At 33.5% G+C, this 121,896-nt stretch overlaps 12 protein-coding genes across 12 annotated transcripts; 5 read left to right on the top strand and 7 right to left on the bottom strand.

Moving 5' to 3' along the window:
- Nucleotides 1-1,379: 1,379 nt before the first annotated feature.
- Nucleotides 1,380-14,828, bottom strand: Ube4B (Ubiquitination factor E4B). Its single transcript, XM_090111962.1, has 19 exons — nucleotides 14,622-14,828; nucleotides 13,851-14,468; nucleotides 13,324-13,465; nucleotides 12,652-13,223; nucleotides 12,204-12,452; nucleotides 11,671-11,914; nucleotides 9,062-9,235; nucleotides 8,594-8,714; nucleotides 8,155-8,286; nucleotides 7,211-7,438; nucleotides 6,503-6,845; nucleotides 6,185-6,280; nucleotides 5,716-5,834; nucleotides 4,941-5,079; nucleotides 4,034-4,147; nucleotides 3,237-3,357; nucleotides 2,564-2,670; nucleotides 1,713-1,806; nucleotides 1,380-1,606 (listed from the first exon to the last, which is right to left on the bottom strand). Exons 1-19 carry the CDS (start codon nucleotides 14,643-14,645, stop codon nucleotides 1,551-1,553), a joined length of 3,693 nt encoding a protein of 1,230 aa, XP_089968088.1. The 5' UTR covers nucleotides 14,646-14,828; the 3' UTR covers nucleotides 1,380-1,550.
- Nucleotides 14,829-16,660: 1,832 nt separating this feature from the next.
- On the top strand, nucleotides 16,661-26,824 carry LOC149901078 (serine/threonine-protein kinase mTor-like). The gene is made up of 11 exons (XM_090112051.1): nucleotides 16,661-17,101; nucleotides 17,519-18,289; nucleotides 18,578-21,162; nucleotides 21,299-21,462; nucleotides 21,544-21,829; nucleotides 21,916-23,657; nucleotides 23,736-23,895; nucleotides 24,289-24,504; nucleotides 24,720-25,091; nucleotides 25,527-25,841; nucleotides 26,383-26,824. The coding sequence occupies exons 1-11, from the start codon at nucleotides 16,879-16,881 to the stop codon at nucleotides 26,815-26,817; spliced, it is 7,269 nt and encodes a 2,422-aa protein (XP_089968177.1). The 5' UTR covers nucleotides 16,661-16,878; the 3' UTR covers nucleotides 26,818-26,824.
- On the bottom strand, nucleotides 26,305-28,628 carry LOC149901077 (cytidine deaminase-like). Its single transcript, XM_090112052.1, has 2 exons — nucleotides 28,516-28,628; nucleotides 26,305-27,886 (listed from the first exon to the last, which is right to left on the bottom strand). Exons 1-2 carry the CDS (start codon nucleotides 28,565-28,567, stop codon nucleotides 27,462-27,464), a joined length of 477 nt encoding a protein of 158 aa, XP_089968178.1. The 5' UTR covers nucleotides 28,568-28,628; the 3' UTR covers nucleotides 26,305-27,461.
- A 1,822-nt stretch (nucleotides 28,629-30,450) lies between these two features.
- mTor (serine/threonine-protein kinase Tor) lies at nucleotides 30,451-42,204 on the bottom strand. Its single transcript, XM_090111372.1, has 10 exons — nucleotides 41,836-42,204; nucleotides 40,952-41,749; nucleotides 37,814-40,395; nucleotides 37,563-37,735; nucleotides 37,206-37,491; nucleotides 35,245-37,131; nucleotides 34,483-34,698; nucleotides 33,754-34,119; nucleotides 33,098-33,412; nucleotides 30,451-32,845 (listed from the first exon to the last, which is right to left on the bottom strand). Exons 1-10 carry the CDS (start codon nucleotides 42,053-42,055, stop codon nucleotides 32,408-32,410), a joined length of 7,281 nt encoding a protein of 2,426 aa, XP_089967498.1. The 5' UTR covers nucleotides 42,056-42,204; the 3' UTR covers nucleotides 30,451-32,407.
- A 529-nt stretch (nucleotides 42,205-42,733) lies between these two features.
- On the top strand, nucleotides 42,734-52,608 carry Arpc2 (Actin-related protein 2/3 complex, subunit 2). Its single transcript, XM_090111498.1, has 9 exons — nucleotides 42,734-42,926; nucleotides 43,420-43,513; nucleotides 43,686-43,785; nucleotides 46,493-46,679; nucleotides 47,591-47,726; nucleotides 48,062-48,146; nucleotides 49,161-49,261; nucleotides 49,801-49,907; nucleotides 50,458-52,608. The coding sequence occupies exons 1-9, from the start codon at nucleotides 42,853-42,855 to the stop codon at nucleotides 50,483-50,485; spliced, it is 912 nt and encodes a 303-aa protein (XP_089967624.1). The 5' UTR covers nucleotides 42,734-42,852; the 3' UTR covers nucleotides 50,486-52,608.
- On the bottom strand, nucleotides 52,606-56,754 carry LOC149901074 (uncharacterized). Its single transcript, XM_090111499.1, has 4 exons — nucleotides 56,505-56,754; nucleotides 55,087-55,239; nucleotides 54,278-54,361; nucleotides 52,606-52,987 (listed from the first exon to the last, which is right to left on the bottom strand). Exons 1-4 carry the CDS (start codon nucleotides 56,626-56,628, stop codon nucleotides 52,827-52,829), a joined length of 522 nt encoding a protein of 173 aa, XP_089967625.1. The 5' UTR covers nucleotides 56,629-56,754; the 3' UTR covers nucleotides 52,606-52,826.
- Nucleotides 56,755-57,432: 678 nt separating this feature from the next.
- Nucleotides 57,433-62,089, top strand: LOC149901073 (uncharacterized). The gene is made up of 4 exons (XM_090111452.1): nucleotides 57,433-57,804; nucleotides 57,970-58,106; nucleotides 60,544-60,672; nucleotides 61,797-62,089. The coding sequence occupies exons 1-4, from the start codon at nucleotides 57,648-57,650 to the stop codon at nucleotides 61,869-61,871; spliced, it is 498 nt and encodes a 165-aa protein (XP_089967578.1). The 5' UTR covers nucleotides 57,433-57,647; the 3' UTR covers nucleotides 61,872-62,089.
- A 4,714-nt stretch (nucleotides 62,090-66,803) lies between these two features.
- On the bottom strand, nucleotides 66,804-81,879 carry LOC149901072 (uncharacterized). Its single transcript, XM_090111454.1, has 12 exons — nucleotides 81,717-81,879; nucleotides 75,210-75,277; nucleotides 73,251-73,470; nucleotides 72,899-73,141; nucleotides 72,478-72,682; nucleotides 71,248-71,415; nucleotides 70,879-71,030; nucleotides 70,318-70,478; nucleotides 68,030-68,186; nucleotides 67,591-67,650; nucleotides 67,358-67,523; nucleotides 66,804-66,956 (listed from the first exon to the last, which is right to left on the bottom strand). The coding sequence occupies exons 1-12, from the start codon at nucleotides 81,732-81,734 to the stop codon at nucleotides 66,922-66,924; spliced, it is 1,653 nt and encodes a 550-aa protein (XP_089967580.1). The 5' UTR covers nucleotides 81,735-81,879; the 3' UTR covers nucleotides 66,804-66,921.
- A 2,689-nt stretch (nucleotides 81,880-84,568) lies between these two features.
- LOC149901071 (uncharacterized) lies at nucleotides 84,569-91,325 on the bottom strand. Its single transcript, XM_090111453.1, has 14 exons — nucleotides 91,142-91,325; nucleotides 90,983-91,064; nucleotides 90,665-90,752; nucleotides 90,421-90,523; nucleotides 89,909-89,990; nucleotides 89,551-89,647; nucleotides 88,447-88,654; nucleotides 88,268-88,349; nucleotides 87,904-87,994; nucleotides 87,224-87,329; nucleotides 86,886-86,979; nucleotides 86,378-86,474; nucleotides 85,724-86,038; nucleotides 84,569-85,388 (listed from the first exon to the last, which is right to left on the bottom strand). The coding sequence occupies exons 1-14, from the start codon at nucleotides 91,161-91,163 to the stop codon at nucleotides 84,645-84,647; spliced, it is 2,211 nt and encodes a 736-aa protein (XP_089967579.1). The 5' UTR covers nucleotides 91,164-91,325; the 3' UTR covers nucleotides 84,569-84,644.
- A 560-nt stretch (nucleotides 91,326-91,885) lies between these two features.
- On the top strand, nucleotides 91,886-107,929 carry PolrMT (mitochondrial RNA polymerase). The gene is made up of 24 exons (XM_090111612.1): nucleotides 91,886-92,119; nucleotides 92,245-92,355; nucleotides 92,429-92,966; nucleotides 93,208-93,336; nucleotides 93,843-94,017; nucleotides 94,953-95,063; nucleotides 95,245-95,406; nucleotides 95,637-95,966; nucleotides 96,207-96,347; nucleotides 96,493-96,611; nucleotides 96,862-97,036; nucleotides 97,139-97,257; nucleotides 97,509-97,727; nucleotides 98,247-98,396; nucleotides 98,755-98,940; nucleotides 99,611-99,820; nucleotides 100,268-100,422; nucleotides 100,708-100,859; nucleotides 102,366-102,525; nucleotides 102,964-103,093; nucleotides 103,687-103,806; nucleotides 104,535-104,706; nucleotides 105,613-105,704; nucleotides 107,569-107,929. The coding sequence occupies exons 1-24, from the start codon at nucleotides 91,972-91,974 to the stop codon at nucleotides 107,693-107,695; spliced, it is 4,131 nt and encodes a 1,376-aa protein (XP_089967738.1). The 5' UTR covers nucleotides 91,886-91,971; the 3' UTR covers nucleotides 107,696-107,929.
- A 2,915-nt stretch (nucleotides 107,930-110,844) lies between these two features.
- On the bottom strand, nucleotides 110,845-116,206 carry LOC149901069 (protein KATNIP homolog). The gene is made up of 15 exons (XM_090111994.1): nucleotides 116,130-116,206; nucleotides 115,942-116,046; nucleotides 115,731-115,831; nucleotides 115,390-115,572; nucleotides 115,015-115,310; nucleotides 114,760-114,942; nucleotides 114,339-114,476; nucleotides 113,988-114,258; nucleotides 113,600-113,833; nucleotides 113,211-113,388; nucleotides 112,836-113,023; nucleotides 112,389-112,539; nucleotides 111,916-112,009; nucleotides 111,719-111,834; nucleotides 110,845-110,956 (listed from the first exon to the last, which is right to left on the bottom strand). Exons 1-15 carry the CDS (start codon nucleotides 116,204-116,206, stop codon nucleotides 110,845-110,847), a joined length of 2,427 nt encoding a protein of 808 aa, XP_089968120.1.
- Nucleotides 116,207-116,918: 712 nt separating this feature from the next.
- Nucleotides 116,919-119,376, top strand: ArgRS (arginine--tRNA ligase-like protein). Its single transcript, XM_090111954.1, has one exon. The coding sequence runs from the start codon at nucleotides 117,046-117,048 to the stop codon at nucleotides 119,086-119,088; it is 2,043 nt and encodes a 680-aa protein (XP_089968080.1). The 5' UTR covers nucleotides 116,919-117,045; the 3' UTR covers nucleotides 119,089-119,376.
- The last annotated feature ends 2,520 nt before the right edge of the window (nucleotides 119,377-121,896 follow it).

Raw genomic sequence — 121,896 nt, 5'->3', positions numbered from 1 at the left:
CCATTGCTGTCTTCTAAATAGATATTAAGATAGATACAACTTGGTATCGAGTGTTCACAATAATAATCATTTGGAATACCATTCTTAAAATATGTGAAAATTGTGATGTATGTACTCCGATAATAATAAATAAATAAGAATATGTTCTTAACCGAGCCATAAAGAGCGATGTCAAAGTGTATGTTCTTATATATCAGAAACATATACCAACGGCACATACAATAGTTTATGTTCACCTTATTTAGAAGAGAGTAGGGTGTTAGGATATATACATAATAGGATGTGCATGTGTGATGTTAGTGATAATATGATGTGTCTAACTCTGTCAGATTATGATACTGCCGTTTGTGAAGTTAAGCGAGGATAGGTTTCATTTCAGGATATCACCGACGATACAAGTCGTTGTCTATGGTAGGTAATGGTATCGACCATAAAGACAGTGCTATCCTAGAACTAGATTTAAGAGAGAATTTAAAACAATCCAGGTGATTTATTATCATAATAGAATTATAACAAATGGTATTTCCAATAAAAACGAATCTATAAATCACAATAAAAGTAAAACTTCATTTGTCTTTCTTCAAAGTGCGGTCGTTATAATTTTGACAGCTCGTACTTTAGAATTTATAAATAACCTAAAAACAAAGCCGCCATAACAAATTCCTTAAAACCAACGAATGGCTATTATATCTAAACAAAATTATAAAATACTAACGGTATTTAATATGTACATTCTAATTATATTGTTAACTTTTAGTAAAACGCACCTAAAGTAAAGTGGTATGTGTCGCTTTCAAAGATCGAGTAAGTAGATATAGTGAGCAATCGAGACATACAAACATCGTAAAGGGACACTTGCATTAAACTTTGTGTAATTCGCATGAAATACGTAGGTCGTATAAATATGATTGTGTTTCATTGAGGGTGGTACTTAGATTCAATTTTAAATATAAAATGATTAAATTTTAAAATTGATATAGTTAAGAGCGGAGAGTTGTGTGATTAAAAAGATACCCAGAATATAAGGTAAGAAAAAGAGTAAGATAGTAACGCAAGTAGAGTAGTAACAAGATAATGAGGCAAAAAATAATTCCAGTTGAAGTGATTATTTACGATGAGATCCAGAAGAGACGAAGAGATGGCTTCAGTAGCGAATATATGTTTACCACGGAATAAAACGGTTTTTATTATGAACAACAAGTTAAAAGATTATAAGGTTATTTATTATCCATGACGATATTTTATCACATAATATTTAAAATTGGCATCAATTAATCTAAACAGATCATATCAATGCGATTTTGCATCATATCTCAACAAATGAAAACCATAGACAACCAATTTCATCGAAAGACATTGACAGCTCTGTGTCACTTTTGTTTAGATAGTGAATATAATATTTTTCTACAATTTATTGTCTATGGTTGATTATCTACAATGTCTCGCGGAATTCGCACTATACCACTGCCATTCGCTCTCATAATCTCACATAGACTACAGCGTTTATACGAGTCACATTATATACATCAGACTTGGTTGAAAAACAACGCTTATGAAAGTTTCTTCTCGCGTTGCCATTGAATTATCCTCTCTTTGAGTTCTGAAGCTGTAAAAGAATGGGATACATTAACAATTGTCCTAGTAATTTATAGACCTAATGAAAAAAATGCATTTTAATAGAAAACTTCATGTATTAAAAAATAAATAAATACCTGGACGTAATTGGTCTTCACTAAGCGGCTGACGGTTGAAAGGATCCGTGGCGCTGTTTAACAAATGACGCAGAATCACCGACCTGTCCATTACCTGGAAAACACAATTATTCATAAAACATCCCCAACAATAAAATATAGTTGTTTAAATTCCTTGTGTAAGTATTTTGATTGATGAAATGATTGTTTCATTTCGATTTTTTAATACATCTTATCAAAACGCACGGTCAATTTCATGTGCGGCTGTAATGCGATAATAAGAAGTGCACGAATCAATTCAAAATAACTTAAATTTAAATAATTTTTTAATTAACGTACTATAAAAAACGACTCAAAATCGCTAATAAATATAAGTGTTCGTTCCATTTAAAACTCTGCCAAATAGACGTGTAGGCAGAGTTTTGATCCGGACAATTTTGGTGCGTGATTGTGAATCTAGTTATTTACGGTACATTGACATCACGCATGCATGGCAATATAATGCCATTTTGCCATTTTGATTTACCGGACTCGTTTAAAAATCAATCAAATTTTAGATTTATAATATATAACCAATTTCAAAATCTCTGTGTTCGTGAGAAGCATACGAAGCATACGCTTCTCAAGATCTTTCTCAAGATCTAGACGATTCAGGGACACTAATAGACTTCTTTACAACCAAAACAGGTAGATAGATAGATAGATAGATAATTTTTTATTGCACACACAAGATTTACAATAAACACAGAAAAAGAAAAATAGATGCAGGCTAGGCAGCGATCTCTTCCAGACTACCATTAATATTAACGGGTAAACACAGGTATTTTCAAATTCAACAGTTCCTGCGGTGTGGTACACAAACAAACAGTCACCTTGCCGGAGGGCAGCAGCACGGGGTCGGTCATGAGCGTGTCCATGAGCGGGTCGCGGAACTCCTCCGGCGCGTCCGCGAACTCGTCGCTCTGCTGCTGGTTCGATACTGGAATGCGAACATTTTCTATGTTTATCCCTTTTTTTAGCAAGAAGGTTTTCTTGAAGTCAAATTTTGAAGTGAAAACTTCTTAGTGGCGTTGAGCACTTTTTCTGTAATGGGTATAAAATCTTAAACTCGCGTCAGGACACGTGACCTGATCGAAAATGCGTAAGACGGATACCATTCCAAAATATCAAACATGCTCATCGTTAATAATCAAGTTTTCACTTCTGCCGGCACACCCGGAGTGCATATTTTTTTATAGTTCAATCTACGTACGCATTTTATGTGTCGTAATATAATCTAAATAAAACTGTAAAATATTTATTGTTTTTTGTGTGGTACGTCAATATGATTTTATGAAAACGTACATACAATTTAATTTAACGTAAACAGATAAAAAAATATAATAAGAAAATTGAAAATGGATATTCAAATGGTACTTTAAATTCTAAAATAGATTTTTTGAATAATTTTTCATGATAATATATTAGTAAAAAATAATTTTTGATTTTCACAAAAATATACTTTAAATCCATTTAAAATATAGACATTTGAAATAAAAAACTTACTAGCGATCTGATATGCGTTGTCCGCTAGCGTCTTGAACCTCTCGATCTCAGTGGAAGTCTTGATGCAAGACTTCGCGAGACGCACGGCCGCTTCCTCGAATAGCTCCTTGCGGAATGAGCGCTGTTGGGATATAAAACGGTTTAAATAACGATTTGATTAAGAAATAAAGGTAGATACGAATAATAATTAGTCATACGGTTATTTGGTTTTAATAAGGCAACAACATGATAAACGAGAATAGTAGTCATTTCGGTCGAGATATTTGCGATGTTACTGCCATCGATTACGTGTCCCGAAAGTAATATAATATAACCTAATTAATTATAATTATCACTACATTGGTAATATAAAATACTTTCCGCCGTATGTGTTTCTGTATGCTTAGATCTTTAAAACTACGTTACGAATCGTGCGTTTTTTTATAGATAGAGTGATTCTCGAGAAGGGGTTAAATTATAATTTATCATGTTTTAGACAAAGCGGGCGAAGCCGCGGGCGGAAAGCTATTAATGTTATAAAAGAAAACTAATTTTGTTTTTTTAAAAGATTTGAACTATCGTTTGGTTGCATCTTACACCTGAATAATAAACACAAAACAAATATAAACAAATAAGCATTTACAAATAAACGCAGTGAAACCTCCGCTATAAGAAAACCATTCATATACTGGAAAAGGGCAATTATATTGTATAAAAAGTATTACCTCATTAAAAAAGAATACCCCCAAATATAATTACGAAAAGTATTATTTCAATAAAATATTTTTTTTATATAATATTTAATAAAAAAAACAAACCTCGTCAGCAGCGAGCGCCGCGTGGAACTGCGGCGAGTCGAGGTGTAGATAGATGTCCACCAGCTGGCTGAGCAGCCGCCGCGGCTCCCAGCCGTACTTCTCGGGGCGGCGCACCTGCACGGGAATAACGGCTTTATTGTATGGGAGATAGAGGTTCGATTTGTTTGAGTGAATGGAGACATATTGTGTTATGAGAAATGCGACTTTATTGTATGGGGGATAGAGGTTAGATTTGTTTGTGATTGTGGACATATTGTGTTGTGAGAAATGCGACTTTATTGTATGGGGGATAGAGGTTAGATTTGTTTGTGATTGTGGACATATTGTGTTGTGAGAAATGCGACTTTATTGTATGGGGGATAGACGTTACATTTGTTTAAGTGGTTGGAGACATATTGTGTTATGAGAAATGCGACTTTATTGTATGGGGGATAGAGGTTAAATTTGTTGTATCATATTTGACATATAATATGTTAATGTAGGGTATTAAGAAATATAAAATATGGGATATGCGATTTTATTGTAGGGAGATAGGGGTTATATTTATTAAAATATAAATGTAGTATACATGAAATATGGGATATGCGACTTTATTGTATGGGGGATAGAAGTTATATTTGTTTATATGTTAATGTAGTGTATTAAGAAACATGAAATATGGGATATGCGACTTTATTGTAGGGGGATAGAGGTTGGTTTTGTTTGTGTGAATGTAGACACTTGTTATAAGAAACACGGAATATGACATATTCGACTTTATCGTAGTGGATATAGAGGTTTGTTTTGTGTATATCAATGAAGGCATGTGTAATGAGACCCACGAAACATGGGATTTATGCGACTTTACTTCAAACAATACATTCTTCATTCTACAACTATAATTTTATTTCTAAATAGAACACTATACCTTGAGATTATTGCACTTAGGCCCGCAAAGTTGTTGCAGGTTGAAGTTCAGCATAGAAGCGAGTCGGTCCACAAGCTCCGCTCGCAGGAATGGCTCCTTAATTTCCACGGTCAAATATTCCAGCATGTCTACTGTTTCCCTGTATTTATATAAATTGAAATATAAAAGACACATGTTGTATTAGAAACTGGCTGTTCGACCCGGCTCTGCTCAATTAATAACTCAGGCCTCGGAATCACAGACACAATAGAAAATCTATTGTGTCGTGGCCCGATCGGGCCGTTCGGGGCTCAATGGGTTAAAATGAAATTTAATAAAGCGAAGCTTTCATGTAAATTTTTTGCAATAATATTGCTGTCTCATAACACGAATTAAAACTGTTCGATTTGTTTATCTCTTATAAAAATGTATTTAATAACATCATGAAAAAGTTATTTAAAATAAACATTAGCTATATCATGTGGCTCGGCTCGCTTGGCAAAAAAAACAAATTTGCCTCATATAAAATCAAACAAGAAAATACTAAATACGACCCATAGCTTACCACCAATCCCCAAAACCTAATGACTGGACTGAAGTTGGCGCTATTGACGTTTGACTCGCGCTTAACTTCAGTCCTGCCAAATCGGAGACTATACTAATTTTTTTTTTTTATTTAAGATAGCCAGGCATTTGACTGCATCCTACCTGATGGTAAGTAGTGATGCAGTCTATGAATGAGCATGCCTGCCTAGAAAGAGCCTATTCACTTTTACCCTGTACTCATTGTACTTACCTAGCGAGTGTAAGATATGAGCGGCACTGCCTCTCGTCCTGCGCTAGTGCTCTGCCCCGGGCTTCGCCCGCCGCACCACCTGCACCCGCTTCTTGTGCCTCGTGGATGCGTTTCAGGTACTGTGATTATAAATATTCAAATATTAAAGAATACTTAAATAAAATATGAATTATGTACATATTGAAAACATGAATTATGGTTATATTCGAATTTTACAAAATATGTGTCAAAAATAGACGAAGAGACAATGGTGAAGCATAAATGTTAATGATGGCACGAAAAATAACGAAGAAATATAATTATCCTCTTAAACTTCATCATTTTTAAATAGTTATATTCAAAGAAACAAAAAATTATATTTATACCATTTAACTTATATCATTTCATTATAAACACATCACCAATATTGGTTAATTTCGGTGAGGAGCAAAAATATACCTCAGTGTAATTATATAAAAAGTGTACATACCGTTAGACATTCATCCAATAGGAAGGTGGTATCATTCATAAGCATGTTGATAAATTTGACGAACTGGCGACCCGACCGAGATTCCTTCACGATAGCCTACAAATATAAACATTTGTTGGAATAAGTTGATTAAAATAGCCTAACTTTCAATGGGACCCTGTTTCTTTATGACATGTTTGTTTAAATAGACCACAACTAGAAAGCAAGAAAAAATACACTATTACAACAAAGATTTTTGGCGTATTTATACGATCTTGCTACAAAATTATTGGAACATAGGGAAATTATTTATTACAAAATTTATATAGCAAAACTCACCTGTTTATGAATCGGCCGTTCCCACATGCCCTTAAGTATGATACTAATATGGAACCGTATCGTGAACTTGTCATAGAACTCCGTACTCTGTCCCGTCGTCTCTATATCCGTATAAAACTTCATAAGAGCACTTGGTAGCGCCGTTTGTGACATTGGATGGTCCATGAATTTCTCATACACATTCTTTAGTTTCATTGGTAGGGAAAGATTGATTACGAATAAAACTTCAACGATTTTAGCCACCAAGTATGGGTTCTTGATGAGGTGCGAGTTGCAGATGGCGCTGAGGAGCCACGTTATTATTGGGTCTTCGATGTAGTAGGCGACTATTTGTGGGACGTATCTGGAAAAGTGACCAACATTATTTTTGTGGTCTCATTAATAGCTTATGTAGATATCGTTATTCGCTTTATGCTTTGATTTTTCGTAATATTAGAATTATTTAAAATAACTGTATGAATGACACTTAATTTCAATTTGAAAGAAATTGTACTTAATGAGTTTTACTTAACACAGTATAATAATTAGATACACTTGCAAATGTTAAGAGCTCGTTCAACTATAAAAAACTACAAAATCCAGCACGTAGTCATCTGCTAAATTTGACGATAACTTCGCGGTAAACACACGGCAACCAGCCAGTCTTTTTCAAAACGTTTCAAAACTATTCAAACTTCGAACACCAAAATTCCAAATTCAAATACTCACTGCACAGCGAACAGCATGAACTCGGCGATGTCCTCGACGTACCACTCGGGGGTAGCGCGGAAGGCGTGCGCCGCGCCGCCAGTCGGGCCCGCGCCGCCGGCCGCGTCGCACGTGCCCGCCGCCGCTTCGAGCTGCCGGACGAGCAGCGCGCACACGGACGAGTAGAACTGCACGCCGCGACGCATTAGCTCCGGGTCGAGGAGCGCTGTTTCCGCGCATTGTTTCGATCTGAACACATAATATTATATTATGCATTAAAAAATAGCGCAGAAATCAGATAATAAATATTATTGAAGTGAAACTTCTTTATCGGGGTTGGAAAAAATTTTAGTGTAACATTTTTTCGTTACGCGTGACATTTTTCCGTTACGTATCTTTTTCTTATCCCTACCACGCGTCATTCGACGCATTTCTGTAAAGTTGCATAAAGTAAATTATTTTTTTAAAAATAAGGTCATAAAGAAGTTTCACTTCTTACGTGTGTACAATAGTACACGCACACATTTTTTTTCTTAAAATATTGTTATTTTTCAATAAAACAACAAATCATCTGAGATAAATATATCTTTCTTCTTCTTAAGCTTTCACAATATGAATAAAATATGAAAGGACCGCTTTTTTCAATTAAATAATAAATAAATAAATATTATAGGACATTATTACACAAATCGACCTAGTCCCACAGTAAGCTCAATTAAGGCTTGTGTTGTGGGTACTAGGCGACGATAAATATAATATTATAAATACATATATTATATAGATAATAACACCCAGACCCAAGAACAAATAATTGAGTTCATCACACAAATATTTGCCCTGACCGGGGATCGAACCCGGGACCGTCGGCTCAGTAGTGAGTAGGCAGGTAAAGTAACTGCACTGCGCCAACCGTGTCGTCGCAATATAAAATATCATGACCCAAGAGACATGACTATATTTTTTACCTGTGTAGCCGTTTAATCTGCCGCCGCCATCGCCTAAGCAGTTCTGTATTACGTAATGCCGTGAAACTATTCCTCCACTGCGGCTCTGCTGCCACCAGCTCTTCTATCACCTTTTGGAGATCGCGGAATGCTCTGGAAATTAATGTTATGTTGATAAAAAGATGCTCAGTCATAAACTTTGATATGATTTCTTTATTAGTTAATCAACCTTAAACAAAAAAAAATAATAATACTTTAAATGTAGGTACATACAAAATACATATTTAAAAAATGTACATACATATTTATTTACGCTTGACTTACTATATTGATAAATGAAAATAGGTCAATTTATTTATAATCTTCGCGGTTTCATATAAGATAAAAAGTTATCAAGAAAAAGTTACCTAACCACCATAATTATTATATTTCATACACATTATTATTATTGAACACTCACCGAATCCGTCGCTGATGCGTGTGCAATGCTGGTATGAGCGCCACGTGGTGCATGTGCAGCGTCAGGAACCAACACACTGTTTGGAACTTCGCTTCCGGCCACGAGTGATTCGGGTCGTTATCTATAATATAACATAATATTATAGCCTATTAATATTACAAATCCTATTAAGTTTTTTGTTTTCAAATTCTCCTAATATAAACAAATGAGTTTTAAATAATTCCAAGAGTGACAACAAAGAAATTTGAATAAAAAAAACGTATCAACTGGTTCTAGTCATCATAAAAAGCAATATTCACTCTTATCACCAACACACAAGGTTCAAACTTCAATATTTACTGAGCGCATCATGCCCGATTAGAACGTGTACCTATAGCGTGTACACGCGATCCAGTTTGAATAACATAATATTCGGAAGCAAAAGTCACCCTTATCACCTACAATTAAAGTCCATAATCCAATACTCACTGAGCGCATCGAGCCAGTCCTGCGCCTCCTGCGCGGTAAAGTACAGCCGCGTCTCGTCGCGTACGTTCAACCACGTGCCCGGCTGGAACGTGTATAACGGGTATACGCGGTCGAGTTTGATGCGAACAGATAGTAGCTGTAGTACGGAGCATACGTTCAGCATGAAGCCGTCACCTGGAAAAAAATGTTTTTATACTAAACCAACATCATGAACGAAAAAGAAAAAATAGACAATTGATTCGGCTAAATACGCAAATGCTTATCGTACAAACAAAATTATGTGTACCTAGCTGTTATGTATTTAAATTTAAAATGCTATTTTGGTAAATCAAATTATTGGTCTATTTTGATTGTATTCTTCTTCAGTTAACTTTATGGCTCTAATTTTTTTAATTATTTGATGTTGGGTTTTATCTTATTATAAATACAAGTACAAATATAATATTTAAAGTTTTCATTTATATAAATCTTATGAATTTCCATGTTTCCCTGAATGCCTAAAGCAACAAAACCAATGTCATATTTTATTAGACAATATAATATAAATTAGGTATCAGGCGAACGATGTTTCCAAGATATTTACAGCGAAACAAGGAAGCTCTTCAGGAAAACGCTGAAACGACACGAGAACAAAGCATTCTCCGAGAAACTTATTTGGACTGAGTCAACTGACCCACCTTTAGAGTTAGTATGCACAAATTATTCGATGCACAAAACATTAACCTCCATTTTCCGTTTCAACATCGTACTAAAAATACTGTATTCGTTCCGTTTAATTAAGGTCATTGTCATTAGGTGTGGAGAGACGAGCGATCGGTGTATTGTCTCAATCTCAAATACCTTCCTTGTAGAGCTTTAGCAGCTACAATTAGCTATTCGATACCCGTAAAATCTTCACTATAATTTGCGAGATAGATAGCGTGTGTAAACTATAAAAAATATACTATGCCATAAAAACACCTGATATTATTATTTTCAAACAGGAAATAAAAATCGAAACTAATGCCGTTTCTTCTTACTTTTTATGCAATCTAACAGTACCGTAGTACCGTCAGTAGATAAATGACTAAGATAATTTTAATTGCTCGGAAGGAAAAAATATTCATCCAAAACTTTTGCATATTACGTGAGAACCACGAACATTGTTTTATCTAAAGAAATAGAAAAATAATCGTATAACAATTTTTAAACACTTTGTGTGTGTCTTATGTACCTAACATAAGATTCTAAGAAATTATATTTATTTCTTTACTCTTTGCTCGCATATAAGAAATCAGCATTACATGAGGCAAGTAGGTAATGTGAATATTCTATAAAAACTTCATACTCTCTTTACAAGCACGGTCTTAATAACAGCTGAATCGAATTTAGCATCTATTTGTAAACTATGAACACTATCAATAAAAAAATGTCTTAAACAGTGATAAAGGTAAATACTTCTGGAGTTGAGCCAATAGATCATTTCGCAGACTAGCAGACGAGGTGAGCGACATTCGTACGCAGTACATCTATTTTCGCCGATCATTAAACGAATCCGATGTAGTCAATGTTAATGTTAAAGTATCGTCGAATAAACAGCGCTAATCGCATTAGATCAATTCAATAAAATAAACTAGGAACAGTTGGTCGAATGTAGGTTAGTGGTCAATTTAACGTTTGCATAATTAGTAGGTTTTTATAATTTGATGTAATTTAATCAAATGATTCATTTTGTTACATAAACTCAAAATTTAAATAAAAATACAAACAATTATTTATTGATAAAAATAATACAAATGTGTACGTGGATCTTACCTACGTACTATAATACGCGAGTCACGACATACGCAATCTATATGGATTGAATAATAATTTTGTTTGTTTCAATAATTTAATTTAATTTACTTACATTATTTTACTTTACCCAACGTTTATACTTTATATATAACGACCGGACCGTGATTTCGTCGAAAAAACAATCACACACATCTCACATTGTATTTTTTTTTATTAAAGATCATAATATGATCCTATTATTTGAAGCAAATAAGTAGAATGCACATTTGCGCTTTTAAAATAAACTTTTAATAGAAGACAGATAAATAAGCCGCAAAAATATCTTAAAATACAGTGTTAAAAGTATCTTCATGTAAACATACAAACAACAGAAGCGCGCATTCATCGTAATTTGTTGATATCTTTATGTAAACAGTCTAAATATATCACATACTGAGTAAGAATACAATACACGCCATCAAAATATTATTGTTTATTGATTGTGATTATCTAATTGTACTAGGTTTTGTGCTAGATTAAAATTATATGTTACGTAAATTTATCTTTATTTTAATTATCATATTTTTTAAGGTTTTGTTAACAACAAAACGATATTTCCATTAAAATTAATTAAATAAATTATCATTTTAGCTGACAAACTTTCGCTCACAAATTCTCGTAGATTTTTTTTTTTGCTTGAACATACTTTGTTACTTCATACTGCTAAATGTTACAATTGAGTAAAGAGTTACAAAAATAGACAATCTGCTGTTTAATAAAACAGTATTTTATTAAACAGCTACATATTAGATTAAAATTATTTTAAATTAATTTTTCATTTAACAATAACTCACCAGCCAGCGACCTCTCATCGGTTTGCAGTTGAGCCCTGCGTTCATTCCTCTGCAGCAATGCCGCAAAGTACTGCAGGAACGGTCCTCTTGCTTCCGGACACAAAAGTATATTGTGGCAGATACTATGTAATGTGTTGCGACTCGCTTCCACTTCCCTTTGTAACGCGAACGCTAAGCTCTGATCTGTTCCGGTTGCGAACATTCGCTCAGCGAACAGGGGGTTCTCTTCAGCGAATAGAGACATCTGCAAAATTTTTTTATGTTAGTTTCTAGGATTTTGTCGAATAGTAGATGATAGAGAGAAGATAGAGTTCGAAGATAAGATCTGATCAGATTACGAATGTAGTAGAAAGTATTATTAATTCAGAACTATGAGTATACTTATTACAGTTATAGTATATTTATCACAGTTATTAGAATTTTCGAATGACTGATGCATGAGTCATGAATATAACAAAACAACATTATCACCATTACCAACCACATTCCTAAACACAAAGACAACAAGCCTATCCTATTAAAAAATCACTTACCGCAAAGAACGGACCCAGAAAGCTAACTCTGGCTATTTCCCGTCCTGGAGCTGTAGTTACAGGCGCTGGGCATAAGCTGGGTAGCTTAGCGATTAGTGCACATATAGGTCTCGCTGAATGCCTCGGCCCAGCCCTCAGTTCGCACAGAGACCGCAACGCGCGTAGGGCTGCGCCCTCACCGCGCCCGACCAGTGGGGACACGCGGCGACGCATCTCTTCGCGGATGCCCATTAGTAATGGCACAAATACCTGTTGGATAAACGTAAAGCAAATAGCTATTTTTAGAAGTTTGAATTTAAGTCTGAAATGAAATCTTGGTGCTTAATAAGAACAGTATATTCGTCAAATAAGAAATTAAAGAGACGATAATTAAGAAATATTGTAAAAATAAAAGATTTTGAAGAAATGTATAACAAATAAAAATAGTTTAATAATTTTAACTACGAACCTCTTCTAGTGCCTCTTGGTCTTGATATGTATTAAGTAATAATTCGGGAATGAGCCCTGTGGGCGTATTTCCTATCATAATATATGGCAGTAGTGGTGATTTCCTAGATTTTTCTAACTCAAATCTCCTTCTCAACACTAATACTAAGTGATCAACGATTAAAGTTCGTAAGCTTAAAAGCAAATCACTCAAAGGCGGTTCTGAACTTTTCTTTGGGTAATCTCGCTCATATATGTTAATATTGTAGTAGAATTTTAGTAGATAGCTCACAGCTATTGCTTGTGTCGTTATTTCTTTGGGTAGCGGCAGGAGCGGTGCTGGACATTCACCTTCTTCTGTTTCAGTTTCTAATGTATTTGGATCTTTAGCTAGAAGGTCGTCAACACATTCTTCATTCAGTTCTTTCATAGATTGTCGGATGAGGAGCGATATGAGTGCTTTTTGGTTAAGTGGATCTGATCCATCAACAATCTGCATTATCACATCCATTAGAGCTTCCGACGCTAATTCGTCTAGTGATAGCTTTGGGTTGTCAAGTAAAGCTGCTGCTACTGAAGGTACAAAAATACCCCCTGCAAATAAAATAATTATAGAACAAATAGAAATAAATGTTCACTAAATACAAAAGTTAAAAGTTGATATAAATCTACATTAAGAAATAATAATGAGCACCTGAACTTTCTTCTGACCAAGACACTTGTAATATCTTGGCGACTATGCCTCTAAGCTGTTCCTCTGTCAGTTCCGTGGCACTGACCGTCCGTGACCTCTGAATCTTACGAGCCGGTGATTGTAATGAGTCATTTTCTTCAACCTGATTGTGTTAAATTCTATTTTAGTTCCTTGTTATAATGATTGATTTTTCTCTGCTTATTAAAAAGATTCTTATAAAAACAATGACTAATAAAATAAAGTTTATTAAAAATTGAATAAATATATTTTATAGGCATTGGGTTTCAAATAAAATATAAAAGCTAGATTTAGACATAGATTTTTGTAAATCTGTCCTAATAAAGAAACCTTAAAAATGCAACACCATTTTCATAGAGTTAATTAATCTATGCAATAATATAGATGTTATTGAATTATTAATATTTCATTACCTTGGTAGACTACTGATAAGCAAAAATAATTGTACCTACTTTGTATGAATAATTTAATCATACTTGTATTATATAATTTATGTATAGAAACAATACCTCCATTGGCTCCTGTTGACTTTCTGACTGTGAATTTCGTTCTGATACATCATCTACATCCATTGAAAGAGATCGTCTCGAGCAACTCGGAGAAGCATTGTTATTCCTTGGCTTGACTGGTGACGGTTCAACAAATGGTGTCGGAGATGCTGATCTTGATGTGCTGTCTTCTCTTGTTGATGCTCCTTCTGATCCACTTACAGTGGTTTGGGGCAAAGCACCAACCCTTACTGATCCACAACTTAACAAAGCATCATCACCCATCGAGTCAAAACTGTTATACTGTCTAGTTTGAGACAGATCTGTCATTTTCGTGTCTGGCATCTCGTCTAACAAATTATTCTCTGTCTTTTCTGTCACTATTAAACCATCTGCTGGTATTTTCGTCTGATCTGACACATCAGTTTTATTGTCTGTATAATTCTGTCCTGTATTTGTGTCTGTGGTGTTTTCTGTGGAACTCCTTGGAATGGGACCTGGTGATAATCTAGGTGGTTGTTGTGGACTAAGCAGTTCATTTGGCACAGAAGCACTAGGTGTGACTGGGGGGCTCGTTGGAGCTGGTGAGGAACCAGTCCCTCCCAGAGCTGCAAGTCTCGCTAACCGTCTCCGCCGTATCTGCAAAACACAAAACGTGAATTCGAAACACGTGTAAAGACGACATACGCAAGTATAACAACACAACACCAACGCTTTGTTTTGTTACGAAATTAGATTGACCATACGCACTTCAACAAGGATCGTTCGCAAAATAATTAATATAAAACTCACCTCCTCTTGACTTAATTCACTCATAGTTGCGGAATATGTTTAAAATTCAAAAGCACAGTACTTAAAATTAATATTTTTCACTGTTCACTGTTGAAATGCTGTATAAACTTATGGTTTTGAGTAAGAAACACTACGTCAAACAGTCAGTCACCTTTGTGGCTCAGCTGAGACGATAAGCATTTGATTTGACGTTTGTCGTTGTTGAATAGATGACGAGAAAGTATTGAAAATATACGCGTCATCCTCGACGTAGTTGCGAATCTTTTGTGATTTCGATTATTATAGATTGTCCGTCTCTGTCTACATAATTACCAAACACATGGGAGAGAGCAAGAAAGATGAATAACAATTTCCAATTTCAAATTCAGTACAGATACGTTAAATTTCTATAGATACTTAATTTAATTAGGTATTTACGTAAATTGAGAAATGCTGTGGAAATTATGTAATTAATTTATAAAATTAATGTAAAAATAAATTAAAATTAATATAAAGTATCTAATGCGAAGAATGCGACAGATAGTTCTTGCATAGCTCTTAAATTCAATCTCAAACTCAACACCAGCAGCATTTATTAATTTTACTTGATTTCTTTTAAATCTAAAAAGCACTTTTAAATCGTCAAAATACACTTTTTATCGCCGCTTCGAAAAGCAGTTTCTACAGAGAAGGACCAGCAAGAAACACGTTGGTTTAAAATCACTTTCAAATCATATCAACTTTATTTACCTATACTTGCTTTGTGAACTTTACATTTGCATTTTGCATGAAAACAGTAAAGACTTTTTGTGTCTTTTTTTGTTACAGAAACATTATATTTTATTATCATTGAAAATGTGATTGAAACTTAGAGTATAGATATAGTATACTATATATACTCTAAGGATTGAAAACGTGTTGAAAACACAAAATCATTGAATGGGTTTCGGGCGAATCTATAAGTACCCGTGCCCTTATTCATTTTGCGTGAAAAAAAAAAATTGAATCTTTCAATGTCTCATGTCAATTGGACTTTTAGTTTGTTTACAAAAAAATCCTGATAGCGGCAGTACACATGGGGCCAAGGCGTTGGGCCAACGTGTTGGGAAAAAATGAAGGATATCAAGATTCCTGTTCACACATTGGCGTACTGATCATTCTGCATTGGCGCTTCAAGGATGGACGTAGTCCGTAGAAGTTCTTGCAGCCGCGGCAATTTATTTATATACAGTGCGTTTAATTATTACGTACATGTGCATCAATAACAATGAGTGTACTCTGCCGTCTGCGATGATACCATTTTCCAATCTCTATTGTCCTTTTTTTATATCTGTATAAATAAAACATTATTATGTTTAGATTTTTTCAAATGTTTAAATTTTAAAATGTTTAGGTACATTTAATTTAATTTTAACTACCTATAAAACGAAACTTTAAAGATTAGATTTTAGATATTATTATATTAAATGATAATATTATTTATGTAATAAAGCACAATTTGATCAAAATCATGCTCATTGTATATTGTTATTTAATTTTTAAGAACAAGTAACTTTTTAATACTATTTTACTCATTTTATAAATATATTCATTTTTTTATCGCATTGTATGAAAGTGAGATAAGAAAAACATCTAGAATAATATAATAAATAGAAAATAGAACATCTAATTTTTTGAGTCATATGGTTTTATTTTTGTGTAGTTCATGCCGTGGATTCCAAATTATTCCTTCATGTCGATACAATTCTACGAATTGTAAAACCTCGGCGCCGCCATCGCTATCGGAACATGGTTAAACGTAAATTTCATTGACGCGCAACGATACTGTCTCCGCTGACGAGTAACAACAAACTGAACAAGACACCAACGTGTGAACGCTGTTTGTGGAGCGCGCCAAGATCCTTTGATGTGTGCACAAAAAACCGACAACATTCGGTTGGCCTGCCAATATTGGCGCCAACTAGGCTAATGAAGCCAACATACCGCCAAGTAGCTCTCTACACGTTGGCCCAACCCGTTGGCCCAACACGTTGGCCCAATGTGTACTGCCACCATGAAATAAAAAATATGCTAAATGAGGTTAAAATAAAATAATATTTCAATTTCTCATTAATTAAAGTTTGTTGTTTATAGTATTTACAGTGTAAACGATAATTATATAAGTAAGAATAACAATGACATAAACATGTGAATGCTTCGACATTGAAGCCGTAATAAAGGGCTTATAGTTAATAAAAGGTTTTGGAGTCTTTGAAACTGTAGTTTATTAAGCAAAACAATGGCCAACTACCAAGTTTTAGATTTTGCAACTGGCCTCAAGTCTCGGAATTTTGAGACGAGGCACAAAGCCATTCGTGAGCTCTTGCATTTCGTGCGAACTGAACTAAGAGAAATGTCCCAAGAGACTCTAACTCAAGTGCTCGATGATTTCAATCAGCAAATACATATTCTGACTTCTAGTTATGATAACAATGAAAAGAAAGCTGGTATCCTGACCATAGGTATTATAATATTTTATATTTATTTGCAAAGTTATTTAGGATAAATAAATGATTGCTATTAATCTTCTATACTTAGTAGTAATAAATGTAGAGAGAAATAAATAAATGAAATGTCTATACCCAATAATGTGAAATTTGCAGGATATATTTGGATTAAAAAATGTTATGTGTTACAAATCATAACAGTTAAAATTTTTTACTATGACTGAATTTTACATTTATGTGCCTTTAGATTAAATGAAAATGAATCTTCTGATCCCCTCTACTTTACTATACTTTTCTACTTGAAAATATAAGATTTTCAGTTTCCATATTATTAATATTGTATCTCAACTTCAATATCTTATATTTCAATTGAAATGTTGAACATTAAAACAAAGCCAATAGATTGATTGAGCAATTTTATTCTTTTTTCAGTTTGCCTAATAAGTGGTGATACAGAACTAAATAAAGCAAGAGTGTCTCGATATGCACATTACTTGCGTAACATTTTTCCCTCAAATGACATCAGTATTCTGGAGTTGGCAGCAAAAACTATGGGTCGCATTACTGTATCATTAGGTATTAAGAGAGGTGAATATGTAGAGAATGAAATAAAACGAGCCTATGAATGGCTCGCTGAAGAGAGAAGCGAGGCAAAGAGATTTTCTGCTTGCTTTATTTTACGAGAACTAGCAATTGCTATGCCTTCATACTTCTATCAACATATCAATGGGTTCTTCAATCACATAAGAATTGCATTACGAGATCCTAAGGAACAGATAAGAGAAGTTGCTGCTAAAGCATTGAGGGCTGCGTTTGTGGTTACATCACAGAGGGAAGTTCCAGCTCAATATAAAAGAGCACATTGGTATATCCAGTGTTATGAAGAAGCCACATCTTCATTCAGTGATCATTCAATCAGGGATAGAGGTTTGAGCAGAGATGACAATGTTCATGGAGCATTGTTAATATTGAATGAACTGTTGCGTTGTTCTAACTCCACTTGGGAGAAGAAATACACAGATTTGATGCAAAAACTTGATGCAGAACAAGATGTGTCAGATGAAATGTCATCTTTCAATCCTAAGGTGCAATGTGCCTGGAATTACCAGAATTATCCAGGAGACAAGAGCCAGACACCTATTATTCTGGAATCAAGTATTTGTAGGCAGTTAATTGCTGAGAAATATGATAAAATGTCTAGTGGTATGTATTACATTAAACTTGTAATTCTGCAAAATTAAAGTACATATTTTGAATCAAATTATTTAGTGGGTAGTTGTGATTTTATGCATGTATGTTATATATGTCCTTAATATTAGTTGGATGCCTGACACAAATGAATTAAATGGTATTAAGATTATCTAATGATAAATATCCAATTGAAATGTTCAATGAGTTTTTTCTTAAATAATTGTGAATTCTAAATACATTTCAATAATATTAGAGAAAAAATATTACAAATTACAATTCTGTTTTCTATATTATTTCTAGATATAATGGCTCAACAAATATCAAGATCACACAATGTACATCAGATGCTCCTGTTAATAATACCAAGACTTGCAGCATTCAACCGTGAAGCATTTGCTAAAAAGCACTTAAAATCAACAATAAACCACCTTATTACATTCTTATGTGGCAGGGAAAAGGAGAGGGCCATGGCTTTCACAACACTCGGTCTTATATGTGTAGCTGTTGAGGATGACATTCAGCAGTATCTAAACAGAATTATAGAAATTATCAAAACCACATTACCAATGAAAGATGCCAAAAAAAGAAATGGTATTGACACTCCACTGTTGAAATGTGTTACGTTATTAGGCTTTGCAATGAAAGAAAGTATTGCAAATGAGCTTAAGGACCTATTAGATCCAATGTGTGCAACAGGTTTAAGCCCACAATTGACTACATGCTTTAAAGAGCTCAGTCAAAATGTGCCATCATTGAAAAAGGAAATTACAAATAGACTTCTTAACATGCTCTCTTTGATATTGCGAAAGAAACCCTATACCTCCAGTGACAGTAATAATGAATCGCAAATCGCGTATTCACTATCAACTCTCCTGGTTTTGGAGCCAAACGATACCGCGAAATTGGTTCTAGCGTTACGGACTCTAGCCACATTCGACTTTGAATGGAATAATACACTTATGTCCTTTATTAGGAGGTGCACAGATCATTATCTACAAAGTGAACAGCATGAAGTCAGATTGGAATCTGTTAAAACTATTGCGAAGTTATTGGTAAAGGCGGTGGAACGATGTTCGCAAACGAATTCGCGAACATTAAACATTTTAGTGGACGAGACACTGGGCAAACTCCTTGCGATCGGCAGATCTGATTTCGATCATGAAATTCGTTACAAAGTGCTTGAAGTATTCACCAATCCCATTTATGATAAATATCTGGCTACAGAAGAACATCTGAATTGCCTGTTCATATCCGTAAATGATTCAAACAGCGATGTTGGAGAATTAGCATTATGCGTTATTGGGCGACTGAGTAACATGAATCCCAGCTATACTACACCGATATTACGACAATTATTCGTTCAAATTTTACTAGAACTGCAATACTCTGAATCAGCTCGCAATAAAGAACAATCGCTAAGAATGGTGAATAACATAATTACAAATGCGCCGAGAATTACGAGACAATTCGTTGATACAATTCTTAAGATACTGGTACCCAAATTAAAAGAAGAAGGTAGCAATGCTGTAATGGTTTCAATCATATTAAAAGCCATTGGTGATTTAGCAGAAGTAAATGGTGGTGGTACAGCTTTGAAGGAATGGTTACCAGAATTGATAACAATACAACTTGAAATTCTTTCTGACCCAAATCAGCCAGAGAAAAGAAGTGTCGCGTTATGGTCATTTGGCCAAGTGATTAGTGCAGTTGGGCATGTAATCACACCATACATGGAACATCCCAATCTAATGGATATGCTTCTAAATATTCTGAAAACTGAGCATAATAGTAGGGATAGAAGGGAGACTATTCGCATTTTAGGACTTTTGGGAGCCCTAGATCCCTATCAACACCGAGTCAATCAAGGCTTAATAGATTTCCAAACTATTTCAACTTTGATTGCCATTCCTGAAACAACTGCAACTGTGGATAATTTTGATGCCAATGTCAGTGAAATGTTTGTAAACATGTCACCAATCGTTTTGGATGAGTTTTATCCAGCCATTGCTGTTACTTCTCTGATGCGTATTTTACGTGATCCCTTACTAGCGCAACATCATACAAGTGTTGTACATTCTGTTACTTTTATTTTCCAAACATTGGGTATCAAATGTGTCCCATATATTTCCCGTGTTACACCAAGTCTTCTGTATGTGATTCGGAACACAGATAATAATAACTTCCGCGAGTTTTTATTTACGCAACTTGCCCAGTTAATATCAGTTGTAAAAATACACATTCGCGCCTATTTAGAAGACATATTGGATTTAATCCGCGAGTATTGGACACCAGAAAGTCAGCTACAACCAACACTCATCTTACTGGTTGAACACATAACAGTTGCAATTGGTGCAGAATTTAAAGTCTACCTTAGAAAAATCCTGCCCAATATACTACGCGTGTTGAGATATGATAAGAGCAAAGATAGGTTCTTAACAGAAAAACTATTAATAGCTATTCAGAAATTCGAAAATAATCTCGATGATGTTCTTTTGGCTGTAGTGCCAGCCATAACTGCATTATTCGATGGTAGAAATATACCAACACACATATCTAAATTGGCAATGGAAACGATTGAGCATTTGTCTATCTATTTGTACCTAAAGCCATATTCAGCAGTCCTGATACAAGGGCTTGTGAGGGTGTTGGATAATAACCCAACCTTACGGCAAACAGCAATGAATACTCTTTGTGCGTTGATCGTACAATTTGGTCGTGAGTACATAGATTACATAAATTCAGTTGATAGAATTATCACGAAGCATAAAATACAATGTCCTAACTACACTGTGCTGGTATCAAGATTGCAAGTCGTATCGACACTAGCATCGGATGACGACTATTTGGACGAAACTAGGTCTAGACTGCGGAATCAAAAGACTGATGTAAGTATTAAATACGGCTTGTGCCCTAAAATAAAATATGGAATATAATTTCAATTTTATTATGTGAGGTAGGAATTTTGTACTTTTTATTCTTTGTTAATTACGATTTATTCTTATAAGATATTTTGTATTTTAGGTTGTAACCACAGATACACAGAACATTCAAAAGTTAGTTTTAAATGTGCAAAATTTGAAAAAGTGTTGGTCAGTAAATAATGTTATATCGAAAGATGATTGGTTAGAATGGCTACGACAGTTCAGTCTCGGCCTATTAACTGAATCGAACAGTCCAGCTATAAGGTAAGATTATAAAAGGTAGAATATTTTGCGTTATGTATCATTGAAGTGAAATAAATAATTAAAATATCATGTTATTTTCAGAGCATGTGCCAGTCTAGCTCAGAATTATTCTCAACTGGCTAGCGACATATTTAACGCAGCATTCATGTCTTGTTGGACGGAGTTGGCTGAACAGCCGCGTACAGAACTTGTTTTTGCGCTTGAAAGAGCTCTCACAGTTCCCGACGCGCCAGAAATATCACTTGCTGTACTAAACTTGGCAGAGTTTTTGGAACACTGTGATAAAGGCGCTTTGCCTATCTCTATTAAATTGCTAGGCGATACGGCGATTACTTGTCGGGCGTACGCTAAAGCACTGTACTATAAGGTAATAAAAAAAACTTACAATATTACATGCATTATAATCTCAATGCTTTTCGGAATTTTTTTATTAAATTGAATTTATCTTGGCAGGAAGAAGAATATAGACGAAATCCAACAACACAGGTTGTGGAAGCTCTAATTCACATTAATAATAAATTGCAACAAAAAGAATCAGCCAATGGACTACTTGAAAAAGTTATAATGCAGAAAAAGAATGGAGACTGCACACTAAATGTTCACGTGCGATGGTATGAAAAGCTGCATAATTGGGAACAGGCGTTAGATCTGTATAATAAAAAGCTTGAAGTTGAACCACAGGATAATGAGTCTAAATTAGGTATGATGCGATGCTTAGAAGCCATGGGTGAATGGCGAAAGATTTACACCATAAATGCTGATCAGTGGGAAAATATGGAAGAGGACATGCAAAAGAAATCTGCTAAGATTGCAGCTGCCGCGTCATGGGGTTTACAGGAATGGGATTCTATGAAAAAGTATGTTAAGTTTGTGCCGGAAGACACCTTGGATGGAGAATTTTATAGAGCTGTTCTCGCAATTCATGAAGGATCTTGGTCTGAGTCGAGACATTACATAGATTCAGCTAGAACTATATTGGACAGTGAAATGTCAGCAGTGATTGGCGAAAGTTACCAGAGATCGTATGGCGCTCTTGTCAATGCACAGCTTTTAACAGAATTGGAAGAAGTCATGACGTACAAACTAGTTGAAGAAAGAAGGAGTACAATTCATAAAATGTGGTCGACTAGACTTCAAGGAGGACAGCGTTTGGTCGAAGATTGGAGAAAAATGTTGCAAATTCGAAGCCTAGTAACTTCACCTTTGGAAGAATTCCAAACGTGGCTTAAATTTGCTTCTTTGTGTCGTAAATCTGGATCTGTTAATCAGGCTCATAAAATCATATTATCCATTTTGGGAGCAGACCCAGTTACAAATCCAGAAGTCCTATTACAAACACAAGATCCGAGAGTAATACTTGCGTACGGTAAAAATATTTGGGATGCCGGAAATAAGCGGTACGCATATGAAGTGTTACAGCGCTTCGTTGATAATACAGAAGGTGAAAATGAGGAACAATGTAGATTACTTGCTCGTTGTCATTTAAAACTCGGTTCTTGGTGTGAATCTCTACAGGAAATCAACGAGCTATCAATTCCGGAAATACTAAGAAATTTTGCTGCGGCAACTCTTCTAGCTCCCGAATGGTACAAAGCTTGCCACGCATGGGCATGTATGAATTTCGAAACTGTATTGTTTTATAAACAACAAGACAATTTATCGGAAAGCAGTGTGGCTGGTGGGTCGGGGGATAAAAAAGTATCAAGGCCTGACTTTATCAACACATATACCATTCCTGCGATTGAAGGCTTCTTTAAATCCATCAGCCTTTCAAATGGAAACTCATTACAGGATACTTTACGGCTTCTCACATTATGGTTTGATCACGGACATCACACAGCAATTTATGACGCTCTCTTTGAAGGCATAAGACAGATAGACGTAAAGATATGGTTGCAAGTGATACCGCAGTTGATTGCTCGGATTGATTCACCCAGGAGTCTGGTGGCCAAATTGGTGCATATTCTTTTGATAGATATTGGAAAGTTGCATCCCCAAGCGTTAGTCTATCCTCTTACAGTTGCAACGAAATCTTCTTTTGTAACACGAAAAAATGCAGCGAATTATATCCTTAAAACCATGTGTACACACTCTCAGACTTTAGTCAGCGAAGCTGCTATTATTTCTGAAGAATTGATTAAGATTGCTATGTTGTGGCATGATCAAGTTTACACTGCATTGGAGGACGCATCAAGGTATGTAACTAGCCTTTTCATTTTATGTGTTTATTTAAACTAGGTAAAACAAAATTATTTCATTGTTTTCTTTTTTAGGTTATACTTTAGTGACAAAGACTACAGAGGCATGTTTAGAACGTTGGATAAAATGCATGCAATGTTGGACAGGCCACCAGAAACATTAAAGGAAGTTTCGTTCTTACAAATGTATGGAAGAGATTTACAAGAAGCACAGCGTTGGTGTGAACTTTATAAGGTAACGCCGCTTTTTTAAGAGTTAAATTTATTGTATAATAAAATAAATAATACTACAGCGTAAAAAATGGATTTATTACTTTTGTATTCTTTAAAAAAAAACATTTTTCGTCGTCGAACCTGAAGCGAGACTAATTATTTTATATTCTCAAAGTATTTATAACACTACATATTTATAAAACAAAGTAGCTTTCTCTGTCCCTATACTATGTATGCTAAAATCTTAAAATCAACGCAACGGATTGTAATACGGCTTTTTAATAGATAGATTCAAGTTGGTTTTAGTATATAATTTATTAAGTTTTAGACAAAGCGAGCGAAGCCGCGGGCGGAAAGCTAGTATATTTATAAATTATATTATTGCTATAGAAATAAAAATTGCGTGATCTTCCAGGAAACAAACGAGGACCGTTACTTGAACGAAGCGTGGGATCTCTACTGCCACGTGGTTCGTCGTATTGGTGCGCAGTTCCGCTCGCACACGTCGCTCGAACTGCAGTACGTCAGCAAGAGTCTGCATACTTGCACGGACCTTGAGCTCGCTGTGCCGGGCTCGTATGTGCCCAACGAGAAGATTATAAGAATATCGCATATTAAGAGCCATTTGCAGGTTAGTTTTTTGTAGATTTAGGTTATGTGTGGTGAATTTTCAAAATATTTTTTGTCAATTCAATTGTTCTTGATGTCAAACAAAAAAAAAAACTCAGCTTTATGTTATTAGCATCGATATAAAACCTTTAATTCCACTTACATGAGAAGAAGGAGAAAAAATGTTAATTTTTTTTTTTTTTGTTAAAACAAATCATGCATATTTCGTTTAAACAGGTAATAAAATCAAAGCAGCGACCGCGTCGCCTTACAATCCAAGGATCTGACGGGCGACAGTACATGTTCCTACTCAAGGGACACGAGGACCTGAGACAGGACGAGCGAGTGATGCAACTGTTCGGTCTTGTCAATACTCTCCTACAAGCTGACTCTAACACTTACAGACATGATCTGGCCATACAAAGATATGCTGTTGTTCCTCTGTCACCTAACTCTGGTCTTATTGGTTGGGTGCCGCAGTGTGATACGCTATATAATCTTATAAGTGACTATAGGGATAAGAAGTCGAACAAGATGGCGCTGAACACGGAACAGCAAATTATGCTGCGGATGTCGTCGGACTATCAGAAGCTGCTGTTGAAGCACAAGGTGAATTTTATGGATTCCATTATTGTTGTCAAAAATCGTTTCAAGAGTCCTATTATATTACTTCTTATGAAAAAAGAAATCTCGAATTCATCGTTGCTGCCACATTTATCAGTTAAAGGAGAACCTAGACAGTGTTATGGTGTTGAGTGATACTATTTTTAAAGTGCTGTGTTTCTTGTTGTCTCAATATCCTTAACTTACAAATGATACAAATAAAATCCCACATTATATTTAATATTATACCATCCTAATTAAAAATCATTTCCGACAATTTAGATAACTATATCATCATTATCTATATTTACTTACTTGATAAACTATTTTTAATTCGTCAAGTATTTTAAGGTACAAACATGATAATTTACCAAAAAAATATAAAAATAATCTATGTTACAAAAACCGGTGTCTAATACTTATACATCTTCCAAAATCCAGGTGGAAGTATTCGAATACACGCTATCCCAAACACCAGGGAATGATTTAGCCAGGCTCTTATGGCTAAAGAGTCCTTCAGCAGAAGCGTGGTTCGAGCGTAGAACGAACTACACGCGGTCTCTAGCGGTCATGTCCATGGTGGGGTACATACTGGGGCTGGGAGACAGACATCCGTCGAATATAATGTTACATAGAGTCACTGGGAAAGTCCTGCACATTGATTTCGGAGACTGCTTCGAAGTGACGCAGACTAGAGAGAGGTTCCCGGAAAAGATTCCGTTTAGGCTGACCAGGATGCTCATTAATGCTATGGAGGTTAGTGTTATGATCTTTACTTATGGTAGTTTTTGTATAGTGTATGTTTATACTTAAGTTGGTGTGTAGTTGTAGTTGTCCGAATGATGACAAGAGCGCAAAAATTAATATGATAAATGCTAATACATATTATGTAATATGCAGTATATTAACTATTGTCTATTTTGTTGTAAATAGTGTACAGCTAACGGCTCAATGGATTAACATTAATTAAGATAACAAACCTCTGAGAAGGTTATATGTATTTAAATCTTGTTTATATAAAGATTATTATACCACTAAAATCAGTATAGTGTGTTTGTAAAGAAACTTATCAAAATTATTCAAAGGTTTTTGTGGGACAAGTGACGCATTTACACACACCTGCAGAGTTTAAATTTTACGTTTAAATACTATGATGACTTTACCGTTCATATTTAAAAGTAGGTATGGTATGAAATGAAAAAACAAATTGACAATGTGCTCCCAATATATTTCTCATTTATTATGATCGAAAATACAAATATGTATCTATAAACTGTTGTATTATATTTTCCCACAGGTAACCGGTATTGAGGGAACGTATCGTTTCACGTGCGAATCGGTAATGCACGTGCTCCACAAGCATAGAGACAGCGTAATGGCGGTGCTAGAGGCGTTTGTCTATGACCCGCTGCTCAACTGGCGGCTCATAGACAACGACAAACATTCTCTAACCGAATCCACGTTTTCTTCCGACATGGACATCTCATATTCCCTTCCGAGCAGAAGTCGGAATCAACTGCACTATGAATCTTTGGAAATGCCGCCAGAATCTAATCTTAATAAGCGAGCTCTTGCCATATTGAACAGGATTAGGGATAAACTAACAGGAAGAGACTTTCCGAACATTGAAGCGGTTGTAAGTGTCCCCAAGCAGGTCGACTTGTTGATAAAGATCGCTACCAATAATGAGAATTTGTGCCAGTGTTATATAGGCTGGTGTCCGTTTTGGTAGTTTATTTCTGGTCATTTTATGTAAGTTAAAGATATTTGTAGAGGCATTTATGTTTTAAATATAACATTTTTTATGAATAGTATTATTAAGCTCTTATTAATTTATAGTTTGACTATTTAAACTTCTCGTTCGTATTGTTGATTGATGATATAGTGAATGCCATTTACCTACACTTAGCCTTGAGTTAACAGTACTTTTACTACCTTTTGTATTTAAACTGGTAAATGTACTTTATTGCTCTTTACAATAACCCATTATTATTTTTGGCCTTTTGCTAGTAATAGAATTTATGTTCTAGTAGGGAACATTTTACCTTATCGTGTTCATTTACAACGGCATTTAAAATATTTTATTGCGTATTAACTTCACAAAGCTGTATTTGTTAATAGAAGTCGGTTTTAATGATATGATGATAGCATTGACATGTAACTCGATACCTTTATAACTAAATCGTATAGTCTGTAGGGAAAGTCCTTATTTAATTATAGCTATGAAGCATTTTTAACTGTCTCTAGTTACATTTTTAAATAATTGTGTGTATATAATATTTAACCTAATATTTAGCTATGTATTGTTATATCTTAATAAAGACAATATGCGAAAAACGTTGTTTATATTTCCTTCATATATCACAATATCACCTTTTACGAAATAACATTATCTTCCTTAAAACTGACGAACGAAAGCGGTAAAATTTCTGACAATTTTGTGCACAGAACTTTGTCCATAGTCGGTTTGCTTAAATATATTTCGATATCACCGTCGCTCCCACGGAATTCACTGAGAGCCTGTCTGCACACACCACAAGGCGCTGTGTAGGAATCCTGCTGATGAGCCACCACTGCTATAGTCTTAAACTTTAAATAACCGTCACACACAGCTTTTGGAATCGCTGCTCGCTCAGCACAAATGGAAGGTGTCATAGTTGAATTCTCTATATTACATCCGGAGTAAACCTTCGAATCTTCTTCCGTAATTAACGCCGCGCCCACGGCGAAATTTGAATACGGACAGTACGCCCTTTTCCGTATTTCAACTGCTTCCCGAATTAAATTTTGTACAGTGTCACCTGAAAGCCAAAGTTGATAATTATCGTAAACATAATATATAATGTGGTATACTAGCCAATATGTACATTATTTTGTAAATAATAAAATAACGCAGTAATTTAAATAATATTAATTAATAGATTTAATACAATTTTCTGACACCAAACCTAGCAGGCAGATTTTCAGAATATTTGAGTAGGTACATATACATATAATATATACATACTGTAAACTCATGTAGATAATTTGTTTGAATCATGAAACCTAGCAACTGTTTGGGTGTTACGAGGTGAATTAATAATTTTAATCTCGATTAACGATAAGAATATTAACTTATCATTCTTTTTATTATAATGATATTAACACAGGAAAGTTAAACTTATAAATAAAATGAGTTTACGTCTTTTAATATTAAAATAAATTCAGGAATTTTAATTATTATTATCCTTAATAGAGTTTAACATAATGCATTTCAGTCTCTTCTATTTACTTTCAATGATATTGAGGTCGTCCCAAACAAAAATAGCTTTCATTTTCCTCGCTAAATTCATAAAACGTAACATCGCAAAGACATTATAAATTCTATTATATCATATCTGAACCTATTTCTTAACAATTCACTATTCTAAATTAAATAAAAAACACTTACTTAAAGAGTTAAAGTCTCGTACGGTAAAAGAGTTCACCTGCGTATTTGACATCGTGTATCGATGTAAAATACGAAATGCGGTGGAGTCGCCCGACGTTGAGAACGGTCGTCGGCATACTGATTACGATAGATTAAAGCTAACCATCGTTGATTAGATACAATGTTTTTGATTGAATGGGCCTATTACATTTGATAACATATCAATTATATGTATTGTTTATGGTGAACTTTACTCATAAGATCTTTGGGTTCAAAAACTACACTTTCGAGCACATGGATTTGAATCTAAAGCTTTAAAAAATTCTCTACCTCACGAATATTATACAAAATATTCAATGTATATGTGTACCTACTATTTACTTAACTATTCAAGATATTTTTTTTTCAAATGCATGCTGCATTGCATTTTTGACAAAAAAGGAAACAGACAAGAATTTATAAGGCTTAACGACCTTCTGCAGTTATGAAATGTAAACCCTTCACTAGCTAAAAAAGAGTTCCTTTAAAGGGTAATGGTATTTATGTTCTCTAATCTCTTCAAGGTACATAATTAATACCTACTTATTATTCTATTGTACGGGGTAGTTTCAACACCACCGAATTTTAATTGCTAATGATATTGGAAATAATATTACATAGCACTAAGCACTTATTTTATGAACCAATCTGAAAAAAATCGCACTTTGCTTCTATCTAAGTCTCTCTATTCATAATCTGTGCGAGATCGTAATCAAGCGCTTTTTTATTGTTTAAATAAATTCGAACTTGTAACAACACTAGATCTTAGAGGTAGGAAATAAGGGAAGAGTGACTAAGAAATAAAACATCTGGTACGAATAAACCAATTTATATTTATTATGCTATAACTATATACATTGAAAAAAGTAGCACGATATTTGTTTACCAATAATTAGTTACTAATTATATGTAGTATGGCTTATATGAATACAACAAAAACAACAAATCCTTAAATATATAATTATATTAACTACTAACCTTTAGTTATAAGTAGAAATATAAGTAAACAAAAACTATCGTCACAGTTCTTTAAGATCTTAAATTAAACAGAAACATGTATATAAAATTCCTGAAAAATTTCACCTTTTATCTTAAACATATTTAATAATGTGAAGCCAATTAATTAATATTATACAATGGATAACATAATAGAATTTTATTCTATGGATTATTCAAATTATTTGTAACTACGCAACAACACTCTAGTGCTTCTGAAGGCTTTTCAAAATGATTTCTTTTACACATTTATTATAATGAGTATAATAATTTAAAACAATGAGCTTAAGTTCAGTTAACACTGCCTTAGTTGAGGGAGCGTGGTACATATTTGTAGATTTTTAGAGGTTTACTACAGCGATTGTAGTTTTTGATTGCAGCTAAGCTATTAAATTAAGTTGACGGTTAAAAAACTCTTATTAAATCGCAATAATATAAAATTAAGCATGTGTAATTTGAAGTCAACAAATTGCTGGAAGGAATAAGAGATAAACTACGATAACATGGCGCGCCCCTCCAAAATTCAAAACGTTTGAAAGTATTTGTGAAAGTATTTACAATGCACCACCAAGATTCCCAACGCATGTGTGCGTAATGAGACGGCCGTCAAACAAAAACAAATCCACGGATTTGTTGCTCGACTAGTCACGCTCTAATCGCTCATTATTATTAGTAATGGCGCTGCACTGACGTATTCTATGAAAACGACACGTGCGTTGTCTTGGGCGCTCGGCAACTTATGATTAGTTGACCAACAAATCTGGACGTAAAGTACTAAAGACGAATACGTACAACTACATACAAACTCCTTCGTAAGGATGTCACTACACACATTGAAACAGTAATTTGGAGGGGCGCGCCATGTTATCGTAGTTTATCTCTACCTTACATATTATACAAATGGACACTGAAAACTTATTTGTGACGATTATAAACTTATAAAATATATCACTTAAACCCCCTACACGTACATATTTACAATAATTAGAAAAATAACAATTTTGGTGAAAAAAAAGAAATGCACAAATGCAATTAAACCTAAGAATAGGTACACAGTTACCTAAGTAATAATATATTATTCATTTGCGAATAAAAGCATTAGTTTTATTTCTTGTTCGATTGCCACATTAGAAAATCTTTACTCTTTGTTGTGACTGAGTTTATCGACCCGTTGCATGCAGTAATATCAATTTATGTAATTTAGTATCGACAATGAAACGTAGTTTTCAGTTGATTTCAATAGGCTCTCAATTATTTATAAATGATTTAAAATCTTACATTAAATATGCAATGTCAACAATGAAACAATGTATTTTTTTGTCAATTAAAACCGATATTAATAGTAATTATATCTTGTTTCATATTATTGAAACGAGTCCAATTTTTGTCATAAGATGTTCAATTTACTTAGAAAAGCTGTGTACGTGGGAATCAATTAATAGCCTCGTTACAATTTGAGTTATAAATGCCCATAATAATGGAGTAATAAAGAAAATAATTTGACTGCTTGTACGATGAGTAAGTATCCCATATTCCTATTCATATATATCTTACAATTACATTTCTATTACATACTATTTATATGCATAGGATTTTTAAAGTGAAACTTCTCTAGGCGCGTTGAGAGTAAAATTTCAAGGTCGCGTCATAGTAATACCGACACGTCATGGAGTAAGGCGACGATTTTCGTATCTTCGAATCTTGCCAAAGAAGTTTCACTTCTAACACGTGTGCTCGTCACACACGCTCATTTTAACAAGAGGCGTGTATTTTTCCATTAAATATAAATAGAGTACTTGTTATGCTATCACAATAAGAAATAAGAGCAATTTTAATTCTATTTTCGATTAATTGTCTGACTAGGTACTGCAAGGAACTAATGCCAAAACGGCGAATCTCCACTTCCTGTGGTTATATCGTCAAATTAAATTAAGTGAAAATGTCAGATTAGTATTTAAGGGTAATTTATATTTGTTAATATTTAAGTAGGAGTGTTTCCTATACAGCAAAACGGCAAAGTTCTTAAATCTAGAGCATGGGATTTTGCATTCATATGTTTAGCAGTCTGAATGTTATTTTGTTGAAAAAAATAAGCTTTTGAATACGGGTTATATAGAATTGGGATTTAAAAAAAGAGGTAAAAATAAAATGGGATCTTACATAAGAGACGGGATAGATATCATAGAGTCATTATGTTTTTAGTTTACGTGATTACATTTTAATCCATCAGGCCCCGGAATCACAGACACAATAGAAAATCCTTTGTGTCGCGGTCGGATCTGGCCGCTCGATGGTTGAGAGGTTAAGTGCTTACGAAAAACATATTATACATACATACAAAATATATTATACATACTATCACGCTATAATTTTCCAAAATATATGTCAATTTACAATAACTTCAGAAGAATATATATTTTTGCTGTTTAATTATAAATCCGATACGAAGTGCAAAATAATATAAATCTACATTAACACAAACCTTAATCGACTAGGCATGTTTATCTCTAGAGTCAAATTACTATGCATTAAAAGTACTTACTTAGTTAACCACAAATTATTTAGTTTATTTTCTTGTCTAAATTTCCTCCAAATCTTAAAATATTAGAAAATATTTCCTATATATTTTAACGTAGTGTCTTAAAATGATACGACATGAATGTTTCAAAATTGTTCAGCAAATAAATTTAAACCGCAATTCGTTTAATAACGATTTGATTTATACGGATGTTCATTATAAATATAACAATATTAAAAGCTTAAAGCTCATATATTAATTTCATTCAAGTCGTATCTTTCAAGACAAATAACGCAGTCACTAAATGCAAAATTTAAGCACCGAATTTTGAGCCTTATCCGTCCGTACATAAGGCTCAATCTACCAAAACGGGCACCAGCCCACATAGCACTGACAGAGATTCTCGTTACTCGTCGCTTGCTGTATCAGCAGATCGACTTGTTTCTGAACGGACACACAATTATCGTCTATATGCGGGAAGTCCCTTCCTGTGAGTTTGTCTCGAACTCTATTCACTATGGCCAATGCCCGTTTGTTGAGGTTAGTTTCCGCTGGTTGGTCTATGGTTTCGTTGAATCCTAGAGCGGCTCGACTCCTACTTGGTTGTGGGGATGCACCTTCAGCTGATGATGGGTCAGCATCATTCCTGGACCTTCTCCCGGCATCTATGAGCCTCCAGTTGAGGAGGGGATCGTATACGAACGCTTCTAGCACCGCCATGACACTGTCCTTGTGTCGGTGCAGCACTTCCATCACCGATTCGCATGTTCGTCTGTAGGTACCTTCGATGCCCGTCACCTTGAGATAGAAAATAATAGAATAAATAAAAATTAGAAATTTATGTTGGAAGTTCATATGATGGTTCAACTTTAAAAAGTGCAAGTGCAAGATCGTAATGTTAAATTAAAAAACAAAATCAAAATTTATACGTTAATGTTTATAAAACTGTGGTGTTCAATCTTTCTTTCAAACTCTCAAAACAGAATGAGACATAAAATTATCAGAATATATTTTAAATACCATTTCAATTAAAAATCTACCAGAACTAACCTCCATAGCATTAATGAGCATCCTGGTCAATCTGAACGGAATCTTCTCCGGGAACTTATCCCTAGTCACAGCCACTTCAAAGCAGTCCCCAAAGTCAATATGGAGGAACTTCCCAGTCTTTCTATCCAGCATGATATTCGACGGATGTCTGTCCCCGAGCCCCAGTATGTACCCCACCATAGACATGACCGCTAGAGACCGCGTGTAGTTCGTTCTACGCTCGAACCACACTTCTGAAGAGGGACTCTTTAGCCATAGCAGTTTGGCAAGATCGTCCCCTGCTGTGTGCTCTAATGCGTGCTCGAATACTTCCACCTGAGGAAATAGTATGGATTTTGTAAAAACACTTTTTTGGGAACTATGAACATACATATTAACAATCAATATGGAAAATAAAATAACGAATAGTTTAAACTTTAAATGAAATATTAAAAAAAAATACATGAAATTCATGTACTATTATGTGCGTACATATAATTTAACAAAAATAAAATATATGTAGCACATATTTCGTTTTAATAATACAATACGTATTATTATTTAAAATAGTTCATCGTCATAACTTTGCTTTGAAGTATAAAAAAATAATGCAGTGCATTATACAGTCAAGAAAAGCAGAAATTAATAATTATATAATATCTATAATTTTTACATACCTTTTGCATCAGCATCAATTTCTCGAGATCCGAAGCCATCCTCTGCATGATTCTGTGTTCAATATTCAGCAGAATCTTCCTCTTATCCCTGTAATCTCTAATCAGGGAGTGCAGTGTATCACAATGGGGTACCCAGCCTATTAACCCAGAATTAGTGGACAGAGGTATAACAGCGTATCTCTGTATGGCCAGATCTCGTCTGAAAGTATCTGGGTCGGCTTGTAGCAGAGTATTGACGAGACCGAACAGTTGCATCACTCGCTCGTCCTGTCTCAGGTCCTCGTGTCCCTTGAGCAGGAACATGTAGTCCTTGCCGTTCGAACCCCGTATGCATAGACGACGCGGCCGCTGTTTTGATGTTATCACCTGTCAAATAATATTTATTGTGACAGAAAATGTTGGTCAAAAATGCTTTGTTTCAAAATTATAATTTCTTGATGTTTGCTTTTTACGAACTTAACTAATTTGTTCTTAAGTGTCCAAATAATTTAGCTGAATTAAACTCAACAAAATTGATTATAAAAGTGCAGCAATTATGATCTTTTTTCAATTATGCACAAATTATAAGACGATTATAAAACATAAAAGTAATCTTTACAATTTTATTCAAACAGAATAAAATTTTTATGTCTAAGTAAAACGGAAGTGATGGAAAAATAACGTTCTACAGCTCGACTGACGCCAGCAAATTTATCCAATTTTTTAACCCAAGTTACCCCTTATGCTTACCTGCAAGCTACTTTGTATATGCGCAATCCGTATCAAATCTCTATCTGGAACATATGAGCCTGGTACAGCCAATTCAAGGTCTCTGCAGCTCAGCAGCCTTGGGCTGACGTACTGCAGCTCGAGCGACGTGAGCTGCGGCAGCTGCCGGCTGATACGACGGAACACGTGGTAGTACAAGTCCCAAGCTTGATTCAGGTCGCGGACTTGACCGGACTCCTATTGTTGGTGATGATTAATACATAATATGTTTACTTGTACTGTAAATAGTCTACGCTCACATATTGGTGATTTATTCATTAATAAATGGCGTTTTTAGTATGGTAGGAATTTAATTTTAATTTTCTAAAGTCGCGTAAACAATGAAGCTACTACATATTATAAGCAACTAGATTCAAAAATGTACGAGCAGTTTATAAAACATTTATTGAATTTAACATTTTATGTCACGGCAGTAATGTACCAAATCTATTGTATCGCTCATTGCAAAACTCTGCTTAATATAAACATAGGCAGAGTTTTGTATCGGACTCTGTTTGAACGTGAATGTGTTTCTATTTGTTTATTGTACGTAAATGGTAAACGAAACGTAATAAAGGATTTCAATAATTCTTATTTCGTATATAATGAAGACGCTGAAATATATACAAGGGTGGAATGATTTATAATTATTAAACATTTTATTCACTAATTTTAAAATACTAGAAGATAAAATACACTCAAAATTTACTTGAGCAGTTGCAAAAAGTTAATTAAAATACATACCTTGAATCTATTGCACCATTCTTGAGCTTCATTCAGATCCCTTCCATACGCAGTGCTGAATGATATTTCCTTCAAAGTTTGCGGCCCGCGCTCTAACATCGCATGCAAAGGTTCTAACGTCTTGAACATTGCCTTTACATCGTGCTCACTAAAGTACAGTCTAGACGCTTCTTCTAAAGCCTCATGCCACTGTTCGTGCCACAAAATAGCAACTCTAATTAGTTCTTCCGATATCATCGCTGCTTGATTGACCAAGTTAATCGAATGTGTACACATTGATTTCAAAATTTGATTCGCAGCGTTCTTACGATCTACAAACGAAGATTTAGAAGCCACGGTTAGCGGATAAACAAGCGCTTGGGGATGCGACTTGCCAATATCTATGAGCAGAGAATGGATAAGCTTTCCCACCAAAGCTCTCGGAATATCGATTCTAGCTATCAATTGTGGAATGACTTGAAGCCACACGTTAATTTCGATAGTTCTTATTCCTTCAACGAGTGCTTCGTGCACCGCCGGATGGTGGCCATAGTCAAACCACAATGTTAACAATCTCAAAGTATCTTGGAGAGAACTGCCATGCGATAAATTGATCGACTTGAAGAAGCCTTCTACTGCGGGTACTGTGTACATTTGTATGTATTCAGTAGAAGCTTTTACATCTGCAGAAGTTGGAGGATTATCTCCTTCTTGGTGCTTGTAAAATAGTACAGTTTCGAAATTCATATATGCCCATGCGTGCCACGCTTTGTACCAATCGGAGGAAAGTTCTGTAGCAGCCGAGTAATTGCGCAGGATCGTTTTAATAGATTGTCTATTAATTCCCGACAACGACTCGCACCAAGACCCTAACTTTAAGTGACAACGAGCAAGTAATCTGCAATGTTCCGCATCACCATTGTCGACATTGTCTACATAACGCTGTAATTGATCATAAGCTAGTTGCTTATCACCAGCTACCCATAAATGCTTTGCGTACGCGAGTGTAAGCCTCGGTTCGTGGGTTGGCAGCGGTTTGTCTCGATTTTCACTGGGATCTATTCCTAGGAGCATCACAAGCGTTTTGTGAGCTTGACGCGGCGCACCACTCTTCCTGCAAAGTGATGCGAATTTCAACCAAGTGGCCATGTCTTCTTGTGGCGTTAAAACTAAGCCGCGAACTTGTAGAATCTTACTCCAATCTTCCACCAGCCTTTGACCACCTTGTAACCTCGTCCACCAAGCTTGCCGAATCGATTCTCTTCGCTCTTGAACTAATTTGTATGTTATAACTTCTTCCAATTCCGCTAACAGCTGAGCATTAACTAATGCTCCGTACGCTCTTTGGTAACTCTCACCAGCGACGGCAGTCAATTCAGAATCTAGCAATGTGCGTGCTTGATCGATATATAATTTCGATACATTATAATCTCCGTTGTGTATATTAAGAACGGCTCTATAGAAAGCTCCGTCTTGAGTGTTTTCGGGCAAGAAGTTGACATAATTAGACATAGAATCCCATTCATTGAGACCCCAAGAAGCAGCCGCAGCCAATCTTGCCGCTTTGAATTTTTCTTCGTCAGTCATTTGCGGCCACCACATCGAGACAGTGTTATATAATTTAGTCCATTCGCCTAACGCTTCGAAACATCGCAGTTCTCCAAGGCAAGCATCAATATTGTCCGTTTCATTACTTAGTTTTTCTCCATATAGATTAAGTGCCTTTTCCCAGTTGTGCAATTTCTCATACCATCGAATCTGCACCTTTAAGCTTGTATCACCTGCTTCTCTTTGTGTCATAACTCTTTCCAGTAGTCCTTCCGCAGCTTCCTTTTGCTGGAGTTTGTTATTAATATGTATCAAAGCCTCTACAACTTGAGAAGTTGCTCCATTGCGGAATTCTTCTTCCTGTTAAATTAAAATTAATTTAGTTTTTTAAATAACAAAAATGAGTTTGAACAAACATGCAAATTATCACTCACTTTATAATGTAAAGCTTTGGCATACGCTCTGCAATGCATTGCTCTTTCGCCAAGTAAATGCGTGGATATAGGTAGCGCTCCACCTTCACAATGTTCCATAAATTCTGCTAAGTTCAGAACAGTGTGCGCTAATTCCGGAGCATCAGGAGCAGTTAATGCTTGCTCTAATGCATTCGATAGTTCTGTGCGTGACCGACTATCCAGTTCTGTCCAACACGACACGAAAGCCGCGTTAAACAAATCTCGCAAAAGTTGCGAATAATTGTGTGCAAGTGCAAGGCATGCTCTGGAAAAGATTAAAAATTATAGACCATTGGCTTATGAAACAATATATGTTTAGGTAAATTGGCCATTTACCTTAATGCTGGGCTGTGTGATTCTGTTAGCAGACCGATACTAAAACGTCTGAGCCATTCCAACCAATCGTCTTTGGATACGCGACTGCTGACCGTCCACGCCACTTTAAGACTTTGCGCGTTCACGTAAAGCTTTCGAATCGATTGCGATGTGTCACATGCTACAATACGAGCCTGAAAATATTAACATTTATAAATAAAAAACCACAGTTTATTTAATACGTCACCATTGAATAAAGATATGACACAAACCTCTTGATTATTATTTCTCGGTTTTCTTCTGGTACTTTGAAGAAATTCTTCCAAAGTTAGCATTGGCGTTGTTTGTAGCTTAGATAGCAATAGTTCATAATTTTGATGTTGGATCCTATGCTTTACCAATACCTTTTGTACAAGAGGTATGAAGTCGGTGAATTTTCGACCTAATTGAACAATTAAAGCGCACAAGGTATCCATAGCTGTTGTGCGCAAAGCATAGCAAGTGTCCAAACTACGAACGAGCGGATGAATTATTCTTGATACTAGTTCGCTATAGTTTAATGAATCAGACAAATAGTCAACTGTTTCCATTGCGACTTTCGCAACAGGAATAGGACAGTCAGTTGCATCAAATAACTTTACAATGGAAGGAATTACTAAATGCATGTAGTCATCTAAGTTATCTTCGAATTTTTGTAATGCATACAACAACTTTTCAGTCACAACCCTATCCTTGCTAGTATCATGCGCCAAAACGCGAAGTATCTGCGGCATTAATTGCGGTAAGTATACCTTGAATTCTGAGCCAAGTGCGATTGCAATATGTTCTACGAGTAGTATCAATGTAGGCTGCAAAGGACTGTTAGGAGTCCAAAATTCTTTGATAAGATCAAATATTTTGTCCAAATAATTTCGAATATGTTGTTTAACTATAGCAATTAACTTAGCGAGCTGTGTAAATAGGAACTCACGGAAAGCAATGTTATCCGTAGCGCGAGCGACATATAGGAGACTAGGAGTAACTCGAGAAATATATGGAACACATTTAATACCAAGGGATTGGAAAATAAATGTAACTGCCTGAACAACACTTGTATGGTGTTGTTGAAGTGTGGGGTCGCGTAATATACGCATGAGAGTTGAAATGACAATTGCTGGGTAGTATTCGTCCAACACCGGTGTTGGCATCAAAACCAACATTTCACTTGAAGTTATGTCAAAATTGTTTTCTTCAGCTTTACTATCAGCCACTGGGACTAAACTTGAGTTAGGTTGCCCATCTTTTCTACTTTTCGTTAATTTATGTTTATAAGGATCCAACGCACCCAGTAGACCCAACACTCGAATTGTTTCACGTCTGTCTTTCGGTTGTTGTTCAGTTTTCAGAAAATTTAGAAGTACATCCATTAAATTTGGATAGTCTGTATATGGGGTAACAACATATCCTGTTGCACTAATTAGTTGTCCAAATGCCCATAGAGCCACGCTTCGCTTTTCTGTCGCAGTTGCATCGGAAAGTAAGTCAAGAAGGATCGTAAGAAGTTCTGGAAGGCATTTCCTAAGCCCACTGTTATCACCATGGACATCAGCTAAATCTCCTACTGCCTTAAGAACACTGATAACAACACCTGGGTTAACATCAGGTTCTTTCAATTTTGGTACCAGAACATTTAGAATTGTCTCCATGTAAGGTTTCACAAGTTTAGGGGCATGCAAAATAAGATTATCAAGCATTCTAGCAGCTTGCTCTTTATTACGACTCATTCCCGAATGTTCAAGTTCAGTCAAAAACTGTATTAATGTCTTTCTTAAACCAGGCATTACATATGCGGGATTAACTGTACTCAATCTTCCAATGGTACAAATTGCTAATTCTCGTATTTCTAAATGCTCGTCATTCATAGCAATAAACAGAAAACTAAGATTTTCTATTTGCGCTAAATGTGTATCGAAAATTTGTGTCAGAGATTCAAGTACCCAGTATCTCACTTCGTAATCAGGATCAGTTACGGAAACAATTAGCATTTTGCCAACAACTTCTGCTGTTAACATGGTGAGTGTCTTTGAAGGTGTTTTCATTGTCCTAATTGCAGCATCTGCTAAAAGTTTTGCTGATGTTTTCACAGCTTCAACCCTTATTTCCTGTTGATCACTCTGTAAGAAGTGATCTGCACATCTACGGACAAACATGAGCAAACTGTGTTGCCCTTCAAAATGAAAAGTGCCTAGTGTACTCAGTGCTAAAACAATGCTTGCAGTGTCCTGTGGTTCTATTGGAAGGGTTATATTACTCATTTGTTGTTCTAAACTCCTAGGCACTCCTGGATGTAAAAAGTGTTTATTCCTAAGTACTAAAGAGAGCATATTCAAAAGGCCTTCTGATATTTCTGCTCTAAGTGAGGGTAAATTTTCACTCAACTCCTTCATGCATATTGTTAAAGATGGGCTCAAACCAGTTGCAAACATAGCATCGAGTATTTCTTTAATGTCCCTTACAACAAGATCTTTTACAGCACTACTTAGCAATGTTATACAGGCAAATATAGATGGATCGACCCATATCCTTTTCTTTGTTTGAAAATCTCTTACAGGCAATGCTTGCTTTATAACATCCATAATTCTTGGTATAAAAGTTCTTATATCACCCTCTAAAGCTGCTGCCATAAGGCCAAGTGTTGTAAATGCCATGTTTTTGTCTTTCTCCCTACTCCTTATTGAAGTTAATAAGTAATGCATAGTTGAATTTAGATATTTCTTCAAGAATAATTCTTTATTGAATGCAGCTAGTCTTGGGATTATAACAAGAAGTGTTTGTGGCACTCCTTGGAGCTTCAACAACCTTTGGGCCATCACATCTGTAATAAATAGAATTATTATAATATTGTACACAATACTGAATTGTAAGTCACTAAACGATTATAATTGAAAACAAAAAACATCTCTTATCGAAACATATTAATTAATATTCATTATTTTTATTCTGCTCTCTGCAGCTGCTTTTGTTGGCTCTATCTGTGTAATTTTTTTTAAGTTTATCAAAATTAAAAAGTTGTTATTCTTATCCATACAGAGAAAAATTGAACCAATAAAAAATAGCAAACCAATTAGCATTTCTTGAATTATTATAATTAAGTAGGAACACAGACTCTCTTTTATATGTATAGAAGAGAAGTTATCCACAAGTGCCATGAGCGCTGTTAAGTGATAAAAATGCATTTTATCTATAGTAAAATAGAACCACTGCAAAGGCATTGATAATAATTTATTTTTGCTCTTATTTTTTGTTATATTCTCTTCCTTTTCCAATTGGTTTCATTCTACTATAATTAATTATTTTTCAAAACTCAATTTCCCCAACCTAATAGGAGAATAAGAAAGATTGAAAAATTTTTTAAACTTAAATTTACATACCATGGCAAATCCTCTCAATTTTCTCGGACAAAAGTTTTTTACATACTTCAGATTCATATATGGGAACTGGATATTGCACATTTTCTGTTTTAAATCCATCACACAAGTAGCCTCTCTTTACTGAAGGACTGTGGAGCTTAGTGCTAATAAAAATAATATCATCGGACACTATTATATCTTTTTGAGTATCAATGCTTCTCATTAAGTGCGAATATTTTTTCTCCCAAATTGCATTAGAACATCTTAACAATTCATTCAAGATTAAGAGCCCTCCGTGAACCCGATCCTCTTTAGTAATACCCTTTTCTTTTATTGGAATATCTTCAAAGGACAGCATTGCTTCTTCATAACACTGCATATACCATTGTGGCTTTGCTGTAGATTGCTTTGCAGTTTCTCGCTGAGCTGTCACTACGAAACCAGCTCTTAAAGCTTTGGCAGCTGCTTCCCTTATTTGCTGTTTAGGATCTTTCAACGCAACAAGAATATGGTCAAAGAACCCAGAAACTTGTTGATAGAAATATGTAGGCATAGCAATAGCAAGTTCTTTTAATAGCAAAACAGCTGAATGACGTCTGCCTTCGTTTCTTTCTTCAGAAAGCCATTCAAATGCCCTTTTTACTTCAAATTCTACATATTCAGCTCTTTTGACCCCGGAGACAGTTGCCAAACGCCCAACTGTTTTAGCTGCTAATTCCATTACTCCTGCATCGGATGAAGGTAGGAGATTTCGTAAGTAATTAGCAAATCTAGTGATTCTAGTCTTTGTAGTATCACAGTCACCTCCAATGAGACATACTGAAAAATATATTTTTTAATGAATTATTACGAATATGACATCAAAATATTGATGAGTAATGTTCACTTAATAATATAATACAAACCTATCGCCAGTACACCTCCTTTTTTCTCATGAACATCATTGCTAGAAACCATTTCAAATATTTGGTGATTAAACTCATCAAGAAACTGAGTAAGCTCTTCCTGTGGAACTTCACGCAGCTCAGTTTTAGCAAAGTGATACAATTCTCTTGCCGTTTTCGTTTGAACATCCACATTTCGGGATTTTAAACCCGCTACAAATGCAGCTACCTGGTTCGACATCTTTGATAGATAATTTACAGCACACTATCACTTAAGTCATTTTAATATAATTGTAGACGACTTGGGTCAAATCGGTCATTAGTACCTAGTTTATTAATGATCAGTTCTTATAAATTTTTATTCCCAAAAATAAATAAACACTGAACTCACGTTATTACTTTGACGTTTTATGACCACAGATTGTTTATGACCACAGATAACTATATATTAGTTTATGACTTTAGCTTTTGGTTTTGGTTTGAGAGTGAAGTTGATGCGATAGCTGATAAATGTTTTTAAAAAATATCTTTGGCATACAGTTCATATTTTATCTGTGTATTTTATTATAAGTATGTAATAAGTTTCAAAACACAGTCTTATTTTACAAATTTCCGTTAATTTTCGCTTGAAATTGGTAATTATCTGTTTAAAATTTCTTAGTTTAAATTAAAAAAATAAGAATACTTTTAAAATATATGATCAGAATAATCATTTTCATGGAATAGAAAATGAAAGAAAACAAATAATGATGATTGTTTTAAATATTAATATACTATTTCTAGGATTGCTTCCAATATAATAATTAAATTAAAATTGAAAATTCATCATTTTCAAAAAAGGACCGATTTTGAAATAGTATAGTCTATGGTTATTTGACCGATATTTCATTCATTTGATGCTTCCTTTTCTTTCTCTGTCGTAGAGATATCTGTGTGCGGGCGGTCGTCATTTTAAAGATAATTCGTATGAATTATTAAATGAAGGTGCTATAAAGTGTTAATTTTATGAAAAAACTGTAGGTTATAAATTGTTAAATAATGATCTTGCTGGAGATCAATAATAGAATTATAGAAGAAACATTAACAGTTAAATATAAAAATGCACTGGCGCGGTGAGTACGTTACGCTTAGAAAGTTTACCTGTTTTTTACAATCATTCTGTGCGGTATGTGTGTGGACAAGATTTAGCGTATTGTGAGGTATTTTATTCTATTTTAATATATCAAGCGGTCAATGTAAGTAATTTTGTCCTGCCTATAACCCCTTTTCGGAATTAGTTGACAACTGTCAAATACTATCACACAGGGTGGGCCCACGTTGGCCGCCGAATATGCAAAATTCGAATCGTTTCGGTATTGTACAGGACGTATTCATGGTTTATTTTTCCATAAATAAAGTTTCGATCATGACACTAGTTGGTTTGTATCAGCGATGATGAGTCATATTGTTTGTAGGTATTGACGACAAGTGCGGAAACGTCCTATAAAATGTTTTTGAATACCCATCGAGTATTCAAAGTATGTGATATATGACAACAAAGTTGAATGTACAGCTATGTTCCTCTGCAATGTTTTCCTTGAGTTAATTATCATATGTTTGTTCCAGTTTAAAGCCTGAGTCCATAGATGTGACCGTAGCAGATTTTGATGGAGTACTTTTTCATATATCCAATGTCAATGGAGATAAAACCAAAGTTAGGGTAGGTCACTGAGCATTTCATTTTAAAAATTAAATAAATTTTAGTGTATGCTGTTATCTGCATTGACTCATTTGAGCAGTGTGACATTCAGAATGTTTTTTATGAGTAATACTTATGATAATTCTTTATATATAGGTTTTATGATTATAATGGGTATTATTAATTATTTCAGGTTAGTATATCATTGAAGTTTTACAAGCAATTAGAGGAGCATGGAGCGGATGAACTGCTCAAAAGAGTGTATGGCCCCCTCCTCACTGAAACAGAGACAGGTGATTTTGTATGATTTTAAATATGTTATGTCCGATTTTTCAATGCTTGGATAAAACTTATTCGTTGAATAATGTATAAAACTACCATTTTATAAACATATTTAACAGTTTAAGTGACATTTTAATATTATCGTGTAATACTTTATTGGAAAGATAAGTTTTATCCAAGCATTGAAAAAATTGGCCCTTAATTAAACTACTTTCTGAATAACATAAAAGATATATGAACGATAGACTAAGTTCTAAGTTACTCATGGGTATGTTATTGTTACATTAGGTTTTATTGACTAATATAAATTATCAATAAATTTATAAGCTTAGTCTTACAGAGAAATAGATAAGCTAAATTTGGATGTAAATTTTCAAACATGTAATCACACTACAGTTGTGAGATAACATTTATTTGTGTTTTAATTATTTTGTAAACATAATACATAAATACAAACAATTATTTTGTATGCCAAGTAACTTATTGTGTTTTATACATGGTTAACTGATCATTAATTTGAAGAATTTAACAATATGATGTAACCAGAGCCATAAGGAATTTGCATCACAATGAATTGTTTATAATGAATTGAGTATTATGGTGTTGACATTCAATTGCTTATAAGAATTATTATTATTATATTGACACAATGTTGAAAGTATTTGATATGTTTATCATTCCATTAGATTAGATTATTTTTGTAGGATTGTTATTTTGTGATAAAAAATGATAGTGCCAAAATTTAACTCTAATTAATATCATATAAATATATTGTAGTATGAATTCATATTTATTTTTCACTAATATTCCAATTAACAAAATTAATCATTTTAATAGAATTTTTAAATCTAATAAAATATGACACAAAATATAATATTTTATTTTATGATAAAATATCAAGTAGGGTCAACCGGGGCAAATGCAACTATGGGGCTATGGCAACTAGTTATCATAACTTTATTAGAGTTGTTGTAATAAATCGCCACCTATGATTCAATAACTCAACGACTAATAAATCTTACAAGTAATAGATGGTGCCCCTACGATGAAAACTATTTGATTGATAGGCCATTGTGTCAAACCGCTATTTTGAAGTTGGTGTGCGTAAAAACAGGTGTCGAGTTTTGCAGACAAAAAAATTGTTTAGGAGTGATTTTTTGCAGGTGTTTTTGATTGAACACGATTATCACAAGCCGTTAAGCTTATTTCATTTATATTTTTAGTGCGTTAGTTGACTCTATTTTATGTTATTGATGCAGTTACATTTGCCTCATGAAAATTTCACTGTGGGGTTATTGCAACTGTGAGGTTAGTTACAATAGCCCCTTATATTTTTGTATGAAACTAAAAACACTAGTGATGTGACAGTGTCGATATTTTTATTATGTATCCTTCTTGGTAGTCAAAATATACTTTCTTTATGATTAATTAAAGAAGAACCATCGATTATTTCTTCGATATTATACCCAGAGACGGGTTCATAAGTAAAATTCAAATTAGATAAAAAAAGCGTGGTTAAAGAATATAAGTAACTAAAAACGATAGGTAGGATAGTTCTGTGATTGTTCAAGTAATTTTTAGTAAACGGTTGATTAGTTAACTAATAGGTAAACGTATTTTGTTTGGTTTACGTTTTTAACAATATTTAACACAAAGAATATTATTTGTTCTGACCAAAAACTAAAATTGACTTAGTAGGTAGGGGCACTGTAATTTTTTTTTGTTGCGATTTAAAGTGGTAAATCAAAGTACATGAGTTTTTCCTCTAAATAATGCGGCGCCATCTACGATCGCAACGTTATTGTAGCAATAGTTCCCTAATACCACAGACTAATAATAATATACTACGTATCTAATACACAATAGTACGATACAAATCACACGCAGAATAATAAAAAAATATCGATGAATAAGTTTTTTGCATTCCCCACACTAATTCTCTAACAAATAGTTGCATTTACCCCACAATCAGAAAAATAAGTTTTTTTCTGAAAACTAGTCCTTGCTACGCGGTAATACAGTTCAAAATCCTATGAATAACATGAAATCTCATAAATATATTCTATATTCGTTGTTTTATATGAAATAGAAGAAGAGCTATGGCAGTTAGTTGCATTTACCCCCGACTAGGGGTTAATGTAACTTTTTCTACCAATTTTAGGAAATATTCTCACTACCAGTTATTTATAAGACTACTGTATTGCTTGATTGGTTTAAAATAATCTTGAATAAATACAAAAAACAATAAATGGGTCAAATAAATGACCAAATATAAAAGGAGATAACTGCAAACGATCAAACTTGAAACTTGTTATTTTTTAGTTGCATTTGCCCCGGTTGACCCTATAAAAAAAAAACATTTTTTAATTTGACTAATTAGTCACTGATTTTTTATGATCATAAATAATGTTTGTTAAAAGTATGAATATATATATTTGAAACTGTTTAAAAAATGTTTTATCTAGCTTTCCGCCCGCGGCATCGCCCGCGTTTTCAAAGAAAAACCCGTTCCCATGCGATTTCCGGGATAAAACCTATCCTATGTGTTAATCCAAGTTACCCTCTATATGTGTGCTTAATTTCATTGTAATCGGTTCAGTAGTATTTGCGTGAAAGAGTAACAAACATCTATACATAATTACATACAAACTTTCGCCTTTATAATAGTATTAGGATGTAAGGATCATATTTTAAACTTATGCACAATATTATTGTCAGGTTACAATGTATCCGTCTTACTTGACATGGAGAACATTCCGGATGACTGGGAGGTTATTGTGAAGAAGGTTGGTCTCTTGAAAAGGAACTGCTTTGCATCGGTGTTCGAGCGTTACTTCAGGCTGCAAGAGGATGGCGATGTCAGTCACAAGCGAGCTGTTATCAACTATCGACAGGATGAAACACTGTGAGTTGGTTTAATCTGCTGTTAGAAAATATTATTATCGAAAAATATAATTTAGCATAAATTACATACGATTTTATAACAGCATTGATATATGTAAAAAGTAAAATTTACAATGTAATACAATGTTTTACATGATAATATGGGTTGTTTTTCCTCTCATAACTCCTTATCTTATATTTTTGTTGTTACATTCTGATTTTAAAAGTAATTTAATATAGGAGACGTGAAGAACACAGATTGCTTATTCATATGTAGGTTGGAGATGGATGTAATTCAAACAAGTGTATTTTTTTAAATAATTAAGTGTATCAAGCACTATATAAATAATTGATGTCTTTAAGTGTAATCCAATGTCAACTTGTATAGCTTCATAAAGATGTAATAAGATTAATTAGCACAATCGTTATTTAGATCAATTATAAAAGTGTCTTTGCAAGTAATTAGCTGCGCCTTACATGTTTTCTAATATAAAAAAATGCTATGACCCTCCTCATATTTTTCGACCATCCTTATATAAAATTGCTTGATATTGCGAGTATCAGTGAATATATTTGTTACATTTCTTATTTGTCTAGTACTTCCGCAATATTAAGAAAAAGCTTTAATTCTGTGTTACAAAAAACTTTTAATAATCTCAATAATCACGTAATATCTGTCATATACAAAGAATAACATAAGCAAAGACTTGTAATGCATCCAAATCCCCTCACCCAGCAATTGCTTAAACTAAAGCCCAGGAAATGTCTGAAAAGAGCTTATGTTGATGTTGAGTTACATTAGAAAGGGGAATTAGGGCAGTGGCTCTGGTTCTCAAATCGCCAAATTATTCTGTCCAAATATCTGCTCATAGTCCATTGACTGATCGCAGATGTCAATAATAATTTAAAAAAAATATACATAACATCTTGCAGATACGTAGAAGCACAAGAGGATAGAGTGACGGTGGTGTTCTCGACGGTGTTCCGTCATGAAGACGATATGGTCATCGGCAAAGTGTTCATGCAGGAACTGAAGGAGGGCAGACGAGCTTCACATACCGCGCCACAGGTATTATTTATATTAGTAAAAAAAAAAAATACGTAGCAATTGTTGTTTTAACATATAAAATTTTTTAAAATAGATCTAACATGTAGATAAATTTTAGAAGTTCAATATAAAATGAATTGTGAATGAGTGAGGGAAAAAATAAATTTAAAAAAGTATCCACATATTGATTTGTTTTATGTCAACATTATTCATAAGAAACAGATTTATATACAACGGCATTGTTTATAAACATAATACATATATAGATAACTTGTTGATTCATTAATTTAATTTTGACTGATAAAATAATATTATTTTTATTCAATAAAATTACTTTAAAATTGATTCTTTTTCAGGTTCTATTTTCACACAAGGAGCCACCGTTAGAACTTGTTGACACAGATGCGAAAGTAGGAGATAATATCAGCTATGTCACATTTGGTAAGATTTTTGTTTAAAAAAGCATTCTATCTATAAGAATTATCATTGAATTTGTACTGATATTAAGGCAACTGAGCCAATAACATTATATTTTAATGGTATTAGTTAATAAAATACGTTTATATTATAATGGAGTTTACCAAATGTATTTTATTGTTAATTGGGCATTAGTAAGTGACACAGCCAATAATATTTTGATACTGTAACAATTAATGTATACCATTTCGTATTTTCCTGTATTCGCTAATACGTTGTTTACGTGTTTTGGATTAAAATTGCATGGTCATCTATTAATGTGTTAAAATAATTTCATATAATAATTGATTTAAACAACAATACATAACTTTTTGGTGAAATGAAGCAGAAATTTTAATTATAACACAAAATTTATTCTTATACTCCATGATCAAAATTAATATTCTATGCGAAGCAGCCTATTTTCTATAATGACGTCATGCTTATAAAGTATGGTGCTATTATTTATTTATAGCTTTTAGTGTTATGTCATTGTTTATGTAATTAATTTAAGGAGCGTTGGCTCTGGCGTTATTTATGGCTGGCTTTGAACTTATCTATTTTTTATGTGACACTTAATAAGCTCCGAAAATTAACAGATTTATAAATTCTTTCATTAGGAGATTACTCTTAATTATTCCTAAATAACAAGTGAATTTTTTTTTTGAAGTGGAACTACTTTAGGCGCCTTGCGAGTTCAATTTTAAGGTCGCTTCATGACAATACCGTCACGTCATGGAGTAAGGCGACGATTTTGTTATTTATGAATCTTGCCAAAAAAGTTTCACTTCTGACACGTGTGCTCGGTAGACACCCTTTTTTTATTATCCCGTTTTCATATCATCTTATTAAATACAAATGTTATTAAAACGTTAATTAATGTATGTTATGACTGAATGAGGTATTCTATAGATATATTAGATTAAATTGCTGTTGCCCTATATTTTCAATAGAATAGAATAAACTCAAAAATATTCTGAAATTAAATAATTATTGTAGTGTTGTTCCCGCGGCACACGTGCGAGGCGGCGCGCGACAACACCATAGACCTGCTGCACATGTTCCGGGACTATCTGCATTATCACATCAAGTGCTCTAAGGTGAGCGGTTGTTGAGTTAATATTATTTTTGTACATAATATAGATGTTTCTGAAAGTTGTGTCTTTTTAATATTCTGAAACTTGGTTGAGGATTAAAAATAAAAATGGAAAATATTTGTGTCCATAATTAAAAAAAAATATATGTTAGACATTTTATTACCTAAAGCTAATATGTTCAAATCAAATATGTTTATTTGCTCGTATATTGTAATTTGAAGATGTTTTATGAAACTTTTTTTTATTACATAGGCTGCCATTGTAAATGGCGTGCAAAAATTTAGATAGCTATTTTTTATGTGAATTAGTCATATTATAGAAATGTACTTCATATTTCACTTTTCTAGGTGCTAATCGGAGTATTTTTTTTTTAATTTCTACGTATTAATATTTAATATCTTGCCTTTGATCAACTGTCTATAAATAACAAGAACCAAAATCATACACCGTTAACCTTTATATTATATTGAATATCTGTAACGTGTTTGCGATTGTCATATTGTGTTTATCATCATGTAAAGTGTGTGTATATATGTGTGCAGGTGTACGTGCACTCGCGCATGCGCGCCAAGGCGGGCGAGCTGCTGAAGGTGCTGAACCGCGCGCGCCCGCAGCCCGCCAACCGGCCCAACGAGCGGAAAACTATCTCGTTAGTATACATTGTTTATTATACATTTTGACGTGACAACGTCTTATAATTCGATAGCCGGCTGCACGCACGAAAAAACATGACTCATGCGGCGTTACCTCGCTCTGAGGCGTTCCATGTAGACTTGAAGTGCAAGCGAGAGCGCGGAACGAGCGACAAAGAAGCACAATAGGCAGTTGTCACGTTCAACTATTGTCAGTAAACCGACTTTACAGACAACCAATTTTTTTAACTATGTTTATGTACAGAATTAAAAATGTTTTAACTTTTTGTATATTGGCTAGAGTTCGTAAATGTAAACTGGCAAGGTTTTTCTAATAACGCCATTCTATCGGATCATGATTGTGTGTTTTACACATTTTAAATTTTAACAATATTCATTTACTTATAAATATAAATATTCTAACTTTTGGTCGTTATAACAGTAACACGTAGAACTTTTTGTTTTGATATTTTTGTACTGAAAGACCTGATTAATTCGTTATTCACAAAATATTAATGTAACCACTAATAAATGTATTATAATATAAATGTTATTTGCTTGTTCCAGTGGCAAAACGTTTGTGAGGCGAGATTGATTGCGCGCCGTCGGCAGTTAGACGCCGCACCACACTAACGCGGTCATTCCCCTACATTCTATGTTGTTGCAACATTGTATAAACAAATCGTTTTTATTTATATATTATTGTATTATGCAGTTTTTAAATTTGTATTTTAACGATCTCATTATGGAATCCGTATGGTAATTTTTTATGAGCACAGATTATTCTGCTTTTGATACATATATAGTTTTTTAATCTATGAACTTTTTTTTAATTGTCACTTAAAATTTAGAAGCAATTTTATCAATAAATTTACCCCTATATGTTTAAGATGACATTAATGTTATAGGAATGAGCGCGTTATCAACAATATGACTCAACAATGTGCGTATTTCTTAATATTAAATATATCGTGTACTCATTGAAAACTAAATCATACCCAAATCAGGTCACAAAGCTCTGAATGTAACAGTTATTTATCCGTTGCAATACCGTTAATTGCCAAATAATTATGCTCAATATTGGATGTATCCTATTGGTTCGTGAAATGTGCACATTGTAACAAATATTTATTATCACCAAGCCTAACCTAGTGATCAAATGTTTCTGTAGACTTGTTAACAAAATTATGCTTTATGAGAGTTTATATGATATAGAGGTGGCACTGCGTTCGCGACTCGGGTTCCTAATTCTTATTGTATGTGTACAGTCAATGTCAAAGTTTTGTTGTTTCCTCCATTGTGGCCGGTTCATGTTAGTTTCAGAGTAAATTCGATTTAGTTTGATGTTGAGTGTACACGTTGACAAATAAAAACGTTTATTACCAGTAGTGTCCATCCTGTGAGTTTGTTTAGCTTATGTAATTTTGTTGTAAGTGACGCAATCACCGATCCTCACGTAGGGTATATAATATATGATGTACTATAACGTAGCCTATATCGTTTCGATTGCAATCTTGTAAAAATGTATATCGCCGGACGTCGAGACAGGTAAAGCACAAAGTCCCACGAATTATTCCTTCAAATTTTGTTTCGTGCGTATTAGTTACATATACATAGTTGCAATATACGAACAATAATAATTTTAATGAAATGAACTTGTTTACGTTTTAGGTAGGTCGCATTCAATTATTAACGTGTAAGTGAAAGTGTATAAATATCTCGATAGTTTGTTTCGTAGACGAGTGACTTGGATCAATATGGCCTTATTTACCGAGAAACTTTTCTATGATTCCGGTCTCTTGAAATCTGCTAGTGTCGCTAGATTAGGCCTCGGTACGTCGTATCGATGTTCGAAGTGCAATTCGATATTCCATTTCGCATTTGTTCCCCGACATAGAGCTGTATCGTTGAACTTTAATGAAATTTTATTACACGAATCGAACGTAGCGTCATAGATTCTGGACACGTTTTTATATTATTATTATGGTGATGTTTTGCACTGGAATATAGATTGCTCAATGACATCATTCGTAATGTTCATTCAAATTTCTGAAATGTAGGTATTTAAAAGTTTCTACACAGCTGGGTTTGGCGTAGGTCACCTTTGTTCGTAATAAACATTATCCCATTTACGTTTTGGATTATTAAGTTTGAAAAGCAATAAAATATATACAGAAGTAATATCCCACCTGACGAAGATGACCCCAATGGTAAATCTAGTTGTGTAGAGCTTCTAGAAATAGGTGAAAATGTGTTGAAGATTGTGGTGTCAATAACGACTCATGGACTGAACGTTTAGGTTTAAATTATTGTCCGGGTGTCGAAGGATTGTATAAAACTAAGTCATATTTTAAACAACACGCCGACAAATATATAATTATATTATATCATGACAGATTGAACAGGTCCTGAGTGAAGCGATGAGCATGTAGAAACAATTTAAACTATTTAAAATAATATTATTATGTAGCTAACTTGAATTTTATGTAATTTTTATTTGCAAGATGTATTATTTATGTATTATAATGTAAGTTAAATGTTGCTTTAAAGTTATCGCTTACGATTCGACGATTGTTTTTACTGTCAGTTTTATGCGAGATTATGTAAACTGCGGATACTAAAGTTATTTGTGAATATGTAATTAATCTTGTGATCTAAAATCCGTTTATACTGTATTTTTTATTTTCTAGATTAAACAAAACATCTTAATGCAGGAAATTTGTTTATTTATTACAAAATACATTTATTCTTAAATTAACAAACAAGATGATGTTCTTAGTATTTTACCTAATCTATATCTTCATCTCTAGTAAACTATCATAATTATTATAATTTCATCTTCTAAAAAGCCTTATTATTAAATGCAATAATTCTTCTCTAAGTACATAAAATGCATCTAAAGCATTACAATCTTCACTAAATCATAGAGAAAGCTTTTAAAAATCCATTTTAGCTGGTGAATTCGGCGTGGTGGGTGACTTTGGTTGGCTCAATTTGGACAAATTGGCCACTTTGGTCGCAAATTTGACGAAGTTCATTCCGCCAGAAGGTTGCGGCTCCGACTTGGGATCCGGTTGGAATGAGGTTTCTAAAGAACCTGTGGGATAAAACAATATTATATTACAAATAAATAAATTGAATTCGACATAGTCACGGAAATATATAGGCATACAGGAGATATACAGGTGAATATTGCTTCGTTTGTTCGGTGGAATCTTCGAATCGCTGAAAGTTCTCATGGGGCCAATTTTGATGGAATTGAAAATGGCATCATAACATTATTTTATGAGAAATCGTTAGTCTTAGTTTTCAGAGGTTTTCGATGTTGCTCAGTTTCGGATGCGCCTAGCATGACCAGTTAAAATTTCACTCTGCATATAAAATGGTATATACATACTTAATTAATAATGTACTACGAACAGTGCACATAAAGTAAATATGGAAAATAATTTCTGATGCATCGAAAGTAATTTTCTACACAATAGTGCACACATTTCAATGTATGAGCGTTCGTGAGCAAGTGTTTTTTAACGCGAATGGCGAAAGTATTAAGTATTTGATATCTAATATTTTGAAACAAAAGTAAGTTATGTTTAAACTTTTATGACATGATATTCTAAAATAAAATCTTGAAGTCATATAGAATCACACAACCACATCTGGTCACATCAAATGTAAATTATAAATTAATTTATTTTGTTTAACCAGAAAAGTGAATAAAATGACGCCATTGTTGACAAAGCGATTTCATTCCCAATCCCTTTTACGATCATGTCGCTCGTAAAATAAATAATTGAACCAACTACACGTTAAAATGTAGGTACACGAAACTTATTAAGGCCAAATTAAGCAATTTGATAGCACGTGATATACATTTAGAATTACTGCAGAAGTCTTTCTATTTTGTAACTAACTAGCTTTACGACCGCGGTTTGGCTCGCATGTATTCTTAATTCAACTTCACACTCTTGTCAAATTTCTATACCTATTCATTCCCAAAAAGGCCTTTTCTAAGTAGTATTATGAACTTCAAAAAATAAATTCGTATTTAGGTATCTATAACAATATTCTATTTAAATTTATATTTGTATAAGTAACGATATTCGGGGTTAAATAACAAGATTTGTACGACCAATGAATTATCTTACATTACAATATCTTTTCCTCGATTAAGGTTTGTCTGCATATGCTAAACGTAGTAGAGAGGAGAGTTGGAAATACACGGGTGCCTATGATATACGGTTATTCTCGTGAAATCTTTATTTTTTTACAGTTGCTGTATATAATATCTGCAAGGAAATCAATATTATCCCTAAATACATCGGCTCTATGTGGACGCAGCTTTATTCTACCGGAACTTAACTTGTAAAGTTTCTACGGTACTTACTTTGTTGTGGTGACATGATAGAACTAGGCTGTGATCCCTGCTTCTCCTCCATTGATTGGCTTTTCTCGTGCAACAGTTCCAACGCTAGTTAAAAATAAAACTGATTCGAATGACACGTTATCACAATGTTATCGGACGGAGCTATTTATTTTGCAAATCAGTAAATAGTTGCATTAGGAGATACGGAATTGTCGTGTTGAGTAAGACGAGCAATTATAATTTTTTTATTATCAAATCAAGAATAAAATGATACGCATGCAGATAATTATGTTTATATTATTGCAGCTAAAGTATGTTACTCATTATTTACATTTTGTAGATATATAAAAATGAAAAATCTCGTTGCTCGATGTTTGTTGCCCCGAAACTCCAAAAGTTCTCAACCGATTTTCATGGAATGCTTCATAGTTTATTGAATACTACCAAACTAGACACATAAAATTTTTATTTCTATGAAAAAAAGCATCGAGATAAAAAAAGCACCTACCTTGTGTGCTTTAATGCATGCTATTAAAGAATGGTATGCAAAGCGTTGAATATTGATAAAATAAGAAATTTTCAAAATAAGTAGGTACCGCCATTAAGAGAAAAAAGAAAAAATAAACATGTTCAGTCTGTAACTAACAAATAATTCAAAACTTCAGCTCTACATGCTTTTTTTAGTGGCTAAAAAATGAAGCTGCAATTTTTTCAGTACATTATATTTTCGCGTTTACGAAGTGCGTGGAAGTGCGGAGAAAAATTATCTAGTTACGTGTGCACAGATAGTGAACACAAGAAATTGCTTTTACAAAAAGGTTCTATTTCACCGTCTTTCAATGAAATGGTATCCATCTTGGAATCTTGAATGGTTTCAAGTTGTTGTCTGAACTTGCTGGTTATTTTGCGCCGCTTGTAATCGGCCTCTATTTGCTGTTTTGTGCGAGGTATGCGGAAACGGAAGCAGCAGCACACCATCACAACTTGAATGGTAAACGTTAATTCGAAATTTAAAAATGGAAAAATTAACAAGTAAATTATTAAAAAAACAAAATACCCGACTGCACACTAAAAAAAGAGTGATTGAAATGAATCTAATGATACCGCATACATATTTTTTTAAAGGGAAATTTAGAAAAAATATTATTATGTCTTTATCCCGTGGGACTTTTAGGATAAAATGTATCCTATGACACTCCCGTAATCAAGACAAATCTAACGATACCTCATACATCAAAATCCATCAAGCCGTTTAGGCTACAGGTGGTCACAAAGGAAAAGACATACATACATACTTACATACACTCGAAAAACATTACCCTCCTTCTTTGGCAGTCGGGTAAAAAGGTTGAATGTGGATTGATCGCCCGCGCCGATTCGATATTTAATAAAAACGATGAATTGATTCTACACAATAGGTACTATAGACAACAATTAATATATGTCAGGAATCCGGATATATAAAGTCGTTAAAACAAGGTTAAAAGTTAAAACATATTCGAAAAACATCGAAAAGTTCAAATGTTTCTTGTAAGTACGCAATGATCCAACAATGATCTATATTACTTGCTCTGTGTCAATGATGACAAATTCTGAACTATGTGCAAGATATTTTCATTTTAAATACTTATAATATTTCCTTGTATTTTCATACTACCCCGAGCCGACGAATAATTCAAGATAAGAATGCAATTTTAACTAAAGTGCTCCTTTACTAGAAAACACGTTCTTGCTTAGTTTATTTAGGGCACTGGGTTAACTTTTTTTTAGTACACCTACCTTCATATTAATTTTAACTTAAAAACCAAGAGTAGATACTTAAATTTAGTACCTACCTGATTTACTTGTAAGCTGTAGCTTGAAAAATATTAACGTTTCAAATAAATTGAAAAGGAACAGTGAGATTTCTATCAGTCTCTTCAGGTTTTAATGAAAGCACCAGTTCTTTGTAATAACTCTCCAGATTAATTAAGTGTGATTTAGATACGACACAGACGGCTACTTTAAATTTTCAGCAGATATTTATCTTCCAAGTACAAAGCTCTTAAATTCGACAGTCATTCTTTTGGTATTTACTGCCGAATAATAAGTAAACGTGTACTAAGGAGGTACTTATAAAACATAAACAATATAAATTTTTATGCCTAAGAGAAACTACAAAATTATAAAACTTTGTTAGCAATACCCACAACCTGTATTGTGTATTTAAAAATGACATTGTAATGCGCCTGTTAAAATATTTACTTACTCAAAGTAGTCACGCCAGCTATACAGAGAAATATAATTTGCCATACTCTAAGCTCTCCAACTACACTTTTTTCAAGCCATTCCGGCTCCTCTGAATTTTTTATAACATCCATTATGGGATCCATTGTGATAGTATCTACGTAACTATGATGATTGCACTACAAACGTTTGTTAAACAAACTAGGACAATGCGACTGTCGTGCCCGCAAAATACTTCCTTTGAATAAAACCTAATTGTCCCAATTCCATGGAGTGGTTAATAGCCGCACCTATTTTACGCTTATCCACCCTCGACACACCCAACTTCTTTATAAGTTTCATAGCGGGTCAATAGTTTCAACTAAAAAAAATGTTGAAAATTTCATTTACAGTAAGTATTGCTCAAAATTGTCTTAACCTTATGATAAAAGTACTTTGTTTTATTTGTGATTCTACCTGGTCCAAAATAATTATTATTAGAGCTGAGAGCACTTACAATAACTGGGATGGAAAGTTAAATTTCCCGCGAATTATCATTATGTTGCCATTAGTCGATTGTTAAAATGATTGACATTAATTACAGGTTGACTAAATTATTTATGTAATTTTGAAACAACAAGATCGTTTATGCAGTTAACATTCGTATTATAAAAAACATATGATATCATTAGTTTAAAATATACTCAACATTTTATTATTAAATGCTTCATTCTCAATTCTGTCAAAAGCTCGTTAGCATTTAATACATTACAGCTAAAACTGGTTCACTTTACTCATTAGATGTTTGTTTTTATGTTAACTATTGCAATTTTCATATAAAAACAAACAAAAGCTACGTATCACGCGAAGAATAAAAAAAAATAATTGACTCGTGAGGACGTTAACGTTACGTTTAACGCAGCCTAAATGTCATATTCGATTTTCAGTAATGACAACACTTACCGGATCGCTCGTCTCTTTCATTTGACGACTGTTTCACTTTCCCGCAGAAAATAGGGTGTCGAATCTGTCCTATAACCTCCGTTATATTTATTACTATTTAAAGATCAAAAATGTATCATTTATGATAATTGTGGTTTAATTTGTGTAAAGATTGTGCTAAGTGATGTTGTGTAATATCGTTTGTATTCTTGCGGTCACTCTGTAGCGTTTTTAAAAATTAAACATGGCCTCGAACCGAGGAATTCAGATCGGATCCGCGTGGTTCCAACGGAAACTGAATTTGAGGCCACAGCACAGGGGCGTGCACTTAGTTACGGAAGAGATCCTCAAGCAGGTGCCTGAGTTGTCGCAGTTTGCCGTCGGCCTATGCCATATCCAAAGTGAGTACGAAGACACCGCTGAACGCCGATGCTGCATTCCCTCCCACTCGTATTTTTCATTACAATTGTTATTATTGCTATTTTGTAAATACTATTTTGATGCTTATACTGTCCCTGTTGAGTTCGGTGGTGACTATTTAACAAAAACACAATTAACGTTTCCAGTAATGCATACTTCGGCAAGTCTTGCGCTAAACGAAAGTTGGGACCCAGACGTTAGAGACGATATGGAAATGATGCTCAACAAAATAGTGCCGGAGGGACTTCCTTACCGCCACTCGTGCGAAGGTCCCGATGATATGGTGAGACTCGTTTATTATTCTTAAATTTACACAGGTCAATGTGAAGTGTCACTTGCAACTCCAAGTGCTTAAATATTCATTATGTTTTGAATTTGGAATATTTTATGTTAACGACTTGTGATTTTTTTTGCATTGTTTGACATTGCCAAGTTTTGAGTGATCAAGTTTTTATAAGGAAATAGAAAATATAATTGTGGTTTAAAAAGTGAGTGTTATAATTTATAATTACTTAAATACAATAATTATCAAATACTTATTATAATAAGTAATATGGTATGTATCTTGGTAACTTAATATATAAACAAATATTAAGTAGATCCTATGTCGGTATTGTTAATGGTAGTGTCTCATTAGCGATGGCATATCAAATATTCAATGCCGATTTAGTTGACATTCTATTCCAGGCTTGATTCCAGGTAAAAGCATACAGAATAATTGTGAAGTTCTTTTTGAAACAAAAAAGTTATGTCAAATGCACCCTTGACCTTGAGTATGTTATCAGTGATAAGAGTTCTTATAAAACAATATGACATGTTGCTTGTTATGCATACTATTTTTATGTAACTATATTTCATTTAACTTTATTTAGGTGTATATAATCTTATATATAAAAATGAATCGCAAAATGTGTTGGTAAGCGCATAACTCGAGAACGGCTGAACCGATTTCGATAATTCTTTTTTTATTATATTCCTTGAAGTACGAGGATGGTTTTTACGTAGAGAAAACGTAAATATGTACCACGGGCGAAGCCGGGGCGGACCGCTAGTATTATATAATAATATTATTTTATTATATGATTTGACAATATTTAAATTGATGATATTTTTTTCTTGAATTTTTATTTGTTTCCAGGACTTTAAACTAGGAAATTATTTACCATTTTCTTAGTCAATTTAGCAACAATTATTTTTAAATTATATAATTATGCTTCGTAATTCATTACTACTTACTGATGTATATGTATAATTTTTTTGTACAATATCACAGTATATTTAAAAATTGAGAAGCCCTTTAACCCCTTGACCACCGAGCGGCCCGATCGGGCTACGACACAATAGATTTTTATTGTGTCTGTGATTCTGGGGGCTGAGGCATTAACTAAGTATTTTGAATAACTAATTGTGTAGTCGCTACATTAATTATATTTTACCAACTGAGCGTCAAGAATATCTCAATTGAATTTATTAAGAAATTGTTTATTAAAAAAGATTATTCAATTATTTATCATATCTAATTTCTTTACTCAATCAATTTGTAATCAACCTTTTATGGACATTAATTTAAAAAAAAATATAGTTTTACTATGCGCTGAACAAAATTTAAGTTATAATAATGACCTGAACCCATTTCTTACTTTTATTATTAGGTATATATTCTATATATTATCTTATATATAAAAATGAATCGCAAAATGTGTTGGTAAGCGCATAACTCGAGAACGGCTGAACCGATTTCGATAATTCTTTTTTTATTATATTCCTTGAAGTACGAGGATGGTTTTTACGTAGAGAAAACGTAAATATGTACCACGGGCGAAGCCGGGGCGGACCGCTAGTATTATATAATAATATTATTTTATTATATGATTTGACAATATTTAAATTGATGATATTTTTTTCTTGAATTTTTATTTGTTTCCAGGACTTTAAACTAGGAAATTATTTACCATTTTCTTAGTCAATTTAGCAACAATTATTTTTAAATTATATAATTATGCTTCGTAATTCATTACTACTTACTGATGTATATGTATAATTTTTTTGTACAATATCACAGTATATTTAAAAATTGAGAAGCCCTTTAACCCCTTGACCACCGAGCGGCCCGATCGGGCTACGACACAATAGATTTTTATTGTGTCTGTGATTCTGGGGGCTGAGGCATTAACTAAGTATTTTGAATAACTAATTGTGTAGTCGCTACATTAATTATATTTTACCAACTGAGCGTCAAGAATATCTCAATTGAATTTATTAAGAAATTGTTTATTAAAAAAGATTATTCAATTATTTATCATATCTAATTTCTTTACTCAATCAATTTGTAATCAACCTTTTATGGACATTAATTTAAAAAAAAATATAGTTTTACTATGCGCTGAACAAAATTTAAGTTATAATAATGACCTGAACCCATTTCTTACTTTTATTATTAGGTATATATTCTATATATTATTTAAAATATTTTTATTATTATCTGATTTTATTGGAAATTCTTTAGAATCCAACCCTAGGAATATATTCAAGCGCTCGCCTTAAAGTTAAATATACAGTGAATAAGTTATCTCTTTTAAATTTATTAATCACTACTTAATTTTCGTCATTTATATCATAATTCTATAAAATATTTGTATATTTTGCAATTCAGTATAGTTATAATAATTATGAATTATGAACTGCATGGCTAGTATACTAATAAAGTTGTTTGTCCGCAGCCTGCTCACGTCAAGGCATGTTTCCTAGGATCTTCACTCACAATCCCCATAACAGATGGCAAGCTAAACCTAGGAACGTGGCAGGGTGTGTGGCTCTGTGAACATAGGAATCATGCTGGAAGCCGAAAGGTTGGTATTGTTTAGCTTCCATATGAATAACTGACCTGTGTATAGTCTGAATATTTAATTTTATTTGTTTCTTTGGACGTATGTAAATGCATAAAGATTTTAGACAGATTTAGTCCATAGTTTACTTTAGCAAGAATACCATTCAAATGAAGTTGCGGGTTCCAGCTAGTATGCTTTATCTATGAGGCATGGTTTCGTTATTTGCATTGCGAAGATGAGTAAGCCGTATCAAAATTTGTAATTGTGAAAAATCTCTAATAGATTTTAGTTGTTTTTGAAGTCAAGAAATACTGATACAATAAAGTCATTTAAGACTTAGATGTACCTACATACATACAATATTTTGTTACCATCAGGTTTGAAAGATTGATTAAAATTAAAACTTTTGATATGTGACTACACTTTTTTGTTTCTTTATTAAATTGCTTCATAAAATTACTAATCTGGATAATCGCTCATGGTAATATACTTCTTTATTATAAACTAGATTTCCGCCCGCGGCTTCGCCCGCGTTTTCAAAGGAAAACCCGCATAGTTCCCGTTCCCGTGGGATTTCCGGGATAAAACCTATCCTATGTGTTATTCCAAGTTACCCTCTATATGTGTGCTAAATTTCATTGTAATCGGTTCAGTAGTTTTTACGTGAAAGAGTAACAAACATCCATACATCCATACATCCATACATCCATACATCCATACATCCTTACAAACTTTCGCCTTTATAATAGTATTAAGATTAAGATTAAGATAATTATTAAGAAAAAAAAAACGAGCTGCACATGTGTGAACTGGTAGCGAATGGTATACCCACGAGTTTTTAAGTTTCATCTGATAAATCATTGTGAAGATTGTGGGATCCATTTTGGTGCTTTCAGAACTGGTGGTAACTACTTACTAAATTTGATTTCTTGTGTAATATGAAGATTTTGAAGCGCTTAAAATGTTTCAATGTGAGTGTGGTGGGAATTGGTATAAAAAAGATCGTGTGTACCAAGCACACGTGTCAGAAGTGAAACTTCTTTGGCAAGATTGAAAGATAAGTCGATCTTGAAATTTTACTCTCAACGCGCCTAAAGAAGTTTCACTTCAAAAGGATGATAAATTGATGGGTAAATGTCGTATAGGTAGTGGTAACACTGTCCGGGTGCCCGCGCGACTCGCCGCTGTCGCCGGTGTCGGCCGCGTCGTGCTCCAGTTAGGAGCGGGGGGGGGCCGCGACCCCCCACACGCAGTCCCACTCGCGGCCCTCCTCCAAGAGCACAAGGAGGTAAATCCCCCTTTTGTACGCGCGCCTTTGGATGGGATACTGTCTTGTGACGAGGGACGAGGGACCCCACCGTACCGCGTTCAGTGACTTCGGAAGTTTTTGTGTGATTTCGGAATTTCGTTTCAGTTAAAATAAGTGGAATGGGACGTTTGTGTGAAAATTGTTAGGGATTTTTCAGAATGATTATTGTTTTAATGAATGTATTTTGACTAAACTGGTGAAGTTTTAAATTGATTTGTATATAGTGTTCAATAAATTTTACCACCAAACTTAAATGATGTTCTGATAGAAAAACGATTTTTTTTATTTTAGAGAGGAACAACATCCTATAAATCGGTTATATGTATCATATAACACCTGTTTTGGTGTTGGTCCACACCCGAATGTAAAGAACTTGGTTTCTGAATTATGGCATTTCACCTTTTTAAAAATCAAGTCCTATGCAAATTTCCAGAATTTGTTGTCATCTGCTCCTGAATAGCTACGGTAGAAACATTTCGTCGTCCTCATCTATCCTTTCGAGAAATTGTGCTTGCATAATATACCTCGCCATTTGGCTGTGGTTTCTTCTGGCCTATTACTGGTTGTCCAGTAGCATCAACTCTTATGGGATAACTTTGTCCCCACCATCCACATTTTGCTAAGAACAGGGCCTTCTAGTTCTTCTTGTGGGTTAGCCATTATACTAATGATATCAGAGGAGCATATGACACTATAACTGGAAATTATGAAGTTATTTCTTATGCGCAAAACATCGCAGCATAAAACACTTTAGGAACTTGAATCATAGTTAGCCATTATATCCACCACATTTGTTACCGCTTTTATAGGATATTGTTCCTTTATAAAATTAATGAGGGATGATCCCTGTTAATTGTTAATATGCATTTGTTGCCATTTTAATTAATTTTTATTGATATGTATAATTTAAATATCTGATTGGAGATGATGAAATTGCCAAATAATGAAATTTCTCCTCTTTTCTAAACTTTCTATAACATTGTGATCACGTATCCAAAGAATTGTTCAAAACGCAATTTACCCAATAACTTGTGTCAAATAAATTGTTAATTATAATTCGCAACTGTAAAATAGCTTTCGAGAAGTCCCACCGAATCGTTGAAAGTACAACGGATTGTATTCCGTGTAAAGGCGCTTACCTAGACGTTAGTTCTTATTCTTATCTTCGAGCGACAATATGTACATAAGATTAATATTTTGTAAAGCTCTGCATGGCAGTTTGAACAGACCCGTTACGGTAGGCTGCTTCAGAATTCATACACATTTCATACTTAGAAGTGGAACAGTCTTATTATTGATGTATAAACTCGGTTTCGTGAAGGTCAAACGTGTTAAACTTGTACAAAAGTAACCAAGTTTATATTAAATTAAATATGCAGACCCGTATTCAGCCGCGCGTATTACTGCAGATGTACGACAAAATAAAACCCTTTAATTTCTTTAAACTTTCTATAGGAATTGAATTTTAATCGAGCACAATTCCGCCTCACGTTCTCTGATGAAGTGCCATGCAAAGCGGTAACCTATTGATGTTAAGTTCAGTGTTAACTGAACCCGTTGTAATTGTACATAATTACTTATGTGCAACAATTTTAAAATTATACATAATTGTTGTTTTGTTATTGCGAAGTGTCGATATGTACATAATCACGCGTGGACGTGGACATTCCGCTTGTAGGTTCGGTTGAGGTCGATGTGCTATCTACTTTTATCTTTATCGTAAATATGTTTAGAGTATGACTTTCAGGTGTATTTGTTTATATTATATGACTATTTTTCACTATTGCACTCGTTCAGATATTTTCAATGCTCACAGGGAGACACAATATTTTTATCATGTCACTATCTTAGAAGTTTTATATCGAATCGAACACTCATTTTGCAACACCAACTTCGTACGTAATCGCACCGGTTAATGGTCAGTCGACGTAAGTTAAGGGCTGAGTTTAGGTTATATAGGTATTTGTACGTCTACGATAGCTACCTTATTTTCCGACATTAGGTTAGATCTCGTAACGATTAGTACGTGAAACATGTCCATAGCTTTAAATGTGTCACATCCGTTGTATCAACGGCTCCTTCCCGGGATGACAATGAGCTACATTCGATACCACTAGTTAGACGTAGTATATCATTACTTTTAAGATCATGTAAGTGCCTCGGATTTATGGGGTGGTTATAATTCAGTTGCAGACGCGTGTGGGCTCCGTATCGGAGATTCGTTGGATTTGATAGACTCGACTGAATGAACTCTGCTTCCTCACGATTCCTTCTTTTATTTCCTTTGACATTCGACATTGGCTTCTGCTACGATTTTGGTTGAAACGTTCGTTTGGGCGTCATATATTAAAGGCGTATGTGTATAGTTGTATGTCTTCCTATGTAAGTTCCATCATAAAGTCAAGACTAGTATATCTAAAGATATTGTATCCGGCATTCAGTATAATATGTGAACGGTATTAGGGTATTCGACACTCACCGACACAAATTAGACTATTTGAAGTATGTATAGGAGGCTTCGATTCGAAACCTTGGGCGGCATAGTGAAATATAGACAAATATATAGATTTTATGGAAGTATAGATGTATGGTTTTGTACGGATTGACGGTAGTTGGTAATTTTAAAGGACATTTATCCGAAATATTGGAGAACATACGGACGGCTTCGAGTTGGTTATGTTGCGTTCTTACGAATATTACTGTATTGCACAATCACACTGAAAACTTAGTTAGGAGTTTAAATTATAAATATTAGGATACAATTGCTTACTTTAAGCGTCGCTGGCTGTGGAACAGCTAGCTCAAACGTTCTTGTTTATTTCAGTGATACAAAGGACGTTATATCATTATGGAGTAATACTTGGGCACACGTAGAATGCGAATTGGTACGGACATAGGTTTAAGAATTATTACATTCCTTGACTATAACATTTTTTGTTGCTCGTGGTATTCAAAGGGTGGTTTTTCCTATGCGACTCGAGGAGTATGAAATATACGCACAATCGATTGGGACTGTGGTCAGCTTGGGGCTGGTGTGGCGGTTTTTATTAATGACTTAATTATTTTAATGTTCGAATCATGATTTCACATTCCTTTAATATATATGTATATTATTTTTTCGGAAATTATTGGGTTTAAAATCTTTTTTATCATACTTTAGCAGATTAAGCTACTTTCCAATGCTTAATGGTTCGTTAGTCTTTTTACTTTTAATAGTGTTGTTGTTTTTATTATTTTTTAAGATCCATTTGTTTTTATTGTGTAAGCACAATTGTTATTTGTACGGATAGATTGTCATAACAGTAGGATTTGGGTGTAGCGTTGGGGATGGCTAAGTGCTTTCTTAATATCTGTAAATATTTTTGCATTAATAAACATTTATCAATGTACATATAGTGTTTCACATGTATAAAACGTTCGAATGTATGTGTGTTAGATTTGCCACTGCCAGAAAATAAGCCTCTTTGTAATACGACCTTTTGAATTATGGTTTGGCACGTTATTGTCAATTTTATGTGTTTTACATTCGATTACATTGTAAATGGTAGGTTTGTAACGACGCGACTGGTTCGCTTTTAATCACGTGACTAGTTTACGCTTCTATTTGTTACGTTATTTTTAACATTCCTTTACATTTGGAAATGTTTTGTACGCTCCGGGGCGTCCTTGTTTTGTATTAGCTTGTATTGTCCCGTCAGGCTGTTTTGTAACAACGAATTCCTTAGTCTACCCTAGTTATTTGATTGCTATTCAATAATCATGCTTTTAGGAATTGTCCAATGTTTGATATCAACCTATGTACAATCATCATTTTGCTATGTATTACATTATATCATTTTTAACCATTTTACTGTTAAGTGGAAAGAATAATTTTGGACTTATATTAAAATATACGAAAATACGTCTAGTTAATGGTATGAAATATTCAATATAAACGATATTATTTGTATTTCTTGGATACATTTTATAAATTTGATTAGAACACGAAATATTCAATAAGGGCACGAAATTTTTTTCTTGATATTATGTAATTATATAAGCAATTGTTTTAACTGTTATTGCACATAGGAAAATGAGGTTGTAATAGTTAAACACGATGAAAGACAAATAATTTATGTGTATATTATTTAAGACGATTATGACGTTTATACCAAATGTAATTGTACAGTGATTTCACCCTCATCAGTTGTTTTTTAAGCTCACATAAGTGACGGACCGTCACGATAAAACTTAATTGTAACATATAACTTGTACAATATAAATATTATAGATCCACAATTATGAAAGAGATTAAATATTTGCAAAAGTTACTTTGTGTTTTATTTGTTATTTTTGATTTAGTTAAAAATGGATGTAGCTTCGCAATGTGGATGTACAGAAAGATTTATTATACAGGGTGTCCCACTATTGGTATACTAAGCGCGAAGGGATTTGTAGTTTTGCATACACTGATTACGTAAAAAATATTTAAACAACAAAATTACGTCAAAAATTTTTTGCTAAATTTTTCCTGAAAATTCATGTTTTCTTCTCTACCTTCGCGCAGCCGGCATATACCGCTTCTCTAATGTGAGCATTTTGTCTATGAAAACATAATCTTAAACGATAGCTCACGTTCTGGTAGCAAAGTTGGGCGGGTTGCTTGTTATGGGTGTACACATAGAGTTTTAAGAATTCATCTATTTGAAAAAAAAATGCGTCTGGAATTTTATAAGTATTTTTTACGTACTCAGGGTATGCAAAACTATAACCTCCTTTGAGCTTAGTATACCAACAGTGGGACACCCTGTAGATATAAGTATTCAATGTGGGAAAAGCTAAGTGAGTTTCACAGAAAGAAGTATTACAGATACAAAATTTTATTACAGATAATTCAGTCAACTTACAGATAATGTTATAAAATTTTATTAGATCTTCCTTAATTTGGTTTATGATTAATTATCGCTAACTATAGTTAGGTTTTATTTGGCGGCAGCGTGCGGACCAGGGCCGTTGTCTGGAATTGAAACAGAATATTAATCTTAAAGCCAGTTTTACATTTGTGATTTGAACTCACATTTTGCAATAATAAAATAAAATTAAGGTACAGCAGGCAAGCCAGAAAAAATTATGAAAAATTACACTGTTGTTAAAGATTAATTGCTTAATCAGCTAGCAAATGTGACAATTACTTTCACGCTGTTACGGTTATGACTAACAAGAATCATATTATATCAGAATGGATTCAGATGCTTTGGACATTAACCAGAAGATTCAAAGACAGACAAAGATGTAACCACAAAAAACTGGTAAGTAAGTATATAAATAATCTGGTAAGTGAAACAGATTAAATATTTCTAGTGTTTTATTTTTTAACAGATAAAAAAAACATTTAAACGTATTTAATTAGCAACATACCGTCAATCTTCGATTGCACCTTTTGCAATTCGGCGTGCGACTTTTCGAGCGCGTCACTCAAGCCCACTTTTATCTGACTGAACTCCTGCACCACGAGGGACAGGCGTCCCAACAAATAATTCAGGTTATCGTCAACTGCGGACACGCGTGACGTTATCAGGCCCACCTGGGAATAAATACGAATTATTAATCCGAGCCTTATAATCATCGGCGTAAAGACCATAATTACTCACCTTATCTTTCATTCCGTCCAATGTCGTAGTGCTGCCATTAACATATTGCGCGGTTTGTTCCTGTCGGTTTTAATTGTCTATTAGTTGATTAGTGCCATAATGCTGTATGCGAATGGTATTTTTGTTTGCGTTCATCATGTTATGGATCATAATGGTAGAATGTCTAATTAACGAGGCTGTTATTTTAAAGGCGTAGGTATTACAATTACAGGGCAATTTGTCCATTACTGGAATAGAAAAGTGCACCGAACAACATCTTTTGAAACATAATTTCTAATAATTTATGATATTTAGGTCCTTTTTAAATTCAATTTTCAATGTATATGTTTGAATTGAAAAAGCATCTATTTAACCGTCAACATATAGGAATTAGGATGAATTTCTCGAAAAAATATACACGGAAATATAGATACTATTATTGTTAATATCTCCAACTCACAGATAATCTGTCAATAGATTTCTTGCTGGCGGTCAGTTGCTCGTACATGATGCCGATCTGGCGCCAAACCTGCGACATGTCCGACTCTATCTTTGATGTGATATTGCCCAGAGTCATAGTTTGGTTGTTCATTATATGCTTCTCTATTTCATCGACCCTGGAAATTGTTAAGTGTTTATTATTAATTAGAATTTCCAACAGAAAAAATATACCCATAGGCTATCCGCTATGTTATGATAAATTTTTCATCTTTACTTATTTAGGTATGTTATTTTACTAAATCTATTACAGTCAAAGTTCCTTATTCGCGCTTCTTTCATTCGCGGTTTCACTATTCGCGGGTGGAAAAAATGCGACCTAATTTCTATATTCGCGGCCCAAAATTCTTTATTCGCGGATCGAATCGGTACATCAGTACATACATATACAGGGTGTAATCGTTAAGTGTGCACAGGCGATTATTCCGTAACTATTGCAGATATCAAAAAACTTTAAACTGATATGGAAAGTACTTAACCTAATGAGTAAAATGGCCATAATAAATTTTAAAAAATAATACGAGAAATATCTAAAAAATTAACTTTAAACCCTCCCATACATTTAGTATGAGATATGAATATCCCATGTACATGGGTTGATCCAAAAGTAATGATAATCAATATTAAACAAGGTTAACATTACAGTTAAAATAATTATGTATTTCTCTAGATAGTCTTCTGACTAGATAATATACTTCGATATTTTTTTTCCTTAACTTAGAAAAAAAAACTTTGACTTCATCTACAAAAACCCCTCAAAATCGGCCATCACTTCGCTGTCGTCTTAAAATTTCTTGTATCGACGGTGTTTCTTGTGCCAAGGTAAGAGATAGAATTAACTAGGAGCTAGATCTTACAAACAGGGTGGGTGTTCAAGCATTTTCAATGCCGATTTTTGATTGGCAGCCATCGCAACTGACGCTTTGTGATCTGGTGCGTTGTCTTGGTGCTTGGTGCACCAAGACAACATTCAAGACCGAAGTTTGCCATGTCTCTTTTTCTTACTAACCTACCCGCAATCTTTTAATTTGGTCTGTGTAGTAAGAGCCCTGTGTAGTAGTGGCTACCTTCTTAAAATATTCCACATTTCTTCAGCGTCCCAAAAAACTACGGCTTTAATCTATCCCACTAATTTTCACTTTGAAAATCTTCACCGTCACTTTGGAAGCTCGCATCCAAGCCATTGATTGTTTCTTGGTTTCAGCATAAACATGGTGAACCCAGGTAGCGCCCATGGTCACAAATCGTGACAAAAAATTATCCTGATCTCATTAAAAATTTAGAAATTCACCCTCTAAATGTCGAATCGTTGTTTCTTCTTTTCGTCGGGAAACATTCTGGCTCGCACTGTTCACATTAAAATTAATGTTAATACTTGGAAACGTGGCCTGTAGATATAATTTTTTTGTGATAACTTAGTGATTACATGAGCAAGCATAAAACATTTATATTATATTTTTATGTGCACAGGAAATACCCAATTATCATTACTTTTGGATCAACCTATACATTTAATATGAAAGATTTTAGCTTTTTTTTTTGTTTTTTTGGTTTTCTGCTTTAATTACTTCGCAAATTTGGAGGGAAGTTCATTTAGAAACTGTAAATAGACCTCCTCATTGTATTGCACAATAAGGACGTCACTTCGAAAATCTACTATGCTACTACACTACTACAAAATGTACTACTACTACAAAATGTATGGGAAATAAATTGTATGGGAGCGTTTAATGTAACATTTTTGGTTATTTCTCGTTTTATTTTTAAAAATGTATTATGGCCATTTTACTCATTAGGTTAAGTACTTTCGATATCAGTTTAAAGTTTTTTGATATCTGCAATAGTTACGGAATAATCGCTTGTGCACACTTAACGATTACACCCTGTATGTATTTACCTAAATAAAAATCAATTGTTATCCTTAGAAAACGCCTGAACTACAACTCCGAATTTATAATGTCGACTAAAAAACGAGTAAAAAGTGCTAAGCCATTGCCTAAACCTGAAGATAATACGTAATTAAATGGTAATTAATAAATATGTATGGTCAAAAATTTCAATAAAACTGAATTCTTTATTTATTTGCTTCCTTATTTCGTCACCTAGGAACGTATCCCCTATAACCCCATACAAATTACCATTCCATATTCACGGTTTCTCTATTCGCGGCACATTTACGGAACCTATTGCCCGCGAATAAAGAACTTTTACTGTATATATTTTTTTATATACATAAATATTTATTAATACCTGCTCAGTAACGTGTTATTTAGAAGTCTGCCCTGTAATCTGATATTTTCTCCAACTTCAAGCAGAATTCTATTTACTCCGTATTCTATACGTTTCTTAGTGGCGATCACATCGTCAGCGGTTTGTAGCATTACGTTTTCGTTCCTTGAGAATGCTTGTACCTTAAAATAATATGTGTATTAAGTTTTACAGATATTCTTCAATAGGAAGACGAAAGGTTCCTGGACCGGTGGGAAAAAAGGCGTTTTATAAGGGTGTAAGTGAAGAAATCCTTCTTGCATACATACTTTAAGTTTTTTCTTTTCAACAAATCTGCTCAAAAGTGGAAAGCGATGATGTGATATTAGATAATAACTAATTATGTTTTTATTTCCACAGAGTTCCTGCTACAGGATCAAAAGTGACTTCTGAAATGGGAAAGTGTTTCGATAGCTTTGCATATAACTACAATACGATTTCGCCTTGGGTTGGTCAACCTATTTATGATTTTCTGACCAGCCAGTGCAACTAAACCCATATATTATAAAGTGATTTTGCTCCAAACGTGATAAAAATACCAACCTCGTTTCTTAAAGTGTCATAGCTCTTTTGTATATCGTCGTACGCTCGTTCGCTCATTGTGTTACTCTCAGTTAGACTTTGTTGAATATCTTTATTGGTAGCCACTAGACGGTCACTCATTTCACGCAATTTTGTTGTTATTTTGTTAACAGCTGAAAAGATTAAGCATGTTTTATTTTAATTTCATAAGATTTCATAATCAAAACCTCGCAAAATAATTTTTAACTTTCCAGAGCTTTTTGGATCGACGTAACAGTAGGTACGCCTACCTCGCGACTGCAGAAAGAATTTGAGTAATCTAAAGCCTTAGATTGCACATTGTACCCAAAAATCAGAGATCGACAGATTAGCTCATTAATTGGTACTCACAATTATCTTCATTGCCGGTAATATTGGACTGTGCAGCGACCAGTGCTTCCAAAGTATCATTGGTCGCTCGTTTGATGTCCGCAAGTCGCGGCAGATCCTTCCACATGCTCTCCGCATTCGACAGCAACAATTGAATCTTCTTTATTTCACCTTCTTGCCGTTCCAGTACTATAAAAAATTACAGAAACTATGAAGAAAGAGGAAACAAATTGGTCTGGTAATGTACCTAATTAATATCGCAAAGGTTCATTCATTTTATAACGTCATATGGATTGATTAATTATTATGTATTTTGGGTGAGTATATTTATATAGAATGAATAATAGTTGTTACGAAATGTGAATTGAGGAAAAAATAAGTTAAAGGTTAGTATAGTAGGTACCTAAATAAGTGTTAAAATAATAAAAAGGAAAATGTTCAAAATGTTTATCATACCATTATTTGTATAGCACTCCTCTTGTTTATATATACATATTAAGTATAATATCATTTATTGCACGAAGGAAAAACTAAAATAATATTATGATGAAATATGTTCAGTTATGGTTCAGTTATTAGATGCGATCAAAGCATAGCAAGCGAGCAAAGCTCTAACTATAAACAAAAAATTCTAATGCTTCTTTTTAGCCGTATTGACTAAAATAGTCTCATTTTTGCTTTTGTATTATTACTGCAAAATAAACTTGAATAAAAAGCCTAAACATTCTGAAACGCTAGTATATAGGTCGATCAGGCCGTGTTAACGAGCGCCTGTCTTCTTGTCGGCATTGTCAACGAAATGAAATGCACGTTGCTGATAGAAAATATTAATATGTCCCAGTTGCTTGATGAATGAATATCGTTTTGTACTGCATTAAGCAGTTTAGATAACAGCCGGGAATTCATTTACAATGTACGTAGGCACAATGATATGAATTGCAGACAAATGAGACATGATCGGACAATTTTAGTATTACGAGGCCACATGGGTATCGTTACAATGTAACTAATATCGAATAAAAATGATAGAGTTCCAGTAAAACCTTTCCAGTTCCAATCGTAGCCGTCAATCTAATAGTTAACATGAACTATCAACTACTGCATAATATTTACAATGCACTCATCACAGCTATCTAATACTTAATTAGTTTGATATCCGCTCAATGAAAATTCTCGAAATTTCTACCCATTTTTATAGAACTTTGTCCTTGAACATATTGTGCATATAATTTATGTTTAATGATAATTTACCTTCACTCATTTTGTTGTGCCAAGCCTCGTCAGCTAGCGTAACCTCGCTCAAAGGCACAAAGTCTGTTGGTATCTTGGAAGACGTTTCGTTGTATTTATTTAGCTTCAATTCATACTTGTTCAGTAATTTCTCAGCCTCTGTTATGTGTCGCTCGAAGGGGCTCACGTCAGTTGCCATTTCTACGCAGAAAGCCCGAAGAGCGTCCTGAAATTTTACCTTCCGTTAGTTATAATAATAAACTTAACTAGGCTCTCGCTCTGAAATTGTTGTGTTGCACTTAGCCTTAAATCGTAGCGTGTTACTGTCTATTGATAAGAGGCTATAAAGTATAAACTACGTAAAAAATTGGTCCAGAATTTTTTTGCCTTATTCATTAACACATCATCCAATTAAACTTATATTTCTGACATTTTAAATTACCTTATTCAAACTGTTCTTCAAATCCTGAATTTCTTGTTTAACAGCATCCAACTTAGCGTCGGTAGCATCAAGTCGCCTGCTTATAGAGTCATCTTCGGTGGTCAAATTCGTTTCTACGTCTACTGGTGCTGTATTTGCCTTCAAGTTCTTATTCACCGTAGCCGTGAGTGCTTGCAATGACTTCTGTATGTCTTCCAACATTTCGTGAGTTTTTTCTTGCTTCGCCTTTTCTTTCTCCTCTTTCTAAAACAGGACAAATGTAAGGTTTGTTATATCAGAAGATTTTTCTACTAAATGGCCTTTGGTAGAATAAAATGCCTACTTGAAATGTCATATACTGCGATCTGTTTACCTGTATAAATAGACTTTCCACGTTATAGACTCGTTCATCCAGACGCGAAATTAGCCCCTTCAAAGGCTCGAGTGCTTTGTGTTTCTTTTCTAAAGAAATAAGCATTTTCTTCAGCTGGTCTCCAAGAGCCTTTTCTCGGAATTCGTGGCGATCCAGTTTGCTTTCTGATACACGGAAGAGGTGGACGAGTGATAGCATAGCGTCTCGGATATCTTCGTGTCTGAAAAATACATTTTCAATTCAGTATAACAACGTTAATGCTGTAATATTATTATAAAATTTTTCCTGTCTCGAGCCAGGATCTCAGCTAATGAGAGCTTTTAAGATGACTACAACTGACATGATCTGGGATTTAAAAAAATCTGATTAGCAGTAGGTAGCATCTATGTACTTCAAATTTCAATCCATATTTTCCTATATAATACCTACTTCCTACTCAATATTTTGCTAAAAACTTAATAATTCGATTGATGCAATAAAAAAATTCTAATTAGCATCATAAATCCATTTACCATTAATCGTATCGTACATGAGTTTATCAATCAATCAATACAAATTGATTGAACATGTTGATGTTCATTGACTTTCAAAACACTTGATGTAATCGCTAAACAAGTGTCGGTTACGTAATGTACCTACATGTAGGTTGTGAAGAATCTTCATTGCTATGTGTTAAAGGGAGTCGCCAGTTTATGTAAGGTAGGAAATGCCCAACGCTTGAATTGAATGAGGTCTTTGTTTTATTAGATAACTAATGAAAGGAGACAGTGGGAATGTTATAATTGCTGGTACCTATGTAATTAGCGTCTGATATATAAAATGATGTGAGCAACTCGACAAATTTCATACTCAAGACATTCCTACATAATCGTCTCACGTTGCGTCTGCAAAGTACATTGAAGGTTTCAAATTTTTTCTATATGTATTATTATAAATGCGAAATTTTGTCTGGTATTCTTTCAGGGCAAAAGTTCAATACAGATTTGTAGCTGTAAGCTCTAAAAAATGACATGAGCTTTTTTTATAAATCAACCCCTTTTCTATTTAATTGGATAGACGCCTGTTAAAAATGCGGATGAGTTTTTCCCGTGCTTTTTATACATATTTAAAACCACGGCACTGCTAGTAACCTATAATGAAGGTACATGTTCTCATACAAAATGAAAGTGCCTTTGACCGAAGTGATAAAAATATGAATATGCTAATGGAACAATAAAAATTTAATGACATCGTAGTACGCCTACGATAAAAATGACCCGTGATCGCCACAATGAATAGAAGTTTGAAATAGTCTTAGATAAAACATTATGGGGTTTCTTATTTCTATACATATTTAATCCTCATATAAATAATAAACGATGTTATTTATTTAACATTCAAGCCTATTTTTGAGTGTATTATTTTTCATCAAGATACAATACAAATAGATCAACTTAAATTTAACTGAATGCGTTATATTTTTTTATATGTACCTACTAATCTTGATACATTCTAGCGATGATACAACTAAAGATATAGGAAAAGTTTGTATTTAATTCAAAGTTCTACCCGGTCAACGTATTATTTTGAAAGCTTACACTATTCAACGAAAGGAAACGAAAATAAACCATTGGAGAGAATTCAAACCTTTATTCAAACATTAAGTAATCCTTTGACGGACTCTTACACCACGTCTTTGGTGACTGTCATAATAACTACACCTCAGTTCACAGTTGTTTATGGTTACTATTGTGTTGTAAATTAGGAGATGGCGACATTTACTGCTAATCAAGAAGCTTATACTGCTAACCTACGGGCTTCCGATGCGATGCCATCAAATGGTAGGATATATTTGTGACCTTATGATAAACTATTAACTTATTCATGATATGATGAACGACTACCTAAGTATTTTATTTTGGGACAAAACCAGGAGCAGCACTTATTTACAACAGAAGAACAGCAGAATATGGTACTCACGTGACATTTTTGGCCTCTGTGTGTGTACAGGATACGATGAGAAGGAGTGCGACCAAACACCACGGCCTCTGGGAACAAATACATTCAACTTAATTTTCTTTTAGCACAAAAGGGTAGAATAGAACAAGAGCTAGAGAACACATGAAAAAAATTGGTATCAGACATACATTTGTAAGAACTGATTTTTTAACGCGTAATAGATAGGTATATTGGTTTGGAATATGACAATAATTTACATGTTTGCTCACTACCACAAACATTACATAACTATATTCAACCATGCCAAGTCTGCAACAGGTTATAAGAATACGGAATATCAAACAAAACATTAACCTCAGGGATAACATGGGGATAACCGATGGGGAAAGCATTTTTTTATCTACATTGTTATCATTCAAGCAAATATTGTAATAGAGTTATGTTAAATGAGTTTTTATGTAAATATGTACTAAATAAATACGAGAATGATTTCTAACTGTGATAAAGGGGGTCGTCTTATCAGACGTGGTCAACATTACACACTTGTAGCACTACAGATGGGATAGATAACCTTTAGCTTTAATTGCTTCAAGCTTAGTAAGTAGACACACAATATGGTTTATAAGAGGAAGTATTTATGTTTGTAAAGTAAAATATATCGATCAGAAAACTAAGTACGGTCTATGTAGTTAGGAACAATTCTACCTATATAAAAATTGTAGAAATGCTTTTACTCTCTGTGGAGAGATAGTCAATGTAAGTATTGGAATTTGAAATACAATTAAATTCCTTTTTTTTCCTTCAGCTTAGTATTTTAAAAAAGTGCTATATACCTCTATGGTCGATGATTGAACTTTTTGTCTTTTTTCATGCTGTATGGTCTACTTTTTAAAATAGCAAACTCCGATTTATTTATTATATCTAAATAAAGAAATGGCCAGATGTCATCTAAATATCCATTAAATATCTAATAATAAATTAGATAATTCATAATATTGATCAGGTAAAGTCAGAAACGTGGTAAAATAATTGCCTATTGTGCCGTCTAGAGTACTTTAAGTCTACCCAGACGTACAAAACATTTATCTCCCTTCAACCAGATTCTAGGTTAACATAATAATTTACTTGTATAAATAGATAATACCAACGGCTTAGACAGATAATAAATTACCAATAGATGTGTGCAATAAAGACAAAGGAATCGAACAAGTTCATAAAGATCAAACCGCTATTCTACATCAATATCTAGTTGATATCTAGATAATGTTGAGTTCGATGATTATAAAGATTGCTTTTAGGTGTAGAATAAATGATCACAAATTTTATTGTTAAGCATAAAATTGTTTAATACAATTTCAAGTTCGAAGTGTTTTCAGTACTTTTAATATATTATTTTCCCTACGCCTACATTTTCGGACACTACTATTTTTGAAAATAAGTAGGTAATCTATAAACTAGATACTTTATGGAAAGAAAGAACAATAGCGATGATTATGAGCATAAAAGTGGATTGGCTCGATAATTAATACGTAGTTACGTATTTTATATTTTTACAACGGCTTCAAAAAAAGTCTCACTTGAACCGTTTCCTATTAGTTACCTATACTTAAACTGTTCAATATTATGTCGTAAAAGTATGAATAACCCATTAGGGTTAGGTATTATTAAATAATACCTGTAAAATAACAAAGGCTCATAATATTGAATTATTCGTGAATATAATATTATGTATTACTACATATAAGCATAGCGCAAAAAGACGACCCAGTTCGGTCTACTATGAGAAATTACAACAAACTGCTTGGAGCGAATTATTTGAGATGTCGTACAAATATTACAATATTGAATATTCTGCGAGTTTTAATACAGATTTGAATTGCATAGAGTGATAGTGAAATAGAAGAAAAGCTATTCATTTGTAATGTGCCTCTGGCAAAAGTGAAAAGATGAGAGCGATTAGATTTTAGAATATAAAATATTTAGTTACATCAAAATATTATGTACCTACCTAGGTACTTAGTAGTATAATTTAGGTTTGTAGGTAAATGATAGTGAAAATAATATCCTCGAAGTATTAAAATACATATTAGGTATCTTAATAGTTATAGTTTCTCATATATTATACGTAAATCTAAATCCATGTTTCTTGACTTTCTTCATTACTCCTGTAAAATTATCAGGACGTCCGCATCGTCTCGTCGAGATTTTAATGCACTTTGATGTTGAATACAGTCGTACGACGATATGTTATGGTAATTAAATTTAGGTACTGCTACTTGCTTCTCAGAAAAATTGTACTTGTATGATCAGGAAATGAGCTTTAAATTAAATTACGCCCCTCATTCTCATCACTGTTTCTGCAAGGTATAAATCCTATGTTTATAGCGCGATAGCTGGCATTGTAATACCGCAATATCTACTATAGACTATATTAAAATCATAGCTGTTAAGGATATGGATATCCTTTATCCAAATTAATACTATTTACATATTACTACTACAATATAACTAAACTGGTAAATTTGAAATTTACGAAAATTATTATCAACAAAAGTTGTTTTATTTTATACACCTTTAGCCGGCACCACGAAGGCACATTACCTACTCCTATTAACCTCTTCAAAGTAACGACGTCGGATTCTAGGTAAACCATTGTAGCCACACCAAAACGTGACTTGTGCTAAACACTTGCTTGTTATATACTAAATTTATATCTGGGAGTCGTAGTTCAAACGATTCCTCGCTTACTAATTGTAAACTTATGATTCCATTGTTCTGGAATTAGAATAATCCTGTTTGTTTTTTAATAGCCGGCGCCAGCAACGCCTGCAATGATTTTGCGGACACGTTTTTTGCCTTCAGAATATTTGCAAAAGAAAATTATAGCCTCCGTTATTCTTATGAATAACGTCAGCTCAATTATCGTCAAAATTTCCAACAAAAAATTATTATAAGGAAATTGGTTAACTACATGTAGTTAATTTTATTAATCCGTTATTTTGTCATTAAGTAGGTAGGTATTACTATTAATATGCAGGCACAAATGTAAAATTTGTATATCAACAAAAATAATGAAGCAAAATCTGTACCTATAGAAACAAAGGCAGCTTAATTGTAATATAGTTTTATCTTCACATTGGTGTAAACTTTTACCGTTAGAATTAATCGGCAGATTAAAAATAATAAGCCTGTAAGGGCTTAGCCGTTAGCGTACCTAAAGCATCTAACTAGCAACACGTTACACGATTAGTTTATAATTAGATCATAGATGACGTAGCATCATGACAAAGGGAAAGGAACTTATCTTACACGCTGAATATAGACCTTGGCCGGGATTTAGGTCAAACGCGCGGACAAAGCTTTTAATGCTGTAAGCACACGACGATAACATTATGTTTTGCTTCCCGGTAGATATTAGTTGAATGCGTTAAGTATTCATATATGTATTAGCTTTACTGGCACAGTTATCCTGTGCTTACGTATTTCGATAATAAATTTAACATGAATCTACGATGAAGCAACAGGGTAAGTGGTAGGTAATATATTACAGCAGAATAAACTGCAAAGAGACTCAATAATTTTATTGTGTTTTATAGATTTATTGTTTAGGAATTAAATACCTAATTTTGCAAATTAATTGAATCAGGATCTTATATCATATGGGCAAAGGACTAGTATGCCGCGATTGTGATGAAACCTTTTATAAATCTAAAAAACGACTATGTAAATACACACGCTAGCTCCTTAAATGTACAAAAGAATCTAAGGTTGAACGTTCCTGGAACTAAAGCCACAATAAGAATGCAGTAAGTACCGTAAGATACAAGATCAGGAAAATATAAAGTGTTTTGTTATGAAATGTGGCATTATATCAACAAAAATAATAACGATATTAACCCACAATACTTTAATTATTATGATGCTAATTAGCGTGATCAAATACGCATGGTAGAGCGGCGGTTAAATAATAATCGCTTCCTGGCTCATGTATCAAAGCTTGTTTGTTTCAATGTTTCAACCGATTTAGATTAAATTCAGTAGTTACAATTAGATGTACAATATAGAGTTGTCTTTTTTCAGGATAGGAATTAAATGTGTGATCATAGAGTTACCTACGTAGCGACTATTTAGTAATCTGTGGTAGAGGTTTCGGCAACTATTTCGATATTTTCCATTTGGACGAAGAAAAAAGAAAATAAATGGTCATTATATTTAATGAATATGGTAATCGTAAGTTAAGAATATTACAATAATTATGCTCGTGCTCGTATACTTCAGAATACCTGATGCCTCAGTGGCCGCCGTTAGAACTTTCAGCTCTACCCTCAATATAGGAGCGACGGCGAGCGCTCTGTTCATCATCTTAATATCGAGGCGAAAGTTTCTATGGATGTTTGTTACTCTTTCACGTAAAAACTACTCAACCGTTTACAATGAAATTTAGCACACATATAGAGGGTAACTTGGATTAACACATAGGATAGGTTTTATCCCGGAAATCCCACGGGAACGGGAACTATGAGGGTTTTCCTTTGAAAACGCGGGCGAAGCCGCGGGCGGAAATCTAGTGTACAATATTTTAATAACAAATTAAAACGTACTTGCATTCTTTCTTAATATTCTTTCACATTTTGTGACCGAGATGTTGGACCTTTCAAACAAAAAAACTGGGCTGATTTTGATAAAATACATAATATGTTAGTAACAGTACTCAGTATAGTAGTCTATAATTTTATTTTACCTAATCAGTTTTGAAATTGAACTTCTGCACGCGCGAGCCAAGCCGCGGGCAAAGCTTATGTCTTTTATCTGTATGCTAATACGATACATAAATACCTAAACATATTAATATTTTAATATCAGTCTTTGTCTATTAATTTTTACCGTTTACTCCCCTCGAAAACATAAATATACAAAAGTCAAACATAAACTTATGTACTGACTGTTTCTCAATCGCTTTCAAACTACTTACCAACAAAATCTTGACAAAAAGCTACAAACAAGCAGTCAAGCACATTGTAAGTGCATTATTTATCGTCAATTTGTCGAACACGATGTAATCATGTATGCGAGACGAGTTAGCAATATGTCAGTACCTTGCCACGGCAGGCGAGAAATACGTCAAGTGCACAGGAGCTGGGGCAATAAACTTTATTGGAACACCGCAGGATATTTACAATATATTATATATAACCACATTAAAGGACATTAATTGCCCATATACTTCGTATAGTTTATGATATGAAATTATGAGGAACATAATTGTATATCTAATGAGTGTTAAGAAGCGAGAAGTGGTCATTTACATATAGCTATTTATATTGCGATTTGCGCATGAAGGTTTATTAGTTACAATATCCTTATAAAATGTAATGTTAGTATTAACTAAAACTTTTGACCGAGACCAAAATATAAACCTAAGTAGGTACGTGACTGTCAGAATCAAAATATGATAGAAAGTTATTGACTTATTATAAGAGCTTTAAGCTCTATATTAATTTTAACTGAAAAAACTTCTTCCTTGACGAATTATGTAAGTTTCAAAGTACATACACACTATTTTGAAAAATGAAACGTATTTACTCACAAATAGTTATAACTTATAAGACATTCTACTTAAGTTATTTTGTAGATAATAGATATAAACAATAGCCAACTATAGACTCTGATAACCTTAGCGTATTTTTAATCGCTTTCTCTAAATAAAATTTAGTTTATTTACCTACCTTCAAGATTATTTTTTTAATTTATACATAATCTAAATTAGGTACCTACAGACGTTAGATAGGTGTTATATACTACTGAGTTTTGAATTTAAAAATGTCGCCGAATAAACATTAAAATAATATTGGTAACATTTTGTTATTCCAGAGCTTTTCAATGCAAATTTGAAATGCTAAAATGAAATATTAATCATTGAAGCTTATTTGACTTCAATGAATTCGTCTGATTATTTTAATTAATTACAAATAACTTTAGCGAGACATTTATCACAAGAAGTGGTGTTTATGTATTGTATATTTCCTTGATTAAGTGCCATAATTATTATGTGTTTTATATCATAAAATATGGAAATATTTAACTCAATAGGTATTAAAATTATAATTCAAACCATTTTATTTCCTTGTAGCATTCTGCATTACAATATATTGTATAGGTACTTAGCAAAATTTTATCATGACAGGAAAATAATTTTCGCTGGATCAGAAAGTACTGTAATACGGTTAAAAAATAACACTTTTCAAGTTTAATTTAGATCCACTAAAAATATATGTAAGTATATCCATACTATTGTTTTATATTTTTATTACTGACAGATTTCTTCCCGTCTGAATATATCACATTTTCTTAGGTACATTAAAAATAAATAATTAATGTCCAAATGATATTACTGAAATGCAGTCGTGCGAAAATGGTAATATTAGATGCAGTTGCGTAAATTTTGAGGTATCCTAAACTTCTTAAATTTATTTTAAACTGGATAAATATCCTATCCCAAAGCGTTCATTATAATTGATGAGCTCTCACCATGCCAAACGCAGCCATGTCGCCTGTTTTGTTCTAATCTCGACTAACGAACACTTTTTACTTTGTTTGAGATCGCGGCGTTTGATCTAAATAAAGCTTGTAGTACTGCGCTCACGCGCAGTCGATCGCGAACTGAGGACTGAGGTGATCGATGAACTTTGTGGTTGCGCCTTGTGGACTGGTCACTGGGCAGGCGCAGGAGGTGCGCCGGCGCCGCTGCGAGCAGGGTGAACGAATGCGTTCATTATTACGCCCCACTGACGTGATCCATCGACATTCCAAAGGGTTAAATGGGATCTTATTTTGGAGATTAATAAATAGACCGTTAAGTGGAGCTACCGCGATGGTTGAGGTTTATTAAACTCATTGATATAGATGCACTTTAGTTGATAGGAGTAATGTATATTTATTGGTTTTATGTCCGTTCGGTAACTTTTTAATAGATGCGTTTCTGTTTTCTACATCTACCAGAGGGGTTATGCTGTGAAGTCAGTATTTGTGTTTTAGTAAATACATTCATCAAACTTTCCCGAAAAGCTTCTAACTGATTCTGTAGGTTGTAGGATCACGACATAGAAGAGAAAGCCGCGATTCAATTTTGATTTTAAATGCATTCATAAAAAATTGTGTCCATAATAGTGTGTCGTTATATATTATCATTGGTAAAGGCCTAGGTAGTCCGTTGTATTGCCTAGTTTACTTTTACGGTCCTATAGAGATATCGGTGTGGTGTGGTTAGGTAGTCTGGGCGCATAATCAACAACTTGTAAAATGAACAAAAAAATATCACTTTTAGTAACAGAACATGTATATTTACACTTTAAATTTGACATACATCCTTTGTACTGTGTTTGGTAAATTGGCGAAGGAAAAACGAAATTCAACCAAGCCAACGACCGACATCGCACACAAAACTTTAAGTCATGTCTATTTAGCATTGGATCATAAAGCAAATATGCTTATTTCGATAAAAACGGCGAAAGGACGTTGATCTTAATATTTCGGTTAAGTTAACATTAGATAGTGGGCGCTATCTTTGGTGACGCATCTGGTGGCGTCTGCCTTTGGCTTGGAGTGTCACCATTCATAATAAGTAATTCTTCATACTATCGCATTGTAGCATCTTATAGTTTGGACTACAATATTATTAAAACCTTAAAAAACACAGCAGCCTAGTTGCATTTAGGTAGCAAAATTTTCAGTAAGTATCGATTTAGACCGTTGCTTTCATGCTTTTTTACTGAAATTCAGACCACTACGTTAGGTACATTAAAATATACTTAGAAAGAAGTCCAAACATTATGACTTTTTTCTCTTCTTAAATCTGAGTTAAATCTGATATGGCGCATGTTTGTAATAAAACCACTTTCTTCCGATACTTTGATATAAGTTGTACTTAAAAATATCTCCCTCATAAGATCAAAGAGCATTAGATTTAGTAGCGACTTGAAATTAAACAAGCGTTGAGCATTTAGAGATTTATAATAGGGCGCCGGTTTCACTGCTTCCTGATATGTTATGTTTAGCTTATCTATCAGATATAATGACAAATCTTTACTAATATTATAAAGCTGAAGAGTTTGTTTGAACGCGCTAATCTCAGGATATACTGATCTGATTTGAAAAATTCTTACGGTGTTAGATAGGCCATTTATCGAGGAAGGCTATAGGCATCACGCTAAGACCATAGCAATGTGGGTATAACCGCAGGGCACAGCTAGGTAATATAATACGCATCCGAAAAAATATTTATCAGCGAGTTGTGAAAACGACCCAAACTATATCGTCGCTAGATTTTTTTAATACTTCAAACTTCCAATCGAGTTTCAGCCATAGCGGAAAAGCTTGACGGAGTCTAGCCAACTGTACAGGAAAAATATTTAATTTTATAAAGTAGGTTAGTAGCAATCGGTAGGTACTAGGCAATAGGCACACATCAGAAAAGTCTAGGGATATTTTGTATTGTATCAGATATTTGTGTATAATAATCGAATTCATGAATTCTAGTCAAATATGTAATAATTTATGTAGTTTATAGGCACTAGGTAAGTACTTGTTGATTCTGACGCTATAAGGCACGTTTATAAATAATAAACAAGACCATGATAAAAGTTTTAATAAATCAACTCTTAGATAACCGGGTCAAGTACGTACTAAATAACAATTATATTAATCAATTTATTTGTATATTCATAATTAATTATAGGTATGTAACTATATAATATTATAATAACTACGTAGTAAATACTTAAATTTTTATTCAGTAATCCTTCCTAAATATGTTCCTATTTCTTACGACTTACACAACAATATTAAAAAGCGCAAATTGTAGAAATTACGTTACATACTGTGGTTATATTATTTTTTTAAACTGCAGTAATCGTGAAATGACACTGGCTGCACTTGGTGGTAGATCACATGCCGGAGGGAAACTAAAACTAAAAAATAATAGCAATAGAAAACGGCTAGGACCAACGACTTCATTGACGTTGTAGTCCATCACACTGTAAATCCTATTGCCCATGTAAGTCCGTATCTCTTGGTAATTTCGTTATAAAAGTAGCCTCTCATCAGTTCAGCCGTTCCAGACATTAAATGCTTTAACATGTAGTTAAACATCACATTCCCAATCGGAAATCGGAATCGTGATGTTTAACTTTTATTGCACTGCGGCATCCTCACAAACACAAAAATCGTACCACAGCATCATTGCGTTGTGACGTCAAAGGCAAACAAACAAACACTCTTTCGCATTTTTAATATTAAGTAACAATTTCAGCAATTTATTTTGGGTTAAGCCTGTCGTTTCCTCTACAATTTTGACATCAACCTTCAGTTAAATGAAACACCAATGAAATATAATAAAATTTTAATACAAAATTTACAATAACAAATATCCTTACGCACTATATAACTTTCATATTGCATTTACTCTTGTCCCTTAACTTTAGATTTACGTATGTGGTGCACAATTCGTCTATGTCGACTCACACAGCCCGCAGTACGGAACGTTTTGCCGCACTCCGGACAAGAAAATGGCCGCTCGTCTGTGTGCGATCGAGCGTGAACCCGCAAAATATCCGCCGAATTAAACCTCTTTCCGCACGTCTCACACTCGAATTTCCTTTCGTTCGCGTGATATTGAAAATGTCGTCGATACTGCGCCAAAATATGGAAAGTCTTTCCGCACACTTCGCACGTTTTCTTCGGAGTCGGGTCGTGGACAGCTTTGTGTATGATGAGCCCGCTTTTGAACTTAAACTTCTTGTTACATATCTCGCAAGTGTATAGCTTTTCTGTTGCGTGCGAATCAAGATGGCTGACGAGATTACGTGTGTTCTTGCCGCACACTTCGCACACCTTCCAATAATCATATTTTGGATACTTTTTCTTGATTTTCATTGGTTTTTCCTTCGCCGGGTTCAGTTTCTCTTGTGCGATCTCGTTTTCTATTGGTACGTCGAATTCCATATCGTTGTGAGTGTCGTCATAATCGTCATTGTTATTTTCTATGTTGTTTTCTAGGGAAATTTCAATTTTAACAGTTTTTTCAACTTTTCCTCGCATTTGCTTGTCTACGTCTTGACATTTCCGTCTAAAATTGTACGCAGTTTCCAATTCTTGCATACAGTGAAGGCATATACTATGAGGTAATGTATCGGTTTGATCCACCTATAACAAAATGACAGATTAAAACCACATATTATAAAACTTTATAAATATTAGTAGATGGTATTTAAAAAAATAACGTTCAACGTCTATGAAGAAATATTTCGCAAACATTTTTTTATCATCATTAACAAAAGCAAAGTTACTCGAAGGACCAAAAATGCTTATGTTGGTATTACTTATATGCATTGCTTTTATGACATTCACATCGATACACTTTTTGATTTACGTCTTATTGCATTACTTATCATGTTTACTGAAAAATAGGTTAAGCTGGAATCCAGAAATTTTGAAACCGACCATCCTAAGAAAATTATAATTTCAATACAAAAATTTACCTCAATCCCACCAATGAGCCGTAACTTCGAAGCCAAGTCCACGCCATCTTCATCACAGTGCTCAAAAAGATCCACACAACCTTCCTCATTAGAACATGAACGACACAAGTTTACATCTAAATATTCACATTTGGGTTTTATTAATTTCTTAACATCAATTAGTTTCATATCATCTTCATAATCATCATCTGCATAATCGAAATCATTTTCTTGTTTCTCTTTAATCTTTTCGTGTGTTTGCATGTAGCTGGCCATTGCGTTGTAGTACGGCCAGTGTTCGTTGAGTATGCCCTTGTTGAGGAATTTTTGTTTCCACTGCAATAACAAAAAAGTTTTTCGATTGAAAATAAAATAAATAATTTGTGTTAGTAGAGTATAAAACTTGTTTTAAAAGATTGGTGGCAATATCATGTATATTTCTTAAACTAAATAAATCATATTGAATGTTTCGAAAGAGCGACAAAGTAAATATTTGACACACAATACAACCAATCATTATTTTTTCTTTAACAACATAAAAAGTATATGAACAGTGAAACAATAATTTGACTATACGAACTTAAAGAACACATAAGTATTCACTCCAAAAAATAATGAGAAAATCCCTAAGGATATGAAAAAGAATCATGTTTTTTTGTTCTGTTGCAGAATTACCTTGAAAGATTTAAGTAAATGTGCCCAAATCTCCGGTAAGTCCAGTAAACTGTGGTCAAGTGGTAGACCCATACTTCGTAACGCCTTCTCTACTTCCCTGAAGACAAATTTAATGTGAACAATTTTTTGTGAAAAATGTCTTTTCTTTTCAAGTTTTTTTTTTATTTCAGATATCGCCTAAGAAGAGTGCGAGCGAGATAGAAAGATATGTTTCCTAATTTAGGAAATAAAATATGGAAAAATAAATAGGTTTTTTTTTAAACGAATAAAGGAACTGATCACTGATGTTTATGTTTTATTTATGTACTTTCCTTTTTTACTTCTATTTCCAAAAGGAATTAATTTACCTAGTTTCATTAACTAAAAATTTTTTAGGAGACTTTCAACTTATTGTACACAGTGTTGTGAACAAAATACAGACTGAATTTTTTGTAGAATATAATATGTATTGTGCATATTAATTAAAAAAATAATATTTTTAGTATGTTTTATATAACCAAACAATTACCTCCACGGATGATTTTCATTTTTTGAATCCACGGAAAATATATGATCGAAGTCTGACCTTATTTTTATCAAATTCAGAATCCATTCCTCCTGCCCTAGAAAAAACGTAAATTCATTCGTGTATACTGTTACACAAACAGTTAAAAAGATTTGTATGAAATTTAGTACATAAAAGGAACCTTATAGTCTAGATTGACACTGTATTCCCGAATACCAGGCGAGTGAAGCCGCGGGCTAAAACTAGTATTAACAGAATTTAAATACATTCTATAATATTTCATATGAAATATATATTTAAATATTTTCTCTTCCTAATATTTACGGAATATAATAACTTACATCCAGTAAGTGGATTCAGACTAAGACTTCCTTCACCCAGATACAACTCAAATAGAGAATAGTACAGCCATGTTTTATTGTTTGTTGCTTTTGCCTTCTGATAATCCTACGAACAAAAAAAACATTTTTTTAACTACCGCATATAGATTCGCAAATAGTGTTTCTTCCACTAATGTGACCATGTAGTAGTACATGAGCGATGAACAAGTTAGTAATTTATAAAGAGTTTTAATTTATAAAAGTAGAGCGCAGCGCAGAGCATTTTTCATTGTCAAATTATTATCGAGATTGTCCTCATTAAAATAATATTCAAAAACGCAGCGCGCTGCTTTTCGCATGTGACGTCGAAGCGTCTCTGAAATAAATTGTTGTTATTTGATTTTGAATTTTATTTTAATGACGACTATTTCGATAATAGTTTGACAATGTAAAATGCTCTGCGCTGCGCTCCGTCATATCTGCGCTGGCACTAATTATTGGAATGGGATAAATATTTAAGTAAATCTATTTTAAATAAGGAAATATCGTAATCACATTAAACAACACACTCAACACACTTCACCACATGCTATAAATTTAGACAGTGCTCTCATTACGAAAAGAAGCATGACTTATTTAAAACTGGCATCATTATAATAAAAAATATAAGAGCTAATCTACCTTAAATATGATTTACTTACTGCAAATGTACATGCCCACTTCCTAGACAGATCTCTACTGGTTATAACACTCGGAAATCCATTTTCTTCTACCAACAACGTCCGCATTTTACTGTTGAAATATTAAACGTTAAAATTTTTAAGAGTAATTAAATATTTAATTTTAGTTTATATTTCTATTAATATCTTTATTATTAAACTCGCTGTGCCCTGTGCTTCACTCCTGTTGGTCTTAGCCTGATGATAAACAGCCTTCCTCGATAAATGGGCTATCTAACATCTAAAGAATTTTTCAAATCGGACCAGTAGTTCCCGAGACTAGCGTGTTCAAACAAACAAACAAACTCTTCAGCTTTATAATATTAGTATAGGTTTAAATACATACTTCCAAGCCCATTTTTGCTCTCGAAATATCCAATCATTTTGCAGCCTTATCTGAATAAAAGATTCCGTTATATCCTTAGACCCTGAAAAAATTAAAGTTTTGCTCAGAGGATTATCAAAAATACATACATTTTCAAACTTTAATATATATAATAATTATACATATTATATAATACATACATTGAAATTCCGATTGCGTTGTTTTACCCATAGTCCTTTTAAATTTTCCTCTACTGATGCCAGATCGGAATAATTCTTTAGGGGGCAATGTCTCCAGTCGCTCCACATAACTGGGTTCTACTTTTTTATAATAATCTAACATATGTTCATATAACGGCCATTCACGCACACCTCCTTCACCTTTTTTAATTTTTAATCTGTGTTTTCTCTGCGGATAAAAAAACATGTAACGTAATTTGATGGTTTTCTCTGTATATTCATTTTTGTACAATTAAACTTTTTCATTCTATGAAACTGAGTAGGTATTTAAAAAGTTAAATAATTTGAATAAGGGCCGATATTACAATGCTTGGATAAAACTTATCTGTCCAATAAAGTATTACACAATAATATTAAAATGTCACGTAAACTATCAAATACGGACAATTAGAATACGTTTTTAAAATGGTAGTTTTAACTTTTATACATTATTCGACGAATAAGTTTTAACCAAGGATTGAAGAATCAGCCTTAATAAAAAAAATTGTGGTTATAATTATTTTGGTATGTTTTGTGAATTTTAATACAGTTTAGTATAAAAGTTTACTAATAAACCGATTTTTTTACATACTGCTTATTTATTTTAATTTTTTTATATTCTTGGATACTTGAAAGTAGTTATAAATTCGTTTTTTGAAGTGTCTAAGCCAAAATCAATCAATATACAGGGTGTCCCACTTTCGGTATACTAAGCGCAAAGGGATTTGTAGTTTTGCATACGCTGAGTACGTAAAAAATAATTATAAAATTCCAGACGCATTTTTTTTTAAATAGAGGAATTCTTAAAATTCCATGTGTACACCCCCAACAAGCAAACCGCCCAACTTTGCCACCCGCATGTGAGCTATCGTTTAAGATTATGTTTTCATAGACAAAATACTCACATTAGCGAAGCGGTATATGCCGGCTGCGACGAATACATGGATTTTAAAGAAAAATTTAGCAAAAAATTTTTCGCGTAATTTTGTTATTTAAGTATTTTTTATGTGATCAGTGTATGCAAAACTACAAGTCCCTTCGCGCTTAGTATACCGAAAGCGGGACACCCTGTATACGAAATCTTACATTGAATGTTATCTTTAAGTGCTGCCAGAGCCCTTTCATATCATGTACACAGCAATCCAATGGTAAGTCTTGACACCTCATTGCATGTTCTACAGTCCTGTTTAGAATAAATATAAAATATTGTCATGTAACTTTATATTTTATTAACATAATTCACCATTTTTTATACAGTAAGTTCCTCGGAAGCTTTCATAGAAAGTATATCATTATAGTATATGTATATTATGATTTTTTTTTAATCCTAGCTTTGGTGGAACAGTTTCAAATTACTATTGGAATTAGTGATAGTTTTAAAAAATAACTATTCATAAATGCTTGGAATATGTAGGAAGTCAGTTTAGATAATCATAATTCTCACCTCCACATATTATAATTATCAAACTTCATCTGCCTTGCCTCAGTTATACATATGATCAGCTTCAATCGCCATTCATCACTCCCTACAACATTAATATGAAATCCATACTTATAATATTATAAATGCGAAAGTAACTCTGTCTGTCTGTCTGTTACTCAATCACGACATAGGCTACTTTTTATCCCGGGAAAATGACGCAATCCCGAAAATCCCACGGGAACGGGAACTATGCGGGTTTTTCTTTGACTGCGCGGGCGAAGCCACGGTCGGAATCCTAGTATACATATATGTGGTAAATTTATAGTAAACGTAAATTTATCTAATCTGAATGATGAAATAATAAGATTTAATTTGTCTTCAATAAGTAAAGGAATTATTTTGATACAGTTTAATAGTACTTAATATTCAATATTATTCAATCTACACAAAGAATTGTATAAGAACTGCAGTGTAAAAAACAAATACTTTCATTAAAAAAAATGAAAAATTATGTGTAAAAAATATATACTTACAAGATTCATACTTATCTAAGACTTTGCTCTTACCAAAGTGCTTATCAAATAGCTTAAAATATTTCCATTCCTTATTTTTAACTTTCTTTGCTATCTTATAAGCCTGAAAAAATAATTTTACATTTGTATGAATTTTTTTAGAAATATAAATATACTAACACAAATTGGACCTTATTTGATTAAAATAATATCTAGATTATTTATTTAATATTGGAAAAACTAAAGATTGTAACGGTATACTTACATCATATGTATATGACCACTTTTTTCTTACATGGCTTAGGGTTATTTCTTCGGGAAATCCATTCTTGATTAATATATTACGAAATTGTCTGAAACAATATGCAATTCATCAACAATGATACATGTAAATTAAAAGTAGTGTCTAAGATAGGAATTTCACTTGTAACTTTGATGTTATTGATACATATTGAATATTTATTTAATTAATATTAAATCAGAAATCACTGTATCGCAAGTTCATAAAACTTATTCAGGAACGTTCTTGCTCCCAATCAAATAACCGGAAATCATATTCAAAGTATAATCACAATAATCTTACAGCCAAGGTTGTTTTTTCTTCTTAAACAACCATTCATGTTCAAATCGTAGCTCAAAAAGTTTTAGAGTGAGCTCCGGAGTCCCTGAAACAATGTATAGATAGTTAGAATATCAATAAACTTTAATTTCAAGCATAATAACATAAATTAATTTTACTTACACACAAACGTTTTTTCATCCATTTATCATATGTAGTGAATCATTAACAAAAAAAGGTTTATAAATATAACAATTAAATCTACACAATCCTAATGTTCATTGCTCCATTTAGTAAATAAAATAATTTATCGCATTAATTTATTTCTCCTTGTCCGACACCAAACATTATTTTGACAACTTTGATATTTTTTTTTCTATAGAAACTGACAACAGACAAGGAAAGATAATATTGAAAAATAAAAAATTATTGAATACAGATAATCTTGTACTACCTTCTAAGCGAGAAGTTGTGGGCAAACCACTAAACAGTATAGTAGTAAGTCGTGGGTTTGATTCTCACCCGGGGCAAATATTTGTGCGATGAACATAGATGTTTGCTCCGTGTCTGGGTGTTAATTATTTATGTACATATTTATTTCAAAATTATAATATAAGTATGTTTATCAGCCATATAACACAAGCGAAAGCTTATTGGGATATGGGATCATCGTGCCGTGCGTACGCGAAAATTATTTAATACAGTAAATAACTATAATTTACTGCAATGCAATGAATATATCTAGAATTTGCTTATTTGACCTAATGGCTAAATTAATTAATTTGTACTTTGAAGAATATATTTCATCTATGGAAATTTCATTTAACAGCAAATTTTGCTCTGTGCATTTGTCAGTTTTGACTTTTGGTTTTGACTATTGTTTTTTGTCAAAAATGTCACTGTCTTAAAATTGTGTGATAAGTGATTTCGTTTTCACGTGTTTTACGGATTTCGGCATGCTATACCAAATGTTTTTATTTTTAGATATGCTATGTGATGTTGAATTATAAAAAATGCACCGGATAATATCGGCTCGGAATTTATACCATAGCAATTTTCAAGGTTTAAATTCACAATCAAATGTTGTTTTGAAAAACGCTTCAGTTACGGAAGTAAAATGTTCATTTTGTCGAAAAATTCTTCAAACGAGTTATCTAACAGGTATTTTTATTTATTAACATGAGGTATAATATTTAAAAAAATATAAAAAATATTTTCTGTGGCCATTATTTACTATAATAAACATAACCTAATTAACGTGTTGCATAACATTTATTTATTTCTAGAAAACATATTTTCTACGAGGCATCAATCGACAAAAACAGCCAGTGCTCTAAGGTCTCAAAAGAAAAAAGTGAAGCATAAAGGTTATAAAAAATATGGAGAGCTGCTAGAAGGTGAGTTACTCACATTTAGTTTGTTTACATTTCACGTTAGAATGTCGAGCTAACGGTATCTTTTATATTACAGTAAACCATGGGAGTATGATGGAATCCAAGGTGTCAATAAGCAAACTGCATGCCTCCCATCTGTCAAAATTAGCATCTAGTCCAGTATCTCTAGGACAGCTACATCAACTCACAAAACCAATAAAAAAGGTCAACAACATTGAAATAGACCCTGAACTCCTTGAAAGTGTTAAAAAGAAGATTTTAAAGAAAAATTCATCTGAAGTAATACTGGAAGACGACAAATGTGCTCTCATATTTACCAGTCACCAAATTTCTTCTGTTGAAAATAGATTTAAAACTAAACAATATATAGATATGGTGAAACAGAGTTATTACGATTTTAGGAAGGTCACTTTATATGATCAAAGATTGAAGGACCTTAGATATGCCATTAATGAAGGTTTAACTCAAGAGCTTAATTTAGATATGCCGTTTAGTGCCTCTGAAAAAAAGCCGATGCCAAAGAGTCCACATGCAGTATTTCGTGAATTTTTCATAGACAATAGCAATTTGGATGATTATGACCACGAATTAATGACTCATTTATCAAGTTTACAGTGAGTATAGTTTGTTAAGAAGTAACTTTAATTCAGTTAAATGATGTTTTTAATATAGTGTAAATAATTTTCTTAATGTTAGGATTAATAACACAGCTCAATGAATATTTATAATCTGTTAAATTCAAATTGAATGTTTAAACTTTAATATTAGATAATAACAGGTTTTTTTTTTATATACAAATACACCTATATGCACTCAAATAAAATAATCATATATTTTTTTATAATTATTCCACAGGATTCAAGGGTTGTCACAACCAGTCATTGAAGATATTTGTGATGACCCTTCTTTGAATAGTGAAATTAATGAAAACAAAGATGATCATATTGAATTGGATAATAAACTTAAATACAACCTGAAAAAAGCGTAAGTTTCCATTATTCCATTTAATCATATTTTTTTTTGCTTCTTTCTTCAATTTTTTTTTACAGTTAATGTGAATAATAAATAATTTATTTTCTAATAAAAACTTATACTAATTTACAGATTGCCAGACAATTTATTTTTGTATATGTACACAAAAGATTTTGCAACCAGGGGAGATAGTGCCGTAGCTGAACTAAGGCAAGCCCTGTATTCCAGCTACGGCACTGTCTCCCTGTTACAATAGATTACTTTTTTTAAGTGAATGAAAAAAAACTATGCAGATAAAAAAAATTGTAATACACGCTATAAACTATAATGAGTTCTAAAAAGTAAGAAATCCATCCAATAATTTACAACATTTACAACATTAATCTTCACAGGAAAAAGGCAGTCTTAAGTGAATGAAAAAAAACTATGCAGATAAAAAAAAAATACACGCTATAAACTATAATGAGTTCTAAAAAGTAAAAAATCCATACAATAATTTACAACATTAATCTTCACAGGAAAAAGGCAGTCAAAGACAAACGGAAGAAAATGCGCGAAAAGCGTCGAGCCGCTCAAGAGGTGAATATGAAGGAAGATAAACAGGAGATGGAACGGCGCGGCAAAGAGGAGGCGTTGCAGAGGACTCTAGCTGCACACATACAGTTGCTCTGCTCTCTTAATATGGTGGCTGAGGTAATTTGGTGTCCAAATATGTAATATTTGTCCAAATATGTAATACTAGCTTTCCGCCCGCAGCTTCGCCCGCATTTTCAAAGATAAACCCGTATAGTTTCCGTTCCCGTGGGATTTCCGGGATAAAACCTATCCTATGTGTTAATCCAAGTTACCCTCTATATGTGTGCTAAAATTCATTGTAATCGGTTCAGTAGTTTTTGCGTGAAAGAGTAACAAACATCCATACAAACTTTCACATTTATAATATTAATATGATATGTATAATGTAAGTTAGTAAAAATTGATGTAGTTTACAGTGAAATATTACAATTACTAGCTGCAGCTTGTGGCTGATATCAAGTCTATATCTCTGTACTAAAACAAACTGCTTTCATCTATATATATAAAAATGAAACCCGTTTCGCGTTGTCACGGCATCACACATGAACAGGTGGACCGATTTTGATATTTCTTTTTTTGTTATATTCCTTGAAGTATGAGGATGGTTCTTATATAGAGAAAACATAAATAGGTACCACAGGTGAGGTCCGGGCAGACCGCTAGTGTGAAATAATAACTAAATATTCTGAGTAACTTTCACATTCATAGTATAAAGTTGCATAGAGTGGATATAAAATTTAAAATACAAAAATATTAAATTTTAAATGATTTTTTTTTAGTATCGGAATATGTCCTAAATTTTCATCTCTTATCATTGTAGGTTTCTTAACTAATACTGATAAGCACTGACACACATTGGATATAATATTTTGATAATTCTATTTTTACAGATTTACTTCCTATTTGTAGAATGCATTTTTAAACTTAATAATCATTATTGTTTGACCTTTACTATGTACTTAATAAAAAAAATTAGATGAATTTCATTGGATTTTTTTTACATTTCATTGTTAATAATTAAGTAACACACTGTAACAAAACAATCTTTTCAGGGAGATCGTGTTTTGAAATACTATAGACAAAGAAGTTTGAAGAATAATGCTCATCCATCAGTCAAAAATGTTAAAATATACAACACAATGTTACATGGATATGCTTCTGTGGTAATTACTTCAATAAATTTTATCTTATACTTAAATGTAAAATACACTTTTAGAAAATATATAAGTAATTAAAATTTAATAATATAAATCTCAAAGAGAATGATGGTTTTTATCAAAATCATGTAACAGGTTCTCTATTTTGAAATAAGATAGTGGTCTTAAAATAAAATTTATTTTTCAGGGACAGTTAGAAAACGCAAAAGAATTATTGTCATACATGTTCAGTGACGGCATCAATGTGAATGCGCAGACATTCGCGGCAATATTCGAGTGTGTGGAACGGAGCCAAATGGTGGACAAAATTACAGTATTAAACTATTATCGGAAATTAATGGAAGAAAAGGTAATTAATGGTTTTTGGAACATGCGAATTTTCTTCTCGTCTTAATAGTGTAGATTTTTAAATAGAAAAATGTAAGTCATGAAAATATTTAGAAAAATATCTGTCATTGTAAATTAAACTTTTGGTGATTGTATTGCTTTTTGAAAATTTGATAATCCTATTGCATATCGGAAAAATCATCAATCATTAGGCGTGCTAAATATTTTTTATTGTTTAAATGTTTTACACAGGGTATACAATTAAACGATCTTCTAGACAAATCCAAGTTCCTATTTGACCAACGTGAAACAGTGCTAAATGCTATTCGTAGAATTGAGCCACATTTCGAACCAATGTATACTCCTCCAGAATTAGACTATAATTGTCCTCTGATGGAGAAATTGAAGATAAATAATGTGGATAATAGAAAAGGCTTATGTAACTCTCCTGTAAACGGACTGCTATCTTTTGATCAACTAAAAGCGAAGGGAATGGAACAAATAAAAATGGAAATGGACGGTGAAATTGAGGTCCAGAATATTTCGATTAAAGATGACGAACCAACGACTGTCAGAGTTTATGTATGTATTCAATAGCTTTTTTTGGCGTACATTTCCGTAGTTCCCCAACTATGACCCACTTCTACAAATTATTTTTTCATCATCACTACTTATCAATACATGTTTCAGCATTAAATTGTTCATCTTAAAATTATTTTAATTACCATTCTTATACAATTTATGAAATTCCTACATTAAGCTTCAATCTATTACTGAATTAAAAGAAAATACAATGTCTTAAATGAAAATGTATACTTTCAGCGTGAATTACTAATTGAAGCCGAAAACGAATGGCGTGGTGTGATAAAAGAAGCTTTTATTCGGAACCTCAGCACGCTCAAGTCGAGAAGCAACGCGTCCCACTCCGCTATCACATTATATCCGTACTTGAAAGTTTTAGAGGTGGGTATTTAATTATAAACTCTGCCTGGTACATGTATAGGCAGAGTTTTGGTTCGGACGTTTTATGTTTCTCGGACATTTCTTTTTAAGTGAATATAAGTCTAGTTGTTTATTGTACTTCAACGAAAAGAAACAATGTTTACAGGTGGACGAATTTGTGGAAATAGTGATGAATGAAATAACAAAATTGGTGGACGGAAGTGAGACGTATAGTCCTACCCTCAAGTTGCTACAGAGGGATTTGGGAGTACAGGTGTATAATAAGTGAGTACCTTCATTTTAATAAAAAATTGTGTATTAGCTAGCTTTAAAGTAATAAATTTATTGTTAAATGGTGGTTGATATGTGATAAAACCATGTAATGAAAATGTAAAATTTGGTTCCTAATTAGAAATGTTAATCAATTTCATAGAATAAAATTTCTATCCAATAGCCATATCAATTTTGCAATAAAATTGCGTTTATCTTAAATTAGCATTTATTTTTTTAAGAAAATTATAAAATATTATTTCAGGTATCAAATAGAGCAATTCAAAAAGAATGGAGTACTCCAAAAGATTGAGAATGTGTATGAGAAATATTGTAAATGGTACCTAGAAAGACATCCTTTAAACGACACTGGCAGGCCATACAATTCCAGACAAGCATGGCAATTACTTGTACATCAAAATAGAGAAGGTGCTAGCTTAGTAAGTAACTTATGGAACTTTATTTCTTAAAAAAATTATTAAAAATTTAAGAGCCATTGAAATCTCATTAGAAGCTGAAACTGAAATATTGTATGTTTTTAGGATATAGAAGAAACTCCATGGTCTACGGAGATTCGACAAAACATTGGAAAGTTCCTGTACAATATAATTATTAATGACGTCAAGATTGATGTCAATTTGTTCAAACCAAAATCCAAAGTGTGAGTGTTTTAGATTTAAATTTTTAATATATTGTTGTACTGTTTGTGATCTGTTACTGTGGCATTTTTAAATTCTTTTTTGTATGGGATCGTGTACAGGGTGATTTTTTCAGCTGCGTGTGGTCGGTGGAATCGATTCGTTTATAGGATTCGTTCCTAAGTGTATCCACCATTAAATGGTATAATGAAACAGTATGTGTATTATTTAAAAAAAATTCATTCAACAAATTTATAATGCAAATTGTTTACAGTAAAAAGCTGCCGGCGGTATACAAAGTGCACCGCCCGTGGGGCCGGCTCGTGCGGCTGGAGCTGAAGCCGCACCCGGTGCTGAGCCGGCTGTGCGCGGCGGCCGCTCGGCCCGCACTGCGCCTGCGCGCCGCGCTCGCGCCCACCGTGTCGCCGCCCGCGCCCTGGCTCGCGGCTACTGCGCCCGCTGCCTACCTGCTCACCGCCACGCCGCTCGTGAGGTGCGTACACCCTACAGGTTGAACAGTCTGCGTAAACAATTTAACAATTTCTTTAAATTACAAAAAACGATTCTAGTGTACCTAAAGCGTTCCTAATGACCACAGCGTGGTTTAAATAAGATGGAGAGAAACATTCCATAAAGTGTGAGCGAGACAGATAGTGACGCTTATGACATACGGACGCAAATAAAAATACATGACATATTTTTTTTTTTAAATTTTCTAATAACTGGTGTGGCATTACCTGTCAGAAAATTTCGGCTTGACGTCGATTTCTGGGACACCCTGTATAGTACAGCTGCTTACCCGATGTGAAAAAATATTATATACCCCTTATTTGCTGCTTTTCGCACGAAAATGCAACGAAAATTTATTTTTCTGTGTAAAAAATTTAACATTCTCTTTTGCGTTGCAAAATTTTGCCATTCCGATAAAATTTTGTGTGCTAAGTAATTGCGCTGTATTTTACCCACTGCCTATTACATAATATACAAATAAACAGCATTAGAAAATTCACAGGATGCCAGTATACGTGATGAGTCAAATGAAACGACTTGAAGAAGCGCCACAAGCGGACCTCTACCCAGTGCTCGACAGTTTGAACCAGCTCGGTGAAGTGCCGTGGGTCATCAACCAATCGATATTGGACTTACAGCTGAAGGTCTTTAAGTAAGTTTTCGCTTGCTTTTAAATAGTTATTTGACCTGCATCTGTGAATTTGGAAAGTTATAGAATAATCCAATCGAAATGAGAAACTTTAAAAAATAAAAATTCTGTTCTCTTATATTTATTGTTTGGTTAAATTTTTACCGTTTTTTTAGACACCTTTTTTTTAAAGAAATCACTTGTATCATTGGATACATCAAGTGACTGCCTACCTACCAAAAAATGAAATATCGATTTTTTTTGGTAGGTAGGCAGTCACTTGATGTGTCCAATTATATATTACCGATTTTCATATGAATTTAAATATACTATGATTTTGAGAGATAACAAGTGTGACATTATTTATATATATTTTTTACAGATCGGGTGGTGACAAAAAGCTCGACATTCCACCCCCCGCATCCTCCCTGCAACTGTCCGACATTCCCGGCGAGAACGAAGGCTCTAGCGCATACAAGCGTCGACTCACGTACAACCGCGCCCGGGCCGATATGCACTCGCTGTGGTGCGACTCGCTGTATAAACTGTCGCTGGCTAATCATTATAGGTGAGGGTAGTTTGGTTTTGGAAGTGAGGGTAGTGTAAAAAAAATTGGGTTGGTATTTAAAGAGTTGATAGTTCTTTTGAACAATGTTAATGAAAGAAAGCATTGGTTGTATCAAACTGTTGATAACTATATCATGGGGGGTTGCAGCCGTTAAAAAAAATATATAACTTAATAATAATTTTGGAGTGTTTTGTTGCACAGTATATTACACAATTTATTATCAACTAGGTTCGCCATTGTAAAGTTTTATTTATAGTTTACTTTTTTATTTGGAAAGTAGCGATCTAAAGCATTTTTATAATATCATGTTTAAATGCGTTAATTTTTAACGTTTACAAAAATATGTCGTCTCACAAAGACGTTTCTGCTTAGTATCCGTACATCATATTATCATCGGAAATGGTATTATTTTTAAACTTAAAAAACTTGAACCTTTTAGCCTTTTTTTTTAACGCTGGGAAATGCATTTACGCATCCCCGGTCCCCCTCTACAGTTTTACTGCACGAGGGGGTATGTGGGACTCGCATGAAGCCATATCCACTAAAACCCAACGGTGGCCACCGTTCATCTTCGGCGACAAGGGTTAACAGCCAGGCCTTGAACCTTTTAGCCTAATGTAAAACAAAGTCAATCATAACTTACCATACTCACAATATTCGTTATCCCCAGGGAGCGAATGTTCTGGCTGCCCCACAACATGGACTTCCGCGGGCGCGTGTACGCAGTGGGACCGCACGTGTCTGCGCTCGGCGCGGACGCAGCGCGTGCGTTGTTGCGGTTAGCACGCACAAGACCGTTGGGACCTAAAGGCCTTATGTGGTTGAAGCTGCACGCTATTAACTTGACTGGCACGAAGAAACGCAACACTGTGGAAGAGAGGTTTGTAAATGTAGCTAGTGGTCCTTCGAGGACACTTGATCGCTTTGTGATAGCCCAAACTGCTGGCGCGTAGTGGAAGGTATATTAACTTATTTAGTTCAACAACATTTTTGGCTTGATATTTTTGATAGCTTAAGAGGTATATCATTTATTCCACTTGACCTAGTGTAGTTGTAGGTTTTTTTATTCGCCTACCATACTACTGAGCTTGTTTCCGATAAAACAGGTGGAGCACGCAGACAGTTTTGCAAATGTTATAGATATTGGTCCTTCGAGACTAAGTTATAGAGTTATGATAGAAAAAATTATGCATAGAACAGATGTATTTTATGAATTTTTCACACAGGAATAGTAGGTTTAGGAAAAGTGACTGAGTAAATTTCATTAAATAAACTCTCAAAATGTGTAAAAAAGACTCAAATAATAAAAAAAAAATTATCACCTCAGGTTAGAGTATGCAGACAGCATAATGGACAAAATTCTAGACTCGGCAGATCGACCTCTCGATGGAATGGGCTGGTGGAAGGAATCCGAGGAACCGTGGCAAACACTAGCCTGTTGTATAGAAATCGCCAACGCTGTGCGATCTCCTAACCATGAAGGTAATTAACATACTATACTATAAGGTAACTTACATAAAGTGCGACAATATAATAAAACATAAAAAATAATAAAACTTTAATTAATTTTCGTTCAAAAAAAATCTTAGGAACGCTTAATTTGCGAACATTGATTTGCGAATTTCGGCTTGAGAATAATATCGGATGAATTCGAAATTAATAAAAAATGTCGTAACTTTGTGATTTTTTCTTGTACCTATTTAATTTTCCTTTGTCATTAATATTACCGTGTACTTAAATATGCTTTGCTAATGTGTAATCTTGCAGAGTATGAGTGCGGTTTCCCCGTACACCAAGACGGCTCGTGCAACGGTCTGCAGCACTACGCAGCACTGGGCGGTGACGCGGTCGGTGCGGCTGCTGTTAACTTGGCGCCGTTGCCGAGGCCGCAGGATGTGTACAGCGAGGTTGCCGCACTGGTGAGTGACGTATATTTGATGTAGCGAGGTTGCCGCACTTTTGAGTGTGGTATATGGTGAGGTTCGCGCCTTTTGTTTTAGCTAGCATCCCGACTCTCGTAAATAATGCACACACAGTGAAAGTTTGCACTTTGCATCGCCTTTGGTCCTAGCTGTAAGAATATCTTTCCTAAATAAGTATAAATGATATTCCAAGTCTATTTGTGATATATCGTAAGATAGGTCTTTTAACCCGTTACGCGTCCGGCGCACAGCCGGCACCGATCCCGATAGTGTCAAGGGAGTTCACGAAATCTAGCTTTTTTATGACTACCGAGTTTGAAAATTTTATTTACCCTATTGTTCTATAATTATATGCCATGTATGATATATTTTTGGAAAGAGGAAGAAACTAGTTATAGCATAAAAATGTAATCATGACGATATATTTTTTCTATAAAATTATAAAAAATTGATTTTCTTTTGTTTTAATTTTAATTGCTTACATACTAACACTTACATGATAATGCTGAGTCATCAAATGATCATATTCACGTTTTCATATCACTACACGATTGCCAAATACATTCACTTATATTTTCACACATTTAACACAACGTATTTCACTATGAATAATAACAAATCTCCATTATTCACAAACAAGAAAAAAAGCGCCATTTTGCGTCTTCCGCACTGAAAAGTTGAGACACTTTTTCACTGAGTATTCTTCAAATATCCCTAAAACCAATATCATAAACGTATTCTACGTAAAATTTCCAGTAATATACGTCTCAATTATCACTCATCTAATTATTCCTCTCGGCATAATTCACAATCCAAATATTCGTTGAACAAGACAAATGTCACAAACTATGGCCGATGACGCAACTCAATCAATGATTCACTTTTTTTATTTTATTTTGTGGTTTTAGTCTCTATTGCCTGTCTCGGAGTCGTGTCGATTCGAATTATAAATGTTTAAGGCATAGAGAAATATTTTTTATACTGGAAACATTCACTTGTAAGAACTACAGGTGACCTTCAAAGTCATTGGCCGCGTTAGGAACAGCTTTTGTACGCAGGACGCTACAGTACCATTTTGAGTTACGAGCAACCGCTGTACGTAGGACGCGTCACGGGTTAAAAGCAAGGTGATATTACTTCAGACTGAATAATTCTAATAAACTCAAACTCAAACATTTATTCATTCAATTAGACTTCTTATAGAAGCACTTTTGAAACGTCATTACATATTTTACAATTTACCACCGATTCGGAAAGCAGTATCTACGGAGAAGAACCGGCAAGAAACTCCATAGTTGCTCTTTTAAATCATGTCAGTTTTACAATTTTACAAAATACATATGTAACATCATAATATATTATAATAACATGCCAAAGAATTTTTTTATATATATTTATTAAATAAAATCGAAGTACTTATTGTCTATTGAGATACAGAAAAAGGTTCTTTTAAACGTTTTGTTTGCAAATCGAATATTCTAGAACATGCTCTTATTCCAACAGGTTGAAACGATGCGTGTAAGAGACGCGGAGGCGGGAGTAAAGCAAGCCATTATCCTCGAGAACTTTGTGCGAAGGAAGGTCATCAAGCAAACAGTAATGACGACGGTGTACGGCGTCACTAAGTTTGGAGCGAGGCTACAGATCGCGAAACAATTGAAAGGTGAGTCAAAATTACTGATATGAAATTGATTAATAAGCTTCATTGGTTTTGATTGTATGTTGTTCAGATAAAAAGCAGGTAGTAGCGAAACAATTTTGTCTTCTGTATTGTTATTTCTTATGTGAATTGTACCATAAAGTGTTGTTTATGTTATTATTTAGGTAATGTTCTTTCGGATCATGATGATGGTTATTCATATATTTTTTGATGAGTAAACATGACATTTCGTTGTATTTTTTTTTTTCGTTAAAGGGCCATAAATATATATTCTATTCTCTGGGCCACATACATTCGCATAAATTTTCACACATAAGTACGATTTCCGTGTACGAGTAAGGCTCTTAAAGGCAAACGCCAATCTATCTATTGCTTTTTTTCCATACTCGGATGGACTAAAAAGTCTGGTCAAATGAAACTATTACCTTTTATATCTTACAGATATAGAAGATTTCCCCAAAGAGCACGTGTGGACTTGCTCGCAGTACTTGACGACGAAAACGTTCGACAGCTTGCGGGAAATGTTCACATCGACTAAACTCATACAGGATTGGTTCACGGACTGTGCAAAGTGAGTTGTAGATTTTTATGTATGGTGTGTTATTTTAGTAATAATTCTATGGTAAACTTACATTTTTAAAACTAGATAATTTGTAAAGTTTATAAATTATATTTTTAATATGGTTGTGGTTGTTTTTTTAAAATGTCTTGGTGAAGATTGATAACTACTATATCCTACTATTGCTTTTCACTACCAATTGCAATTTCAAAATTATTGGGGGTACTTTTATTTAATTCTAAATTCTATAGGCGGAACGGCGAAGCACGATTCCTATGACAGTTCGTGTTAGTGATGGGTCGTAAGTAAATTAATAAAGGTCATTTTTAGACGCCTCCAATACGTTTCTAATTTAATGGTGTCGCCATTACAAGGTTGTGCCCACTATCACTGTCATAGGGACCATGTTTCGCCGTGCCGGCTATAAAAAAGCCTAACTTATATTTATTTATTTATTTATTTACTCTTTATTGTACAACATATTAAAATGAAAACACATAAAACAAAACCATTTAAAATGTACAAATGGCGGCCTTATGGCTCAAAGCCATCTCTGCCAGGCAACCTTCGACTTAACGTGGTTTAATGTGTGTGCGCATACGCAGGCTAATATCAGGCGTGTGCGGTGAGAGTGTGCAGTGGGTAACCCCGCTCGGGTTGCCGGTACTACAGCCGTACTTCCGTCGCGCAGCGCCTTCACACGCGGCGCCGCTTGATCTGATGCAGTCAGTATATTCATATTTGATATTTTATCAATAATAGTAATAAATATAGTTTATAAAAAATACACTTTTTTAATGAAATATTTTTACAGAGTTTCAATTAATTCTTTTCGTTTAAAGTGGATTGAAATATATGGTAAAAGTGAGATAAATATATCTATTTTTTTTAACTTTGTATCCGTTTATTATTTTGTTTATGTTTAAGACGAAATTTTTATATACACAATGCCCACATAAGCGGTGCGGTATATTATACGATTAATCTAGGGATGCAAACAGAGTTTATGAAAAAAATTTAATAAAGTTATTTACTTCTTTTGTTGTTATACGTAATAAATCCATACTAATATTAGAAATGCGAAAGTAACTCTGTCTGTCTGTCTGTTACTCAATCACGCCTTAACTACTGAACCAATTGCATGAAATTTGGTATAGAGATATTTTGATACCCGAGAAAGGACATAGGCTACTTTTTATTGGGAAATATGTAGTATGTACCACGGGCGAAGCCGGGGCAGACCGCTAGTACTCTATAAATGAATAAAATACGATAAAAATGACAAGAACACCAAATATATTATATGTTCAAAGCAAAGGTATAGCTAAAGGCTCTTATCTATATTATTAGCTATTAATTGTATTATTGTTTTATTTTTAGTTTAGTTTTCCAATAAAGGTAATTGATGTAATGATAAATAAATAAATAAATAAAAATGTTACGTATCCCCCAGACGTCCGTGCACAATGAAACAGCGCAACGCGTTCCCGCCCAACTTCATTCACTCGCTGGACTCCTCGCACATGATGCTAACGGGCTTACACTGTGAGGCCGAAGGGATCACCTTTGTGTCGGTACACGATTGCTTCTGGACACACCCCGACACAGTTGATAAGATGAATGAGGTAAGTGACAAGTGTTTGTTGTAAGTGTGGATGAAAATGTCACTTACAACAATGATGCTAACGGGCTTACACTGTGAGGCCGAAGGGATCACCTTTGTGTCGGTACACGATTGCTTCTGGACACACCCCGACACAGTTGATAAGATGAATGAGGTAAGTGACAAGTGTTTGTTGTAAGTGTGGATGAAAATGTCACTTACAACAATGGTGCTAACGGGCTTACACTGTGAGGCCGAAGGGATCACCTTTGTGTCGGTACACGATTGCTTCTGGACACACCCCGACACAGTTGATAAGATGAATGAGGTAAGTGACAAGTGTTTGTTGTAAGTGTGGATGAAAATGTCACTTACAACAATGATGCTAACGGGCTTACACTGTGAGGCCGAAGGGATCACCTTTGTGTCGGTACACGATTGCTTCTGGACACACCCCGACACAGTTGATAAGATGAATGAGGTAAGTGACAAGTGTTTGTTATAAGTGTGGATGAAAATGTCACTTACAACAATGGTGCTAACGGGCTTACACTGTGAGGCCGAAGGGATCACCTTTGTGTCTGTACACGACTGCTTCTGGACACATCCAGACACGGTTGGAAGGAAGTAAGTTACATTCATGACTACATGAGAAGGGAATTTAGACTTTATTGATACGACTCATCCATCATCAATATAGCAATTAATTGATTATTATATTTCGAAATAGAAAGTCCCATTTGAAATATAAATGAAACTCTCCATTTAAGACAAAGCAATTATGAATTTTTCTTATTCTTTATGACCTTATGTTTTACCTTTGTTAAAAGTCACGCATCAGCCAGGAGACATTCCGGAGGCAAAAGACGTAATGCATAATGTATATTTTTTATAGAAATTTAATATGATGTTTTTTATTTTATTGCAGATATGCCGTGAACAGTTTGTCGCTCTACATTCGCAACCGATATTGGAAAATCTATCAGATTATATGGTGAAGACTTATAGTTACGCAGAGGAGTAAGTTTACTTCATTTCTTATACAATTCTAAATAACAGAAGTTTGTTATAGCTCCAAGTGACACTTCATTTTATGATAAACTTTGAATAAATAATGTTTTTATATCTTCAAGTGTAACTTAATTTTAAAACTCATTAAACATTATACATAATGAAGAATGTTACTAGGTATGCCAAATCCCTTGAAATTGTGTCTCAGTAAAGCCTGTATGTATACAAATACACTAGTTTTTGTCGTATTCAAAAATACCAAGTAGTTTTGATTTTATACGCATTCAAAGTTTCGAAAAATATCGAGTCCCGCTAAAGTCACGTGACCGCTTGTGACGTCACGTCACAACGCGCCGTGCGGCCGCGCCCCCGCGTTTAGTATCAAGTCGGCAGCGCTGTAGTAGGTGTTATAGCTTGCGCAGTATTTTGATGGGTTTTCGTCCGCAAATTTCGTTAATAGTCCAATAATAGTAATTATTATTCGTAAAATAACAGTCATGCCAAAGTTTCATCTTTATTTTTAATAGTTTCTCAAAATATTCTATACGATTGCGTTTTTGCACTGCTGATCTCTGACGTTTATCTTCATTTTCCTGCTGACATTTGAATTTGTGTGGAACTATACCCTGTTTTTGTTTAATTCTTCCCCCGACCAACTTATATTTTAGTATAGTTCTCCATATCATTCTCAACTTAAAACAAGAAAAAAATCTTACTAGCCATCTACCTATACTAGCCCATACGAGCAGAGCAGAAGCACAGTCTAGTATATATTAAAACTTGTATAGAAAACAAAGGATAACGCAAAACAGCTGCAATGTTCTCAAAATATTTTTTATTTTATTTTCTTTATTGGAAAACATACAGAGACAAAGACAGAGATATATAAAACAAAAAAAATCTTATTAACTAAAAATACATGAAAATGCCTCCTTATAGTGTTTTCACTGTGAACATATAATATTATTTTTGCCAACACCCAGCAGTAGGAAAGACAAGGAAAAAACCACAAAAGACAATCGTTGATTAATATTTTCATGCGTACATAAAGACGGAGGTAAATAGGTCTACGTATTTGCAAAATATTTACATATTAACATTCTTATATGTTCAATAGCAATTTTTTTACATTCATTTTGTTAGACGAAGAGGAACAAGAAAACATATCAAGATCATTCATATAGGTATTATAAAAACTAGACATTCTGTGAAGAGGCACACGAAGACCCATATTGGTTCTGGCGGTTGGTATATGAAATAAGTCTTTTGAGCGTGTTGATCTGGATGGGATGCGATAATTTATTAAGCTAAGAAGTTCTGAACAGGCTATTTCTCCTACGCAGATTTGTAATATGTTATTATAATATGTAGTACTATGTAAAAACACGGAAAATTCTGACACCAAAGGCTTTACACCTCTGACCATTTTTTGTTTACGTCCTTTGCAACTATAAAAAACAACTTATCCAGCGAATTGGTAGTTGTATTTTTACATTTAGGAACAACACATGATTTTCTGGTATTTGGATTGGACATTTTTAAAAGTATTTAATTATAATTGGACTGAGTGAGCCAGATTGAGCGTGTTGTGGTGTGACGTCACACCTTCACCGGGCGTTTACAACTTGTTTTACTTCTAAATCGGAAACTAATTGACGTATCGAAGTAATTTTTTCACTAGTATTTTTTATTTTTGACAGAGAATATGGAGTGCTAATAATCAAAATTAGTGAACATTCTCCATTACGTAAAATGAGCGTCTCAAAAAAATCTTTATTCTTGGATTTGCAAATGTAAATTTTAGAAAGAATTTAATCCTTGATTCTTCTGTGACGTGTAATAATAACGATATTAATATCAATATTATTTACAGGGAATTAGAGGATGGATCTGTTGGTGCTTCGAATAAGAAACGAGTGAATTCACTCCTAAGGAAGGTTCCAGAAAAGGGAGATTTCGACATTAGAAGTGTACTGAAGTCTGTTTATTTCTTCAGTTAGTTGCTGCTGTCGCTTAGGCTTTGTCGAATTAAGATTGAAGATTGTGTGTTTTAAGGCATTCGATTTAATGTAAGCTTTAACTTTTCATTTGTTTTTCATCTATGTATTAGTTTTGTAATTTGCAATTAAAAGAAATTGTTGATTTAAACATAAAGGAAAAATAGAAAAAATGTGAGTTCAAAATAATAATACTTTTTTGATTGTTTGTTGTCTTTTTTCTACTAGGATTTTATTAAAATGCCTGCTATAATATGATTTTTCTTTGTAAAATCACCCTATCAGATTTGCATCTATGCAGTGAATAAGCAAATATCATCTTCATATAAAAATAAGACACACAATCTTATTCGAATAGACTGATGTACATAGTTTTCCACGATGTTTGATACTTAACAATGTATTTACAAATTAGTCACAAATCACAATATAATTGATTAATGTGACCATTTTGCTTACTGGATGAGTTCAATTCTTAAATTAAGTCGATTATCAAAGATACTTTAGTATTGCACAGTTTTGTTGTTAAAAAAATGTTAAAATGTCAAATAATGTATTTGTACCTCAAGCAACGCCGTAGTATTAACGTAGTGCAAATAGTTACAATCTGTGATTGGTTAGTATAACAATAAACTAAGGCAATTTATACTGTGTTTTATTTCAATAACCTATCCATAACTCTACCCTGATTAGTTTAAAGAAATATATACAACTGGCTGTACCACGCGGTTTGATCCGCGGACGAACCCCAGTGCAAACTCAAGTATTTCTATAGCTCATGTATTATACTGATGACCCATGTTCCTCATCGTTAATTCCTGTAATGTTTCATCCAAATCCGTCTAGTAATCACAATCAAAATATAATCAAATCGTAGGAAAGTCAAAACTGTACATATATTTTTTTAAAGAATACTTGGGTCGTGGTCTGCAATAAATATGGAAGCCAAAAATATAGTTTTTAGAATTTGGTCTTTTTGTATGTCCGAACTCAACTGAAGTGCTGAATAGATTTACTTCAAGATAGCTTCAGGCCTGAGGAAGGATATAGGATATAGAGCTGAACTTAGATGAAATCGATCGAATTTGTAAAAAAAAAATGAGTGGAAGAGGTCTTATTTCTATTTTTAAATGTATTACACATGGACGTATAAAAAAAGACGGACGGTATATCGCCTAAACATTGAGTGAAGCCTAGTAATGGCGGCGAAACATCCATGTGTGTGTGCCATGTTGCCATGGCAACACTATGGCAACAGCTGTCCTGATGACAATGGCGGCTGTATTTTTTTCTATAAATTTTGCCGTAATGATTTTGTCATTAAAACATAAAAGAAATAACTTGCTTCCCTGTGGAATGTAATCCCTTGTGTTTTGTTATTTAAAATTGTAATGTTGCGACACCATTTAACCACGTAAGACGGCATTTTAAATATTTTTTGTGAAACAGTGACGCAGTTAATCAGTCGGTAGTTCACAACGTAATGGCGGCCGACTAGCTTACTATGGTGAGAATGTGTGCGTGTTTATTGTCTTTACACGATCGCTAGCTTACTATGGTGGCTTCACGTTGTTTTTTCGTAATACGGCGTCCGTCTTTTTTTATACGTCCATGGTATTACATATGTATTTTTAGTTTTATTTGTAAGCCACGGAGCATACAACGTATTAATATTTGATACGTTTTATATTACAACTAAGACCTTATTTTGCATTGAACATTTTGAAATGCAATAGACAAGCAATAGACGCTTTCTCCACTGCTCACAGAAAATAAATTCTCATATCTTTCAAATAAAAACTACTGGCCTGATTTGGATGAATCTTTACAGGAATGTAGGTTTTACATCAGAATAACATATTAAAAATAGAAAGACTTGTTTGTGTACGCTGGTTCGCCCGCAGAAACTGCGCGGCACAGATAGCGAATTATAAAATCCAATAGGTTCCGATTTCTACTAGGTACCTAGTATTATTACTACATGTATTTCAAATATGCAACTAATTATTTCTAAAAAGAGATTAGGTGTATCATTTATATAAACACCTAATTTGTCTCTTGGATTCACAGCTTGGATTATGCTTTGGGATATTATGTAGAATGGGTTTTGTCAATATAACAACTCGATACAAAATTTTGCTTTTATTTCTGTACAAAACTTTATGGTAGTAGCTGAAACGGCAATGAAATATTACAATTATAATTGACATTGAGACATACAATAAAAAATATGTTCTAACAGGTGTCCAGTAACATGTGGTACATAAGGATTTTAACATACTAACATAGAAATATTTGGCGTGTGTGCAGTCTAATTACCAGTTTCACGATATCCAGATAAAGCGGTATACCTAACTAATAAAATTATCTACAAGACAATAATAATATGCGCTCACAGAATTATTTATTTCAGTATTTTTTTACATTTCATTGCAATCATAGCTTACAAAATAATAAGTACATTGATAATCTCGTAACATTCAAACGACAAATAAGAGAAATAGAGAGATAATTACAATATTAGCTGCAATTAACCTTGTTTTGTTTTTGATTTACCTATTACAGTTCTAACTGTTAGTAGTCAATAATTTACACGAAACAACAAGGAATTTATACTTATTACCAACTAGTTACCTACATACCTACTCTCTTATATTATATTGGGGACAATTTTCAATCACATGATCATCTGAATAGAGTACCTAGGTATAGACCTCGAGAATTATTTATTTATAGTAGTAAATACAAAAAGCTTTATAGAAAACGTAAGCTCGAACTAAAACTGACTACCTTTCGCTGATGCTCAGTCTGATTTGAAATTTAGTAAGTTGAAAGTACCTACCTACTAAGATTTTGAGTTTGAAAACAAACACTATAACTTAAAAATAATTAATCTCAAGGAAACACACCGAAAAATTACACAATACATTTATAACTCTCTTCAGATAATGTATTTTATTTTTAAACTTCGCGCCTTTCTTTTCCACTTTTTTATGATCATAGACAATCAATAAGTTCGATTTATATTAAAAAAAAACTATAATATATTATCACACGCAACATCAAAAATACATTTTTCAAACATTCCAAAACATCACAAGCTTGATTGCAAACATCAACATATTATTAACTAAATCTAATGCTGAGAACATTTATTTTTGTTTTCTTGACCGTATTGAATATACGCTCGTGTATGGTCTTTCATTTTGGTCGACTGATTGTCCGGATCCACTTGTGGTCATACGTTGGCTTGCATCAGAGGGACTGTAAAAAAAGTTTTTTTTTAATGAAATTTGCTCACTTATTTTAAAAATTTTGATACTTATTGTTTGTTATAACAATTTACAAATTTTATTCTTTCCTGACTCCTCTGCCGGCACAATAAAGTGAAATGTGCTGACAGAGACAAAAAAGGTAACTGGTTAAAATAATATAAAGGAATTATTATACTCTGTCCATTATATTATTTGCTTTTTGACAGCTTCACGCCTATGTAGGATTGTATTGTCTATGTTAAAATGTCATACAAATAATTATCGTACTTCATGGACAGGTCCCGCCCACTTAGTGATGTCTACACAGAATTATTCAATGATGGGTCGATAGATTATAATAATCGATAGAAATACTCTGTAAAATATATCCGATACAGAAAAACTCTTCTATTATGTTATATAATTTAAACGTAAAGACAACCAAATTGTAAGATAGAAACCAATAAATAATAAAATATTAGTTTAGTTTAGTTTTAACATACAATGCATAGATATATGGTCTTATTATTACATATCTTATTAGTACGTTTACGTTGTAATTATTATTTACGTACCTGATTCGATTTATGATAATATTTTGAATTTATAATTTAAATGGTATCACAATCGATAATCTTTTGAACATCACTTCTGGTATCACCCGTCGAGCTGTCAAAAAGCAATTCTTATAGTGGACAGACTATAAAATGTTAATAATTTATTATAGCACCCGATAATTATAAATTAGTATCAATAAAAATTAAAAACATACCTTGGTGTAAGATTTACAAAGTCTATCTCTTGGAAACATATCCACTGTGAGATTATAGGCTCACCTTTGGCCATATCAAGTGTTCCGTTAAATATGAGCAGATCATCCATTAGGACCTTGAAATGATATAAAATGAATCTTTTTTGTGTAACAAATCAAAATGTGGATATTTATTTAATTTTTAACTAATTATTTACCCCAAATTCTTTCACACCCCGAGTTGGTGTTTTGCCGTAATTCCATATCTTCATACCGTAGACACAGATTGGGACATCAAAGACGAAAAATACCCTGAAAGTTTTTTTAAACTGTTATAAAGGTAAGAAGATGGAGAACAGTAAGACGTCACAAATAGAGACCTCATCCTGTTTCTGTTTAGTATTGTATTATTGTAATGCCAGTCACTAACATTCACACGAATATTCAAACCAGGGTGTAATACCTACGACACTTGCAAATGTTTTTCCTTGCATGATGAAAACATTCGTACATTGTACAAATATTTGCAAGCAATGAGTGACCCAGGACAACACTCAGTTTGTACTCAGTACGGTAGTAGTTTTATACTGCTAGTATGTACTACAGAACATGTGGAGTCGTAATAATCGCTTTCATCTCTACTATAGGTATGTGCATAATCTCACGCTAGTTTAGAACCTACGATCCTTACCTGTTAAGAGTGTCAGGTAAGACAGGTGCGAGCCACGAATGCTGTGCATCAGCTGCACTAGAATTGTGCCCATCTATGAGCTTATCCGGTGTACGCACGTCCTTCGCTAGACTATCAAGAACGTTTACGCTCGCCGGTTGAGCACAAACGTCTGTTATAAAGGAATTTTTGTAGGCATTTTAGTGTAAATAATATTGGACGATTTAATGTTATAAAATAGGATTATTAGCAAGGATCAGGAAAAAAGGTATGCTTACAATTCTGGTAACATCAATAGTTCTCTAGGTAACACTGTCCTGACTCATTAGATAAAAACGAGATATAAAGCGTTTTCGTAATGATGGTATTTTACGTATAATACCGATCATAATATAAGACATCAATAATCAACATAATACTCTGGATATGTTATTGAATTTTTAACTCATGTTAGCAGTTCATACTTACTCGTTTCTGTTACATCGATAATGTTTCCTTGTGGGTCATAAAGCTCGATCCCCGTAAGTCCAACGTAATATGGATCTCCCCAAGTGGAGAATATATTTATCTGCAGCACAAAACCAGTGGGAGCTCCCAATGTAAGGCTACTTTCATACATTATCCGATTGAAGGCATTTTTCTCTGATGGGCCAATCCTAATGAATATAAGAATTGAATAAATTACAAAAAAGATCGCATAATTAGAACCAAATTATTTTTTTAATCGACTTAAATAAAGAAGGGTTCTCAATTCGTCTGTATTTTTGTGGTGGTCCCATTTAAATTTGAATGAGGTTTAGTACTTTTGTTAAAATTAATTATTTTTTATTTTAATTAACCCACCTATCATCGATAGAAGCAAGTTCAAAGTGCTGTAAATAATCATAGCACGTCTCTCCAGGCGCACGTCTCAAAAGTAACGGCCGTTTGTGTAGAGCGGTGCCATCTAGCGACAAGCGCACATGTTTCGCGCCAATGTATGACAGTTCCATATTGGCGTTGTAATTCCAAATTCGAATACCTGAAAGTAACGATCACAGAGCAAGTAATATAGTAGTAACAATATTATTGTCTACCCATATTTTTTTGAACTTAAAATATTTATTCAAGCACTTTTTGGTTAACTTATTGGGCCTATAATCATCAATGGGCCTATAAAATCCAGGAGTCTGGACAGACAAGCAAGAAGCTCTTTATAGATTTGTATCGACAACCATGTCTAAGTTTTTTACCTGTTATTTCCGTAGGTTCCAGCAGTTCCATAATGATATGACAATAATTAGTTCCTGGCATAAAATTGGTACACCACATATCTTCAAATTCTGTTGTAATGTTTCTGCCATTGAAAAGACTTTTGCACTCTATTAGGCCGTGTTCAAAGTTAGCCTCGTCTTCAACAATGAAGCTCGTATACGCGTAACCACGGATTATAGTTACAGGATTGTTGTTACAAAGCAAATCAATTCCTGTAAATTGAAAATGCATTATAACAACACTTCACGAAAATATGAAGAGCAAATGATAAATTCAGCCGTAATTAAAACGATATTATTTTCCAATTTACTATGAGTTATTGTCTTCATTTTCAAAACTGTATGATATTTAACGATTATTTCTTACCCGTCAAGCCAATCAAATGTCTCTGGCCCCAATTTGATAAAAGAGTCAATTTAATTTCTTTCGCAATGTATTTTGCTTCTACATTACTTTTCGGACTTTCTTTTTTTATATTAATTAGAGTATTATTTTTCTTGCCATTAGCCGTTAGAGGTCGGTTTTCAACTGTATTCGTTTCAGGAACTGGTTCATTATCTTTAAGTAATGCTTGAAAATTTTTATCATTTATCATTACAGCTTCCAGTATACTTGCATCTTTGGTAAAAAGGATTGTCTGTGAAAAAATACATTTTAATGCATGGGCAAAATTTAATTGAAAATCTCGAGATTGTCATCTTAAACATAAATAATTACGTCTCCAAACGAGGGTAGTTGTCCTTTTACTTCACCGCTAGCTCTTGCTATTTCCCCATGAAAGATAATTTGGTCATCAAGTTTCACTTGAACTAAACGAACACCTCTGGTGGAGTAGATGCGGGATTTGTTGTAATTCTGTTATAACAAAAATAATTACGTTTGTAATCTTCATTCGCATCTTATGAGAGAGTTACTTAAAGCACACAATACTATATTTTGTCATTTAAGAATCAGTGGCAGAATAGAGTTTTGATTTACTAGACTGTTTAATGATAGGATGGATGATTAAGTCTCTATTTTAATTTCAAAGCTCTATTTTAAATTAACTCTATTCTAGAGCTATAACAATCTCTCGATCTATCGTTCGATCCATCCGGAATATCTTTAACGTAAGTTACTAAATAGTAAATATTCATACCCAAATCCTCAGTAAAGCTAGCCTAGTACATTTGGCAAGCAGAACGCTTAATGCAATCGGTAACCCTTGCGGTGCCGGTGCACTCCATGTATGTCTATCGTCTCTGGTACGAACAATCCCATCTATTAAATTATCCACCTGGCCATATTTTGAATGATCACCGGTATCTGAATCTGTCCATACCTTAAAATTAAATTATTACGAATATTATGTATGCTATACAACTCCGATAAGACCAGAATCTCTATAGTATACCTTTTCAACCAATACAATTTCCCCGTTACTATCGAATAGCTCAATACCATTTAACCCAACCAAAAACTTATCACCCCAATTTGAGTATATTTTTATTTCCAATAGCCTTCCTTCCGGTAACTCAGGTATAATAAAATCTTTATTTTTCCTTTCATTTCCCTGTTTTGGCACAGAAACTTCGGAGGATGCTTTATTTGAATAATTATTCATAGAAGTGTTTTGTGTGGCATTGTCATTCGTAAACAAGGATGCTTCTTTCGGTATCTTTTTACTATTTTTTAAATGTTCTCGAGTTCCTAGAAAGAGCAGTTACGTTAACGGATTTAATAAATGGAAATTGATAATTGATATGACAATAACAAAACAAATATTTACTGGTGCCAATTATAACATCATGAAAATCATTGTCAATAGAATTATCGATTCTTCTATGTCTCGGTGTTACATAATGTGGAAGGAGATCCGATAAAAAGTCATTACTGATCTCCATTTGTGAATCCCCGTTGTAACTTTGATTAAAATTTGAATATTTCTTCTGTCGTCCATTGTGCGTTGGTCCTGAAATTGAATAATTATTACAAACCCACTATGAATGTAGGTATAGGAACTTAAGAAATTTAGAATTTCAATATTTTTAATTCCGGTCTAACTAATTAATATCCAAATAAAATATTATAATAGTAATTTAGCGTATAATTTTTTTTTCTATTATTTACCCTTACTATGATTGTAGCGAAGTGTTCCTGCAGAATGTGCAACTGCTTGCGATTCAGGCTTCAATAATAAATCTAGATCAAATGAAGTTCGCCGGATCAATCTAAGAAAATAATCATACAATGAATGTCCAATTATTTGTTATTAAGTATTTTATATTACAGAAGCTTCATAGGTATATTAAAAATAATTATTTGACATAATTTTTCGTACCTTATATTATCTTTAGTATAGTTTTCAAAATTAACGTTATTTGGCTCGAGGTTCCAATCACTGGAATTATCTACAGAATTATTAATATGGGTTTCCTTTAAATCTCTGAAAAATAAATGTTAAACATTAACAGCTAATCATTCAAAATGAGAAATTATGCTCGCCAAAAATTTAATAAATATGTTTACTTTGTTATTTCTCCCAGCCAGTATGGGATTTTTGTGTCCTGCGTCGAGTACTCGTACCCATTTTGTTTTTTAGCCATTCCTATAGTTATTACACTTTGGTAATATTATGGGTTTATTAACCTTCGAATTTATTATGAATACCTACTTCATACTTAATCTTCGCTATAAAAAGCGCAAAATAATCGAAAGAAAGTACATATAACAAAATTTGCGGTTTTCACAGATACACCGTGAAACCTATAATTGATTACGTGTATTTATAAAAAGCATAATATTTTATTTTAATAATTCTTTATATAGTGCCACAAACTTATCTGACCCGGTGACAGTGTCACTGATGTCGCTTTCTTTTTATTTAAACAAAATATTCGGTATGAAAAGTCTGTGAAAATGTGACATTTCAAAATGGCGGCACGTAGTTCCAGTTTTTGCCACCGGGTCAGATAAGTTTGTGGCACTGTAATATCATTGCCACTTGCCACTTTTGAAATATAATTTTGGCGCTGTTTGTTTGACCTTGGTTGCTAGGACAACGAAATATTGTCAAATTTTTAGGAATCCAGTGGGAATCCACAATGGAATCAAAAGCAAAACCTAACAAACGTAAATTAGCAGTGATCGATAATCGAAGTCAATCGCATAAATTAATATGCTACTTTTTAATAATTCCAACATAATACTGAAAGCTTACTGAAAGCCTGAAAGATATTACGAAGCAGACTTCGATCTAGTCTATCTATGGATATATTTCCAAACTGTCGTAAAACGAGTGACACGAAACACGTCACTGTCAAGAATAAACTAAATGTCAACATGCGGCAAAAGTAACCTCCACATCACGATACATATTTTGTTATTTTAAATATTTTTATTGTATTGAAAATACAACTTTGATTAATTCATAACTTTAATCACAATGTCGGACGATAATACTAAAGCAATTGAAGCTAGAACTTTAAAAGCCGAGAAAGAAGTAAAAGCTATAGAGAAGGAAATTGATAAACTCATCAAAGGTGATTTGAGCTATGTTTCTGATCCACAACTTGACAAATTGCTCTCTGAAAATGAGAAATTGAAGCATCGTTTATCAATTTTGGAGAATGCTATCAAAGCGGAAAGTTCCCAAGTAGCGAAACGGGAACCCAGAAAAAGGCCTACGCTCATCACTGACATAAACTCTATAGAGGGTACGTTAAGTGTCCTGGATGAATTAAAAAACATTTTTACGGTTGCTGTAGACGCAGCTTATCCAGATTTAGAAGACCCGCCCGTTGTCATTACATTGTCTGGTAATAATCCTAAATTTGGTGATTATCAATGCAATTCTGCTATGCCCATATCTCAATTGCTCAAAGCTAAAAATATTAAGACAAATCCAAGAGAAGTGGCTAACAATATTCTAAACAAAACACCAACATCACCTTTAGTTGAAAAAGTGGAAGTTGCAGGCGCTGGGTTTTTAAATATTTACCTAAACAGACCTTTTGCAGAGCATGTGCTCACATGTATCCTTAAATATGGAGTGAAGCCTCCTCCTGTGAAACAGGAGAGGATAGTTGTAGATTTCTCTTCACCAAATATTGCTAAAGAGATGCATGTTGGTCACTTACGGTCTACAATTATTGGTGAAAGTATAAGCCGATTGTTAGAGTTTTTAAATCATGATGTTATACGTATCAATCATCTTGGTGACTGGGGTACACAGTTTGGTATGTTGATAGCACAACTACAAGACAAATTCCCTGACTACAAAACTGTATCTCCTCCAATATCTGACTTGCAAGCATTTTACAAAGAATCTAAGAAGAGGTTTGATGAAGATGAGGAGTTTAAGAAGAAGGCTTATTCCTGCGTCGTTGAATTACAGTCGGGTAGTCCAGACTTCATAGCTGCTTGGAAGCTTATCTGTGACGTGTCACGTCGAGAATTCCAAAAAGTATATGATAGACTTAACGTCAGCATAATTGATCGCGGAGAATCATTCTATCAAAGCCGAATGGTGATTGTTGTGAATGAACTTAAGGAGAAGGGCTTGCTTGAGGAAGACGACGGTCGATTAATCATGTGGGGAAATGAGGAGCGGACCGGCATTCCGTTGACGATTGTAAAGTCTGATGGCGGTTACACCTACGACACATCAGACATGGCCACTATCAAGCAGAGAGCTCATGAGGAAAAGGGACAAAGATTGATTTATGTTACTGACAATGGACAATATAATCACTTTGTTATAATAGAAGCTTGCGCTCGTAGGGCTGGCATCCTTGACGACGATCACCCTGGAATTGAGCATGTTGGATTTGGAGTTGTTTTAGGTGAAGATAAGAAAAAATTCAAAACCAGATCTGGTGATACAATCAAACTCATAGATCTGATGGATGAAGGATTAAAGAGAGCTCTAGACAAACTAATTGAGAAGGGCCGCGATAAAGTGTTAACACCAGAAGAATTAAAGAAGGCGCAAGAAGCTGTTGCTTATGGTTGTATTAAGTATGCAGATCTTTCACATAACCGAATTAATGATTATATATTCTCATTTGATAAGATGTTAGATGATAAGGGTAATACTGCAGTATATTTATTGTACGCTTTGACTAGAATTCAGTCAATAGCAAGAACTGCACAAGTATCTATGGATACCTTAATGAAAGAAGTTGAGAAAACAGGTATAAAACTAACACATGAAGCAGAGTGGAAGCTAGGCAAAGTCTTACTCAGATTCCCAGAAGTTATTTTGAAAGTATCAAAAGACCTATTTCTACACTCTCTATGTGAATATCTGTATGAAATTTCATCAACATTCACAGAATTCTATGACAAATGTTATTGTGTAGAGAAAGACAAAAGTGGTAACATTGTGAAGATTTTCTACGAAAGATTAATGCTGTGTGAAGTGACCGCTCGAGTCATGCAAAAATGTTTTGATATTTTAGGTATTGAAACTGTTTCTAAAATGTAAACCATTAAAAATAAAATAAACATTTTTCTAAAATACACTAATGTAGATTTTAATAATTTATTAACTAACACAAATAAAACGCATCTGTAAATGTAAAAGTTTTATTGAGTTCCCAAATACCTCTATAAAACTATACCACTGTCCAAAGATAACAGGATTGTATGAAGTAACATGCATTAGATTAAAAAATACAGTTGATAGAAGACACTGGTTCACTAACAAAGTATTAGATATAAACAACTGGTCTTGAACAAGCAACTTTTACATCCAATAAATAATTAAAATAGTCCACGGGAAATAAAAGAAGTGTTGATCTAAACACTTGATATATTTCTTTATATAGTTTATTATAAATAGCACAGAAAAATATCTTAAAAAATTGAAAACTTTCCTTTAGGGGAAAGTACAATATTATCTGTATTCAAAAATGTATTGTATGTCCAAGTTGCTTAATAATTGATATAAAATAATTTAATAACCAGTTACAGTTTTATATTAAATACGACAAAAATATAGATCAAATTTCTTTTACACAACATTATTAAAATGATAAAGATGTACAACAATTGTCCCTAGCATGTATTTAAAATTGTAATGAACTTACATTGAGATTTTTCTTTATTTTAACAATCAGCAGATAACTTAAATTGTCATGCTAAATCATTTAATTTCCAAAAATACAAAAATTCATAAAAAGTCCCAGCAAAATAGTTGATCAATTTTTTTGGCTATTGCCAGCATGATGGATTATTCTTCATTTATACAAGAAAACTACAATCTGTAATATTTTTTGTAATCTCTCTCTCATAAATTAAGCGTAAGTACAATAAAATTTGAGCAAGTATTTGGCTGGGACCCGTTACGTCCAATTAAAGATTTTGTAGGAACTTTGGCTATTATCACTGCTTCTATTACAAACGACAATTCCTACATTTCAATTTTTATCGATTTATTTTAACTAGGAAGACTGACTTATTTTTCATCAGACTGTCTTCAGGAAAATATAATTCGACAAATCTACAAAAACTTGACCAGACAGTTTTTTATAGGTACAAATCAACTCAATATGTACGAATTCACCTTCGAAGCTCGTTAATTTAGCATTTTTTTGTAACGTTGAATTCTTTGGTCATTTGACCAAAAAAAATAAATAAATCTTGGTCTGCAAAATCATTACCGTTCAAAGAATTGAAACTGTATGCTTCATGATAACAAATTAATATAACGCTGTCCACCCATATAACACGTTCTATCCATTTTAACTCTCGAGTTAAAATCCTTAGATGAAAACTGTATCATTAATGACGCGTGTATTTTTAATTAAATGCAAATTCAGCAGGGATATTCACAATTATGATAACAAACTCGTCTGAAGACATTACACGTTTAAATTTTACGAAGTGCAATGCACGCATCGACAATAAGTAGGTAGATCCCCTTTTAATGGTCCGGGATTATTTGTGTAATCTATGATATAGTTGTCACTTCATCGCTTAACAATAATGTTTAAATTACAATTTACCTCACACTAAAAATAACATGCTTTCCATAAAATTAAAATGCATACAATAATACTCACATTTAAGTGAACATACAGTTATAATCATTTAAATTAAATGTAGGTTATTTTTTTGTGCAATCGCATTTTGTTTTTTACCCTGTCACCTTTTCTACACCAGAGAGTATGTAACCCAATAAAATTCATTTAAATAAAAAAAATCTAAACAATAAATCAAATCTATTAAAAATATTGAGACAGATCACTTATTTGCAAATTCATTGGGCAAATTTTTGACTAGATATTGTTGGATAAATATAATATATAGGTATTGTAATTATGAATTGTTATTCTGCTGTTTATAAATCAATACCTTCGCTTTATATAAGGTAATATAAATTCGTTTAAATCAATTTTACATTATATTTTGTACTTACTTCTAAATAAACCTTCGTAATGAAATTTGTAACGAATCGAATTTCAGTAAAGCTAAATTAATTGAAATTGTAATTTCAATCTTTCCCTGATCAGAACTGACAGTCCACCGAGAGATGAATTTAATAACTTCGTCTGTGCCCTTCAAAGCGAAAACGAGGACCGGTCTCATACAATAAATTGTCATGATGATAAATCTGTTTATTGATTAGGTATGTATAACGAAAAATTTGTTTAAAAATGACCTAGACAATTCAATTAGTTACTGATTAAAAATGTATCAATTGTTACATTTGAGCACTTAAATAGAGCTCATAGAAATATATTATCCACCGTTTGAAAATCGCAAAAGGGTAGGTAAATAAATTCGGCACTTAAAATTTGAAAACAAATTTCAACATCTAAAGTTCCGATCTTTTTCCCAGTTTCTCGGTCAGAATATTGTAGTAAAAAACATATTCGCATTATAAGGGTTCTCACACCCGCTTTGATATCATAGTCCATGAGCTCAAGACGTTGTAAGCACCTATATGAATATTCATCCGGCCTACATACGTCACCTTATTGTGAGTATAGTCAGTGTCGCCTGTCAGTACGCCCCAGTTTCCCAACTAACTTGATTGTCTCCCTAACACAATACAATCAGCCATTTTAACATTGACTCAAATGAACTACAGTGGATTTCATTAATAACGACTTCGGTTGTAACGACCTTTCGGTTATAGCGACGTCGAACTTACGTCCCTAGAATTTGAAGCATACTTTCGTATAAATCCATTCGGCAATAGCGACTCCGGATATAACGCCTAATTCGGGTATAACGACTTGTTTTTATGAACTATTTGGGACAGATTCCTAGAAATTCATTGCGGATA

This window comes from Colias eurytheme, chromosome 17 (genome assembly GCF_061535395.1).
Source record: "Colias eurytheme isolate Ceu_HAF_F1 chromosome 17, ilColEury1 Martin Lab GWU primary, whole genome shotgun sequence".
Lineage (NCBI taxonomy): Eukaryota > Metazoa > Arthropoda > Insecta > Lepidoptera > Pieridae > Colias > Colias eurytheme.
This window is presented reverse-complemented; position numbering and strand designations above follow the sequence as displayed.

Bases quoted from the DNA above. Each gene is read 5' to 3' on its own strand.
- PolrMT (XM_090111612.1), top strand. From the start codon at position 91,972: ATGCACCGGATAATATCGGCTCGGAATTTATACCATAGCAATTTTCAA. The intron at 93,337-93,842 runs GTAAGTTTCCAT...TAATCTTCACAG, and splicing joins AAATACAACCTGAAAAAAGC to GAAAAAGGCAGTCAAAGACA. The intron at 95,967-96,206 runs GTATGTATTCAA...GTATACTTTCAG, and splicing joins CAACGACTGTCAGAGTTTAT to CGTGAATTACTAATTGAAGC.
- LOC149901071 (XM_090111453.1), bottom strand. From the start codon at position 91,163: ATGGATGAAAAAACGTTTGTGT. The intron at 87,330-87,903 runs GTAAGTAAATCA...TTTTGTTCGTAG, and splicing joins AGTGGGCATGTACATTTGCA to GATTATCAGAAGGCAAAAGC. The intron at 86,475-86,885 runs GTAATTGTTTGG...ATTTGTCTTCAG, and splicing joins AATGAAAATCATCCGTGGAG to GGAAGTAGAGAAGGCGTTAC.
- LOC149901073 (XM_090111452.1), top strand. From the start codon at position 57,648: ATGGCCTCGAACCGAGGAATTCAGATCGGATCCGCGTGGTTCCAACGG. The intron at 57,805-57,969 runs GTGAGTACGAAG...TAACGTTTCCAG, and splicing joins CGGCCTATGCCATATCCAAA to TAATGCATACTTCGGCAAGT. The intron at 58,107-60,543 runs GTGAGACTCGTT...GTTTGTCCGCAG, and splicing joins GCGAAGGTCCCGATGATATG to CCTGCTCACGTCAAGGCATG.
- LOC149901069 (XM_090111994.1), bottom strand. From the start codon at position 116,206: ATGGCTAAAAAACAAAATGGGTACGAGTACTCGACGCAGGACACAAAA. The intron at 114,259-114,338 runs GTAATTATTTAT...ATTTTTTCACAG, and splicing joins AACTACCCTCGTTTGGAGAC to ACAATCCTTTTTACCAAAGA. The intron at 111,835-111,915 runs GTAAATAATTAG...TATCATTTCAAG, and splicing joins GGGGTGTGAAAGAATTTGGG to GTCCTAATGGATGATCTGCT.
- LOC149901074 (XM_090111499.1), bottom strand. From the start codon at position 56,628: ATGGATCCCATAATGGATGTTATAAAAAATTCAGAGGAGCCGGAATGG. The intron at 54,362-55,086 runs GTGAAATAGAAC...ATTTTTAACTAG, and splicing joins TACCATTTCATTGAAAGACG to CGTTGGAACTGTTGCACGAG. The intron at 52,988-54,277 runs GTAAGTACCGTA...TTTATCCCACAG, and splicing joins TATCATGTCACCACAACAAA to GTTCTTTAGAAACCTCATTC.
- Arpc2 (XM_090111498.1), top strand. From the start codon at position 42,853: ATGATCTTGCTGGAGATCAATAATAGAATTATAGAAGAAACATTAACA. The intron at 43,514-43,685 runs GTAGGTCACTGA...TAATTATTTCAG, and splicing joins GAGATAAAACCAAAGTTAGG to GTTAGTATATCATTGAAGTT. The intron at 49,908-50,457 runs GTTAGTATACAT...TGCTTGTTCCAG, and splicing joins AACGAGCGGAAAACTATCTC to TGGCAAAACGTTTGTGAGGC.
- mTor (XM_090111372.1), bottom strand. From the start codon at position 42,055: ATGTCGAACCAGGTAGCTGCATTTGTAGCGGGTTTAAAATCCCGAAAT. The intron at 34,120-34,482 runs GTAAGCATAAGG...ATTATTTGACAG, and splicing joins ATATACAAAGTAGCTTGCAG to GTGATAACATCAAAACAGCG. The intron at 32,846-33,097 runs GTTAGTTCTGGT...TTCTATCTCAAG, and splicing joins TGCTCATTAATGCTATGGAG to GTGACGGGCATCGAAGGTAC.
- LOC149901078 (XM_090112051.1), top strand. From the start codon at position 16,879: ATGGCCAACTACCAAGTTTTAGATTTTGCAACTGGCCTCAAGTCTCGG. The intron at 17,102-17,518 runs GTATTATAATAT...TTCTTTTTTCAG, and splicing joins AGCTGGTATCCTGACCATAG to TTTGCCTAATAAGTGGTGAT. The intron at 24,505-24,719 runs GTTAGTTTTTTG...TCGTTTAAACAG, and splicing joins ATATTAAGAGCCATTTGCAG to GTAATAAAATCAAAGCAGCG.
- Ube4B (XM_090111962.1), bottom strand. From the start codon at position 14,645: ATGAGTGAATTAAGTCAAGAGGAG. The intron at 11,915-12,203 runs GTAAGTGATTTT...AAAATTTTGCAG, and splicing joins TTCTGGGTCCGTTCTTTGCG to ATGTCTCTATTCGCTGAAGA. The intron at 2,671-3,236 runs GTAAGTTTTTTA...TTCGCATTCCAG, and splicing joins CAACGCATATCAGATCGCTA to TATCGAACCAGCAGCAGAGC.
- LOC149901077 (XM_090112052.1), bottom strand. From the start codon at position 28,567: ATGTCAAATACGCAGGTGAACTCTTTTACCGTACGAGACTTTAACTCT. The intron at 27,887-28,515 runs GTAAGTGTTTTT...TTTGGCTTTCAG, and splicing joins ACGAGACTTTAACTCTTTAA to GTGACACTGTACAAAATTTA.
- ArgRS (XM_090111954.1), top strand. From the start codon at position 117,046: ATGTCGGACGATAATACTAAAGCAATTGAAGCTAGAACTTTAAAAGCC.
- LOC149901072 (XM_090111454.1), bottom strand. The intron at 71,416-72,477 runs GTAAATTATCAT...AATTTTTTATAG, and splicing joins GCACAACAAAATGAGTGAAG to TACTGGAACGGCAAGAAGGT. The intron at 66,957-67,357 runs GTATGTTGCTAA...TTTCAATTCCAG, and splicing joins GGTGCAATCGAAGATTGACG to ACAACGGCCCTGGTCCGCAC.